Source organism: Coregonus clupeaformis, chromosome 27 (genome assembly GCF_020615455.1).
Source record: "Coregonus clupeaformis isolate EN_2021a chromosome 27, ASM2061545v1, whole genome shotgun sequence".
Classification (NCBI taxonomy): domain Eukaryota; kingdom Metazoa; phylum Chordata; class Actinopteri; order Salmoniformes; family Salmonidae; genus Coregonus; species Coregonus clupeaformis.
Genome location: NC_059218.1, coordinates 14,425,862 through 14,570,040, shown reverse-complemented (window position 1 = coordinate 14,570,040; position 144,179 = coordinate 14,425,862). Strand labels below are relative to the sequence as shown.

The 144,179-nt window shown below is 43.6% G+C and overlaps 2 protein-coding genes across 7 annotated transcripts; one reads left to right on the top strand and one right to left on the bottom strand.

Annotated features, from left to right (window-relative positions):
• The first annotated feature begins 24,965 nt into the window (after positions 1-24,965).
• LOC121541393 (cAMP-specific 3',5'-cyclic phosphodiesterase 4D-like) lies at positions 24,966-69,022 on the top strand. Its single transcript, XM_041850368.2, has 10 exons — positions 24,966-25,976; positions 52,532-52,625; positions 53,491-53,672; positions 56,374-56,472; positions 56,678-56,842; positions 57,246-57,345; positions 62,513-62,667; positions 62,834-62,956; positions 66,404-66,586; positions 66,724-69,022. The coding sequence occupies exons 1-10, from the start codon at positions 25,677-25,679 to the stop codon at positions 67,168-67,170; spliced, it is 1,848 nt and encodes a 615-aa protein (XP_041706302.1). The 5' UTR covers positions 24,966-25,676; the 3' UTR covers positions 67,171-69,022.
• A 15,931-nt stretch (positions 69,023-84,953) lies between these two features.
• On the bottom strand, positions 84,954-123,690 carry LOC121541394 (vasculin). 6 transcript variants are annotated; one of them, XM_041850371.2, is made up of 11 exons: positions 123,371-123,690; positions 115,464-115,916; positions 112,805-114,873; positions 112,484-112,607; positions 112,055-112,230; positions 109,209-109,272; positions 108,821-109,002; positions 104,831-104,986; positions 86,351-86,538; positions 85,872-85,974; positions 84,958-85,497 (listed from the first exon to the last, which is right to left on the bottom strand). In XM_041850371.2, the coding sequence occupies exons 3-11, from the start codon at positions 112,865-112,867 to the stop codon at positions 85,342-85,344; spliced, it is 1,212 nt and encodes a 403-aa protein (XP_041706305.1). In that variant the 5' UTR covers positions 112,868-114,873; positions 115,464-115,916; positions 123,371-123,690; the 3' UTR covers positions 84,958-85,341. The 6 variants fall into 6 exon arrangements, with proteins under 6 accessions (XP_041706310.1, XP_041706305.1, XP_041706308.1 ...); XM_041850374.2 differs by lacking the exon at positions 115,464-115,916 and having other exon boundaries at positions 112,805-112,924; positions 114,738-114,873; XM_041850376.2 differs by lacking the exon at positions 115,464-115,916 and having other exon boundaries at positions 84,954-85,497; positions 112,484-112,598.
• Between the last annotated feature and the right edge of the window lie 20,489 nt (positions 123,691-144,179).

Here is a 144,179-nt window from a genome sequence, read left to right as displayed (position 1 = left end):
GAGAGGAGAGAACAGGGATAGACAGACACATAGTTGACAGGCTACAGAAAATGGCTACAATAATGCAAAGGAGATCTGAATGGAATGAACTAAACATCTGGGAAAGCGAGAGAGCGGGGCCTCCCTCACTTACGTTTCACTGAAACACCCAAATATAACTCTCCCAACGTCCACCTCTGAAACTATAATTGTTGTAAACTACAGAGGTTCAATGTTTTCTAGGAATAGACTAACTTAGTTTATTCAGCTAGCTAACTTGGTACAGTATTCTTCTGTGAAAACCGTCCAGGGCACCGAATCCTATGACGCCACAGCCAACTAGCATGCCAGCCTCCAACAACACGGTTTAGCACCAATACTCGGCCACAACAAACCACCAGTGTGTCAACACGCCAAGCAGATCATTTGTGTCCGTGTCTAACGTTGTATAAAGTTCTGGGTTAGTCCCGACAGCTTGAGCGAGTCTGTCGTCAATTTATTCAGCCAGTTAGTTAGCTAGAATAGTTAGCATACTAGCTAGCCATTGCTCTCTGCCCAAAAAAAAAAAAAAATACTCCTCCCACGGCACGAACACACAGAGAGGGCCAAGCTAACGTTAACTAGTCACCCATGTCCCGAATTCCCTTGAATGACTCTGGTTACCAGTAAGTAAAAACAAAACACAAATGTAGGTTATAACTTACCCCTAGCAGCTACTGTTAGCCAGCCAAGTGCAAAGCTAACCACTGAATTGACTGAGCCAGTTCACGTCTGTTCGCTAGGTCGTTCCAGCTATTGTTTAGTTAGCTATCCAGGTATTAACAAGCTAGCTACATTTCGAGCACAGTAGCTACTAACTACCTAACGCCAACGCTTCAGACAATGAGGTTAAAAAAACTGCTGAATGGTAGGCAGCTAGCTGGCATAATTACAGGTACTCTCAAGCGTGAAACAACTATCCACAGTTGCTAATAGTTACCAGTAGCTACCCGCTAGCTAGTCCAGGTAGTGGGTTAGCTAGCCTTGTGCTTCACCGGGCTCAGTCGAATACAATACTTACAGTGGGGAAAAAAAGTATTTAGTCAGCCACCAATTGTGCAAGTTCTCCCACTTAAAAAGATGAGAGAGGCCTGTAATTTTCATCATAGGTACACGTCAACTATTGAAATGCTTCTTACGAAGCCACTCCTTCGTTGCCCGGGCGGTGTGTTTGGGATCATTGTCATGCTGAAAGACCCAGCCACGTTTCATCTTCAATGCCCTTGCTGATGGAAGGAGGTTTTCACTCAAAATCTCACGACACATGGCCCCATTCATTCTTTCCTTTACACGGATCAGTCGTCCTGGTCCCTTTGCAGAAAAACAGCCCCAAAGCATGATGTTTCCACCCCCATGCTTCACAGTAGGTATGGTGTTCTTTGGATGCAACTCAGCATTCTTTGTCCTCCAAACACGACCAGTTGAGTTTTTACCAAAAAGTTCTATTTTGGTTTCATCTGACCATATGACATTCTCCCAATCCTCTTCCGGTCCGGCCCGTTCCTGCTCCCCGCACCAAGCCAGTGGTGCGTGTCATCAGCCCGGTCCGGCCCGTTCCTGCTCCCCGCACCAAGCCAGTGGTGCGCGTCGTCAGTCCGGCACGGTCCGTGCCTGTTCCACCGGTGCCTAGTCCGGCACCGGTCAGCTGCTCCACACCGGAGCCAGAGCAATCCGCTCCACCGGTGTCCAGTCCAGCTCCGGCCAGCGGGGCTAGTCCAGACCAGGGGCGCTACGGGGGGGTAGAGATAGAGGGGTGGTCACGCCCGGAGCCGGATCCGCCTCCGAGGCGGAATGCCCACCCGGCCCCTACCCTCTTGTGTTGGTGTGGCGCGGTCGTAGTCCGCGCCTTTGGGGGGTGGGGTACTGTCACGCCCTGGCTCTGGGGACTCTTAAATGTTGAGCCAGGGTGTGGATTTTCCTATGTTTAGTTGTTCCATGTTTTCATTCTAGATCGTTTAGATCTATGTTGGCCAGGGTGTTCCCAATCAGAGGCAGCTGTAGCTCGTTGTCTCTGATTGGGAACCATACTTAGGCAGCCTGTTTTCACTAGTCATTGTGGGATCTTGTTCCGTAAGGTTTGTTTTGGTGTTAACCTAGGACTTCATGTATCATTTGGTTTGTTGTTTTGTTCGTGTGTGCTTTGGTCCGCTTCATCATGTAACGATCGTGACAAGGTCCCCCCGTGTGGTTCTGGGATTTTTGCTCACCGTTCTTGTGATCATTTTGACCCCACGGGTGAGATCTTGCGTGGAGCCCCAGATCGAGGGAGATTATCAGTGGTCTTGTATGTCTTCCATTTCCTAATAATTGCTCCCACAGTTGATTTCTTCAAACCAAGCTGCTTACCTATTGCAGATTCAGTCTTCCCAGCCTGGTGCAGGCCTACAATTTTGTTTCTGGTGTCCTTTGACAGCTCTTTGGTCTTGGCCATAGTGGAGTTTGGAGTGTGACTGTTTGAGGTTGTGGACAGGTGTCTTTTATACTGATAACAAGTTCAAAAAGGTGCCATTAATACAGGTAACGAGTGGAGGACAGAGGAGCATCTTAAAGAAGAAGTTACAGGTCTGTGAGAGCCAGAAATCTTGCTTGTTTGTAGGTGACCAAATACTTATTTTCCACCATAATGTGCAAATAAATTCATTAAAAATCCTACAATGTGATTTTCTGGAGAAAAAAAATCTCAATTTGTCTGTCATAGTTGACGTGTACCTATGATGAAAATTACAGGCCTCTCTCATCTTTTTAAGTGGGAGAACTTGCACAATTGGTGGCTGACTAAATACATTTTGTGCCTTATCGATAGGAATAACCACCTGCAGAGGCCAGGCCCTACCTCGCTATGGTCTGAGCCCATCATTAGTGGAAAGTAAGTGACAGCCCTGCGGATGAAGTCAAGTCGGTTTCACACCTCCTTCATAAGCGCCAATGCACTGCCGTGGTTATGACACAATCAGTACCATGTTCACCTTACTACTGACAGTCATAACACAAACTGTTGTTTAAGCAAACTAGCTACCTAGTTAGCAAGTGCTATAGTGCTCGCCAGCTTGTATAGTAGTCCTAAAAACTGAAATTAACCTCTGGTTCGTTCAGCCATTCCTATGGTGGAAATGAATGGGAAAAGAATGGGGTTTGATTCTATGAGATAATATCAGTCATTTAACATGACCTTTATGAATTATGAAGCCTTTATGTGTTTTATGCGTTTGTTTTGATTACATAAATGCTTAAAAATTCACAGAAAGTGAAGCTAGCTGATGAAGATTATCGCATAGAACAAAACGTATAAGATCACCTAACCTGTGTTTACCACAGACTTTATTTTCTGCATTTATCCCCCCCAAAAACGACGAGCCATGGTGGGTTAGCCTCCATTAGTGTCTACAAAAAGATGCCATTGCTATTGCTCTCTATATCTTGGTAATCTAGCCCAATGTCACCCAACGTGTTTGTCAAGGACCCCAGCTGTTGCACATTTTTGGTCTATTTGAGAACGAACATGCCTAATTTAGGTGTGCTAATAATGTAGTTGAAAAAATATGTGAAATAGTTATAGGTCCCCAAGGACCCTTTTGGGAAACACAGAGTAAGCCAGCTAGCTAGTTTGCAACCTCTCCCAAGCAACGTTGTTTTGATGACCACGGCAAGAGCTCAGTTGTCTGCCACATCAAAGGCTTGTTTAATTATGGTATCATTATGTCATGTTATGTCATGCTTACGACAGTGTTATGAAGGCCTTATAACGGAGGCGTCTGCTAAAGTGTTAGGCCCCACCACACTAACAGCACGCGCTGACCATGCTCTTACGGACGAATGCTGTGCCTGTCTCTGCCTTGCTTCTCACACTTTACAAGCCAATCACAGTATGTGCACATGTATCCATACACACCCTCATCTTTAACGCGCAGAATGGTTTAAAAAAACAATAACAAATAACCAGATTGAATAAGAATTCAGAAAATCTGTCTCCCTAAATGGATTGACAGCCAGAGATTAATAGACATGGTTTAGTATTCTGGACATTAGAAACCTCACCCCCCCAAATCCTCCTCTAGTGGTGCACCTTTCCATGGCACGAATGGATGGATCAAAGTCTGGTTTACGGGTTTAGACTCAAGATCAGTACTGTAATCTGGGCCTCATATTTGCTCTGAAGACTGCATGGCATGTATAGAAGTAGTTTTAGAAACTTCCTCCGACTCCAACTCCATCCTGATCATTTGTTTACCCCTCTTTCCATATACTCGTTTGAACATTCCAGTAGTAGGCGTTTGGTTGCTGTGGTCCTGTGCACGTTAGTGTGCGTTCCTCTACTAAGTAGTGGACCAGAGCTAGGCGTTTTGATGTTTTTGTACACTGGTCATTTATTCATTCAGAATTCTCATATATACATGAAGATGCAAGATACCTACAGATGTTAAACACAATTTTGCTTCGTCAAACATCCACAGAATTGGAATGTGTAGCCATCAGTCTGTGTCAGCAGATGGGGCTACATGTTACACTAAATCTAAAGCCATTACACTATCAGAACCAAAACTACATTAAAACATATAGAATATTGTGGTATGCACAAATTAATTTGAGAAGGTGACAGTGGCTTTTCGACAAAATGAACAACAGTGTACAATGTTGTTGTTTTTTTTGCTCAGAGGAGGCTTGTTTGCTCATTCGTGGTAAGTCAAAACCCTGTATGCATAATGTAAAGGCCCATGGGAGCTCTGTAGTCCTGCCCGATATGCGAAAAGGGAATTAGTTGTGCTATCAGGTGATGCCATAATGACATGTAACGGATATGTCTCCAGTGGCCTGAAGGAGTTGAGGATGGATGACCTTAAGCCATTTGGCGCTTTCAACCTAACCTGGGTGCCAGTGTATTATTCCTTCATAGCCATTGTTGGAAATCATGCAGCCTTGTCGATTGCTCAGACAGTCTGTCTACTACATCCAGGCTACTTTAAATTTATTTTGCAACATATACGGAAAATTCCTGTTTAAGGGGGAAAAACATACTTCTGTGACTATGTTCAATGAACACTTTGATAGTGATATTTCATTCCTTTGGAATTGACCTTCTGAGGCAGGGTTCTTCATTCCTGGTCCTTGGGCTCTCCAGGGTATGATGGTTTTTGTTTTAACCTAACACTGTTGAATCAGGTGTATTAGTGCAGAGCTAGAACAAAAGTCTGCATACCCTGTCTGGATCGTGACCAGGACTGAAGGACACTGACTCTATCTGAACTGAGCTGAAGCCTCCTTACCCTCTATCTTCCCTTACCCCACCCTGCTTCTACCTGCACTAATGCCTACATAAGAGCACTCCTTCCTGGGGTGGCTATCGCAAAGCTGCCCCCCGATTCCTCCACTGTGTGTGGTTCCTCTGAGTACACACACATCCATGCTTGGGACAATTTCAGTGTGCAGTTTCAGTGTGTTAGCAAGGGAATGCATGCATGCTGTGTTATGGGAATCCACCAATTCATTGCAGCCTAACATGCTAAACTGAACAAGCACTTGGCCAACCATTCACTTGTTACTTAAAGCTTGATAAAAGTTACACTTTTGTTGTTGAGAAACTTGTGGCAAGGGAAGATATTGTGTTCATCCTTCTCACCTGTTATTGATGAAAATCTGCTTGTCCAGTTTTTGTTTAAAAAATCACATCTGTAATATCTGCATGAAAAAGTCTTCATGAAAAAAAAGTGTTATACTGTACGAATGATTGGACAAGCCAAAGAACTCTCCAAGAAACACGCCAGGGTTGTTTCTCTCTCTGGGGGAGATGCTATCTGTTGCAAAACATATCCTTCCCTCCCACTTATAAATCATGACTTTGATTTAGTAGAGTTTATACACATCACACTCTTATTATGGCTAAAGCCAGGTCTTATTGCTTGGAACATAATCAAGTTGCCAAGTTAAACTACCTCTGTTTATTGGGTCAGATTGAATTGGACAAAGAATGGTTTACTTTTTAACCCATCTATGATCCATGAACATTACCACAGCTGTGGAACTTGCATGTTGTTAGAACCTTTTATGCCAATACTCTAACTAAACTCAAACTTTAGCTCCACACAGCAGTAATATGACTATGCTTTTCTCAACTAAGCAAGGATCACAACGCCAAAGACAATTTGGGGAAAATCAATTGGTTCTCCTATTGAACAAATCCAAGAAGCTCTGACGTCTCTACTGTGGCAATCAAGAGACAGTCAGGAGCTACTGAGGGGAGAGAGCGAAGGAGAGAGAGAGAACTTGGCAGAGAGGGATAGAATTTATAGAGCTGAGGAAAAAGAGGGAGGTAGAGAGGGATAGGTATAGAAACAAATAGATGAGAAAGGAAGAGAGATTGGTTTTGTTCAACAAAAACCAATAGAGCTGAGAGAGGATGGTCTTAGATCCCCACTGTGGACACCAGACTTGCTGAGAATAAAAGGGTTAAGAAAACAGGTAGAATAACTTGAGGGACGAGTGAAGGAGTTGAAGAGATACAGAAGGCTGAGATAGTGATGGAGTAGAGCCAGGGAGGGAGTAGGGGAGCCAGGGAGAGTTTAGAAAGGGCAAAGATAGAAGGCCATAGAAAGAAATGACTGGGAGAGAGAATAGGTTTCTTAGCGGCTGTAACTGTCCTTGTCTCTCTGTCAGCGGATGGATTTAGCCCTGTCCTTTGGGAGAGTACAAGTCCTTCATTGCCTCAGAGTTCCCCAGCTCTTCAATATGGACAGACAGAGGACAGAGAGAGATACAGACAGACAGACAGACTGACTGACTGACAGTTGTTGTCAATGGCAGATTGGGACAAGTGAACTGTGCCGAATCTCAGGGAAGATCTAACTAACTCTCCTGCTAATAAATAATGGACTGAGGAATCCAAATTTAGGGCCATTCAAAGTTAGATTCAGCTCAACAAGGGTATGATATGATTTGCAGTATATTATCTGAATTTCTATTTGATATTTTTGCCACGTTTTCATTTGTACAGTGCATTAGATTGTTTTATTTCATAGTTGATTGTGCTTCAAACACACTTGTATGCACACTCGATGGCACAGCAACTGAAGACATAAGACACTTCATGTTTTCCCGAGCCAGGATGTCAGCATTCAGGCTTTATCAATGGATCTGCTCCCTCTCTCCCCACACATCTGATACTTCTGCATTAACTGGTGCAAAAGGATGACTTTTAATTTACTCATGATTTGATGATGTTTGACAGTGTTTATTTTCCCCTGCCTTGCTGTACGTTGTCACACAGACAAACCCTATATTCCAATATAGAACATCTACATTTAAAATTTCCAGAAAATATAATCATAAATACATAAAAACATAATTGTATATTGAATTCTATCTCCGTATATGGTTAAATCTGTGTTGACAAATGCATGTGATACTTTAAGATGAATGAGATTTTTCACATTGCTATTTTTCCAATGAGAAAGGAGGGCCATGATTGTGTATATTTTCACATTGTAAATAAACCATCTTCCTCCTTCTCCTCTTCCTCTCTTACAGCCATGGAGATTACCTGATAGTCACGCCATTTGCACAGGTCAGTGTCTTATCCTTACAATATGCTTCACTTTCATTATGTTTATTAGTTGTTAGACTGGTTGAATCAACATTGTTCCCACATACAGTTGAAGTCGGAAGTTTACATACACTTAGGTTGGAGTCATTAAAACTAATTTTTCAACCACTCCATACATTTCTTGTAAACAAACTATAGTTTAGGCAAGTCGGTTAGGACATCTACTTTGTGCATGACACAAGTCATTTTTCCAACAATTGTTTACAGACAGATTATTTCACTTATAATTCACTGTATCACAATTCCAGTGGGTCAGAAGTTTACATACACTAAATTGACAGTGCATTTAAACAGCTTGGAAAATTCCAGGAAATGATGTCATGGCTTTAGAAGCTTCTGATAGGCTAATTTACATCATTTGAGTCAATTGGAGGTGTCCCTGTGGATGTATTTCAAGGCCTACCTTCAAACTCAGTGCCTCTTTGCTTGACATCATGGGAAAATCAAAAGAAATCAGACAAGACCTCAGAAAAATAATTGTAGACCTCCACAAGTCTGATTCATCCTTGGGAGCAATTTCCAAACACCTGAAGGTACCACGTTCATCTGTACAAACAATAGTACGCAAGTGTAAACACCATGGGACCACGCAGCCGTCATACCGCTCAGGAAGGAGAAGTGTTCTGTCTCGTAGAGATGAACGTACTTTGGTGCGAAAAGTGCAAATCAATCCCAAAACAACTGCAAAGGACCTTGTGAATATGCTGGAGAAAACAGTTACAAAAATATCTATATCCACAGTAAAACGAGTCCTATATCGACATAAACTGAAAGGCCGCTCAGCAAGGAAGAAGCCACTGCTCCAAAACCGCCACAAAAAAGCCAGACTACGGTTTGCAACTGCACATAGGGACAAAGATCGTACTTTTTTGAGAAATGTCCTTTGGTCTGATTAAACAAAAATATAACTGTTTGGCCATAATGGCCATCATTATGTTTGGAGGAAAAAGGGGGTCGCTTGCAAGCCAAAGAACATTTATTTTTATTTTATTTATTTTTTTTTATTTCACCTTTATTTAACCAGGTAAACCAGTTGAGAACAAGTTCTCATTTACAACTGCGACCTGGCCAAGATAAAGCATAGCAGTGCGATAAAAACAACAACACAGAGTTACATATGGGGTAAAACAAAACAAAAATCAAAAAAATACAACAGAAATACAATTAATATACAGTGTGCAAATTTAGCAAGTTATGGAGGTAAGGCAATAAAATAGGCTATAGTGCAAAATAATTACAATTTAGTATTAACACTGGAATGATGTGCAAGAGATGATGTGCAAATAGAGATACTGGGGTACAGATGAGCAAAATAAATAACAATATAGGGATGAGGTAGTTGGGCGGGCTAATTTCAGATGGGCTGTGTACAGGTGCAGTGATCGGTAAGGTGCTCTGACAACTGATGCCTAAAGTTAGTGAGGGAGATAAGCGTCTCCAGCTTCAGAGATTTTTGCAGTTTGTTCCAGTCATTGGCAGCAGAGAACTGGAAGGAATTGCGGCCAAAGGAGGTGTTGGCTTTGGGGATGACCAGTGAGATATACCCGCTGGAGCGCAGACTACGGGTGGGTGTTGCTATGGTGACCAATGAGCTAAGATAAGGCGGGGATTTGCCTAGCAGTGATTTATAGATGGCCTGGAGCCAGTGGGTTTGGCGACGAATATGTAGTGAGGACCAGCCAACAAGAGCGTACAGGTCACAGTGGTGGGTATTATATGGGGCTTTGGAGACAAAACGGATGGCACTGTGATAGACAACATCCAATTTGCTGAGTAGAGTGTTGGAGGCTATTTTGTAAATGACATCGCCGAAGTCAAGGATCGGTAGGATAGTCAGTTTTACAAGGGCATGTTTGGCAGCATGAGTGAAGGAGGCTTTGTTGCGAAATAGGAAACCGATTCTAGATTTAACTTTGGATTGGAGATTCTTAATGTGAGTCTGGAAGGAGAGTTTACAGTCTAACCAGACACCTAGATATTTGTAGTTGTCCACGTACTCTAGGTCAGACCCGTCTAGAGTAGTGATTCTAGTCGGGTGGGCGGGTGCAAGCAGCGTTCGGTTGAAGAGCATGCATTTTGTTTTACTAGTGTTTAAGAGCAGTTGGAGGCTACTGAAGGAGTGTTGTATGGAATTGAAGCTCGTTTGGAGGTTTGTTAACACAGTGTCCAATGAAGGGCCAGATGTATACAAAATGGTGTCGTCTGCGTAGAGGTGGATCTGAGAGTCACCAGCAGCAAGAGCGACGTCATTGATATACACAGAGAAAAGAGTTGGCCCAAGAATTGAACCCTGTGGCACCCCCATAGAGACTGCCATAGGTCCAGACAACAGGCCCTCCGATTTGACACATTGAACTCTATCTGAGAAGTAGTTGGTGAACCAGGCGAGGCAGTCATTAGAGAAACCAAGGCTATTTAGTCTGCCAATAAGAATGCGGTGGTTGACAGAGTCGAAAGCCTTGGCCAGGTCAATGAAAACGGCTGCACAGTACTGTCTATTATCGATCGCGGTTATAATATCATTTAGGACCTTGAGCGTGGCTGAAGTGCACCCATGACCAGCTCGGAAACCGGATTGCATAGCAGAGAAGGTACGGTGGGATTCGAAATGGTTGGTGATCTGTTTGTTGACTTGGCTTTCAAAAACTTTTGAAAGGCAGGGCAGGATGGATATGGGTCTGTAACAGTTTGGATCTAGAGTGTCACCCCCTTTGAAGAGGGGGATGACCGCGGCAGCTTTCCAATCTCTGGGGATCTCAGACGTTACGAAAGAGAGGTTGAACAGGCTAGTAATAGGGGTTGCGACAATTTCGGCGGCTAGTTTTAGAAAGAAAGGGTCCAGATTGTCTAGTCCAGATGATTTGTAGGGGTCCAGATTTTGCAGCTCTTTTAGAACATCAGCTGTCTGGATTTGTGTGAAGGAGAAGCGGGGGGCATGGGCAAGTTGCAGCGGAGGGTGCAGAGCTGGTGGCCGGGGTAGTGGTAGCCAGGTGGAAAGCATGGCCAGCCGTAGCAAAATGCTTGTTGAAATTCTCGATTATTGTAGATTTATCGGTGGTGATAGTGTTTCCTAGCCTCAGTGCAGTGGGCAGCTGGGAGGAAGTGCTCTTATTTTCCATGGACTTTACAGTGTCCCAAAACTTTTTGGAGTTAGTGCTACAGGATGCAAATTTCTGTTTGAAAAAGTTAGCCTTTGCTTTCCTAACTGCTTGTGTATATTGGTTCCTAACTTCCCTGAAAAGTTGCATATCACGGGGGCTATTTGATGCTAATGCAGTACGCCACAGGATGTTTTTGTGCTGGTCAAGGGCAGTCAAGTCTGAGGAGAACCAGGGGCTATATCTGTTCTTAGTTCTGTATTTTTTGAATGGGGCATGTCTATTTAAGATTGAGAGGAAATTACTTTTAAAGAACAACCAGGCATCCTCTACTGACGGAATGAGATCTATATCCATCCAGGATACCTGGGCCAGGTCAATTAGGAAGGCCTGCTCGCTGAAGTGTTTTTGGGAGCGTTTGACAGTGATGAGGGGTGGTCGTTTGACCGCGGACCCGTTACGGTCCGCGGTCAACATCATCCCAACCGTGAAGCACGGGGTGGCAACATCATACTGTGGGGGTGCTTTGCTGCAGGAGGGACTGGTGCACTTCACAAAATAGATGGCATCATGAGGAAGGAAAATGATGTGGATATATTGAAGCAACATCTCAAGACATCAGTCAGGAAGTTAAAGCTTGGTCGCAAATGAGTCTTCCAAATGGACAATGACCCCAAGCAGACTTCCAAAGTTGTGGCAAAATGGCTTAAGGACAACAAAGTCAAGGTATTGGAGTGGCCATCACAAAGCCCTGACCTCAATCCTATAGAAAATGTGTGGGCATAACTGAAAAAGCGTGTGCGAGCAAGGAGGCCTACAAACCTGGCTCAGTTACACCAGCTCTGTCAGGAGGGATGGGCCAAAATTCACCCAACTTATTGTCGGAAGCTTGTAGAAGGCTACCCGAACCGTTTGACCCAAGTTAAACAATTTAAAGGCAATGCTACCAAATACTAATTGAGTGTATGTAAACTTCTGACCCACTGGGAATGTGATGAAAGAAATAAAAGCTTAAATAAATCATTCTCTCTACTATTATTCTGACATTTCACATTCTTAAAATAAAGTGGTGATCCTAACTGACCTAAGACAGGGAATTTGTACTAGGATTAAATGTCAGGAATTGTGAAAAACTGAGTTTAAATGTATTTGGCTAAGGTGTATGTAAACTTCCGACTTCAACTGTAATTTCAATGAAATTGCATTGAACCAACTTTGAATAGATGTTGAATAGACGTCTGTGCCCAGAGGATTGTTACATTTTTGGGGCCTGAAATACTTCACTTGCATAATCAGTACCGCTTTAAAAAATATACACTAACAGGTCAAAAGTTCCTACTCATTCAGGGGTTTTTCTTTATTTTAACTATTTTCTACAAAGTTGAATAATATTGAAGACATCAAAACTATGAAATAACACATATGGAATCCTGTAGTAACCCAAAAAGTATTAAACAAATCAAAATCTATTTTATTTTTTAGATTCTTCAAATAGCCACCCTTCGCCTTGATGACAGCTTTGCACACTCTTGGCATTCTCTCAACCAGCTTCACCTGGAATGCTTTTCCAACCATCTTGAAGGAGTTCCCACATATGCTGAGCACTTGTTGGCTGCTTTTCCTTCACTCTGCCGTCCGACTCATGCCAAACCATCTCAATTGGGTTGAGGTCGCGGGATTGTGGAGGCCAGGTCATCTGATGCAGCACTCCATCACTCTCCTTCTTGGTAAAATAGCCCTTGCACAGCCTGGAGGTGTGTTGGGTCATTGTCCTGTTGAAAAATAAATGATAGTCTCACTAAGCCCAAACCAGGTGGGATGGCGTATCGCTGCAGAATGCTGTGGTAGCCATGCTGGTTAAGTGTGTCTTGAATTCTAAACAAATCACAGACAGTGTCACCAGCAAAGCACCCCCACACCATAACACCTCCTCCATGCTTTATCGTGGAAACTACACATGCAGTGATCATCCGTTCACCCACACCGCGTCTCACAAAGACACAGCGGTTGGAACCAAAAATCTCAAATTTGTCCATTCATCCTTTAGTAGTGGTTTCTTTGTAGCAATTCGACCATGAAGGCCTGATTCACACAGTCCCCTCTGAACTGTTGATGTTGAGATGTGTCTGTGACTTGAACTCTGTGAAGCATTTATTTGGGCTGCAATTTCTGAGGCTGGTAACCCTAACGAACTTATCCTCTGCAGCAGAGGTAACTCTGGATCTTCCATTCCTGTGGCGGTCCTCATGAGAGCCAGTTTCATCATAGAGCTTGATGGTTTTTGCGACTGTGCACTTGAAGAAACTTTCAAGTTCTTGAAATGTTCCAGATTGACTGACCTTCATGTCTTAAAGTAATGATGGACTGTCGTTTCTCTTTGCTTATGTGAGCTGTTCTTGCCATAATATGGACTTGCTCTTTCACCAAATAAGGCTATCTTCTGTATACCCCCCTACCTTGTCACAACACAACTGATTGTCTCAAATGCATTAAGAAGGAAAGAAATTCCACAAATTAACTTTTAAGAAGGCACACCTGTTAATTGAATGCATTCCAGCTGACTACCTCATGAAGCTGGTTGAGAGAATGCCAAGAGTGTGCAAAGCTGTCATCAAGGCAAGAATCTCAAATGTATTTTTATTTGTTTAACACTTTTTTGGTTACTACATGATTCCATATGTGTTCTTTCATAGTTTTGATGTCTTCACTATTATTCTAGTAAAAATAAAGAAAAACCCTTGAATGAGTAGGTGTGTCCAAACATTTGACTGGTAGTGTATATACAGTGGGGAGAACAAGTATTTGATACACTGCCGATTTTGCAGGTTTTCCTACTTACAAAGCATGTAGAGGTCTGTAATTTTTATCATAGGTACACTTCAACTGTGAGAGACGGAATCTAAAACAAAAATCTAGAAAATCACATTGTATTGTATTGCATGACATAAGTATTTGATACATCAGAAAAGCAGAACTTAATATTTGGTACAGAAACCTTTGTTTGCAATTACAGAGATCATACGTTTCCTGTAGGTCTTGACCAGGTTTGCACACACTGCAGCAGGGGTTTTGGCCCACTCTTCCATACAGACCTTCTCCAGATCCTTCAGGTTTCGGGGCTGTCGCTGGGCAATACGGACTTTCAGCTCCCTCCAAAGATGTTCTATTGGGTTCAGGTCTGGAGACTGGGTAGGCCACTCCAGGACCTTGAGATGCTTCTTACGGAGCCACTCCTTAGTTGGCCTGGCTGTGTGTTTCGGGTCGTTGTCATGCTGGAAGACCCATCCACGACCCATCTTCAATGCTTACTGAGGGAAGGAGGTTGTTGGCCAAGATCTCGCAATACATGGCCCCATCCATCCTCCCCTCAATACGGTGCAGTCGTCCTGTCCCCTTTGCAGAAAAGCATCCCCAAAGAATGATGTTTCCACCTCCATGCTTCACGGTTGGGATGGTGTTCTTGGGGTTGTACTCATCCTTCTTCTTCCTCCAAACACGACGAGTGGAGTTTAGACCAAAAAGCTATATTTTTGTCTCATCAGACCACATGACCTTCTCCCATTCCTCCTCTGGATCATCCAGATGGTCATTGGCAAACTTCAGACGGGCCTGGACATGCGCTGGCTTGAGAAGGGGGACCTTGCGTGCGCTGCAGGATTTTAATCCATGACGGCGTAGTGTGTTACTAATGGTTTTCTTTGAGACTGTGGTCCCAGCTCTCTTCAGGTCATTGACCAGGTCCTGCCATGTAGTTCTGGGCTGATCCCTCACCTTCCTCATGATCATTGATGCCCCACTAGGTGAAATCTTGCATGGAGCCCCAGACCGAGGGTGATTGACCGTCATCTTGAACTTCTTCCATTTTCTAATAATTGCGCCAACAGTTGTTGCCTTCTCACCAAGCTGCTTGCCTATTGTCCTGTAGCCCATCCCAGCCTTGTGCAGATCTACAATTTTATCCCTGATGTCCTTACACAGCTCTCTGGTCTTGCCATTGTGGAGAGGTTGGAGTCTGTTTGATTGAGTGTGTGGACAGGTGTCTTTTATACAGGTAACGAGTTCAAACAGGTGCAGTTAATACAGGTAATGAGTGGAGAACAGGAGGGCTTCTTAAAGAAAAACGAACAGGTCTGTGAGAGCCGGAATTCTTACTGGTTGGCAGGTGATCAAATACTTATGTCATGCAATAAAATGCAAATTAATTACTTAAACATCATACAATGTGATTTTCTGGATTTTTGTTTTAGATTATGTCTCTCACAGTTAAAGTGTACCTATGATAAAAATTACAGACCTCTACATGCTTTGTACGTAGGAAAACCTGAAAAATCGGCAGTGTATCAAATACTTGTTCTCCCCACTGTATATATATGTACAGTGAGGGAAAAAAGTATTTGATCCCCTGCTGATTTTGTACGTTTGCCCACTGACAAAGACATGATCAGTCTATCATTTTAATGGTAGGTTTATTTGAACAGTGTGAGACAGAATAACAACATCAAAATCCAGAAAAATGCATGTCCATTTTTAAAAAAATTGATTTGCATTTTAATGAGGGAAATAAGTATTTGACCCCTCTGCAAAACATGACTTAGTACTTGGTGGCAAAACCCTTGTTGGCAATCACAGAGGTCAGACGTTTCTTGTAGTTGGCCACCAGGTTTGCACACATCTCAGGAGGGATTTTGTCCCACTCCTCTTTGCAGATCTTCTCCAAGTCATTAAGGTTTCGAGGCTGACTTTTGGCAACTCGAACCTTCAGCTCCCTCCACAGATTTTCTATGGGATTAAGGTCTGGAGACTGGCTAGGCCACTCCAGGACCTTAATGTGCTTCTTCTTGAGCCACTCCTTTGTTGCCTTGGCTGTGTGTTTTGGGTCATTGTCATGCTGGAATACCCATCCACGACCCATTTTCAATGCTCTGGCTGAGGAAAGGAGGTTCTCACCCAATATTTGATGGTACATGGCCCCGTCCATCGTCCCTTTTATGCGGTGAAGTTGTCCTGTCCCCTTAGCAGAAATACACCCCCAAAGCATAATGTTTCCACCTCCATGTTTGACGGTGGGGATGGTGTTCTTGGGATCATAGGGAGCATTCCTCCTCCTCCAAACACGGCGGGTTGAGTTGATGCCAAAGAGCTCGATTTTGGTCTCATCTGACCACAACACTTTCACCCAGTTCTCCTCTGAATCATTCAGATGTTCATTGACGAACTTCAGACAGGCCTGTACAGTGGGGGGAAAAAGTATTTAGTCATCCACCAATTGTGCAAGTTCTCCCACTTAAAAATATGAGAGAGGCCTGTAATTTTCATCATAGGTACACGTCAACTATGACAGACAAAATGAGAAAAAAATATCCAGAAAATCACATTGTAGGATTTTTAATGAATTTATTTGCAAATTCTGGTGGAAAATAAGTATTTGGTCAATAACAAAAGTTTCTCAATACTTTGTTATATACCCTTTGTTGGCAATGACACAGGTCAAACGTTTTCTGTAAGTCTTCACAAGGTTTTCACACACTGTTGCTGGTATTTTGGCCCATTCCTCCATGCAGATCTCCTCTAGAGCAGTGATGTTTTGGGGCTGTCGCTGGGCAACACGGACTTTCAACTCCCTCCAAAGATTTTCTATGGGGTTGAGATCTGGAGACTGGCTAGGCCACTCCAGGACCTTGAAATGCTTCTTACGAAGCCACTCCTTCGTTGCCCGGGCGGTGTGTTTGGGATCATTGTCATGCTGAAAGACCCAGCCACGTTTCATCTTCAATGCCCTTGCTGATGGAAGGAGGTTTTCACTCAAAATCTCACGATATATGGCCCCATTCATTCTTTCCTTTACACGGATCAGTCGTCCTGGTCCCTTTGCAGAAAAACAGCCCCAAAGCATGATGTTTCCACCCCCATGCTTCACAGTAGGTATAGTGTTCTTTGGATGCAACTCAGCATTCTTTGTCCTCCAAACACGACGAGTTGAGTTTTTACCAAAAAATTATATTTTGGTTTCATCTGACCATATGACATTCTCCCAATCCTCTTCTGGATCATCCAAATGCACTCTAGCAAACTTCAGACGGGCCTGGACATGTACTGGCTTAAGCAGGGGGACACGTCTGGCACTGCAGGATTTTAGTCCCTGGCGGCGTAGTGTGTTACTGATGGTAGGCTTTGTTACTTTGGTCCCAGTTCTCTGCAGGTCATTCACTAGGTCCCCCCGTGTGGTTCTGGGATTTTTGCTCACCATTCTTGTGATCATTTTGACCCCACGGGGTGAGATCTTGCGTGGAGCCCCAGATCGAGGGAGATTATCAGTGGTCTTGTATGTCTTCCATTTCCTAATAATTGTTCCCACAGTCGATTTCTTCAAACCAAGCTGCTTACCTATTGTAGATTCAATCTTCCCAGCCTGGTGCAGGTCTACAATTTTGTTTCTGGTGTCCTTTGACAGCTCTTTGGTCTTGGCCATAGTGGAGTTTGGAGTGTGACTGTTTGAGGTTGTGGACAGGTGTCTTTTATACTGATAACAAGTTCAAACAGGTGCCATTAATACAGGTAACGAGTGGAGGACAGAGGAGCCTCTTAAAGAAGAAGTTACAGGTCTGTGAGAGCCAGAAATCTTGCTTGTTTGTAGGTGACCAAATACTTATTTTCCACCATAATTTGCAAATAAATTCATAAAAAATCCTACAATGTGATTTTCTGGATTTTTATTTTTATTTTATTTTTTTGGAATCTGATTGATGATTGCTTCTGTGGACTGGTGTCTTTTATACAGGTAACAAACTTAGATTAGGAGCACTCCCTTTAAGAGTGTGCTCCTAATCTCAGCTCGTTACCTGTATAAAAGACACCTGGGAGCCAGAAATCTTTCTGATTGAGAGGGGGTCAAATACTTATTTCCCTCATTAAAATGCAAATCAATTTATAACATTTTTGACATGCGTTTTTCTGGATTTTTTTGTTGTTATTCTGTCTCTCACTGTTCAAATAAACCTACCATTAATATTATAGACGGATCATTTCTTTGTCAGTGGGCAAACATACAAAATCAGCAGGGGATCAAATACTTTTTTCCCTCACTGTATATAAATGTAAAGAAAATCACACAATTATATTATTCCTGTGGGAACTATGGATTTATTACTCCTGTATGAGCGTCCCTAAACCAAAACATCTTCATGCGGCTATGGTCACAGCCATGTGGTTGTTGCTGAGGATCATTAGTAACAGTTGATAATATTTAAAAGAAATGACATGTAGGCTGATTCAATCGTTATGGCGCCGAGCGCAAACCAAGCCATAACACACATTGTGCAATACTTGGCTGTGTCATCACACAGTTCCATGGTTAGTGCAGACAATAGAGGAGGGTATAGCCTACTATGGGACACTATTCTCCCTATTATAATTATATGTAGACTAATCTTCCAACATTACCATATGTTAAAGAACTGAATGTGGCATTTTTCAAAATTAATCAAACCACTGTATCTATGATTCACCAATACTGTATACTTTGTGTGTAAAGGCTCTCCTAACCCATTTTTTTTTCATTTATTCATACATACTTTCCTAACCCTAAAATGTGCCTAAATAATCTACAAGATCAGAGTATTTTTATATCTATCAGTTGGTGTTGAAACAGAGATGAATATGCATATATTTAGATAGCTTTCTTTTATTGATCAGTATTTTCTGAACCCGTTCTCTCGATGTACTCTAGTCTGTCGACAAAATTCTAATTAAAGGTACACCGTATTTAAAAGGATGGCTTAAGATAAATGTACTGAAAACCTTATTGAATGAAAAGTCCTCAAGAAAATATGTTGGCCAGCAAGTGGGAGGGTTTTCAGAGGTTGAATTACATTTATTCAGCTTGAGCAAAGGAACCACGCCTGCAAAGTCCGTCATGCACCTTCATAAGGTAAATCTGAACACCCAACTACTGATAAGTGCGTAGGAAAGGTGTGGTAGGAAAGGCATAAATTCCTAAGTCGGAATCGGGCCCATGTTGACTAACATAGCCTATAGGCCAATATACACAAAATGTCTGCAAATTCTCTGAAGAGCCAAAAATAAATCCCATAATTCTGGATCATATTTTGACAGGTTGCATATCAAAATATCAATCATGCATTCCCTGGATATTTTAGATTAAATAGCTTACTGCTTGAATCATAGGCTACCCACTGGGCACAGACGTCAGTTCAATGTCTAGTTTTGATTAAAATTTGGTTGAATTGTCAACTAATGTGAATTCAATGTGAAGAAAAAACTAATTCACCATGTCATTGGATTTAGGTTAAATGTTGGGTGACTAAATTACCTTACATTTTCCACGTTGATTCAACATCATCACATAGATTGTTTTTGTTGAAATGACGTAGAAACAAAGTTGATTGAACCAGTTTTTGCCCAGAGGGTACCATCTCAGTTGTCTTACTTGGCACTGGAAACATTACCCCTGCCGCTAATGTAAAGTCACTGTCCATTAAAAAGTTGAATTTATTGTTATTGAGCAAAATAGTAACATTTATCAAAATATGACTTTTTGTCCATATTGCTCAGATCTAGCACCTCCCCCAAAATAATTATTTGTAATTTATCGTCAGAGGCAAAACCAATTTTTTACATACATTACCAGTCAGAAGTTTGGACACACCTACTCATTTCAGGGTTTTTCTTTATTTTTACTATTTTCTACATTGTAGCATAATAGTGTGGTCCTCTGTAGCTCAGCTGGTAGAGCACGGCGCTTGTAACGCCAAGGTAGTGGGTTCGATCCCCGGGACCACACAAAAATGCACAAAAATGTATGCACGCATGACTGTAAGTCGCTTTGGATAAAAGCGTCTGCTAAATGGCATATTATTATTATTATTATAGTGAAGACATCAAAACTATGAAATAACACATGGAATCATGTAGCAACCAAAAAAGTGTTAAACAAATCAAAATATATTTTATATTTGAGATTCTACAAATTGCCACCCTTTGCCTTGATGACAGCTTTGCACACTCTTGGCATTCTCTTAACCAGATTCATGAGGTAGTCACCTGGAATGAACAGGTGTGCCTTCTTAAAAGTGAATTTGTCGAATTTCTTTCCTTCTTAATATGTTTGAGCCAATCAGTTGTATTGTATACAGAAGATAGCCCTATTTGGTGAAAGACCAAGTACATATTATGGCAAGAACAGCTCAAATAATCAAAGAGAAACGACAGTCCATCATTTCTTTAAGACATGAAGGTCAGTCAATCCGGAACATTTCAAGAACTTTGAACGTTTCTTCAAGTGCAGTCGCAAAAACCATCAAGCGCTATGATGAAACTGGCTCTCATGAGGACCGCCACAGGAATGGAAGACCCAGAGTTACCTCTGCTGCAGATGAAGAGTTCATTGGAGTTACCAGCCTCAGAAATTGCAGCCCAAATAAGTGCTTCACAGAGTTCAAGTAACAAACACATCTCAACATCAACTGTTTAGAGGGGACTGTGTGTATCAGGTCTTCGTGGTCGAATTGCTGCAAAGAAACCACTACTAAAATACACCAATAATAAGAAGAGACCTGGTTGGGCCAAGAAACACAAGCAAGGACATTAGACCGGTGGAAATTTGTCCTTTGGTCTGGAGTCCAAATTTGAGATTTTTGGTTCCAACCACCGTCCCTTTGTGAGACGCAGTGTGGGTGAATGGATCATCTCTGCATGTGTATTTCCCACCGTAAAGCGTGGAGGAGGTGTTATGGGGTGGGGGTGCTTTGCTGGTGTCACTGTCTGTGATTTATTTAGAATTCAAGGCACACTTAACCAGCATGGCTACCACAGCATTCTACAGCGATACGCCATCCCATCTGGTTTGGGCTTAGTGGGACTATCATTTGTTTTTCAACAGGACAATGACCCAACACACCTCCAGGCTGTGTAAGGGCTATTTTACCAAGAAGGAGAGCGATGGAGTGCTGCATCAGATGACCTGGTCTCCACAATCCCCCGACCTCAACCCAATTGAGATGGTTTGGGATGAGTCAGACCGCAGAGTGAAGGAAAAGCAGCCAACAAGTGCTCTGCATATGTGGGAACTCTTTCAAGACTGTTGGAAAAGCATTCCAGGTGAAGCTGGTTGAGAGAATGTCAAGAGTGTGCAAAGCTGTCATCAAGGCAAAGGGTGGCTATTTGAAGAATCTCAAATATTACATATATTTTGATTTGTTTAACACTTTTTTGTTTACTACATGATTCCATATATGTTATTTCATAGTTTTGATGTCTTCAGTATTATTCTAAAATGTAAAAAATAGTAAAAAATAAAGAACAACCCTTGAATGAGTAGGTGTGTCCAAACTTTTGACTGGTAGTGTACATTCTTTGTAATGTGTTTGTGTGTGAGAGCGAGAGAGATAATTTTTCTGTTGGGAGAAGGAAATACATTCCTGATCAAACACTTATTTCTCTGTGGTTTCCTTCACCAGGCGGTCCCCTATGTGTAACTAACAACCACCCATCATCAAGTCCTCTTTCTTAGGTAAGACCAACACACACACACACACACACACACACACACACACACACTTTTGGAGTAGATTATCTATTGAGCCGTGCCAGAGGACGAAGCTTCAGTTGGCCTCAGTCCAGGCTTGTGTTCATTAGGGCATGCAACAGAAAATGCTTTGCAACAGAAAACGTAAATAAGTGTTTATTTTTGGACAAGTCCAGTTAGTCTCTCCCTCTCTGTTTTCTTCTGTTTGGTGCCTAATGAACACGACCCACTCTTGTTGTTGGGTCTTACATCAGGTTGCTTGTCTGGTTCTGTTCAAATACAGTGTATTGTTCCCTAATTCCTTTCTCCATGCCTTGGATTGATTACAGATCTGGATCTGAGAGGGTTGGATTAGTTAATAGTCTTTCACTTATCCAATCATGTAAGAATCAGTGATTACACCATTGAATAAAAGAGAAAAGGAGGGATGTTTAAAGTGTATTGGGACTGTGGTGAATCTTGGAGTGCATTGGAGTTATACATGGTGAGTGATGGTTGTGCAACATTAGCACCAGATATGTACAGCAGAGGGAGACAAAGGGCATGTTTTACACATTGGTGCCCTGTGGTGGTTTGTTGTTGTGCTTTACAAAGCAGGCCATTAAGCAGGCCATTAAGATATTTCTAGATTAATGATCTTTTAAGTTAATAGTGAGTATTCAAAAGATAGTATGGTCTTTAAGATTGGTTTATTGTCTTCACTCAGCTGGTAGTTTTTCACACCTGCACGACTGTAATATAGATTTTAGGTTGAATACCACTTGCTATGTTATTCTAGGCCTATCTTGAACAGCTAAAGTGTGTGTGTGTGCATGTGTGTGTGTTTGCACATGTGTATGCAGTATGAAAATGTATGCCCTCACTAACTGTAAGTCGCTCTGGATAACAGCGTCTGCTAAATGACAAAAAATTAATGATAATAGGAGGAGCCACTGGGAAAAGTAATGCCTCCATTAGAGCCCATTAACCAGAGCAATCAAGACCCAGCCTGATCCTTGGCACCTGCCAATCCGACTTGATTATGAGGAAGAGGAGTTCTATATTTAGAACTGGCTAAAAAATGTTTTTCTTTCCAAGAATAGTGGAAATATGTGGCCATGTTGTCTAGTAACAGCAATGTTGGGGTTGGGATTAATGAAATTAATATGTTGCAATACTGGTGTATGACCACAATACTTACTATAAATTTAAAGGTAGACAGCGAAATGACGTTGACACGAGCAGCACCGCAGATATTGCGATGAGCAAGATGCAAGACTTTGCTCACACACAGTCACACACACAGCATCTGCGCACATGGGTTGGGACTTTTCAGATTTGAAAAAAAAAATGTTACTAAATTATAATAACAGTTTGGAGTATTAATGGTACTATAAGCAATTTTACATTACTTTTCACGATGCCAATTGTTTATAATAATAATAATAATAATAGGCCTTTAATTTGTTACATTCACTGCTAAAATTGACAGAATTTGACTGCCAAGATATTTTATGTGTAAAGAATTCTGCGACTCTGCGAATGGTGGTCCTCAAGAGCTTTTGACAGTGATTTGGTGGTCCCCGGAATGGTAAAGGTCGGGAACCGCTGCCCTATGGTAATGTTTCCCAAGCCTCTCCTCGAGTATACACATTATTTGATATATTCTCTTACTGGTCAGCTTATCCTTGATTAGCTAAATCAGATGTGCTGCAATAAAATAAGGGGAATTACTGGGGGTACTTGGGCAGAAATTTGGGAAACCCAGAGTTATCATACTAGGTAGCTCGTTAGCTAATTCTACCAAGCGACATTGTTTTGGTGACGATTGCTTAGGACTCCTGATCCTCTAAATACCGGTTTAGCATGAGCACTTGCCGTTTCCCTGAGAAGGCAGGCCCTGTGTGTAGCATTGAGCAGGAGACGAATGCCATTGATATCAGAGGAGATGTTGTCAGCAAGGTCAGAGGAGCACTGCTTCAAGCTTCTGAAACCCCCTAGCCCAGCCACTGACTGGCTGCACAGCCATTTGAAGGAGAGAGAGAGAGAGGAGAGAGAGAGAGAGAGAGAGAGAGAGAGAGAGAGAGAGAGAGAGAGAGAGAGAGAGAGAGAGAGAGAGAGAGAGAGAGAGAGAGAGAGAGAGAGAGAGAGAGAGAGAGAGAGAGAGAGAGAGAGAGAGAGAGAGAGACAGAGACAGAGACAGAGACAGAGACAGAGACAGAGACAGAGACAGAGACAGAGACAGAGAGAGAGAGAGAGAGAGAGAGAGAGAGAGATATGGGGGAATGCAGAGAGGTGTGCAATAAAGAGAGAGGGGGAGAGAAAGATAATTTGTCTACTCTGTCTCTTTCTGTGTTTCTGGTTGTAGCTCTATCCTCCCCTCTTTTACTGTCTGTCTGTCTGTTTATCTGTATCTCTTTCACATCCTATGAGTCACAGAGAGGCCATCCAAACACTGTGCCCGTGACATCACACCTACAGGCAGACAGACTCACTGAATGCAAGTTGCCATTCACATAGTCAGCCTTACATAGTGTAACACCAGCACCACAACCAACACAACACAAACACTATCACAATATCAGCAAATAAAAATTGCATACCTCAACACATAGCAGCATAACTATCTTTGCAAGCTGGTGCTGGGACACATTTTAATGGAATGCCATTTGTCCTAAAATGTAACAGATTTACATTAGTGAATTGTATTACTTGAGCTACCGTGGCAGGGTATTTCGCAGCCTTCAAAAATATTATCTACAACAATTTGTGGTGTTCATTTGCTTTGTCCTCACAACTCATGAGGACATCATAATACTGTTGGTAAATGATGGTATTTCGTAAAGACAGAATATGGTGTGTGTCACACATACACTCGTTCCACCACACATTTTAGATTGATCAAATTTCCAGATGACTAATCCGGGATTAAGGAAAAACACAGGGAATATGTGGCTCAGCGGAAAAGCCCCTGCATCGTTTACTAATGAGGATTAATCGTGAGAAGATTCAGCCTGACTCACTACCATTCAAAATCCCACTGGCGGAATACTCAGATTATTGTGTGTGTTAATGTGTGTGTCATCATGTTTTCTTTGTCTGTTTTTATAGTCAGAACCACTAGTCATATAGTAATCACTGATCTAGGACATGATTAGACAGTTTAAAGCATGGGTTCACTTTCACTTGTTCAGTGGTGTGAGATTAATGATTACATCAAGGAAGGGAGGTAGAAAGGTTGCAAAGTCTTCGAACAGGGCATATCAGTCTGTGTTGCACCTGTGGTAAAGATCTAGGACCAGATTACCCTAATTTTACCCCAACCTTAACCATTGGGGGTTCAGTAGACATCTGACCCTGGATCAGTAGTTAGAGGCAACTTCAAAGACTTTCAGATTTAAATCTGTGAACCCAGTCCAGTCCTGGTGCTCCAGTCCGGCTCTTCCCGTGTGCTGAGCTGTGCTTTACTCTCAGACCAGTGTTCTCACAGGAAGCAAGCGTTTTTCGACTCATGCATTTTGACTCAGCCTTCCCTTCTATAGATGTGTTGCTTAAGCCACAGTCAGACCTGCTTGGATCTTTCTCTCCATCCGTCTGTCTGTCAGAGCAGCAGTCATCGCCAGTGTGTCATCGTTGCAGGGAGGAAAGGGGATTTGAGACAGGAAATAAGCTCATCTGTGGTTCTGTGTGTGTGTGTGGACTATGAATGGGGTTCTCTGTCTTTAGAGGGGGGTAGAGGAAGAGGTTTGTGTGTTTGGAAGGGGGTCTTTGCTTTGTTTTAGACTTCTCCTTTGTTGATGACTCCTCATCATGAGAAGCTGAGGAAGTTTTCCTGTTTTTCATTCCAGATATCCTTAGGAAGAGTGTTGATCATGGAGAGATGCGTGAGACGGATTTTCCTGCAATCCCAGATCGGGGAATCCTTTGGGCTGGATAAAGCACAACTCCGTCCGGACCGTTGAAAGATTTGTGTGTAAACACTGGATTCCGTGTGTGTGTTTTGTTTTCTGCTCGTGGAGCAGGGGGGGGTGCTTTGCTGTCTTTTCCCTCAAGGGCTTTTGCAAGGCTGGGCTCATTCTATTGTGACATTGTGGAACTATTTCTCCCCTAGATGCTAGAACTGTGGATTCTAGAACTGTATGTTGTGGATTCTTGAACCGCTCACTCTGGATTGTAGAACTGTGCATTGTGGATACTAGAATTGCACTCCGTGGAACATTCTCTCCTTGGGATTCTAGAACTACTTCTACTACTACTGTAACTACTCTCAGGAGGACTGAGAGAGGGACAGATGGGTGATTGTTGATGCTTTAGGGGTTATCAAAGACACTTAGCTACAATTAGAGACCATCTCAGAGACTAGTCTTTTCCCCCTTTTAAATCTATCTCTGTGGGGACGCTATCATCACCATTGCCAGATTTTGCTCTCTAAGCCCCCCTTACTATGAAGAGTCACCCATGCGTCCACACTGGCAACCCGGGCATGGTGCTCGTCTACGGAGTCATCGCTGACAAAACACAAGAGATGACATCGCACAGCCCTGTCAAGCGCCTCAAAACTGACCACCACCACTCACCACCCCTCCCTGTCCCTGTTCCCCTGTCCCCTGTCCCCTGTCTCCCCCCTCCAGAGGAGGCCTACCAGAAGCTGGCCACGGAGACGCTGGAGGAACTGGACTGGTGCCTGGACCAACTGGAGACCCTGCAGACCAGACACTCTGTCAGCAAGATGGCCTCCACCAAGGTAAGACCACTATCTACTTAGCTACTACTTAATTATTACTACTAAGACTATCTTCACAATAATCGCTATATGCTTTGGTTGAAAGAGTGAGACCAACTGCCACAGGGCAGTGGGCATGGTGTTGGCTAGTGTATGTTGAGATAGCTCTTTACAGTAGGCCTACATGTTCTAGTTGTATATGCTTTGGGTGAAAGAGTGTGAGCAACAGGGCAGAGGCATGACGTTCTAGTGGATTTGGTTGAGGTAGCGCTTTACAGTAGGCCTACATGGTCTGGGACCTAGGTCTAAGTCTCAAAGCGGGATGGAGAGAGGACACATCCAGGCACATCTCTCTTTCTCTGAGCCCAGTAAGATACTGAAATGTACAAAGAACATCAGCACCATCATAAAAAAAATAAAATAATAATATATATATATATATATATATATATATATTTCAAATCAAATCAAATCAAAATGTATTTGCCACATGCACCGAATACAGCAGGTGTAGACATTACAGTGAAATGCTTACTTACAAGCCCTTAACCAACAATGCCGTTTTTTTTTTAAGAAAAAGAAAAAAGAAAAAAGTGTTAATTAAAGAAAAATAGAAAATAAAAGCAAATAGCTAAAGAGCAGCAGTAAAATAAAATAACAGTAGGGAGGCTATATACAGGGGGGTACCGGTACAGAGTCAATGTGCGGGGGCACTGGCTAGTCGAGGTAATTGAGGTCATATGTACATGTGGGTAGAGTTAAAAGTGACTATGCATAAATAGTAAACAGAGTAACAGCAGCGTAAAAGAGGGGGATGGGGTGGGGTGGGGTGGGGGGCAGTGCAAATAGTCCAGGTAGCCATGATTAGCTGTTCAGGAGTCTTATGGCTTGGGGGTAGAAGCTGTTGAGAAACCTTTTGGACCTAGACTTGGCGCTCCGGTACCGCTTGCCGTGCGGTAGCAGAGAGAACAGTCTATGACTAGGGTGGCTTGAGTCTTTGACAATTTTTAGGGCCTTCCTCTGACACCGCCTGGTATAGAGGTCCTGTATGGCAGGAAGCTTGGCCCCAGTGATGTACTGGGCCGTACGCACTACCCTCTGTAGTGCCTTGCGGTCGGAGGCCGAGCAGTTGCCTTACCAGGCGGTGATGGAACCAGTCAGGATGCTCTCGATTGTACAGCTTTATAACTTTTTGAGGATCTGAGGACCCATGCCAAATCTTTTCAGTCTCCTGAGGGGGAATAGGTTTTGTCGTACCCTCTTCACAACTGTCTTGGTGTGTTTGGACCATGATAGTTCGTTGGTGATGTGGACACCAAGGAACTTGAAGCTCTCAACCTGTTCCACTACAGCCCCGTCGATGAGAATGGGGGCATGCTCAGTCCTCATTTTTCTTTGTCGTGATCACGTTGAGGGAGAGGTTGTTATCCTGGCACCACGTGGCCAGGTCTCTGACCTCCTCCCTATAGGCTGTCTCATCGTTGTCGGTGATCAGGCCTACCACTGTTGTGTCGTCGGCAAACTTAATGATGGTGTTGGAGTCCTGCCTGGCCATGTAGTCATGGGTGAACAGGGAGTACAGGAGGGGACTGAGCACGCACCCCTGAGGGGCCCCCATGTTGAGGATCAGCGTGGCAGATGTGTTGTTACCTACCCTTACCACCTGGGGGCGGCCCGTCAGGAAGTCCAGGATCCAGTTGCAGAGGGAGGTGTTTAGTCCCAGGAACCTTAGCTTTGTGATGAGCTTTGAGGGCACTATGGTGTTGAACGCTGAGCTGTAGTCAATGAATAGCATTCTCACGTTGTTGTTCCTCTTGTCCAGATGGGAAAGGGCAGTGTGTTGTGCAATAGAGAATGCATCATCTGTGGATCTGTTGGGACGGTATGCAAATTGAGTGGATCTAGGGTTTCTGGGATAATGGTGTTGATGTGAGCCATGACCAGCCTTTCAAAGCACTTCATGGCTACAGACGTGAGTGCTACGGGTCGGTAGTCATTTAGACAGGTTATCTTAGTATCCTTGGGCATAGGGACTATGGTGGTCTGCTTGAAACATGTTGGTATTACAGACTCAGTCAGGGACATGTTGAAAATGTTGTTGAATATACTTGCCAGTTGGTCAGCGCATGCTCGGAGTACACGTCCTGGTAATCCCTCTGGACCTGCGGCCTTGTGAATGTTGACCTGCTTAAAAGTCTTATCACATTGGCTACGGAGAGCGTGATCACATAGTCATCCGGAACAGCTGGTGCTCTCATGCATGCTTCAGTGTTGCTTGCCTCGAAGCGAGCGTAGAAGTGATTTAGCTCGTCTGGTAGACTTGTGTCACTGGGCAGTTCGCGGCTGTGCTTCCCTTTGTAGTCTGTAATAGTTTTCAAGCCCTGCCACATCCGACGAGCGTCAGAGCCGGTGTAGTACGATTCAATCTTAGTACTGTATTGACTCTTTGCCTGTTTGATGGTTTGTCGGAGGGCATAGCGGGATTTCTTATAAGCTTCTGGGTTAGAGTCCCGCTCCTTTGAAAGCAGCTCTAGCCTTTAGCTCAGTGCGGATGTTGCCTGTAATCCATGGCTTCTGGTTGGGGTATGTACGTACGGTCACTGTGGGGACAACGTCATCGATGCACTTATTGATGAAGCAAGTGACTGATGTGGTGTACTCCTCAATGCTATCTGAAGAATCCCGGAACATATTCCAGTCTGTGCTAGCAACACAGTCCTGTAGCTTAGCATCTGTGTCATCTGACCAATTTTTTATTGACCGAGTCACTGGTGCTTCCTGCTTTATTTTTTGCTTATAAGCAGGAATCAGGAGGATAGAGTTATGGTCAGATTTACCAAATGGAGGGCGAGGGAGAGCTTTGTATGCGTCTCTGTGTGTGGAGTAAAGGTGGTCTAGAGTTTTTTTTCCCTCTGGTTGCACATTTAACATGCTGATAGAAATGAGGTAGAACGGATTTAAGTTTTCCTGCATTAAAGTCCCCGGCCACTAGGAGCGCTGCCTCTGGATGAGCGTTTTCCTGTTTGCTTATGGCCTTATACAGCTCATTGAGAGCAATCTTAGTGCCAGAATCGGTTCGTGGTGGTAGATAGACAGCTACAAAACTATATAGATGAAAACTCTCTTGGTAAATAGTGTGGTCTACAGCTTATCATGAGATACTCTACCTCAGGCGAGCAAAACCTTGAGACTTCCTTAGTATTTGATTTTGTGCACCAGCTGCTGTTTACAAATATACACAGTCAGCCGTTCTATCCTGCCGATGTAGCATATAGCCCGCTAGCTGTATGTTATCCATGTCGTCGTTCAGCCACGACTCGGTGAAACATGAGATATGACAGTTTTTAATGTCCCATTGGTAGGATAACCTTAGTCTTGGGTCATCCAATTTGTTTTCAAATTATTGAACATTGGCTAATAGGATTGATGGAAGAGGCAGTTTACTCGCTCGCCGTCGGATACTTACAAGGCACCCCGACCTACGTCCACGATATCTCTGTCTCTTTCTCATGCGAATGAAGGGGATTTGGGCCTTGTCGGGTGTCTGTAGAATATCTTTAGCGTCCGACTCGTTGAAGAAAAAATCTTCGTCCAATACGAGGTGAGTAATCGCTGTCCTGATATCCAGAAGCTCTTTTTGGTCGTAAGAGACGGTGGAAGAAACATTATGTACAGAATAAATTACAAATAACGCAAAAAAACACATAATAGTACATTTGGTTAGAGGGCTGTAAAATGGCAGCCATCTTCTCCGGCACCATTGATTTTATTTTATTTTATATATTTGTCAGATACACGTGTTTAGCAGATAGTATTGCGGGTGTAGCGAAATGCTTGTGCTTCTAGCTCCGACAGTGCAGTAATATGTAGCAAGTAATATCTAACAATTTCACAACATAAACCCAATACACACAAATCCAGTAAGGAATGGAATTTAAGAATATACACATATATGGACAAGCAATGACAGAGCGGCATGGACTAAGATACAGTAGAATATTATAGAATAGAATACAGTATATACATATGAGATGAGTAGTGCAAGATATGTAAACATTATTAAAGTGACTAGTGTTCCATTTCTTAAAGTGGCCAGTGATTTCAATAGGCAGCAGCAGCCTCTAATGTGCTAGTGATGGCTATTTAACAGTCTGATGGCCTTGAGATAGAAGCTGTTTTTCATTATCTCGGTCCCAGCTTTGATGCACCTGTACTGACCTCGCCTTCTGGATGATAGCGGGGTGAACAGGCAGTGGCTCGGGTGGTTGATGTCCTTGATGATCTTTTGGCCTTCCTGTGACATCGGGTGCTGTAGGTGTCTTGGAGGGCGAGTAGTTTGCCCCTGGTAATGTGTTCGGCAGACAGCACCACCCTCTGGAGAGCCCTGCGGTTGCGGGCGGTGCAGTTGCCGTACTAGGCGGTGATACAGCCCGACAGGATGCTCTCAATTGTGCATCTGTAAAGGTTTGTGAGGGTTTTAGGTGCCAAGCCACATTTCTTCAGCCTCCTGAGGATTAAGAGGCTCTGTTGCACCTTCTTCACCACACTGTCTACGTGGGTGGACCATTTCAGTTTGTCAGTGATGTGTACGCCAAGGAACTTGAGGCTTTCCACCTTCTCCACTGCGGTCCCGTCGATGTGGATAGGGTGGTGTACCCTCTGCTGTTTCCCGAAGTCCACGATCATCGCCTTTGTTTTGTTGACGTTGAGTGAGAGGTTATTTTCCTGACACCAGACTCCCAGAGCCCTCACCTCCTCTCTGTAGGCGGTCTCGTCATTATTGGTAATCAAGCCTACTACTGTTGTTTCGTCTGCAAACTTGATGATTGAGTTGGAGCTGGCACCCTTGTGGGGCCCCAGTGTTGAGGATCAGCGAAGTGGAGATGTTGTTTCCTACCTTCACCACCTGGGGGCGGCCCGTCAGGAAGTCCAGGACCTAGTTGCACAGGGCAGGGTTCAGACCCAGGGCCTTGAGCTTAATGATGAGCTTGGAGGGTACTATCGTGTTGAATGCTGAGCTATAGTCAATGAACAGCATTCTTACGTAGGTATTCCTCTTGTCATGATTGGATAGGATAGTGTGCAGTGTGATGGCAATTGCATCGTCTGTTGATATATTGGGGCGGTAAGCAAATTGAAGTGGGTCTAGGGTGACAGGTAAGGTGGAGGTGATATGATCCTTGACTAGTCTCTCAAAGCACTTCATGATGACAGAGGTCAGTGCTATGGGGCGATAGTAATTTAGTTCAGTTACCTTTGCTTTCTTGGGTACAGGAACAATGGTGGCCATCTTGAAGCATGTGGGAACAGCAGACTGCGAAAGGGAGAAATTGAATTTGTCCGTAAACACACCATCCAGCTGGTCTGTGCATGCTCTGAGGACGTGGCTAGGGATGCCGTCTGGGCCGGCAGCCTTGCGGGGGTTAACATGCTTAAATGTCTTACTCACGTCAGCCACGGAGAAGGAGAGGCCACAGTCCTTGGTAGTGGGCCTCGTCAGTGGCACTGTGTTATCCTCAAAGCGGGCGAAGAAGGTGTTTAGCTTGTCTGGAAGCGAGACGTCGGTGTCGGCGACGTGGCTGGTTTTCTTTTTGTAGTCTGTGATTGTCTGTAGACCCTGCCACATACGTCTCATGTCTGAGCCGTTGAATTGCGACTCCACTTTGTCTCTATACTGATGTTTTGCCAGTTGAATTCCCTTGCGGAGTGAGTAGCTACACTGTTTGTATTCTGCCATATTCCCAGTCACCTTGCCATGGTTAAATGCGGTGGTTCGCGCTTTCAGTTTTGCGTGAATGCTGCCATCTACCCACGGTTTTTGGTTAGGGTAGGTTTTAATTGTCACAGTGGGCACAACATCTCCTATACACTTCTTGATAAACTTCTCTTTTAGTCCACAGTCACATGACAGAAATGAAGGTTACAGGTGGACGTATTGTTGGCTATCATGCAGAGGATGAGGTTTGTTGGAAAGAACAGTAATACTGCAGGTTGAATCCCTGTTTATATGGGTGTTTCAGTTGAACATGCTTACAGTACTGCTGTCTCTGGTTATACCACTTCCTGCTCGCTCCTTTACATGTCGCTGCTTATTTGATGTCGCTGTTAGTTAACCCTTGCTCGCTTATGACGTGTAGGTAATAAATTGTCCTTTTATTCAGTCGTTTACCTGTGTGTTCCCCCTGGGAGCAGCTAATAACTGGCCTAGGCAGACACACAGATTCAGACTTGCTGCCCCAACTAGATCAGCTACAGTAGCAGCAGCCAGGCAGGCTCTTGGATAGCACCTCACTTAGATCCAAGATGTCCGTCGCAGGGAGCCAGTCTCATGCAGATGTTTTGTACACATGGTAGGCAGGCTACAGTACAGAAACCTAAGGGGGCTAGCATTAGGCTAGCGTAGCGTCCTGCTTTGCTGTCTGCCATGGCTCCGGAGTGGTGTCCAGTCAATAACTGATGTCATCAGTATGCTCGACCATCTCGAGGAGAAATGAGGGACAGCATAATGTGTTTCTGCGTGAGTAGTTTTGTCACTGTGTGTATACAGTGGGGGGGAAAAGTATTTAGTCAGCCACCAATTGTGTAAGTTCTCCCACTTAAAAAGATGAGAGAGGCCTGTAATTTTCATCATAGGTACACTAAGGCACGTGTCAAACGTATTCTACGGAGGGCCGAGTGTCTGCGGGTTTTCGCTCCTCCCTTGATTGATGAATTAATGTCACTAATTAGTAAGGAACTCCCCTCACCTGGTTGCCTAGGTCTTAATTGAAAGGAAAACCAAAAACCAGCAGACACTAGGCCCTCCATGGAATGAGTTTGACACCCCTGCTCTAAGAGCTTTGCACACCTGGATTGTACAAAATTCTTCAAGCTCTGTCAAGTTGGTTCATCATTCAAAGACAGCCATTTTGAAGTCTAGCCAAAACTTTAACTAGGCAACTCAGGAACATTCAATGTTGTCTTGGTAAGCAACTGTAGTGTATATTTGGCCTTGTGTTTTAGGTTATTGTCCTGCTGAAAGGTGAATTTGCCTCGGAGTGTCTGTTGGAAGCAGACTGAACCAGGTTTTCCTCTAGGATTTTGCCTGTGCTTAGCTTTATTCTGTTTATTTTTATCCAAATAAACTCCCTAGTCCTTGCCGATGACAAGAGTACCCATAATATGATGCAGCCACTACCATGCTTTAAAATACGAAGAGTGGTACTCAGTGATATGTTGTGTTGGATTTGCCCTAAACATAACACTTCGTATTCAGGACATAAAGTTAATTTCTTTGCCACGTTTTGAAGTTTTACTTTAGATACTTATTGCAAACAGGATGCATGTTTTGGAATATATGTATTCTGTACAGGCTTCCTTCTTTTTACTCTGTCATTTAGGTTAGTATTGTGGAGTAACTACAATGTTTTTGATCCATTCTCAATTTTCTCCTATCACAGCCATTAAACTCTTTAACTGTTTTAAAGTCACCATTGGCCTCATGGTGAAATCCCTGAGCGGTTGCCTTCCTCTCCAGCAACTGAGTTAGGAAGGATGCCATTTGTCTTTGTACTAACTGTGTGTATTGATACTCCATCCAAAGTGTAATTAATAACTTCACCATGCTCAAAGGGATATTCAATGTCTGTTTTTTTTTTTACACCTTTTTCATCTACCAATAGGATCCCTTCTTTGTGAGGCATTAGAAAACCTCACTGGTCTTTGTGGTTGAATCTGTGTTTGAAATTCACTGCGACCTTACAGATAATTGTATGTGTGGGGTACAGAGATGAGGTAGTCATTCAAAAATCATGTTAAATGCTATTATTGCACACAGATTGAGTCCATGCAACTTACAGTACCAGTCAAGAGTTTGGACACACCAACTCATTCCAGGATTTTCTTTATTTTTACTATTTTCAACATTGTAGAATAATAGTGAAGACATCAAAACTATGAAATAACACATATTGTCACAACTTCCTCCGAAGCTGCCTCCTCTCGTTGTTCGGGCAGGCTTTGGCGTTCGTCGAAGCCACACCCCAGCACCCAGAGGGATTCACCTGTCCTGACCGAGGGTTTCCTCCTGCAGCTGGACCTCTATTTTGCCACCATCAGCCCCGCTTCCTCGGAGCGGGAGAAGGTGTCCGCCCTCGTCTCCTGCCTCTCGGGTAAAGCCCTGGAGTGGGCCAACGCGGTCTGGAGTGAAGGAGGAGCCGTGTTGGACAACTACGGGGAGGTCGCTCGCTCGCCTCTTCCGGGCCGTCTTCTATCACCCTCCCGAAGGGAGAGAGGCGGGCGACCGTCTGGTCCATTTGAGGCAGGGGACGAGGACCACGCAGGACTCTAGCGGCTGGGTCCGTGTGGAACGAGCGAGCCCTCATCAACCGCTACACACGCCGAGCATGTGTCCCTGGTTCGCAAAGTGCTGGCCCGACTGTTGGAAAATGACCTTCATGCCAAGGCCGAAAACGGTCTGTTTTTCCAGCAGTCTGTCTCCTTCCTCGGATACCGCATTACCACCTCAGGTGTGGAAATGGAGGGAGACCACATTTCAGCCGTGCGTGATTGGCCGACTCCAACCACAGTCAAAGAGGTGCAGCGCAATATTGGCTTTGCGAATTACTATCGGAGGTTTATCCGGGGCTTTGGCAAGGTCGCAGCTCCCATCACCTCTCTGTTGAAAGGTGGGACGTCCAGGCTCCGCTGGTCTGCTGAGGCTGACAGGGCTTTCAGTAACCTGAGGGTTCTGTTCACCTCAGCCCCGGTACTGGCCCATCCCGATCCATCACTACCGTTCATAGTGGAGGTGGATATGTCCGAGGTAGGGATAGGCGCTGTCCTATCTCAACGCTCGGGCACGCCACCCAAGCTCCACCCCTGTGCCGCCTTCTCCAAGAAGCTCAGCCCGGCGGAGCAGAACTACGACATTGGTGATCGGGAGCTGTTGGCTGTTGTCAGAGCCCTAACTTTGTGGAGGCACTGGCTCGATGGGGCGAAACACCCTTTCCTTGTCTGGACTGACCACCGTAACCTGGAGTACATCCGGGCAGCAAGGAGGCTGAACCCTCGCCAGGCCACGTGGGCCCTGTTCTTCACCCGGTTTGATTTTATACTATCCTACATACCGGGTACTAAGAACGTGAAGGCAGACGCACTGTCATGGCTGTACGTCACAGACGAGAGGCCCATAGACCACACCCCCATACTCCCGGCCTTCTGCATTGTGGCACCGGTAGTGTGGGCGATGGACACGGACATAGAGCGGGCGTTACGCTTGGGCAGGCTTCGGCGTTCGTCGTCACCGGCCTTCTACCCACTGCCACTCCTCATATCTTCATTCCATTTGTTTTGTCTTGTTTATTACACACAGCTGGTTCATATCCCCTCATCAGTACCTGTATAAGTGTTCCCTCTGCCCCCTTGTCTTTGTGTGTGATTGTTTATTGTAGCGGAGATTATAGCTTGGTGGAGCTCGATTCTATTGTGTATCGCTGGGTTATTCACCCGTGTGTGCCTTTATTTCCCCAGTACGCCATTTGTCCGCACTGGTGTGTATTATGCATTGCTGCGTACCACTGTTTATTGATTAAACCATTTATTCTGTGATTTCCTCTCCTGCATCTGACTCTGTCCAACATCACCCGCTACACATATGGAATCATGTAGTAACCAAAAAAGTGTTAAACAAATCCAAATTAATTTTATATTTGAGACTCTTCAAATAGCCACTGTTTGCCTTGATAACAGCTTTGCACACTCTTGGCATTCTCTCAACCAGCTTCATGAGGTAGTCACCTGGAATGCATTTCAATTAACAGGTGTGCCTTCCTAAAAGTTAATTTTGTCACGGGTTACAAAGCCAGAACCCAGAAGCAGACCAGGACAAGGTGAGTTGAAACGAAGGTGAATATTTATTTAACAGATTCAAAAGCGATGCTGAATAATCCAGGGAACAGAGCGGGCGGCGGAGATGAGTTGGTGGGGGTGCAGTGACAGGTCCAATAATGGCTCGGCAGCCGCCGACCACCAGGAAGGGGTTGGGTGAAGGTTCCGGGTGAGTGACTGCAGATAGAACAAAACGGAGGTAAGTACACAGCAAGCCAACAAGGTGCAAAACAACAAAACTAACGCTAGAAGCTCCAAGGCTGATACACTGACAAACATACTGTTCATGGCTCACGATCCGGCAGGGAATGGATGTCAGGTCAGAGCTTAAAAAGGGTGATGATCAGGACCAGGTGTGCAGATCGCTGATGGGATGCAGGTGCGGTTAATCAGGAGAGCTCCCGCCTAGCAACGTCGCCCGGCAACCAGGCAGGGAGCGTTCCAGAACCCTCAGGAAACTGGAGATTCCGAGCAGAAAATGACAACACAGGCAGGAACCGACTCAGGATGCAGGGTTCATGACAGTACCCCCCCCTCCGACGAACGCCACCGGGCGGACTACCCGGAGCGCCAGGATGGAGGCGGTAGAAGTCACGAAGGAGGTCAGCATCAAGGATCTGTCGCCGAGGAATCCAACTCCTCTCTTCAGGACCATACCCCTCCCAGTCCACGAGATACTGGAAACCCCGGCCCCGCCGTCTGGAATCCATAATGCGTCGCACCGTGTAGGCAGGACCACCTCCGATCATCCGAGGGGGAGGAGGAGGAGGCGGAGGGGGCAATAGAGGACTGAGGAGAACAGGCTTGAGGCAGGAGACATGAAAGGTGGGATGGACTCTGAGCATTCTCGGTAACTTGAGTCGAACTGCAACAGGATTGATCACCTTCTCCACCACAAACGGACCAATGAACTTCGGTGACAGTTTCCTAGACTCAGTCCGTAGAGGCAGATCCCGTGTGGCCAACCAGACCCTATCTCCGATGGTATAGGTGGGAGCGGGAATCCGGCGACGATTCGCCTGGAGCTGATACCGGTCAGAAACTCTAAGGAGGGCCTTTCTGGCCCGATGCCAGGTCCGGTGGCAACGACGAATGTGGGCCTGAACAGAGGGCACTGAGAGATCCTTCTCCTGAGAAGGAAACAAGGGAGGTTGGTAGCCATACAGGCACTGGAAGGGAGACATCCCAGTGGCAGATGTAGGGAGAGTATTGTGGGCATACTCAACCCAAGGCAACTGAGAGACCCAGGAGGTGGGGTTGGAGGAGACAAGGCAGCGTAGCGTGGATTCCATCTTCTGGTTGGCTCTCTCCGCCTGACCATTAGATTGGGGGTGAAAACCAGATGTGAGACTGACTGTAGCTCCAATGGCCAAACAGAAGGACTTCCAGACAGCAGAGGTAAACTGAGGACCACGGTCGGAAACGATGTCACTGGGCAACCCGTGGACCCTGAAAACCTCCCTAACCAGGATCTCGGACGTCTCAGAGGCAGAGGGAAGCTTGGAAATGGGCACAAAGTGGGCAAACTTGCTGAATCTGTCCACGATAGTCAGAACGACCGTGTTCCCCTCAGAAGAGGGCAACCCAGTGACAAAGTCCAGGGCCAGATGCGACCATGGTCGCCGGGGAATAGGGAGGGGGTGAAGTAGTCCAGAGCTGGGCCGATTGGCACTCTTATTCTGCGCACACACTGGACAGGCAGCAACAAACCTCCGAGTATCCTCTCCCATGGCAGGCCACCAAAATCGTCTGCGAAGTAACGCCATCGTCCGAGCCACGCCAGGGTGACAAGCCATCTTGCTGGCGTGGGACCATTGGAGGACAGCAGAACGAACCGACTCAGGCACAAACAACCGACCGGGTGGACCGTTACCGGGACCGGGCTGCGTCCGAAGGGCCGCCATAACCTCCTCCTCAATCTTCCACATAACCGCTCCCACGACACAGTTCCGGGGAAGAATCGTCTCGGTCTTGGCCCCACTCTCCTCCGTCTTGGAGAACATCCGGGACAAGGCGTCCGCCTTGCCGTTCTTAGATCCAGGTCGGAACGTCAGGGAAAAATTAAAGCGTCCGAAAAACAAAGACCACCTGTACTGACGGGAGTTGATACGTCTAGCCGATTGCACGTAAGCAAGATTCTTGTGGTCAGTCCAGACAATAAACGGTTGCTCCGCCCCCTCCAACCAGTGGCGCCACTCCTCCAAGGCAAGCTTCACCGCGAGAAGCTCCCGGTTACCCACATCGTAGTTCCTCTCCGCAGACGAAAGACGACGAGAGTAGTAGGCGCAGGGATGGAGTTTACCGTCAGTGGAGCATCGCTGGGACAGGATGGCGCCAACCCCCACATCAGACGCATCCACTTCAACGACGAACTGACGGGCCGTGTCAGGTTGAGAGAGAATCGGTGCGTTGGTGAATCGCCTCTTCAAATCCAGGAACGCTCGATCCGCCTCCGGATTCCAATTGAAGGTCCTGGTACTGGAAGTCAGGGCAGTTAACGGAGCGGCCACACGACTGTAATCCCGGATGAATCTGCGGTAGAAATTCGCAAACCCCAGAAACCTCTGGAGCTGCAATCTCGTACCGGGCTGGGCCCATTCCAGAACCGCCCTAACCTTCTCCTGGTCCATCCTAATCTCTCCCCTGGAGATGATGTACCCGAGGAAGGATGTAGTGTGGGCGTGAAATTCGCACTTCTCGGCCTTCACGAACAGACGATTCTCCAACAATCGCTGCAGAACCTGCCTGACATGCTGGACGTGGTTGGAAGGTTCCTTCGAGAAGATCAGAATGTCATCCAGGTAAACAAACACAAAGAGACCGATCATATCTCTCAGGACGTCATTCACCATACTCTGGAATACAGCTGGAGCATTGGTCAGTCCAAACGGCATCACCTGATACTCGAAGTGACCCATCGGTGTATTGAAACCCGTCAACCACTCGTCCCCCTCTCTGATCCGGACCAGGTGATACGCATTGCGTAGGTCTAGCTTGGTGAACACAGTAGCACCCTGTAAGGAGTCGAAGGCAGAGCTCATCAAGGGCAGGGGATACTTGTTCTTAACCGTGATATCATTCAACCCCCGATAATCAATACACGGTCGAAGAGAGCCATCCTTCTTACCCACAAAGAAGAATCCTGCCCCCAGGGGTGATGACGAGGGACGAATGAGACCAGCAGCTAGGGACTCCTTGATGTAGGTCTCCAAAGCCTCACGTTCAGGTCGGAAGATACTGTATAACCGTCCCTTGGGATAGACAGCTCCAGGGAACAGGTTGATGGCACAATCATATGGTCGGTGGGGAGGGAGTGACAGAGCCCTCTGCTTACTGAACACTTCCCCCAAATCGTGATATGTCTCGGGAACCAGGGACAAATCTGGGGGTTTAGCCTCAATCACCTGACTGGGAACCGAATGGGAACAGGCAGTCTTGAGACAGTTAGCATGACAATCAAGGCTCCAACTAGTTACCTTGCCAGTCACCCAATCGAACGTGGGATTGTGTTCCTTCAGCCAGGGGTATCCAAGGACCAGAGGAACATGGGAAGAAGGCAGAATGAAGAATGAGATCACCTCAGAATGATTCCCTGACAACAGCATCTTAACCGGTTCAGTCCTCATCGTGATACGTGCCAGACTACTGCCGTTCAGAGTGGTAGCTTCAATGGCTTCCGGTAATTGCTCCTTGGAAAGCCCCAGCTGTTCCATCACTTCGGCATCAATAAAGCTCCCATCGGCACCTGAATCGACAAAAGCGTTAATCGCTAAGCTCTGATTCCTGTTCATGAGGGTAGCCGGGAAACGGGGTCTGACAGAGGTATTGAGAGGTTGAAACTGGCTCGCTAAAAGTCCTCCCAACTTTAGCGAGCCGAGCAGTTTGACGACCGCCGGGAACAAGTGGAGATGTAATGTCCCGAACTACCACAGTAGAGGCAGCAGTTGGTCTTACGTCTATGTTGGCGCTCCTCCTTGGTTAACCCGTGCCGCCCCACTTGCATGGGTTCAGAATCGGGAGGCAGGACCTCTCCACTAATCCTGTGTGGTGGACAATGATCGACGTATTCTGGTCCACCCCCCGACCCGACTGGGAACTGAGAAGCTGATCGACTGGACGGGCCCCATTGCTTCTCCCTCCTTCGCTCTCGAACTCGGTTATCCACCCGAATAGACAAGGCTACCAAGCTGTCCAGGTCACTAGGCTCCGGATAGGAGATCAACTCATCCTTGAGCTGCTCCGACAGGCCCTGGTAAAAGGCCGCTTGCAGAGACTCCTCATTCCACCCACTCTCCACAGCCAACGTCCTGAACTCGATCACGAAGTCGGCAACGCTGCGAGTTCCTTGGTGAAGCGAAAACAGGCGCCTAGCTGCGTCCATACCTCGGACGGAATGGTCGAATAGCTTCCTCATCTCGGCCGTGAACTCCTGGTATGAAGCCATGCAGGTGTCCTGTCGTTCCCAAACGGCTGAAGCCCACTCCAGCGCTCGACCACGCAGCAACTCAATAACAAAGGCTATCCTAGCCTTGTCTGTGGCATAAGAGTTGGGCTGTAGATCGAACACCAATCCACACTGCATAAGGAAAGAACGGCATCTTCCCAGCTCCCCCTCATATTTATCCGGCGTCGGAACCTTGGGCTCACGGAAGGACACAGCTCCAGAAGCGGCAGGCGAGATGGGTGAAACCGGTAGTGGGTTCTCCACCGGCAAACTGAGCTGGGCCTGGATCTTCGTCAGACTGGTAGAAAGGTTCCGAACTGACAACGCTATCTCCTGTAGTGCCGTGCTATGGTGTCCCAACATCTTCTCCTGATGGGTAATGGCATGGCGAACAGAGTCCAGGTCCGCTGGGTTCATTACTGGCCGGATCGTTCTGTCACGGGTTACAAAGCCAGAACCCAGAAGCAGACCAGGACAAGGTGAGTTGAAACGAAGGTGAATATTTATTTAACAGATTCAAAAGCGATGCTGAATAATCCAGGGAACAGAGCGGGCGGCGGAGATGAGTTGGTGGGGGTGCAGTGACAGGTCCAATAATGGCTCGGCAGCCGCCGACCACCAGGCAGGGGTTGGGTGAAGGTTCCGGGTGAGTGACTGCAGATAGAACAAAACGGAGGTAAGTACACAGCAAGCCAACAAGGTGCAAAACAACAAAACTAGAAGCTCCAGCTCCAAGGCTGATACACTGACAAACATACTGTTCATGGCTAACGATCCGGCAGGGAATGGATGTCAGGTCAGAGCTTAAAAAGGGTGATGATCAGGACCAGGTGTGCAGATCGCTGATGGGATGCAGGTGCGGTTAATCAGGAGAGCTCCCGCCTAGCAACGTCGCCCGGCAACCAGGCAGGGAGCGTTCCAGAACCCTCAGGAAACTGGAGATTCCGAGCAGAAAATGACAACACAGGCAGGAACCGACTCAGGATGCAGGGTTCATGACAAATTTGTGGAATTTATTTCCTTTTTAATGCGTTTGAGCCAATCAGTTTTGTTGTGACAAGGTAGGGTGGGTATACATCAGATAGCCCTATTTGGTAAAAGACCAAGTCCATATTATGACAAGAACATCTCAAATAAGCAAAGAGAAATGACAGTCCATCATTACTTTAAGACATGAAGGTCAGTCAGTATGGAACATTTCAAGAACTTTGAAAGTTTCTTCAAGTGCAGTCGCAAAAACCATCAAGCGCTATGATGAAACTGGCTCTCATGAGGACCACCACAGGAATGGAAGACCCAGAGTTACCTCTGCTGCAAATGATAAGTTCTTTAGAGTTACCAGCCTCAGAAATTGCAACCCAAAGAAATGCTTCACAGAGTTCAAGTAACAGACACGTCTCAACATCAACTGTTCAGAGGGGACTGTGTGAATCAGGCCTTCATGGTCGAATTGCTGCAAAGAAACCACTACTAAAGGACACCAATAAAAAGAGACCTGCTTGTGCCAAGAAACACGAGCAATGGACGTTAGACCAGTGGAAATGTGTCCTTTGGTCTGGAGTCCAAATTTGAGATTTTTGGTTCCAACCTCCGTGTCTTTGTGAGACGAGGTGTGGGTGAACGGATGATCTCCGCATGTGTGATTCCCACCGTAAAGCATGGAGGAGGAGGTATTTTGCTGGTGACAGTGTCTGTGATTTATTTAGACTTCAAGGCACACTTAACCAGCATGGCTACCACAGCATTCTACAGCGATACGCCATCCCATCTGGTTTGGACTTAGTTAGACTATCATTTTTTGTTTTTCAACAGGACAATGTCCCAACACACCTCCAGGCTGTGTAATGGCTATTTTACCAAGAAGGAGAGTGATGGAGTGCTGCATCAGATGACCTGGCCTCCACTATCCCGCGACCTCAATCCAATTGAGATGGTTTGGGATGAGTCGGACGTCAGAGTGAAGGAAAAGCAGCCAACAGGTGCTCAGCATACAGTGAGGGAAAAAAGTATTTGATCCCCTGCTGATTTTGTACATTTTCCCACTGACAAAGAAATGATCAGTCTATAATTTTAATGGTAGGTTTATTTGAACAGTGAGAGACAGAATAACAACAGAAAAACGCATGTAAAAATATGTTATAAATAGATTTGCATTTGAATGAGGGAAATAAATATTTGATCCCCTCTCAATCAGAAAGATTTCTGTTTCCCAGGTGTCTTTTATACAGGTAACGAGCTGAGATTAGGAGCACACTCTTAAAGGGAGTGCTCCTAATCTCAGCTTGTTACCTGTATAAAAGACACCTGTCCACAGAAGCAATCAATGAATCAGATTCCAAACTCTCCACTATGGCCAAGACCCAAGAGCTCTCCAAGGATGTCAGGGACAAGATTGTAGACCTACATAAGGCTGGAATGGGCTACAAGACCATCGACAAGCAGCTGGGTGAGAAGGTGACAACAGTTGGTGCGATTATTTGCAAATGGAAAAAACACAAAATAACTGTCAATCTCCCTCGGCATGGGACTCCATGCAAGATCTCACCTCGTGGAGTTGCAATGATCATGAGAACGGTGAGGAATCAGCCCAGAACTACACGGGAGGATCTTGTCAATGATCTCAAGGCAGCTGGGACCATAGTCACCAAGAAAACAATTGGTAACACACTACGCCGTGAAGGACTGAAATCCTGCAGCGCCCGCAAGGTCCCCCTGCTCAAGAAAGCACATATACAGGGCCGTCTAAAGTTTGCCAATGAACATCTGAATGATTCAGAGGAGAACTGGGTGAAAGTGTTGTGGTCAGATGAGACCAAAATCGAGCTCTTTGGCATCAACTCAACTCGCCGTATTTGGAGGAGGAGGAATGCTGCCTATGACCCCAAGAACACCATCCCCACCGTCAAACATGGAGGTGGAAACATTATGCTTTGGGGGTGTTTTTCTGCTAAGGGGACAGGACAACTTCACCGTATCAAAGGGACGATGGACGGAGCCATGTACCGTCAAATCTTGGGTGAGAACCTTCTTCCCTCAGCCAGGGCATTGAAAATGGGTCGTGGATGGGTATTCCAGCATGACAATGACCCAAAACACACGGCCAAGGCAACAAAGGAGTGGCTCAAGAAGAAGCACATTAAGGTCCTGGAGTGGCCTAGCCAGTCTCCAGACCTTAATCCCATAGAAAATCTGTGGAGGGAGCTGAAGGTTCGAGTTGCCAAACGTCAGCCTCAAAACCTTAATGACTTGGAGAAGATCTGCAAAGAGGAGTGGAACAAAATCCCTCCTGAGATGTGTGCAAACCTGGTGGCCAACTACAAGAAACGTCTGACCTCTGTGATTGCCAACAAGGGTTTTGCCACCAAGTACTAAGTCATGTTTTGCAGAGGGGTCAAATACTTATTTCCCTCATTAAAATGCAAATCAATTTATAACATTTTTGACATGCGTTTTTCTGGATTTTTTTGTTGTTATTCCGTCTCTCACTGTTCAAATAAACCTACCATTAAAATTATAGACTGATCATGTCTTTGTCAGTGGGCAAACGTACAAAATCAGCAGGGGATCAAATACTTTTTTCCCTCACTGTATATGGGAACTCCTTCAAGACCGTTGGAAAAGCATTCCAGGTGATGCTTGTTGAGAGAATGCCAACAGTGTGCAAAGCTGTAATCAAGGCAAACTGTGGCTATTTTTGTAGAATCTCAAATATAAAATATATTTTGATTTGTTTAACACTTTTCTGTTTACTACATTATTCCAAATGTGTTATTTCATAGTGTTGATGTCTTCACTATTATTCTACAATTGTAGAAATTGTAAAAAAAAAAAATGTAAAAATATAGAAAAACCCTTGAATGAGTAGGTGTGTCCAAACTTTTGGCTGGTAGTGTGTTTGACTTGTTAAGCACATTTTTACTCCTGCACTTATTTAGGCTTGCCACAACAAAGAGGTTGAATACTTATTGACTCAAGACATTTCAGCTTTTTCTTTTTGATTAATTTGTAACCATTTATATAGAGTGGGGAAAAAAAGTATTTAGTCAGCCACCAATTGTGCAAGTTCTCCCACTTAAAAAGATGAGAGAGGCCTGTAATTTTCATCATAGGTACACGTCAACTATGACAGACAAATTGAGATTTTTTTTCTCCAGAAAATCACATTGTAGGATTTTTAATGAATTTATTTGCAAATTATGGTGGAAAATAAGTATTTGGTCACCTACAAACAAGCAAGATTTCTGGCTCTCACAGACCCGTAACTTCTTCTTTAAGAGGCTCCTCTGTCCTCCACTCGTTACCTGTATTAATGGCACCTGTTTGAACTTGTTATCAGTATAAAAGACACCTGTCCACAACCTCAAACAGTCACACTCCAAACTCCACTATGGCCAAGACCAAAGACCTGTCAAAGGACACCAGAAACAAAATTGTAGACCTGCACCAGGCTGGAAAGACTGAATCTGCAATAGGTAAGCAGCTTGGTTTGAAGAAATCAACTGTGGGAGCAAGTATTAGGAAATGGAAGACATACAAGATCACTGATAATCTCCCTTGATCTGGGGCTCCACGCAAGATCTCACCCTGTGGGGTCAAAATGATCACAAGAACAGTGAGCAAAAATCCCAAAACCACACGGGGGGACCTAGTGAATGACCTGCTGAGAGCTGGGACCAAAGTAACAAAGCCTACCATCAGTAACACACTACGCCGCCAGGGACTCAAATCCTGCAGTGCAAGACGTGTCCCCCTGCTTAAGCCAGTACATGTCCAGGCCCGTCTGAAGTTTGCTAGAGTGCATTTGGATGATCCAGAAGAGGATTGGGAGAATGTCATATGGTCAGATGAAACCAAAATATAACTTTTTGGTAAAAACTCAACTCGTCGTGTTTGGAGTACAAAGAATGCTGAGTTGCATCCAAAGAACACCATACCTACTGTGAAGCATGGGGGTGGAAACATCATGCTTTGGGGCTGTTTTTCTGCAAAGGGACCAGGACGACTGATCCGTGTAAAGGAAAGAATGAATGGGGCCATGTATCGTGAGATTTTGAGTGAAAACCTCCTTCCATCAGCAAGGGCATTGAAGATGAAACGTGGCTGGGTCTTTCAGCATGACAATGATCCCAAACACACCGCCCGGGCAACGAAGGAGTGGCTTCGTAAGAAGCATTTCAAGGTCCTGGAGTGGCCTAGCCAGTCTCCAGATCTCAACACCATAGAAAATCTTTGGAGGGAGTTGAAAATCCGTGTTGCCCAGCGACAGCCCCAAAACATCACTGCTCTAGAGGAGATCTGCATGGAGGAATGGGCCAAAATACCAGCAACAGTGTGTGAAAACCTTGTGAAGACTTACAGAAAACGTTTGACCTGTGTCATTGCCAACAAAGGGTATATAACAAAGTATTGAGAAACTTTTTTGTTATTGACCAAATACTTATTTTCCACCATAATTTGCTAATAAATTCATTAAAAATCCTACAATGTGATTTTCTGGAATTTCTTTTCTCATTTTGTCTGTCATAGTTGACGTGTACCTATGATGAAAATTACAGGCCTCTCTCATCTTTTTAAGTGGGAGAACTTGCACAATTGGTGGCTGACTAAATACTTTTTTTCCCCACTGTATATGCCCATTTAGCAGACACTTTTATGCAAAGTGACTTACATTACAGTGAGTTCAGAATTTTTTTGTATGTGTATGTGATTACATTTACATCATTTAGTAGACGCTCTTATCCAGAGCGACTTACAAAATGGGGGTGGGGGAAGAAGGATTACTTTATACTATTCCAGATATTCCTTATAGAGGTAGGGTTTCAAGTGTCTCCGGAAGGTGGTCAGTGACTCCGCTGTCCTGGCGTCGTGGGGGAGCTTGTTCCACCATTGGGGTGCCAGAGCAGCGAATAGCTTTGACTGGGCTGAGTGGGAACTGTGCTTCCGTAGAGGTAGGGGAGCTAGCAGGCCAGAGGTGGATGAACGTAGTGCCCTTGTTTGGGTGTAGGATCAGAGCCTGAAGGTAAGGAGGTGCCGTTCCCCTCACAGCTCCATAGGCAAGCACCATGGTCTTGTAGTACATGCAAGCCTCAACTGGAAGCCAGTGGAGTGTGCAGAGGAGCGGGGTGACATGAGATAACTTGGGAAGGTTGAACAACAGACGGGCTGCAGCGTTCTGGATAAGTTGAAGGGGTTTAATGGCACAGGCAGGGAGCCCAGCCAACAGCGAGTTGCAGTAATCCAGACGGGAGATGACAAGTACCTGGATTAGGACCTGTGCCGCTTTCTGTGTAAGGTAGGGTCGTACTCTGCGAATGTTGTAGAGCATGAACCTGCAGGATCGGGTCACCGCTTTGATGTTAGCGGAGAACGACAGGGTGTTGTCCAGGGTCACGCCAAGGTTCTTTGCACTCTGGGAGGAGGACACAATGGAGTTGTCAACCGTGATGGCGAGATCATGGAGCGTGCAGTCCTTCCCCGGGAGGAAGAGCAGCTCCGTCTTGCCGAGGTTCAGCTTGAGGTGGTGATCTGATATCCACACTGATATGTCTGCCAGACATGCAGAGATGCGATTCGCCACCTGGTTATCAGAAAGGGGAAAGGAGGAAATTAATTGTGTGTCGTCTGCGTAGCAATGATCTCTGTGAGCATTGAACCCATGACCTTGCTGGCGCCAGGCTCTTATCAAGTCGGCCACACAGAGCCAGATAGTCCCATGACCTTCCTTAAATATTCCATTAACACTCTGTAAGAATTATATCATCAACAGTTAGTGGTAGGGTTTATTGTTACATTTTCTTTTTTTCCCTCTCATATTTCCAGTTTCTCTTGCCTGCGAGATTGTGGTCTGTCTGTGTAGACTATTTGTTGCACTACACATAGTGTTTGGACATAGTTGTCTTTTCTTAGAGCACCTGTGGAGTCTGTCATCAACAATGAAATGTTCCCTCTTTTTTCATGCTCTCATGCTTGAAAAACAGTAGTCTGTGTGTGTACATACTGTGTTAATGTGGCCATATCTCTCTGCTCTCTCTCTCTGTCCATGTACAAAGTCATTATCCACAAAACCTCCCAAATGTGTGTTTCAGTTATCTAATCCTCCTGGACACAATCAGTCTCCCTGGTTGTGCAGGCCGGGACCGAGGGCTTTTTAGGGACCGATAAGCAGGGATTTCAGCCTAAACACTGGCTTCTTTATACAGAAACACCACCTAATCCTGAAAGCACCATTGTCCGATCCAACCCCTGGACACTGACTACCATTCTTCCTGCATGCCATGGTAACTCTTGACTCCCATTCAAGCCTTGTTTCTAACCCCCCTAGGCCAAGTCTGTTTCATGACATTCTCCTTCATACACTATATCTGGTGCATTGAGATGTTCAGCTTAATATAGTTCATGGCAGTTATTTTGTTTTCAAAGTCATGCCATGTGGTATGAGCAATATGTCTGTTTTGGAGACAGGGATGGGCGAGATGGGCTTGTCTCAATTGTAATTGTAAATAGAAGCATTTTTACTTCAAGCTTTTATGTCTGTATGTTTTTAGTGTAAGTGAGTTAGTAGTCTTTGTTTTTGCCTGATCTAAATGGTTGAAATGACCTTCAACTCGGGTCCACATAGAATTTAAATCCTCAGATTGTGAAATGTGACTGTGTGTGTTAAAACCAATCCTCTCTCTTTCACCCTTCCTTTCACCCCTTTTCCCCCTACCTTTGTTTTCTTGTGTATGTTTTTCCCGCTGCACTGAGCATGCGCCTGACTCACCGGCATCGCTCTGCCCAGCTGCATACTGATGAAGGCACACTCACACACACTCACACTGTGCACAGACAGACAGGTCTAGACATGTGCCACACACACACCCCACCTTCGCTACAGACCTGAATGCTCACCCCTGTTGCCATGGAAACCATGCTGTCAATTCAATCCCGGCTCTGTACTCTGAGTAAGGGCAGCAACAGGGGCCAGAGAGAGAGAGAGAGAGACAGAAGACAAGACAGTGTGTATGCATGTGCGTCTGTCTTTCTGTCTGTGTCTCTTAGCAGGCATTTTAAATATTCCTCAATGTGATTGCATTCACCACATAAGGTCACAGTTTGATTATACAATTGTCATGGAAATTCTTACACAGGGACACTCAAAGTACATTTTAAATGAATCATTGTTCATTATCAGCACACTGGAGTGGTTCCAACAAACTTGATGCACCATAGTGAATGTCTATCAGGAGCTCTTACGAGGCAGTCCCGTTTAGTTCCCTTATATACTGCAGACAAGTGATATTTCTATGAATTAGCTTATTCATAATTAATGAATCATTAACGTTTGCTTCATTCATGTGACTGACCAATACTGGGTCATGCATGTGACAGACCAATACCTCACAAGGCTTCTTCTCTAAGCTGAGACCTTGAAACTGAGATATCTTTCGTTCTCAAAACAAGGGTCTGGGCGTACTGCCAAATTGCAGATACTGATAGTGAGGGTTCGTTCAATCAGTCACTTGCATGAACACAGAAAACAGTTATTAGAAAAGCACAAAGATAGAACACAAAAAAACAAGCTATGAGGTCGAAGGAATTGTCCGTAGAGCTCCGAACAGGGTCAAGGCACAGAAATGGGGAAGGGTACCAAAAAATTTCTGGAGCATTGAAGGTCCCCAAGAACACAGTGGCATCTGTCAAACTGAGCAATCGGGGGAGAAGGGCCTTGGTCAGGGAGGTGACCCCTGGTAGAGTGCCAGACGGAAGCCACTCCTCAGTAAAAGGCACATGACAGCCCGTTTGCCAAAAGGTACCTAAAGACTCTCAGACCATGAGAAACAAGATTCTCTGGTCTGATGAAACCAAGATTGAACTCTTTGGCCTGAATGCCAAGCGTCACGTCTGGAGGAAACCTGGCACCATCCCTACAGTGAAGCATGGTGGTGGCAGCATCATGCTCTGGGATATTTTTCAGTGGCAGGGACTGGGAGACTAGTCAGGATCGAGGCAAAGATGAACGGAGCAAAGTACAGAGAGGTCCTTGATGAAAACCTGCTCCAGAGTGCTCAGGATCTCAGACTGTGGTGAATGTTCACCTTCCAACAGGACAACGACCCTAAGCACACAGCCAAGACAATGCAGGAGTGGCTTCGGGGCAAGTCTCTGAATGTCCTTGAGTGGCCCAGCCAGAACCCGAAAGAACATCTCTGGAGTGACCTGAAAAAACTAGCCAAATACAGGTGTGCCAAGCTTGTAGCGTCATACCGAAGAAGACTCAATGCTGTAATCGCTGCCAAAGGTGCTTCAACAAAGTACTGAGTAATGGGTCTGAAAACGTATGTAAATGTGATATTTCAGTTTTTTATTTATAATATATTTGCAAAAATGTTTTTGCTTTGTCATTATGGGGGTATTGTGTGTAGATTGATGAAAAAACTATTTTAATAAATTTTAGAATAAGGCTGTAACATAACTAAATGTGGAAAAAGTCAAGGAGTCTGAACACTTTGCGAAGGCACTGTAAATAATACAAAACACAAACGGATTACCAGCCACAATTGCTTCACTGACAGTAATGCAATATAACATTAGTTACAGAGCGTAGTCGTGATCCAGGAAATATCAGTATAGATGAAAAAAGATAATGCACTAGCACGGGGAGTGCGCAGTACTCTGTGTGTGCATCCTCCACACTCTCGTCCTATTAAGAACGTACTCAAGAGAACGTCCTCGAAGAACGAACTCGGAGTAGGGGAGTGTGGAGCACAGTAAGTAGTATACATATTGAGAAACACCCTATGTCTTGTGAGTGTTCACCAAACATATTGCTTTAGATTACACAAGTGCAAGTATGCACATGTGCACATGCCACACACACGCACACACACACACACACACACAAGATCTGAGTAAATCCACAACCATTTAGACACCAAGGTGAGGCCAATAGTTAGAGAGATGCACTGCGAGGGCTTTCAGTTTGTATTAATGTATTCCACAGTGAAAATAGAACACCAAATGAAGGATCATCAAGCCCCGGTTCAATTTGGGCTTGATGATCGCTGATTGGTTAGCTCTCAGCGGTGGGCTGATGCGATTGGGTGAGATGTGGGCAGGTGTTGACAGGAGTGCAACCAAGTTAGGTCCGCTCTGAAGAGCTAGTCGAAGACTCAGCTGACTAGCGTCCTCGTAATGTAGCTACCTGTCTTACGGACACTTCCAATGCTCTAGGTCCCGTTCTATCCGGTTATTCAGCATTGGATTTTTTGGGGGGAGGATAGTACTTTATCATTGATGTTATAGCCATACCTAGATTAGGGATTTTTTTGTGTATTATTTGGATCAATTAAATTTTTCCCCTATCTTACTCCTTCTGTATCCGATCTTGTTACAATCCCAAGGGTTTATTTGCCTGAAAATAATTTGTAGATTATTCCATCAAGGCCATGGAGACACTACCTTATGGATTATGCCATGATTGATTGTATAACGATGATTAGAGGGATACCTTTTGTGTACGTGTTTTGGATCTATCTACGTTTGATTTTACTGCATCGAAAATGCCTGAGGCAAACTACTTACGTTCTCTGTCATGGGGGTACATAAAGGTACAGTATGTTGACCTTGATGCTGATTTAGAATTCAAGCAATTTCAGGGCTAAGTTCATTAGGCATCAAATGGAAAAACACAGACTAAAACAGGGACAGACTACCTGGTCCAATAAGAAACACTCATTTTCGCTTTCCGTTGCAAAATATTTTCCATTGTGTGCCGTAATCAACAGCTCCCAGATAGCCAATCTTATGCTAAAGCTTGTAGGTTCGAGTTGCTGCCTTTGGATAATGTCTACAGTGTCATTCCAAAAACTTGAGAGAAGGCTTTACTTTACTGGTTTGTTAAGTGTTTTCATCAACGCAGTCATTTTCATTGAGGTAAAAAGGTCAAATAATGTGACATCGTTGTGATGTGATGCTCTGTGATGTAGAGAGAATGAAGATAACAGTACTAGTCCAGGCACTAGTCGCATTTCCATCTCAAGTATTATGTCGGAATTCCACACGTTAGCCATTTTGCATAGATTTGTTTATGCAAATGTACTGCTGTGATGTTGGTAGACTGATGTATTTAGCTGTTTTGTTGTTGAGGAAGAGCTGCCTTCTTTATCTCTTGCAAAGTCAAATTATGTAAATGTAAATAGTAATTCACTCAAGTATTTTGTGAATAGTATGTGAAATAAGGCAAAAACAATAGTTGGGCAGTAACTTATCCTTGAATCAGACCACATATACTACATAGTTGCTACTCACAGTATCTGTGAGTGTCTGCTGAAAATGCCTCAGATTCACAATGCATGGTAAAAACATTTGATAATGACAGAAATAAAATATAATCAATTTTCCGCTTAAGTTTTCATGTACTGAATAAAATAGCAAATATGCCCCCTCTGGTCATGGCATGTGCGCTCTAGCCAACAGCTGGCATGTACGGTGTGGGTATGGTAGTCTACATGATGAGATTATTGTGGATAAGTGCGAGATTATTTTATTTGTCAAACGGCAGCCAAGGATCGATCATCATGTCACCAGAATAAGACCCTCGATATTTATTGAAAAGGAGCATCAAACTCATCATCGTGCACTTTCACCACTGTGGGAAGTTCATCATAACATATTTTGTATCTGTAGCCTAATAATTCATGCTTTCCCAAGTCGAAGTGGGAAGACCACAGCGTGACTCCAAATTTACTCCGATATGATGATTATTCTATCAATATTTGCGCATAATGGCGTTTCCACCGCCATTTCTTACATAATTAATTTTACAGACACAAGATCCCACATTGTCTAGTGTATTTTGTTTTGTCGACATTTGGAAAGTTTACAGACAAATCTGTTGTTTCCATCAGGCCTGTAGTGACAGTTTTTATCCGACATGTACCCCCCCTCTCTCTCTCTCTCTCTCTCCCCCCCTCTCTCTCTCTCTCTCTCTCTCTCTCTCTCCCCCCCCCTCTCTCTCTCTCTCTCTCTCTCCCTCTCCCCCCCTCTCTCTCTCTCTCTCCCTCTCTCCCCTCCCTCTCCCTCTCTCCCTCCCCCCCTCTCTCTCTCTCTCTCTCTCTCTCTCTCTCTCTCTCTCTCTCTCTCTCTCTCTCTCTCTCTCTCTCTCTCTCCCTCCCTCTCTCTCTCCCTCTCTCTCTCTCTCTCTCTCTCTCTCTCTCCCCCTTTCTATCTCTCATTCTCTCTGTCTATCTCTTTTTCTTTCTCTTCTCTCTCTATCTGTGTCCAGTTCAAGAGGATGTTGAACAGGGAGCTGTCTCACCTGTCTGAGATGAGTCGCTCGGGGAACCAGGTCTCTGAGTTCATCTCCAGCACCTTCTTAGGTAAGACTGACTGACCTTGCTGTTCTGTTATCAGTACTTATAACAACAAGTACAAGTACCAATCCTCCAAGGTTCCCAAACAGTCCCCAAGAGTCAAGTAAAGAATCTCAATCACTCAGTCCACAAAAATGTGCCCCGAAACTGAAACTCCCAATCCCCAAAAAGCCTCCAAATCATTTGGGTATAGGGCAACACGGAAACAGAATTACGCTGAGACTCACATTTTTCACTTTAAAATGTATGCTAAACAAAAACCATTAATTTAAAGTGTAACAAACCATACAACTATATGCACAATGACTACTTTCAACAATTTACACAGTAAAAAATAAATATAAACATTTACTAGAAAAACTGTGCAGATGCAAAGTTTGGTAACAGAATTATGGTAAAATCTCCCTCAGTTTTATACTGTTACCCAACTTTGTATCTGCACAGTTCTTCCTGTAAATGTGTTTTTGTAAAATAAATCAGTAGAAATTGTTAAGTAGTCTATGGTTTGCTAAACTTTGAAATCAATGTTTTTTGTTTGGTATACATTTTAAAGTGAAAAACCTGAGTCTCAGTGCAATTCCGTTACGGAATTGCCCTATAACAAACCATGTCGTTTTATAAAATTAGACCATGGGCGACATGCATGTGTGTTTTGTTTTGTCAATGAGGACCAATCCTAACTTGAGATCAGGGTGCGTAACTGAAGTCTTCAAATGACCTCAATGCATGATTATTGGAGAGTGCGATCTCAAGTTAGGATTCAGCCTTCAAGCACAAAATATGCTACTTTTTTTTAAAACTTTGTATATTGTCTAACAGTCCCTCCTTCTCGTCCTATATCTATCCCCTCCTTCCTTCACTCTTCCCCCAGACAAGCAGCATGACGTGGAGATGCCATGTCCGCAGATGCAGAAGGAGAGGACGGACAAGAAGAGTGCCAAGCCAATGTGTCAGATCAGTAGTGTGAAGAAGCTGCAGCACAGCACCAGCCTCACCAACTCTAATATACCACGCTTTGGGGTCAAGACCGGGACAGAGGACAAACTGGCAAAGGTGAAGGAGCATTTTGACATTATATTTACATTTCAGTCATTTAGCAGACGCTCTTGGCTTCTCTTAGCCAGAGTGACTTACAATCAGGGTATTCAACTAAGGTAGGTAAAACAACCACATATAGGAGCAGTCTTTTGGTTGCGCTTTTGTTTTACAGAGTAAAGTCAATTATTTATCTGGTATGAACTTGAGGAAGGCACTTAAAGATGCAACCGGGATCTTAAGCACTTACAAATTCCTAACATATTGTACGAATTGGAATTTGTAACATATGGGTATAACATATGGGTATATGGATATAATATATGTTGTGGTTATAATTCGTAACATATCGTGTGGCTCAGTTGGTAGAGCATGGCGCTTGCAACACCAGGGTTGTGGGTTCAATTCTCACAGGGGACCAGTAGAAAATGTTTGCACTCACTACTGTAAGTCGCTCTGGATAAGAGCGTCTGCTAAATGACAAAAATGCAAATGATTGGCTTAGTACTCAATTGTGCATCACTTTAACCTCTAACTACATATAATAATAATACGCCATTTAGCAGACGCTTTTATCCAAAGCGACTTACAGTCATGCGTGCATAATTTTTTTTTATTTATTAATTTTATTTGTGTATGGGTGGTCCCGGGGATCGAACCCACTACCTTGGCGTTACAAGCGCCGTGCTCTACCAGCAGGCTACATAATGTCCCTGTGAGTTTTGGCTGGGCCTTTATCTGGACTTTTGTATTTTTCCCAAGGTGAAGTGTAGCCTGACCTGGACCTCTTCATTGTTCTATCATTCTATTTTTATTCTAGGCATTATCCCACTGATCCTTGATAGTACTTTACGGCACCATCGTAGCTAGCTAGAGATTACCACCAGCGCTAGACCAAGTTCTAGTGCTTATTAAACTTCCAGCACTTATCACCACTCAAGATTTAAGCCACAATCGATAAAGTTTCTGGTAATAGGATGCCTAAAAGGGCAATCTCTGTAATGTCCAATATAGTGATATGGACTAAATTGATTCTATTGAGATCCAGGTAATAGGGTAAAAGGGTCACCTATATAATGTTACGCCACAGTGGTTTGCTGATTGGCATACGGGGCATGTGGTAATACGGGAGATGGGCTGGATTCAACCAAACATGCTATGTGGTATGAACACCCAATCTGTAAAAGTAGCGAAGTAGCTGTGAAGATACACCCTATATTATTAAGATGATACTGGCTTAGGGTTTTGTGTCCCTTAATTTTCAGTTAGACTGTGCTACAGACATTGCCTCATACATCTTTACTTAGAATGTGATTTGATACAGCGCAGTGCGGATAAACCTACAGTGTTGTTTTGATTGAACTCCAGACTATACCTGAGTTATTAATTTTTGTTATGGGAAATGTGTAATTATGTGTATTAATGTATATAATTTCTCCTTATAGTACACTACATGGCAAAAGTATGTGGACACTCCTTCAAATTAGTGGATTTGGCTATTTCAGCCACACCCGTTGCTGACAGGTGTATAAAATCGAGCACTCAGCCATGCAATCTCCGTAGACAAACATTGGCAGTAGAATGGCCCATACTGAAGAGCTCAGTGATTTCAACGTGGCACCGTCATAGGATGCCACCTTTCCAACAAGTCAAATTTCTGCCCTGCTAGAGCTGCCCCAGTCAACTGTAAGTGCTGTTATTGTGAAGTGGAAACGTCTAAGAGCAACAACAGCTCAGCTGCTAAGTGATAGGCCACACAAGCTCACAGAACGGGACTGCCAAGTGCTGAAGCGCGTAGAGCGTAAAGATCGTCTGTCCTCGGTTGCAACACTCACTACCGTGTTCCAAACTGCCTCTGGAAGCAACGTCAGCACAAGAACTGTTCGTCAGGAGCTTCATGAAATGGGTTTCCATGGCCGAGCAGCCGCACACAAGCCTAAGATCACCATGCGCAATGCCAAGCATTGGCTGGAGTGGTGTAAAGCTCACCGCCATTGGACTCTGGAGCAGTGGAAACGCGTTCTCTGGAGTGATGAATCACGCTTCACCATCTGGCAGTCTGATGGACAGATCTGGGTTTGGCGGATGCCAGGAGAACGCTACCTGCCCCAAAGCATAGTGCCAACAGTAAAGTTTGGTGAAGGAGGAATAATGCTCTGGGGCTGTTTTTCATGGTTCGGGCTAGGCCCCTTAGTTCCAGTGAAGGGAAATCTTAACACTACAGCATACAATGACATTCTAGACAATTCTGTGCTTCCATCTTTGTGGCAACAGTTTGGGGAAGGCCCTTTCCTCTTTCAGCATGGCAATGCCCCTATGCACAAAGCAAGGTCCATACAGAAATGGTTTGTCGAGATCGGTGTGGAAGAACTTGACTGGCCTGCACAGAGTCCTGACCTCAACCCCATCGAACACCTTTGGGATGAATTGGAACGCCGACTGCGAGCCAGGCCTAATCGCCCAACATCAGTGCCGACCTCCCTAATGCTCTTGTGGCTGAATGGAAGCAAGTCCCCGCAGCAATGTTCCAACATCTAGTTGAATGCCTTCCCAGAAGAGTGGAGGCTGTTATAGCAGCAAAAAGGGACCAACTCAATATCAATGCCCATGATTTTGGAATGAGATGTTCGACGAGCAGGTGTCCACATACCTTTGGCCATGTGGTGTATGTTTGGAGGAAAGTGGTGTGTCTAAAACGGGCCATGATGTCTGATTTCAGGAGCTTGAGGACGTCGATAAATGGGGCCTTAATCTTTTTAAAGTCACCGAGCTTTCGGGGAACAGGCCTTTAACAGTCATGATGTACACAATTTTCCAGGTAAGAACGTTTATACAAATTTACTGTGTGTGTGTGTGTGTGTGTTATATAAGTTTACTGTGTGTGTGTGTGTGTGTGTTTTGTGTGTGTGCGCGTGTGTGTGCGCGTGCGAATGTATGTGTGAATAGCAGTCAGTTGATCCATTATTCGGACATTATTCTTGATCCTTTTTGACCAAGTGTCTCATGTTTTCTCTCATTTTCAGGAAAGAGATTTATTAAAAACATACAAAATACCATTGGACACCTTTATAACCTACCTGATGACTCTAGAAGACCATTACCATGGTGATGTAGCCTATCACAATAACATCCATGCTGCTGATGTCACCCAGTCCACTCACGTGCTGCTGTCCACGCCTGCTCTAGAGGTAGGGAATGTACTGTCTCCGTCACTTCATGGGGGGAACATTTGTTGGGAGGATTTGATACAGTGCTGTCAATATGGCCATCTCTTTTAACTTTTTGGCTTATGTTTTGTTAATATTGCGAGTTTTAAACACAGCAATTATATCTGTTTTTATATTTGTCTTTATATGTAACCTGATTTGGGTTCATTAGGAACAGAAAACGTTTTAAAACATTTTGCAATGGATAACAAAAATGACAGTTTCTTATTAGACAAGTCCTGGTAGTCCCTCTCTGTTCCAATCTGGTTTCTTCCCTTTTGAATGACCCTGGTTTTGATGGATTGAACAGTGAGGTTCATACAGTCAGATCGGGTTCATTGTTTTGTTGTGCTCATATAGATTGTTCCACCTCTTTTCTTCGCAGGCTGTGTTCACAGACCTGGAAATCCTAGCTGCCATCTTTGCTAGTGCTATTCATGACGTAGACCACCCGGGGGTCTCCAACCAGTTTCTCATCAGCACCAGTGAGTGGTCTTTCCAGTGCCGTGCAGTTATGAGCTTTTCTGCCTCCCATGACATGCCGTTTTTGCCTTTATCGCAGTGCTAATGTAGATGGCCGTTTTAAGATGAGCTTTTCTCTTCTGTGTTTGAGTGATTCTTTTACACACATAGTGAGTGTCAGAATGGTTTGCTGCTGACATACTTAAGCATTTTATAACCTCTTTCAATCCCACACATGCGCACACGCTGGCACACATGTAGAGAAGACAGACAGACAGACAGACACACACACACACTTGGATCCATCTCTCTGCGGGGAATCCCCTTCATTAGACATGCAGACAGGAGGCGATGACTCTATATCAGTTCATTGTGGACCACACAAAGAGACTTCTATCATTCCCAGACTGTGTGTGCTTGTGCGTGTCTGTCTGTCTATGTGTGAGTGTGGATGGACACTCCCTGACTGGGTTAGTAGCCCCAGAGGCATGCTACTCACAGTCATAAAACCATTTTATAAAGAAGGTAAAGAATGTACTGTGCATAATCTGAGAAACATGTGACATACAATAGAATACATACAATGATCTGCTAAACAATGATCTGCTAAACATGTGTATGTGACCAAAACAAGCCTTGACCCCGATCCGTTTGTGCTGTATACAATCAAAAGATATATATATAAAACAAATATTTGTCACATACACGTGTTTAGCAGATGTTATTGCGGGTTTAGTGAAATGCTTGTGCTTCTAGCTCCGACAGTGCAGTAATATCTAACAAGTAATATCTAACAATTTCACAACATATACCCAATACACACAAATCTAAGTAAGCAATGAATTAAGAATATATACATATATGGACGAGCGATGTCAGAGCGGAATGGACTAAGATACAGTAGAATAGTATAGAATACAGTATATACATACAGTGGGGAAAAAAAGTATTTAGTCAGCCACCAATTGTGCAAGTTCTCCCACTTAAAAAGATGAGAGAGGCCTGTAATTTTCATCATAGGTACACGTCAACTATGACAGACAAAATGAGGAAAAAAAATCCAGAAAATCACATTGTAGGATTTTTAATGAATTTATTGGCATATGATGGTGGAAAATAAGTATTTGGTCAATAACAAAAGTTTCTCAATACTTTGTTATATACCCTTTGTTGGCAATGACACAGGTCAAACGTTTTCTGTAAGTCTTCACAAGGTTTTCACACACTGTTGCTGGTATTTTGGCCCATTCCTCCATGCATATCTCCTCTAGAGCAGTGATGTTTTGGGGCTGTCGCTGGGCAACACAGACTTTCAACTCCCTCCAAAGATTTTCTATGGGGTTGAGATCTGGAGACTGGCTAGGCCACTCCAGGACCTTGAAATGCTTCTTACGAAGCCACTCCTTCGTTGCCCGGGCGGTGTGTTTGGGATCATTGTCATGCTGAAAGACCCAGCCACGTTTCATCTTCAATGCCCTTGCTGATGGAAGGAGGGTTTCACTCAAAATCTCACGATACATGGCCCCATTCATTCTTTCCTTTACACGGATCAGTCGTCCTGGTCCCTTTGCAGAAAAACAGCCCCAAAGCATGATGTTTCCAACCCCATGCTTCACAGTAGGTATGGTGTTCTTTGGATGCAACTCAGCATTCTTTGTCCTCCAAACATGACGAGTTGAGTTTTTACCAAAAAAGTTATATTTTGGTTTCATCTGACCGTATGACATTCTCCCCAATTTTTTTCTGGATCATTCAAATGCACTTCAGACGGGCCTGGACATGTACTGGCTTAAGCAGGGGGACACGTCTCGCACTGCAGGATTTGAGTCCCTGGCGGCGTAGTGTGTTACTGATGGTAGGCTTTGTTACTTTGGTCCCAGCTCTCTGCAGGTCATTCACTAGGTCCCCCCGTGTGGTTCTGGGATTTTTGCTCACCGTTCTTGTGATCATTTTGACCCCACGGGGTGAGATGTTGCGTGGAGCCCCAGATCGAGGGAGATTATCAGTGGTCTTGTATGTCTTCCATTTCCTAATAATTGCTCCCACAGTTGATTTCTTCAAACCAAGCTGCTTACCTATTGCAGATTCAGTCTTCCCAGCCTGGTGCAGGTCTACAATTTTGTTTTTGGTGTCCTTTGACAGCTCTTTGGTCTTGGCCATTGTGGAGTTTGGAGTGTGACTGTTTGAGGTTGTGGACCGGTGTCTTTTATACTGATAACAAGTTCAAACAGGTGCCATTAATACAGGTAACGAGTGGAGGACAGAGGAGCCTCTTAAAGAAGAAGTTACAGGTCTGTGAGAGCCAGAAATCTTGCTTGTTTGTAGGTGACCAAATACTTATTTTCCACCATAATTTGCAAATAAATTCATAAAAAATCCTACAATGTGATTTTCTGGATTTTTTTTTCTCAATTTGTCTGTCATAGTTGACGTGTACCTATGATGAAAATTACAGGCCTCTCTCATCTTTTTAAGTGGGAGAACTTGCACAATTGGTGGCTGACTAAATACTTTTTTTCCCCACTGTATGAGATGAGTAATGCAAGATATGTAAACATTATTAAAGTGGCTAGTGTTCCATTTCTTAAAGTGGCCAGTGATTTCTATAGGCAGCAGCAGCCTATAATGTGCTAGTGATGGCTATTTAGTCTGATGGCCTTGAGATAGAAGCAGTTTTTCAGTCTCTCGTCCCAGCTTTGATGCACCTATACTGACCTCGCCTTCTGGATGATAGCGGGGTGAACAGGCAGTGGCTCGGGTGGTTGATGTCCTTGATGATCTTTTTGGCCAACTCCTATGGACAAAGACATGAACAATATTGGCGTGACAATGACCGTATAGTTGGCAAGACAGCACAAACAGATCTGGGACCAGGCTAGAAAAGATTGCCTTGCAAGACAAATTAACTCAGTTCAAGCTAAATGGTATTGTAGATATAATGAAGGGTAAGTTGATTTCTATTGAAACCTGATTCATTGTCTTAGTATAAGATTATACAATGTTGGGATTGGACTGTCTGTTCTCTAGGCCGATTGACTGGGAGCTGATTTTGATCCTCAGCAGTTACGCAATCCTACAGTGAGGGAAAAAAGTATTTGATCCCCTGCTGATTTTGTACGTTTGCCCACTGACAAAGAAATGATCAGTCTATCATTGTAATGGTAGGTTTATTTAAACAGTGAGAGACAGAATAACAACAAAAAAATCCAGAAAAACGCATGTCAAAAATGTTATAAATTGATTTGCATTTTAATGAGAGAAATAAGTATTTGACCCCCTGTCAATCAGAACGATTTCTGGCTCCCAGGTGTCTTTTATACAGGTAACGAGCTGAGATTAGGAGCACACTTTTAAAGGGAGTGCTCCTAACCTCAGCTTGTTACCTGTATAAAAGACACCTGTCCACAGAAGCAATCAATCAATCAGATTCCAAACTCTCGACCATGGCCAAGACCAAAGAGCTCTCCAAGGGTGTCAGGGACAAGATTGTAGACCTACACAAGGCTGGAATGGGCTACAAGACCATCGGCAAGCAGTTTGGTGAGAAGGTGACAACAGTTGGTGTGATTATTCGCAAATGGAAGAAACACAAAAGAACTGTCAATCTCCCTCGGCCTGGGGCTCCATGCAAGATCTCACCTCGTGGAGTTGCAATGATCATGAAAACGATTAGGAATCAGCCCAGAACTACACGGGAGGATCTTATCAATAATCTCAAGGCAGCTGGGACCATAGTCACCAAGAAAACAATTAGTAAACACACTACGCCGTGAAGGACTGAAATCCTGCAGCGCCCGCAAGGTCCCCCTGCTCAAGAAAGCACATATACATGCCCGTCTGAAGTTTGCCAATGAACATCTGAATGATTCAGAGGAGAACTGGGTGAAAGTGTTGTGGTCAGATAAGACCAAAATCGAGCTCTTTGGCATCAACTCAACTCGCCGTATTTGGAGGAGGAGGAATGCTGCCTATGACCCCAAGAACACCATCCCCACCGTCAAACATGGAGGTGGAAACATTATGCTTTGGGGGTGTGTTTCTGCTAAGGGGACAGGACAACTTCACCGTATCAAAGGGACGATGGACGGGGCCATGTACCGTCAAATCTTGGGTGAGAACCTCCTTCCCTCAGCCAGGGCATTGAAAATGGGTCGTGGATGGGTATTCCAGCATGACAATGACCCAAAACACACGGCCAAGGCAACAAAGGAGTCGCTCAAGAAGAAGCACATTAAGGTTCTGGAGTGGCCTAGCCAGTCTCCAGACCTTAATCCCATAGAAAATCTGTGGAGGGAGCTGAAGGTTCGAGTTGCCAAACGTCAGCCTCTAAACCTTAATGACTTAGAGAAGATCTGCAAAGAGGAGTGGGACAAAATCCCTCCTGAGATGTGTGCAAACCTGGTGGCTAACTACAAGAAACGTCTGACCTCTGTCATTGCCAACAAGGGTTTTGCCACCAAGTACTAAGTCATGTTTTGCAGAGGGCTCAAATACTTATTTCCCTCATTAAAATGCAAATCAATTCATAACATTTTTGACATGCGTTTTTCTGGATTTTTTTGTTGTTATTCTGTCTCTCACTGTTCAAATAAACCTACCATTAAAATGATAGACTGATCATGTGTTTGTCAGTGGGCAAATGTACAAAATCAGCAGGGGATCAAATACTTTTTTCCCTCACTGTATGACATAACATGTGTTAGTCTAGCCTAGCTGCCATGGCAACAAATAAATTGGACCCATCCTTTGGAATCTGTGTGTGCGTGTGTCCGTGTGTGTGTGTGTTCTTGCCTGTGTGTGTGATTGTGTGTGTTTGACTTCGCGTGTAAGTGCAATAGATAGAGATATATATTTGACTTGTCTCTGTCAAATGAGGCAGGGATTACTCAGAGTAGTAGGCATTGTGTGTTGTGTCTGCGTGTGCACGCTTGTGCGTGTGTTGTGATGAGCTCTAGTAAAAGTGTCCCAAGACGTTTGTTTGGCTACTTGATTCACTTTATTCAACGTGCATGCGTGTGGCAGAGAGAGAGCGAGATACCAGATGAAATCTACAAACAGATACACACTTGCTTCTTTAGAAATACCTAATGAATATTACCCTGAAAAGTATTTTACTGTAATATTCTAAATGGCGTCCGAAAAACTGCTTCCTAACCATGTGCTTTTATTGTCTTTGTGTTTTCCCTCCAGACTCAGAGCTGGCCCTCATGTACAATGACCCATCAGTCCTGGAGAACCACCACCTGGCCATGGGCTTCAAGCTGCTGCAGGAAGAGAACTGTGACATCTTCCAGAACCTGACCAGAAAACAACATCAGTCGCTCAGGAAGATGGTCATAGACATAGTGAGTGGGTTGGATGGGTGGGTGGATGAACCTAGCTAGTGAATGGATTAATTAATTAATGAGTGAGTGATATAAATATTGCAAAATATTTGTCAAATGAGAGTGAGTGAGTTCCAGCTTAGCACCCAATTGAACTAATCCAACATGTTGCTGTTTGTCCCTGTAGGTACTAGCTACTGACATGTCCAAGCACATGAATCTTCTGGCGGACCTGAAGACCATGGTGGAGACCAAGAAAGTCACCAGCTCTGGAGTGCTACTACTAGATAACTACGATGACAGGATACAGGTTGGCTGCTACTTCACATATCGCCACCCTGCAGGCAAAACTGGTCGCAATGACGTCTTTTGTAATGTCATGGTCAGGTTGTAAACTGTCTGTAAAAATACTAGGGCTGTCAAATGATTAAAATCATTAATCACAATTAATCGCATAAAATTCTGTAGTTAATCGTGATTAATCGCACATTTTGTATTTGTTCAAACTTGGTGCTAAATAAAGATGTTTCCATTTTTTTTTTAAGCAGTGTATTGAGTTAAAGGCATGTAGGGACTGAAGCACAAAAAATATTCTGTATCAGAATGTATTTAATGGCATATTCACCATAAACAAGTTAAGCAATACAAAAGTCCTGAAACTTACAAACCCTCCCAGTAGGCCTACTCCCTAATTCATTTTCTTGAAGTTCACACACCCACACCCACACCCAGACACACACACACTGTTAAAGCTTCAACCATTCCAAATGATTGTTCTCCCAATTACTGATTGGAGGGTTGGCTATAAGAAAAAATAACTGGCTCTATGGATACAAACAACAAAGAGTATAAACCTGTCCAACAATGTCATGAATGTAGCTCAATTGGTAGAGCATGGCGCTTGTAACGCCAGGGTAGTGGGTTCGATCCCTGGGACCACCCATGCGTAAAAATTTATGCACACATGACTGTAAGTCGCTTTGGATAAAAGCATCTGCTAAATGGCATATATATATATATATGAATTCCACAGAGCATAAACCTGTCCAACAATGTCATGAATTCCACAGAACAAAAACCTCTGACCGTACACTTCAGTCGTCCTATTTCTTTTCACTGAGCCAGTTGCAAAGACAAACAAGCCTGTTCACATTTTCAGATGATAAAGCTGCTCTCTTCTTCTGTACGATATACCCAGAGAGTGAAAACAACCTCTCACAAGGTACTGATGTGGCAGGCATTGCCAGGTACCTTCGTGCATTGCAGGCCAGCCTTGTGTGTGCCCCTGCATGCTGTGACCACCACTGTAGTGGACCATTCCTCCACTCAGAAGAACTCAACAAGAGGGCAGCTTTCTTCTTTGGTGGCTCTGACTCGGTTGCTTTACCAGGTTGCTGTGCAGGCCTCTCTTCCTTCAGCAAGTTGCTGACCAAAGCCCACACTTCACCCTTCTCAGGTCTGGGAAGGCACTTCAGGTCCTTAAACCTTGGGTCGAGTGCTGTGATGATCTTCAGTTATGTAAGGTTGGTGTTTTCCTTGCGTTTCTCGAGGTCTGTTGTGAATGTCAGCTTGAATCTTCCCACGTAGGCAGGGTCATCATCGGAGCTCTCCATCACCCGACATGACACAAAGCAGGCAACACCACTGAGCAGGAAATGTACTTCTCTCCTCCCAGAAGTTCAGTCAAGTACCTGCAGTGGAAGATAATTCAAAATCACTTCAGTCAATTGTGAGAGACTTGTTATACACAGATACATTCCCTCACTCACACAAATACATACTCTCTCTCTCACACACACACTTTACTCTCTCTCTCTCTCTCTCTTTCTCTCTCTCACAAACACACACACACACACACGTTACACTCTCTCTCACACACACACACACACTTTACACACTCTCTCTCTCTCTCTCTCTCTCTCTCGCTTTCTCTCTCACACACACACTTTACACTCTATCTCTCACTCTCTCACACACACACTTTACACTCTCTCTCTCTCACACACACACACACACACACACTTTACACACTCTCTCACACACACTTTACACTCTCTCTCTCTCTCACACACACACACACACACACACTTTACACACTCTCTCTCTCTCACACACACACACACACTTTACACTCTCTCTCTCTCTCTCTCTCTCTCTCGCTTTCTCTCTCACACACACACTTTACACTCTCTCTTTCTCGCTCTCTCACACACACAAACACACTTTGCACTCTCTCTCTCTCTCTCACACACACACAATCATATTATAACATTAATAGTGTGATTAAGAAGATAACCTGCAGGGCTCCAGTAGTGTTTCCAGCTTCTGCAGTTTCTCCAGTTCAGCTGTGGTTGGCATGGAGATGTTTGTTTTCTGTTGGGGCCAGAGCATCTCTCAGTGGTTGTTGGTTTCTGTGGACACGCTTTACCATTTCCAGAGTGGAATTCCATCTTGTTGTGACATCTTGTGCTAGTGACCCATTTGCAACTTGCTGTTGTCCTAGCTCTGCAGCGTTTGGTGGGCTGTGTTGGAAATGCCCAACATTTGTTCAGCAAAATCAGCTCCCTGTTCTGTAGGGACACTGTGATGGACCTTTGGAGACTGTGCGCGGTGTGCGCGGTGCAGGGCAGGTGTTCAACAGGCAGATGTCACGCAGCTGCAATCATGTTCCGTACACTGTCTGTGCAAAGTGTGGTAACCTTGTTTTCAATGTTCCACTGCTTTGCTACATCCATGAAATGCTTGGTGCACGTTTCAGCATAGTACCTCTCTTCTGTCTTCATTACGGCCAGAGCGTGTGAATGCAGTTTCCAGTTTTCATCGATGTGGTGCGCAATAACCCCAAGCTAGTTGTAGTTACTCACTGAAGTCCAGTGGTCTCCCAAGAGAACAACAGACGTAGCATGTTTCAACTCCTCCGCTTTCGTAGCCCTCTCGCTTTCATACAGATCGTGTGTTCTTGTAACAACGGTGGCTCTCGAGGGTAACTCATACGTTGAGTTGTTTGATGCGATCCGAATGATATCCCTCAAGCCTTTGTCCTCCACAATGTGGATTGGCCTGCAAACTGTAGCTATCCACTTGGCTATAGCTTGTGTTAACTTGCTGCTCGTCGACTTGTCCACAGGCCTCCCGTGCGCACACTCTTCTAGCTTAGCCTGCCGAAGATGTCCTCCATTGCTACTAGTAACGTTACTTGTATTGCCGGCGTCAGCGGTGTGTTTCGCTTGTTAATGATAACGAAGACTCTATGTACTTCGGTGATAAACAAATTCAGCCTTGTAGTTGATGCAAATTACTTTGGTTTTATCCAGACAGCCATCTGGGAGGGTTTTGAAATTGAATTTTCCGTTTAAAAGCCCCTTACAGCATTCTCCACCATTCAGTCATACAAGTAGATAGCTAGTAAAGTGGTTGTCAAACTAGCGCATAGGCTGCCGGGGCTTGAATTTGAACTATGGATTGTTCAGGGGGTCAAACTAAAAACATACGTTAATTTTGTGACCACAAAACTACATCTTTACCTGACCCTCTCCCGCTCTCCTTTCCTCTCTCTCCTTCTCAATTTCTCTCTTTCTCTCTCTCACTCTCTGTTGGTGTCTGCAGAATGTTTTATGTGCAGTTGATGATGCGAGAGGTTTGCAGTTGACCTTTTAACAATTTCTTATTTTGCAGGTTTATATATGTGAGGACTGAAATGTGATGGTTGTTAATGTGTTTGTATAAAGGGGATTTTCAATTCTAATTCTCTCTCCAGGTACTCCAGAACATGGTGCACTGTGCAGACCTCAGTAATCCCACCAAGCCCCTGCAGCTGTACCGCCAGTGGACCGACCGCATTATGGAAGAGTTCTTCAGCCAGGGGGACAGGGAGCGAGAGAGAGGCATGGAGATCAGCCCCATGTGTGACAAACACAACGCCTCTGTACAGAAGAGCCAGGTAAATGTGGTACACACATATAGTATATGTACATGTGCACAAGAGCGCACACACACACACACAAAGAAAGTCAATATCTGGCCTGATAGACAATTTATTTAAGTACAAACACAAGCTGATATACATTTTCTCTCCAGGTGGGGTTCATCGACTACATCGTCCACCCTCTGTGGGAGACGTGGGCTGACCTGGTGCACCCTGACGCCCAGGACATCCTGGACACTCTACAGGACAACAGGGAGTGGTACCAGAGCACCATCCCCCAGAGCCTCTCGCCCACCCTGTACAAATCCGACCACAGCAGCAGCCGCCCTCCTGGGGACAAATTCCAGTTCGAGCTCACACTGGAGGAGGACGAAGAGACGGACACGGAGAAAGACAGCGTGAGTCAACCAGAGGAGGGGCAAGAGGAGGAGAATAGTTGTGACTCGAAATCCACAGAGATCCCGTTGAACGAACAGGTGGAAGAGGAGGAGGAGGAAGAGGGTGAAGGGCGACGCCGGGTACCGAGTATGGCGGAGGTGGAGGGAGAGGGGGAAGGGAAAGAGGAGGGCGAGGAGGAGCAGAGAGCGACTGACACATAGCAGCAGGCAAAACTGCACGGGTTGCCAAACTGCGAAAGAGAGACTGTCACGTTACCACGTCTCAAGGGATAAGGTGAATACTAGTAATTGCCATGATGTCAGTAATACTGCGTCGTCAGGAGTTCCAAAGCGCACGTTGTACTCCTCAAGCCCAGGCCTCTCCTCACTACACTCCGACTAGAGGCGATATGGGGGCACAGACCCCCACAGACCCCCCTCCTCCCCTCCCCCCAGGACTCCTTGGAGCTCCACACTTTTGCACTCAGGAAATGTTTTGTCGACTTTATTGCCTCCATTTTTGTTTACATTCTGGTTTGTTCGGCCTGTCGGGAGCGAGGTGTATGTCTGTCGACGCTTGGTGGGTTTGAGTTCAAAGGCCAAACTCCACCTCTCCTCTAGCTCCTCCCACTTCTTGTCAGTGCAGGAAGTAAACAGGAAGTGTTCTTTAACTCCCTGACTGAGCACATGGGCAACACATAGGATGCTTGGAACAGTCCCAACTGTAGCATCATCGGAGGACAGAAAAAAACGGGGAAGATGGACTGCAAGGTGACCCCAGTCCACTAATATGATCTGAAAAAACTATGATGGATATTATAGGGAGAGACAAAGACATATATTGTGAGATGATTTCAAAGATAACTTTTTTTCTAAAGTTCAAGTCTTCCTTAAAACCAGACTGGCAGAAAATGCAGCCGCAACGCTGTTTTTGACTTCATCAGTTTTGTACATAAAACTGAGTTATTTTTGTAGATTTTACTTTTGTTACCGAGAGACAGAAAGAGAAAAAAGCAGAGGAAGATGTTCAATTGAGAATCTTCTTCGTCATTTATTGCAACCATTGTAACTTTATTTTTTGAGAAGAGATATATAGCATCATAATGGGTGTGGTCTTTCCTGGAATGTGTGCTTCTACTGCGTGGAGGTGACTAAGGTCTTTACACTCACTCAGTTTTTTAAAAATATTTTATAACTTCTCACCAAGGTATTTCAGATAGAAGCATCTTATTTGAACGTGTGGTATTCTGCTTGAGAGCTTTGGGGTTATTCATGTAACTTTACTGCAGGTTTAAATGTACCACCTGTTTTTATTTTTCATAACAGAAAGAAGCCGGTAACTACTGACCTTAAGAATATAATAATAATGTATAATGTGCGTATGCCATTTTTCCATTTCAATATGATATGTCTTGTTAACATCCTGAGTATGATGCATGTAGCGATCAGTTCTATCCAATCAAACTTACTATACAAATAGACTATCCAATCTATCTATACATTGTTAAATCTGTTTTGAAATAGGTGGTACATGTTTCTCAGCTGTTAAAGTTAGAGTCAGCGATATGACGTAGATGCAGAACGTAAACAGCAACATGGGTTAATTTCCGCAACAACTAAGAGTGTTGAAATGCGAGGCTCAACTTTTCCGATGTTTTGGTCCCGTGGCTACTACGTTGTAAATGCGTGAAGCGAACCCATGCACATGCGCAGATAATGTGTGTGACTATCCGAGAGCGAAGTCGTGCATCTTGCGCATCGCAATATCTGTGGTGCTGCTCGTGGCAATGTAATTTCGCCGACTCTACCTTTTAAGGTTTATGAATAACCCCCATTGACCATCAGTAAGCCTCCATAAACACTCCTAGTTCTCAACAGTGTTGGTTACAATTACAACTAGTAATTTAACTATATTTTGCAGTAGCTTGGTGGTAGTTTAACTCAATTCAAATCTAGGTAGTATTTTCAGTAGTTAATTACTTTTTGCCATGTAGCGGTTTAGCTAATGGCCCTGTGTAGCTCAGTTGGTAGAGCATGGCTCTTGCAACGCCAGGGTGGTGGGTTCGAATCCCACGGGGGGCCAGTTTGAAAAAAAAAATGTATGCACTCATTAACTGTAAGTCGCTCTGGATAAGAGCGTCTGGTAAAATGTAAAGCTAACTACTGGAACTACACACTACTTGTTTAGCGAAAATAAAATGTATTTTTCAGCATCAGACCTGCCTAATTCTCACTTGAAACATTTTTGTGTTTCATAGGCAAAACAACACATTATGGTAACATCAGTGTTGGGGAAGCTACTCTGAAAATATAGTTGACCAAGCTACCAATTACTTCACACTGGAAGAAGTTAAGCTACACTAAAGCTACCCTTAAGAAAAATACTGTTTACTTAAATAAAGTTACTTTGAAAACGTAGCTCACTACATCCAAACTATATTGTGAAAAATGATCATATGTAAATCTAAAATGTCATAAAGTACAAATTGCAAGGTTCAGATCCCTTTGTGGTCATACATTACCGGTCAAAAGTTTTAGAACACCTACTCATTCAAGGGTTTTTCTTTATTTTTACTATTTTCTACATTGTCAAATCAAATCAAATCAAATTTTATTGGTCACATGCGCCGAATACAACAGGTGCAGACATTACAGTGAAATGCTTACTTACAGCCCTTAACCAACAGTGCATTTATTTTAAACAAAAAAGTAAGAATAAAACAACAACAAAAAAGTGTTGAGAAAAAAAGAGCAGAAGTAAAAATAAAGTGACAGTAGGGAGGCTATATATACAATAGAATAAAGTGACAGTAGGGAGGCTATATATACAGGGGGGTACCGTTGCATAGTCAATGTGCGGGGGCACCGACTAGTTGAGGTAGTTGAGGTAATATGTACATGTGGGTAGAGTTAAAGTGACTATGCATAAATACTTAACAGAGTAGCAGCAGCGTAAAAGTATGGGGTGGGGGGGCAGTGCAAATAGTCCGGGTAGCCATGATTAGCTGTTCAGGAGTCTTATGGCTTGGGGGTAGAAGCTGTTGAGAAGTCTTTTGGACCTAGACTTGGCACTCCGGTACCGCTTGCCGTGCGGTAGCAGAGAGAACAGTCTATGACTAGGGTGACTGGAGTCTTTGACAATTTTGAGGGCCCTCCTCTGACACCGCCTGGTATAGAGGTCCTGGATGGCAGGGAGCTTTGCCCCTGTGATGTATTGGGCCGTACGCACTACCCTCTGTAGTGCCTTGCGGTCAGAGGCCAAGCAGTTGTCATACCAGGCGGTGATGCAACCAGTCAGGATGCTCTCGATGGTGCAGCTGTAGAATTTTTTGAGGATCTGAGGACCCATGCCAAATCTTTTTAGTCTCCTGAGGGGGAATAGGCTTTGTCGTGCCCTCTTCACGACTGTCTTGGTGTGTTTGGACCATGATAGTTCGTTGGTGATGTGGACACCAAGGAACTTGAAGCTCTCAACCTGTTCCACTACAGCCCCGTCGATGAGAATGGGGGCGTGCTCAGTCCTCTTTTTTTTCCTGTAGTCCACAATCATCTCCTTTGTCTTGGTCACGTTGAGGGAGAGGTTGTTGTCCTGGCACCACATTGTATAATAATAGTGAAGACATCAAAACTATGAAATAATACATATGGAATCATGTATTAACCAAAAAAGTGTTAATCAAATCAAAATATATTTTACATTTGAGATTCTTCAAATAGCCACCCTTTGCCTTGATGACAGCTTTGCACGCAGATCTGAAATTACAGCTTACTTAATCTGTAAACATTTTTAGTAGTGTGTAGTTCAGTAGTCAGCTACAACACTACACACACACAAAAAGTAATTAACTACTGAAAACACTACCTAGATTTGACTTTAGGTCAACTACCACCAAGCTACTGCAAAACCTAGTTAAATTACTACTCTATAACTGGTTGACATATGACACCAAAGTGATCTGTCTTGCAATTTGCAATCTATGAAATTTCAGATTTACATAATTTTTCACCAAGTAGTTTGGATGAAGTTAATTACTTTTTCAAAGTAACTTTAGCTAGTTAAGTAAACTATATTTTTCTTAAGGGTAGCTTTAGTGTATCTTAATTCTTCCAGAGTGATGTAATTGGTAGCTTGATACTCTGAAAATACAGTTTATCTTCACCAACACTGGTTAGCAATTATATCTGTAACACTTTAGAATACAGTCATATGGTTATATTTTGTATATTTCATCATTTCAAAACTTAATTAAGTACAAAGGGATTTTAACTAACGATTTGTTTAGTGTAAAACTTAAATAATAAGGGTGTATTCATGTACACTCTTATATATGTGTGTGTGTGTGTGTGTGTGTGTGTGTGTGTGTGTGTGTGTGTGTGTGTGTGTGTGTGTGTGTGTGTGTGTGTGTACAGTGAGGGAAAAAAGTATTTGATCCCCTGCTGATTTTGTACGTTTGCCCACTGACAAAGAAATGATCAGTCTATAATTTTAATGGTAGGTTTATTTGAACAGTGAGAGACAGAGTCCTTGGGAGCAATTTCCAAATGCCTGAAGGTACCATGTTCATCTGTACAAACAATAGTAGGCAAGTATAAACACCATGGGACCACCGCAGCCGTCATACCGCTCAGGAATGAGACGCGTTCTGTCTCCTATAGATGAACGTACTTTGGTGCGAAAAGTGCAAATCAATCCCAGAACAACAGCAAAGGACCTTGTGAAGATGCTGGAAGAAACAGGTACAAAAGTATCTATATCCACAGTAAAACGAGTCCTATATATCAACATAACCTGAAAGGCTGCTCAGCAAGGAAGAAGCCACTGCTCCAAAACCTCCATAAAAAAGCCAGACTACGGTTTGCGACTTCACATGGGGACAAAGATCGTACTTTTTGGAGAAATGTATTCTGGTCTGATGAAACAAAAATAGAACTGTTTGGCCATGATGACCATCGTTATATTTGGAGGAAAAAGGGGGTCACTTGCAAGCCGAAGAACACCATCCCAACCGTGAAGCATGGGGTGGCAGCATCATGCTGTGGGGGTGCTTTGCTGCAGGAGGGACTGGTGCACTTCACAAAATAGATGGCATCATGAGGAAGGAAAATTAGGTGGATATATTGAAGCAACATCTCAAGACATCAGTCAGGAATTTAAAGCTTGATTGCAAATGGGTCTTCCAAATGAACAATGACCCCAAGCGTACTTCCAAAGTTGTGGGAAAATGGCTTAAGGACAACAAAGTCAAGGTATTGGAGTGGCCATCACAAGGCCCTGACCTCAAATATTTGTGGGCAGAACTGAAAAAGCGTGTGCGAGCAAGGAGGCCTACAAACCTGACTCAGTTACACCAGCTCTGTCAGAAGGAATGGGCCAAAATTCACCCAACTTATTGTGGGAAGCTTGTGGAAGGCTACCCGAAACGTTTGACCCAAGTTAAACAATTTAAAGGCAATGCTACCAAATACTTATTGAGTGTATGTAAACTTCTGACCCACTGGGAATGTGATGAAAGAAATAAAAGCTGAAATGAATAATTCTCTCTACTATTATTCTGACATTTCACATTCTTTAAATACAGTGGTGATCCTAACTGACCTAAGACAGGGAATTTTAACTAGGATTAAATGTCAGGAATTGTGAAAAACTGAGTTTAAATGTATTTGGCTAAGGTGTATGTAAACTTCCGACTTCAACTGTATATATATATACAGTGGGGAGAACAAGTATTTGATACACTACCGACTTTGCAGGTTGTCCTACTTACAAAGCATGTAGAGGTCTGTAATTTGTATCGTAGGTACACTTCAACAGTGAGAGACGGAATCTAAAACAAAATTCCAGAAAATCACATTATATGATTTTTAAGTAATTAATAACCCTCCCGTTGTCCTAGGGTCAAAATGACCCGCCACTGTGTTGAACCAACTTTATTTAATGTTTATATTTTTTGGATCATTTGTGAGAAGGAGGCAGTGATACTTTCTTTAAAGTCTCACTGCCTCCTTCTCACAAATGATCCCCAAAATATAAACATTAAATAAAGTTGGTTCAACACAGTGGCGGGTCATTTTGACCCTAGGACAACGGGAGGGTTAATTTGCATTTTATTGCATGACATAAGTATTTGATCACCCAACAACCAGTAAGAATTCCGGCTCTCACAGACCTGTTAGTTTTTCTTTAAGAAGCCCTCCTGTTCTCCACATCATTACCTGTATTAACTGCACCTGTTTGAACTCATTACCTGTATAAAAGACCTGTCCACACACTCAATCAAACAGACTCCAACCTCTCCACAATGGCCAAGACCAGAGAGCTGTGTAAGGACATAAGGGATAAAATTGTAGATCTGCACAAGGCTGGGATGGGCTACAGGACAATAGGCAAGCAGCTTGGTGAGAAGGCAACAACTGTTGGCGCAAAATGGAAGAAGTTCAAGATGACGGTCAATCACCCTCGGTCTAGGGCTCCATGCAAAATCTCGCCTCGTGGGGCATCAATGATCATGAGGAAGGTGAGGGATCAGCCCAGAACTACACGGCAGGACCTGGTCAATCACCTGAAGAGAGCTGGGACCACAGTCTCAAAGAAAACCATTAGTAACACACTACGCCGTCACGGATTAAAATCCTGCAGCGCACGCAAGGTCCCCCTGCTCAAGCCAGTGCATGTCCAGGCCCTTCTGAAGTTTGCCAATGACCATCTGGATGATCCAGAGGAGGAATGGGAGTAGGTCATGTGGTCTGATGAGACAAAAATAGAGCTTTTTGGTCTAAACTCCACTCGCCGTGTTTGGAGGAAGAAGAAGGATGAGTACAACCCCAAGAACACCATCCCAACCGTGAAGCATGGAGGTGGAAACATAATTCTTTGGGGAAGCTTTTCTGCAAAGGGGACAGGACGACTGCACCGTATTGAGGGGAGGATGGATGGGGCCATGTATCGCGAGATCTTGGCCAACAACCCTCAGTAAGAGCATTGAAGATGGGTCGTGGCTGGGTCTTCCAGCATGACAACGACCCGAAACACACAGCCAGGGCAACTAAGGAGTGGCTCCGTAAGAAGCATCTCAAGGTCCTGGAGTGGCCTAGCCAGTCTCCAGACCTGAACCCAATAGAAAATCTTTGGAGGGAGCTGAAAGTCCGTATTGCCCAGCGACAGCCCCGGAACCTAAAGGAACTGGAGAAGGTCTGTATGGAGGAGTGGGCCAAAATCCCTGCTGCAGTGTGTGCAAACCTGGTCAAGACCTACAGGAAACGTATGATCTCTGTAATTGCAAACAAAGGTTTCTGTACCAAATATTAAGTTCTGCTTTTCTGATGTATCAAATACTTATGTCATGCAATAAAATGCAAATTAATTACTTAAAAATCATACAATGTGATCTTCTGGATTTTTGTTTTAGATTCCGTCTCTCACAGTTGAAGTGTACCTATGATAATTACAGACCTCTACATGCTTTGTAAGTAGGAAAACCTGCAAAATTGGCAGTGTATCAAATACTTGTTCTCCCCACTGTGTGTGTATATATATATATATATATATATATATATATATATATATATATATATATATATATAGCAAAGCATTAGTCAAATGAAAATGTAGTGACTTTATTCTAAAGTTTTACAAGACATGTATGCCTTGCATGGGCTTAGGCTATCTGCATCTGGCCCATTGTGTTCTAATACACCATCATCCAATGTCAATCCAAGGCTGTTTCATAACGGCGGCTCTACAGTCTGCCTATTTCAAGTGTCTATTGTACAACCAATACGGATTTGCATTACTAGAATGCAACCATTTAAGGATTTGCATTACTAGAATGACAAACACTTAGAAAATATTTGCCTTTTTTCTTTTTCAATATTTTTTAAATATTTTTTCCGATTGGACATTGACAATCACCTGAATAGTTTTAAAATACTGTTTGTATTTGAATACTTGATAGGTAATGTATATAACTATAATGTGTATGCCCCATATGAGTGCCCATAAGTACACAATCCCATATATTCCATGGTATTCAGAAGGAATTCCACAAAATGGGAGTAGTAGCACAGTAATTGCAGTATGTTTGCACACACATAATGCTTAATGTTTTGGACTTCATATTGCAATATATTTGTAATTTTCAGGGGGATGACTAGACATGGATGATATCATTTCGACCCCTGCATTGCTCTCTTCTTCTTCTCCACTGGACTTGCACAATGCAGCATACACCATTAAGTCCAGTTACTTCTTCTTTCTTAAAGTGTCTGTGTTGGTTTTTAATATTGATTTATTTATAAATGTTGATTTGGTAACTGTCTATGAGTCACATTTACTAATGCATTTTGAAACCAGACAAAGGCTTTTGAAGGAGTTAAGAGCTGTTACGAATGCTTATAACAGTTCTTATAGCGCATTATGGGTGTGAAAGAAGGCTCTATTAATGCATTATATAGACACAGGTTGATAGAGTGTTGCCATGGATTCTTTGTTTGTGTCACTGTTTGGCCATTCTAAGTAAGACAGCACTGTAGAACACACAACCTGCAGCGTGATGACATGATGTGTACTCGCAAAATACATCTTATACGATGTACTTAGAACCATAGAAATATAATTACTATTCTTGTCATTCTATTTCTATGGTTCTAAGTACATCGTATAAAACTGTTCCACACTGAAAAGACTTGAACTTGGCTTTTAAAGTAAAACTTTAAGATTTTATTCTTGGATACTGCTCAATTTCTTTACAATTAATTTCTCTCGCCATGTTCTTTTTTTGTTGTTGCTTTCCTCACCGGACGACCTTACCTGTTAATGGATTTTTCTCATTTGTCTCTGTTTACAACCATGTATTTATGAAGCTGTACATATTTTAATGTAATTGTAATGTTGCATTCTGTAAATGACGGATTCTTACTCTATCCTCCCTAATGGCGATGGTGTTGCTGTATTTGGAAAAGCTTGTGTTGATAGAATGTTTTATTACTTATCCAATGTATAAATGCTCTTCTGTATAAAAGTGGATGAAATTAAATGTCACCTTAGTTTTTTCATGGGGGCACCAGGGGAGTGAGCCAAACTATTGTATTCACTAGGCATCAAACGGAAGAAAACTGACTGCAACAGGGAGGAACTACTACACTTTTTTTCGTTTTCCGTTGCAAAACATTTTGCTACGGTGAGCACTAATGAATACGACCCAGTAGAAGAAAAAAAACTGAATGTCACTGGTATTTGGCCACAGGGCTGTACCTTAAACATAGTCTTTTTTTATTTGTGTGTCTTTGTTTGTGTGTCTGTGTGTGTACTTTAGTCTGCTATAGAGAGACACATTTTAGTTCAGGACATTTCAACCCATGCAATCCCTCAGCGGTAAGGCCTACTGTAGAAAGTGCTAGGTCTTTGAGATTATCCCTTGCAGTGGTTATTTTTGCATGTAAATCTTCTTGGGTCAAACGCAAAAACAATTTAGATGCATGCCAGCAGAGCCTCTGCATGCCAGCAGAGCCACTACACAATACAACAGAACACTAAACAATACATTAATTGTTCTATAACGGTGACCACAAACTGTTAGGGCCTACATAAAGCTGTCCCAACAGCAGAGCTTTCTTTTCAGCACCATGGAGTGAATCCTTACCACCGCTACACCTGGCTATCAGCGGGGCCTTGTCTGGCAGCGAAACAGTTAATTCAGCCTCATTTACTGCCTTTTTAAAAACATGGCTGATATGACTGACTTGCTTAAACAAATGTGACTAGTTTCAGGAAACTAGGCGTATGTCGCTGGTCACGACTTCACAGGAGAGCCATTTGAACGTAAACCTTCTTTAAAAATCAAAATGCGTTTTTGGCAGAAATGCCTTCTGGGAACATTTGAACTTTCATGTGCCTTAATAACAAACTTGTATGCCATCTGTAAATACAAATACAATTGTTAAATTACGAGCCTAGTTGGTTAAGCCACAGAAAAAGACAGCAACCTTCCCACTAGCCATGATTGGCTGAGATAATGAGTGGGCTGGACATGCCAAGAGAGGAGTTCGGATTGGTCTGCCATATACAGTGAGGGAAAAAGTATTTGATCCCCTGCTGATTTGGACGTTTGCCCACTGACAAAGAAATGATCAGTCTATAATTTTAATGGTAGGGTTATTTGAACTGTGAGAGACAGAATAACAACAAAAAATCCAAAAAAACGCATGTCAAAAATGTTATGAATTGATTTGCATTTTAATGAGGGAAATAAGGATTTGACCCCTCTGCAAAACATGACTTGTTGGCAATCACAGAGGTCAGACGTTTCTTGTAGTTGGCCACCAGGTTTGCACACATCTCAGGAGGGATTTTGTTCCACTCCTCTTTGCAGATCTTCTCCAAGTCATTAAGGTTTAGAGGCTGACGTTTGGCAACTCAAACCTTCAGCTCCCTCCACAGATTTTCTATGGGATTAAGGTCTGGAGACTGGCTAGGCCACTCCAGGACCTTAATGTGCTTCTTCTTGAGCCACTCCTTTGTTGCCTTGGCTGTGTGTTTTGGGTCATTGTCATGCTGGAATACCCATCCACAACCCATTTTCAATGCCCTGGCTGAGGGAAGGAGGTTCTCACCCAAGATTTGACGGTACATGGCCCCGTCCATTGTCCCTTTGATGCGGTGAAGTTGTCCTGTCCCCTTAGCAGAAAAACACCCCCAAAGCATAATGTTTCCACCTCCATGTTTGACGTGGGTATGGTGTTCTTGGGGTCATAGGCAGCATTCCTCCTCCTCCAAACACGGCGACTTGAGTTGATGGCAAAGAGCTCGATTTTGGTCTCATCTGACCACAACACTTTCACCCAGTTCTCCTCTGAATCATTCAGATGTTCATTGGCAAACTTCAGACGGGCCTGTATATGTGCTTTCTTGAGCAGGGGGACCTTGCGGCCGCTGCAGGATCTCAGTCCTTCACGGCGTAGTGTGTTACCAATTGTTTTCTTGGTGACTATGGTCCCAGCTGCCTTGAGATCATTGATAAGATCCTCCCGTGTAGTTCTGGGCTGATTCCTCACCATTCTCATGATCATTGCAACTCCACGAGGTGAGATCTTGCATGGAGCCCCAGGCCGAGGGAGATTGACAGTCTTTTGTGTTTCTTCCATTTGCGAATCATCGCACCAACTGTTGTCACCTTCTCACCAAGCTGCTTGGCGATGGTCTTGTAGCCCATTCCAGCCTTGTGTAGGTCTACAATCTTGTCCCTGACATCCTTGGAGAGCTCTTTGGTCTTGGCCATGGTGGAGAGTTTGGAATCTGATTGATTGATTGCGTCTGTGGACAGGTGTCTTTTATACAGGTAACAAACTGAGATTAGGAGCACTCCCTTTAAGAGTGTGCTCCTAATCCCAGCTCGTTACCTGTATAAAAGTCACCTGGGAGCCAGAAATCTTTCTGATTGAGAGGGGGTCAAATACTTATTTCCCTCATTAAAATGCAAATGAATTTCTAACATTTTTGACATGCGTTTTTCTGGATTTTTTTGTTGTTATTCTGTCTCTCACTGTTCAAATAAACCTACCATTAAAATTATAGACTGATCATGTCTTTGTCAGTGGGCAAACGTACAAAATCAGCAGGGGATCAAATACTTTTTTCCCTCACTGTACACTTCAGTGCGACTTTTGACATTATCGATCATAGTCTGCTGATGGAAAAATGTATGTGTTATGGCTTTACACCCGTTGATATATTTTGTTTAAAGACTTACCTGTCTAACAGAACATGGAGGGTGTTCTTTAATGGAAGCCTCTCCAACATAATCCAGGTAAAATCAGGAATTCCCCAGGGCAGCTGTCTAGGCCCCTTACTTTTTTCAATATTTACTAAAACATGCCACTGGATTTGAGTAAAGCCAGTGTGTCTATGTATGATGATGACTCAACACTATACTCTTCAGCTACTACAGTGAGTGAAATCACTGCAACACTTAACAAAGAGCTGCAGTTCATTTCAGAATGGGTGGCAAGGAATAAGTTGGTCTGAAATATTTCAAAAACTAAAAGCATTGTATTTGGGACAAATCATTCACTATACCCTAAACCTCAACTAAGTCTTGTAATAAATAATGTGGAAATTTAGCAAGTATAGGTGACTAACCTGCTTGGAGTAACCCTGGATTGTAAACTGTCAAAACATGTTCATACAACAGTAGCTAAGATGGAGAGAAGTCTTTCCATAATAAAGCACTGCTCTGCCTTTTTAACAACACTATCAACAAGGAAGGTCCTACAGGCCCTACAGTTGAAGTCGGAGGTTTACATACACTCAGTTTTTCACAATTCCTGACATTTAATCCTAGTAAAAATTCCCTGTTTTAGGTCAGTTAGGATCACCACTTTATTTTAAGAATGTGAAATGTCAGAATAATAGTAGAGAGAATGATTTATTTCAGCTTTTATTTATTTCATCACATTCCCAGTGGGTCAGAAGTTTACATACACTCAATTAGTATTTGGTAGCATTGCATTTAAATTGTTTAACTTGGGTCAAACGTTTCGGGTAGCCTTCCACAAGCTTCCCACAATAAGTTGGGTGAATTCTGGCCCATTCCTCCTGACAGAGCTGGTGTAACTGAGTCAGGTTTGTAGGCCTCCTTGCTCGCACATGCTTTTTCAGTTCTGCCCACACATTTTCTGTAGGATTGAGGTCCGGGCTTTGTGATGGCCACTCCAATACCTTGACTTTGTTGTCCTTAAGCCATTTTCCCACAACTTTGGAAGTATGCTTGGGGTCATTGTCCATTTGGAAGACACATTTGCGACCACCAAGCTTTAACTTCCTGACTGATGTCTTGAGATGTTGCTTCAATATATCCACCTCATTTTCCTTCCTCATGATGCTATCTATTTTGTGAAGTGCACCAGTCCCTCCTGCAGCAAAGCACCCCCACAGCACGATGTTGCCACCCCCGTGCTTCAGGGTTGGGATTGTGTTCTTCGGCTTGCAAGCGACCCCCTTTTTCCTCCAAACATAATGATGGTCATTATGGCCAAACAGTTCTATTTTTGTTTCATCAGACCAGAGGACATTTCTCCAAAAAGAACGATCTTTGTACCCATGTGCAGTTGAAAACTGTAGTCTGGCTTTTTTATGGCGGTTTTGGAGCAGTGGTTTCTTCCTTGCTGAGCGGCCTTTCAGGTTATGTCAAAATAGGACTAGTTTTACTGTGGATATAGATACTTTTGTACCCGTTTCCTCCAGCATCTTCACAAGGTCCGTTGCTGTTGTTCTGGAATTGATTTGCACTTTTCGCACCAAAGTACGTTCATCTCTAGGAGACAGAACGCATCTCCTTCATGAGCGGTATGACAGCTGCGTGGTCCCAAGGTGTTTACACTTGCGTACTATTGTTTGTACAGATGAACGTGGTACCTTCAGGCATTTGGAAATTACTCCCAAGGATGAACCAGAATTTTTTTTCAGAGGTCTTGGCTGATTTATTTTGATTTACCCATGATGTCAAGCAAAGAGGCACTGAGTTTGAAGGTAGGTCTTGAAATACATCCACAGGTACACCTCCAATTGACTCAAATTATGTCAATTAGCCTATCAGAAGCTTCTAAAGCCATGACATCATTTTCTGGAATTTTCCAAGCACAGTCAACTTAGTGTATGTAAACTTCTGACCTACTGAAATTGTGATACAGAGAATTATAAGTGAAATTATCTGTCTGTAAACAATTTTTTGAAAAATGACTTGTGTCATGCACAAAGTAGATGTCCTAACTGACATGCCAAAACTATAGTTTGTTAACAAGAAATGTGTGGAGTGGTTGAAAAACGAGTTTTAATGACTCCAACCTAAGTGTATGTAAACTTCCGACTTCAACTGTAGTTTTGTCGCACCTGGACTACTGTTCAGTCTTTTGGTCAGATGCCACAAAGAGGGACCTCGGAAAATTACAATTGGCTCAGAACAGGGCAGCACGGCTGGCCCTTAAATGTACACGGAGAGCTAACATTAATAAAATGCATGTGAACTTCTCATGGCTCAAAGTGGAGGAGAGATTGACTTCATCACTACTTGTTTTTGTAAGAAGTGTTGACATGCTGAATGCACCAAGGTGTCTGTTTAATCTACTAGCACACAGCTCGGACACCCATGCATACCCCACAAGACATGCCACCAAAGGTCTCTTCACAATCCCCAAGTCAAGAACAGACTATGGGAGGTGCACAGTACTACACAGAGCCATGGCTACATGGAACTCTATTCCACATCAGGCAACTGATGTGAGCAGTAGAATCAGATAAACAAAACAGATAAAAATACACCTTATGGAATAGCGGGGACTTTGAAGAGACACACACAGGCACAGACACACATACAGCGCATTCGGAAAGTATTCAGACCCCTGGACCTTTTCCACATTTTGTTACGTTACAGCCATATTCTAAAATCGATTAAATTGCTTTTTTCCCCTCATCAATCTACACACAATACCTCATAATGACGAAGCAAAAATGGGTCTATAGATGTTTTTTGAAAATTTAAAGAAATAAAATAATAATGGAAATATCACATTTACATAAGTATTCAGACCCTTTACTCAGTACTTTGTTGATGCACCTTTGGCAGTGACTACAGCCTCAAATATTATTGGGTATGATGCTACAAGCTTGGCACACCTGTATTTGGCGAGTTTCTCCCATTCTTCTCTGCAGATCCTCTCATGCTCTGTCAGGTTGGATGTGGAGCGTCGCTGCACAGCTATTTTCAGGTCTCTCCAGAGATGTTAGATCGGGTTCAAGTCCGGGCTCTGGCTGGGCCACTCAAGGACATTCAGAGACTTGTCCCGAAGCCACTCCTGCGTTGTCCTGGCTGTGTGCTTAGGGTCATTGTCCTGTTGGAAGGTGAACCTTCACCCCAGTCTGAGGTCCTGAGCGCTCTGGAGCAGGTTTTCATCAAGGATCTTTTACTGAGGACTGGCTTCGGTCTGGCCACTCTACCATAATGACCTGATTGGTGGAGTGCTGCAGAGATGGTTGTCCTTCTGGAAGGTTCTCCCATCTCCACAGAGGAACTCTGGAGCTCTGTCAGAGTGACCATCGGGTTCTTGGTCACCTCCCTGACCAAGGCCCTTCTCCCCCGATTGCTCAGTTTGGCCGGGCGGCCAGCTCTAAGAAGAGTCTTGGTGGTTACAAACTTCATCCATTTAAGAATGATGGAGGCCACGGTGTTCTTGGGGACCTTCAATGCTGCAGAGATTTTTTGGTACCCTTCCCCAGATCTGTGCCTCGACACAATCCTGTCTCAGAGCTCTATGGACAATTCCTTTGACCTCATGGCTTGGTTTTTGCTCTGACATGCACTGTCAACTGTGGGACCTTATATAGACAGGTGTGTGCCTTTCAAAATCATGTCCAATCAATTGAATTTGTACAATCAAGTTGTAAAAAACTGTTTTCGCTTTGTCATTATGTTGTATTGTGTGTAGATTGATGAGGAAAACATTTTATTTAATCCATTTTAGAATAAGGCTGTAATGTAACAAAATGTGGAAAAAGTGAAAGGGTCTGAATACTTTCCGAATGCACTGTACACATGCACTCTACATACACGTACACATGGATTTTGTATTGTAGATATGTGATAGTACAGTAGTGGCCTGAGGGCACACACTTACTGTGTTGTGAAAAGTGTTATACAATGTAAATATATACATATAACTGCCTTAATGTTGCCAGGAAGAGTAGCTGCTAATGGGGATCCTTAATAAATACAAATACAAAACTCCTATGCTGTCAAGATCTCCCCAGAACACTGCATATTTTAACCTTAGAAATAAATAAACATCTCAGTTAGCTACTTCGCCCACCTTAGCCATTTGATTCCTGGTTAATTGAATGAAGGAATTATTTTATAAAGACATAAGTATTTGGTTGTAATTGTAATGTTGCAGGGTGGCCAACCATCCTCCAGGATATTCCAGGAGCTACTGGGTGTGCAGGCTTTTACTCCAGCCCTGCTCGAACACACCACATTGTAAAAAATCAGCTGCTCAACAGGACCTTGATAAGCTGACTTTGGTGTTTGAGCAGGGTTGGATCATAAACCTGCACACCCATGGCCTAACAGTGCAGTTATTTTACTTTGTGGGGGGTTAAGTGCCTTGCTCAAGGGCACTATGGCAGGAAATTGTACATGGGATCAGAGACCAGCAGTGGTTCCTTGCATCATTCAACACAATTTTCAGTCACCTTTTTGTCCCATGGCGTTACAGACCATTTTATATTTTTAGAAAAGTGACTTGAGCTTTAGGACAAGTAAAAAATAAGTCCTACTTGTCCAAAGGACAAGTGGCTAAAAAAGGTTAAATGTCAAGCCCTGCATTACCAAGCATTTCACACACATTATACAGATACTTTTAGCACTTGGTCTATAGCAACTTCCCACAAGAATAGACTTTAGGGTGAGGCAGGTGAACCTGCAGCCATATTACTTCAACAGCATTTGACATGAGATCCTCTCTAAGCTTTACAGGAATACGGCTCCGAACATATACAGCAACACCTCCCCTATAGCCATTCCTGTGTCTTTTCTGTAGGTATCCTTGTATTGCTACTGCTGTATCATCTAAGGGATTATCTAAGCAAGTTTCAGAGATGGCCAGTATATGAGTGTTATCCAATGTTAGCAAGTTATTGATTTCATGAACTTTATTTCTAAGGCTACATATCTTAATATGGGCTATTAATAGACAATACATAATATAATAAAAACAATAAAAACCACATTGTCTGGCTTATACAGTCAATCAGGCACTTGTGAGTCTCAATTGGTATGTGTTTGTGTGTGATGTTGGGCTGAAGCTACTGACCCGGACGCTTGGCTCTCTCACTCTTCCCAGGCTTTTGGGAGGGAGGGAGGACAACGATCTTGTCGTAGCGGATGTAAGCAATGTCCCCACACTCTCTGGCAGCTTTCATAGCTGGGATAAGTTAATTCTGCCTCTGGCGCACAGCTTCGGAGAAGTCCTCATTAAGGAAGATGTTGGTTCCACTAAAGTTCTTGGCTCTCTCCAGAACAGCCATCTTGTCCTTAAACCTTAGGAACTTGACCACTATCGGCCTGGGTCTGTCATCTGGGCTGGTTACAGGTTTTCCAGACCTGTGGGCGCCCTACCTCAATCTTCCTATGATCGATTTGCAGCTTTTCGGTTATCATTTTTCTCCCTTTCTCTTCAGACTGTCCCGGTCTCATGTGGAGACTCTAGTATGCCATCCACAACAATGTGGATTGTCCCTCTAGATAGTCTGTTTTCCCAGTCATTTGATGCATGGATTACAGTTTGTTGTCATCTTGCTGCAAGTCTCTTTCAGGACATCCACCTCTCCCTGGGAGAACTTCGAACTGTTCTTAAGATCTTGGACCTTTCTGGTCAGATCGTCCATTCTTTTGTTAGTGGAGTCCACCAGTATTTGGACCACGCACTTTAAGCAATTTTGATGTTGCTGTAACAATTGGTTGTAGACATATTTTTGTTGATTTAAAAGATTACGCACCTGTGATAGCAAAACACTGTCCTCTCCATTACTTCCAACTTCTTTAGCTTTGGGCGGCATGATGGTAGCAACGTAGGCTAACGCTGGTACTCAACACAATTCCAGCCAATTCAGCTCACAGGGCCGATGGAAACAGCAATAAACAGCAAGAATTTAAACAGCCACAAGCCCCGGGACTATCCGTGGTCCCAGCCACAAGGGCTAACCACGTCGCGGGCTGTGTTCAAACTGTCAAGGAAACCTTCACCAAGCAGCAGCTCTTCAGACTTTAGGGTTTGGCAGTATCCGGGGACAGATAGTAGCGGTCTCAGAAACTGAGGCTAACCGCGACACGGGATCCAAATTAAACAGGTAGGCTAGTAAACATTTTTTTTCCAAGGAAAAACTTTCAGAAACATTCAAAACAACAAACCGAGTTCTCTCTGGTTCCGCTTTTTTACTTCCAATTTCATGGTTACCTACAGACAAGTACTTTGACACTCAGGATGGGTATATGACATGTACCTAAACAACTTCCACCAGACAAATACACTGAATTGCAATATTTTTATTCAATAGCCTCCAGAACTGACCTTTTTTTTCACATTCATCAATCTTTTCAGTGATGGAACAAACATTCAGTCCAACATTGAAATCTACACCCCCCCGGCCCCAACAAAAGGGGCCTTGCAACAAAGCCATAAAGTAGTGTTCTTTCTCCAGCCCATTCAGAACATCTGTCCATATCTTGAAGGGGGAGGGCGTCTGAATTCCCCATTCTGCTGCAGGGGGGTACTGTCTCTTCCCTCTGGTGAGAGGGGGAAGAGGGTTAAGGGTGGTGGTAGTGATTAGGGTTATTGATGAGGGTTGCTTTAGGCATCGTCGTCAGAGGTGTCGCTGCTGCTGGTCTCTGTCTCCTCCGTGGTGTCGGTGGCCATTTTGAGGTTGCTGGTCTTCCACACGGCCAGGGAGTCTATGGGAGGGCTGTTCTTCAAGAGGCCATTTCTCCTTAGACCGTTCTTCTGCAGCTGGAGAGGAAAGACGACAATCGGGTGGGGTGGGGTGAGGTTAGGGTGGGTGGGGGACTGGTTTCAGCACAAGGGGCTTGAAATTAGAAATGTAAGCAGCAATGAACTTGGAAATGGCTGTCAGAAAGCATTCAGACAGCTGGAGTGTTAACAAATGCCATGACAGGTGACCGTCAATATGATCATTGAAACTTTTTTAAAGGCGTTTTTTCAGAAATGTAAGAATGGTTATTGTAAACTATCATGATTTGTTTAATGAGGGCACATCACGTGACAAGGTAATGAGTGCTTTATGACAAACGAGCTCAGTAACAGATGAGTACTATGAAGGGAGTGGCCAATACTGTAGTATGAATGGGTGGAAGAGTAACTACCTGTTCACTGATAGCCTGGAACTCCCTCATTTCGTCCTCTGTCAGAGGGGCACACGTCTCATCATTGTCACTCTCCTCCTGCCAACCCATCTCTTTCAATAACCTGGGAGAGAGAGAAAGCCACCATTAAAAGTGAACCTTGAGGATTTCTATTTTTTATAAATTGTGCCTCTACAATCATGAGCCAGACAAAAGGGGAGCACGCTTCACCACACCTACTTGCTATGTTGCTCCTCCACAACAACACTACTAGCCCCAACCACTTCACTATATGCAGATCTAAAGGGGTCGGATATGTGTGATGTGTGCAGTGTGTGAAACATGGCTCCATCTAGCCATCCAATGGGCTAAATGGAAGCTTCTGCCATATGGTTTAAAAAAAAAATCTATCCAGTTGCTTCAGATCAGCAAACTCCTGACAGAAGATAGGAACTGGCAAGCTAGAAGTGTTACTGTTGTCAGAACAGGCCAGTGTTTACCTATGCTCTGCCTCCAGAGAGCTGGACAGCACCTCCTGCTGGGGGAAGGTGGAAGAGCACAGCACCTGTTGCTTCATGGTTATTGTGGTCGTGTTGCCGTTTTCCTGAGAGACGCTGTGCTCGCACCGGTTCTGGTTCTCGTCCCCGCGGCCCACGTTGCTGTTCTGCAGATAGAAGCCCTCGTCAACCTGAGCGTGAAGAGGGCAAAGGTCAAGGCTGTGTCATATTTCACAACTTTCAGGGCTTGACATTAACTATTTTAGCCACTTGTCCAGCAGTCATGACCGCAGTACAATTCCACATGACCGTTGAGTCACGGTACTCTCCCCTTATGCACTCTGGAAATGCTTTGGTAGTACTGAATTTGCAAAAGACCATCAGGTCCTAATGGCCTGGTATTCAGGGCTCTTTTGTCCCTCTAACCACTCTGACATCATTGCAAACGCAATCGAAAATCACAAACACTTCAAACAGTATGCTGCTTTCAAAACTCACCTCAATGTGATGATCAATTTGATGAAAGAAGTACAACAGCAATGGACAGTACTTTCTAAAGATGATGATTAATTCTAAACACCCATAGGCATATTAGAGCTAATGCATAGGCTTATGAGCCAAAGACAGAAAAAACCCTGAATTAAAATTATAATTGTGCCTTACACAATACATAGCCTAACACATATTACGCATGGCAGAAAAACATGAAACAAATCAAATCAAAATTGTATTTGTCACATGCGCCGAATACAACAGGTGAAATGCTTACTTAAAAGCCCTTAACAAACAATGCAGTTTTAAGAAAGAATACCTAGAAAAAAAAGGAAAAAGAAAAAGTAACAAATAATTAAACAGCAGCAGTAAAATAACAATTGCGAGGCTAAAAGTTTTGAGAATGACACAAATATTAATGTTCACCAGGTCTGCTGCCTGAGATTTTTGGATGGCAATTTGCATATACTCCAGAATGTTATGAAGAGTGATCAGATGAAATGTAATTAATTGCAAAGTCCCTCTTTGCCATGAAAATGAACTTAATCCCCAAAAAACATTTCCACTGCATTTCAGCCCTGCCACAAAAGGACCAGCTGACATCTTGTTAGTGATTCTCTTGTTAACACAGGTGAGAGTGTTGACGAGGACAAGGCTGGAGATCACTCTGTCATGCTGATTGAGTTAGAATAACAGACTGGAAGCTTTAAAAGGAGGGTGGTGCTTGAAATCATTGTTCTTCCTCTGTTAACCATGGTTACCTGCAAGGAAACACATGCCGTCATCATTGCTTTGCACAAAAAGGGCTTCACAGGCAAGGATATTGCTGCTAGTAAGATTGCACCTAAATCAACCATTCATCGGATCATCAAGAACTTAAAGGAGAGAGGTTCAATTGTTGTGAAGAATGCTTCAGGGCGCCCAAGAAAGTCCAGCAAGCGCCAGGACTGTCTCCTAAAGTTGATTCAGCTGCGGGATCGGGGCACCACCAGTGCAGAGCTTGCTCAGGAATGGCAGCAGGCAGGTGTGAGTGCATCTGCACGCACAGTGAGGCGAAGACTTTTGGAGGATGGCCTGGTGTCAAGAAAGGCAGCGAGGAAGCCACTTCTCTCCAAGAAAAACATCAGGGACAGACTGATATTCTGCAAAAGGTACTGGGATTGGACTGCTGAGGACTGGGGTAAAGTCATTTTCTCTGATGAATCCCCTTTCCGATTGTTTGGGGCATCTGGAAAAAAGCTTGTCCGGAGAAGACAATGTGAGCGCTACCATCAGTCCTGTGTCATGCTAACAGTAAAGCATCCTGAGACCATTCATGTGTGGGGTTTCTTCTCAGCCAAGGGAGTGGGCTCACTCACAATTTTGCCTAAGAACACAGCCATGAATAAAGAATGGTACCAACACGTCCTCCGAGAGCAACTTCTCCCAACCATCCAAGAACAGTTTGGTGATGAACAATGCCTTTTCCAGCATGATGGAGCACCTTGCCATAAGGAAAAAGTGATAACTAAGTGGCTCGGGGAACAAAACATCAACATTTTGGGTCCATGGCCAGGAAACTCCCCAGACCTTAATTCCATTGAGAACTTGTGGTCAATACTCAAGAGGCGGGTGGACAAACAGAAACCCACAAATTCTGACAAACTCCAAGTATTGATTACACAAGAATGGGCTGCCATCAGTCAGGATGTGGCCCAGAAGTTAATTGACAGCATGCCAGGGCGGATTGCAGAGGTCTTGAAAAAGAAGGGTCAACACTGCAAATATTGACTCTTTGCATAAAATTTATGAAATTGTCAATAAAAAAAATTGACACTTATGGAATGCTTGTAATTATACGTCAGTATACCATAATAACATCTGACAAAAATATATCAGAACACTGAAGCAGCAAACTTTGTGAAGACCAATACTTGTGTCATTCTCAAACTTTTCAAAACTTTTGACCACGACTGTACAGTGGGTACCGGTACCGAGTCAATGTGCAGGGGCACCGGTTAGTCGAGGTAATATGTACATGTAGGTAGAGTTAAAGTGACTATGCATAGATAATAAAAAAGGAGTAGCAGCAGCGTAATGTAAAAAGGGGGGCAATGCAAATAGTCTGGGTAGCCATTTCATTTGATGTTCAGGAGTCTTATGGCTTGGGGGTAGAAGCCTCTTGGACCTAGACTTGGCGCTCCGGTACCGCTTGCCGTGCGGTAGCAGAGAGAACAGTCTATGACTAGGGTGGCTGGAGTCTGACAATTTTTAGAGCCTTCCTCTGACGCCGCCTGGTATAGAGGTCCTGGATGGCAGGAAGCTTGGCCCCAGTGATGTACTGGGCCGTACGCACTACCCTCTGTAGTGCCTTGCGGCCAGAGGCCGAGCAGTTGCCATACCAGGCAGTGAAGCAACCAGTCAGGATGCTCTCGGTGGTGCAACCCCCCACAAAGTAAAATAACTGCACTGTTAGGCTATTGTATGCAACACATGGTTAACCCTCCATCTGGAGAGCTACTGGGTTTGCAGGCTTTTGATCCAGCTTTGCTCCAACACCCAAGTGAGCTTATCAAGGTCATGTTGACCAGCTGATTTTTTACAATGTGGTGTGTTAGAGCTGGGCTCTAACAAAAGCCTGCACACCCAGTAGCTCTCCTGGAGGATGTAAAATATTGCAACATTAAAATGATCAACCAAATACTTTTAAATGTCTTCATAAAAAATAATTCCCTCATTCAATTAATCAGGGATCAAATGGCTAATGTAAGGTACTTCAAAGCAAGGTAGCTGACTAAGACATGTTTACCTTTATCCTTGTAAGGCTAAAATATTCAGGTTTCAGGGGAGATCTACTAAAAGCAGGGCTTGACATTCAGGTAAATTTGCTGTGGCACACCAGGTCAGTACCAAGTCAAAACTACTGGCCCGAATGAGAAAATTACTGGCCAGGCCAAGATCACAGGAAATAAGAGTTATGCACCCAGAATTTCAATCGAGGGTGATTTCATTTTCATTTACAGTCTGGGCAAGTACCTTATATTATACCCAACCATAAAATCTGATATTTACACTAATTGTTTGGAAAACAAAAATAAAACCATCCCTCCTCTCAATGACGACATTTAGCCTAATTAACATATTAAAAACTGTTTAAAATATAATATTGCCCTCCAGAAATGAGCCCAATAACATATTGATGAAAAGTGATATCTTTAGGGCCTATACATGGTCCGTATTATTAGGCAGGGGTGCTATTTTAGCAATAACCATTATCACCTGTAGCCTGATGCAGCATAGTGGCTACATGGCTGAAGCATGGGGTTGCTCATCTGCATTGTTTACCCCAATGGGCTAATCATTAACTAGACCAGACTCTAAATATGATCTTGATGCTTGTTTAATTGTTTAATGTAAATAAAATTAAAATAAATAAATCCCACAATCATGTGATTTTTACAGTGTATTTATAAATACAGTGTAATTGTGTGAACTTTACAATGAATATAGGCCTACCGTTTATGCGCTCGAATGGTGAGTGGATGACCTCTCCCGCTGTGATTGTATGCCTGTATACACTCAGATTGTAAAACGCTGCCAAATGTGCAATATCTGGAGTTGAGAAATAAATCAAACATCACTGGAAGGCTGGGATCCCACTTTTTTCCAATAATTGCCATCAAAACTGTGATGGCTGTCTTTTCCAGTGCGTGTGATTAATAAACTGAACAAAAATATAAACTAAACATGTAGTGTTGGTCCCATGTTTCATGAGCTGAAATAAAAGATCCCAGAAATTTTCCAGATACACAAAAAGCTTATTTCTCTAAACGTTTGGCACAAATTTGTTTACATCCCTGTTAGTGAGCATTTCTCCTTCGCCAAGATAATCCATCCACCTGACACGCGTGGCATAATCAAGAAGCTGATTAAACAGCATGATCATTACACAGGTGCACCTTGTGCTGGGGACAATAAAAGGCCACTCTAAAATGTGCAGTTCTGTCACACAACATAATGCCACAGATGTCTCAAGTTGAGGGAGCGTGCAATTGGCATGCTGACTGTAGGAATGCCCACCAGAGCTGTTGCCAGAGAATTGAATGTTAATTTTCTTCCATAAGCCGACTCCAACGTCATTTTAGAGAATTTGGCAGTACGACCAACCGGCCTCACAATCGCAGACCACGTGTAACCACGCCAGCCCAGGACCTCCACATCCGGATTCTTCACCTGCGGGATCATCTGAGACCAGCCACCCGGACAGCTGATGAAACTGTGAGTTTGCACAACCAAAGGATTTCTGCACAGTCAGAAGACTTCTCAGGGAAGCTCATCTGCGTGCTTGTCGTCCTCACCAGGGTCTTGACCTGACTGCAGTTCGGCGCCACTGGCACACTGGAGAAGTGTGCTCTTCACAAATGAATCCCGGTTTTAACTGTACCGGGCAGATGGCATTGTGTGGGCGAGCGGTTTGCTGATGTCAACGTTGTGAACCGAGTGGCCCGTGGTGGCAGTGGGGTTATGGTATGGGCAGGCATAAGCTACGGACAACAAACACAATTGCATTTTATCGATGGTAATTTGAATGCACAGAGATACCGTGACGAGATCCTGAGGCCCATTGTCGTGCCATTCATCCGCCACCATCACCTCATTTTTCAGCATGATAATGCACAGCCCAATGTAGCAAGGATCTGTACACAATTCCTGGAAGCTGAACATTTCCCAGTTCTTCCATGGCCTGCATACTCACCAGACATGTCACCCACTGAGTATGTTTTGGAATGGGTGGCCAGTAATATACTTGTCCTGGACATCTCTAAAACTAAGAGCATTGTATTTGGTAATGAATGGTGTGGCTGTTGAACAAGTTGAGGACACTAAATTACTTGGTGTTACCTTAGATTGTAAACTGTCATGGTCAAAACATATTGATTCAATGGTTGTAAAGATGGGGAGAGGTCTGTCCATAATAAAGAGATGCTCTGATTTTTTTTAAAGCAAGTCCTGCAGGCTCTAGTTTTGTCTTATATTGATTATTGTCCAGTCATGTGGTCGAGTGCTGCAAGGAATGACCTAGTTAAGCTGCAGCTGGCACAGAACAGAGCAGCACGTCTTGCTCTTCATTGTAATCAGAGGGCTGATATAAATACTATGCATGCCAGTCTTTCTATGCTAAGAGTTGAGGAGATACTGACTGCATCTGTTCTTCTTTTTATAAGAAACAATGTGTTGAAAATCCCAAATTGTTTGCATTGTCAACTTACACAAAGCTCTGACACACACACTTACCCCACCAGACATGCCACCAGGGGTCTTTTCACAGTCCCCGAATCCAGAACAAATACAAGAAAGCGTTCAGTATTATATAGAGCCATTATTGCATGGTACTCCATTTCATCTCATATTGCACAAATAAACAGCAAACCTGGTTTCAAAAAACAGATAAAGCAACACCTCATGGTACAACACCTCTCCCCTATTTGACATAGATAGTTTGTGTATATATTGCTATGTAGGCTACGTGTGCCTTTAAAAGTTTTTTATGTAGTTCTGTCCTTGAGCTGTTCTTGTCTATTAATGTTCTGTATTATGTCATGTTTAATGTTTTGTGTGGACCCCAGGAAGAGTAGCTGCTGCTTTTGCAACAGCTAATAGGGATCCTAATAAAATACCAAATACCATGTTTGGGATATTCTGGATCGACGCATTCGACAGCGTGTTCCAGTTCCCACCAATATCTAGCAACTTCGCACAGCCATTGAAGAGGAGTGGGACAACATTCTACAGGCCACAATCAACAGCCTGATCAACTCTATGTGAAGGAAATGTGTTGCGCTGCATGAGGCAAATGGTGGTCACACCATATACCGACTGGTTTTCTGATCCACGCCCCTCCTTTTTTAAAAGATATCTGTGAGCAACAGATGCATATCTGTATTCCCAGTCATGTGAAATCCATAGATTAGGGCCTAATGATTTTATTTGAATTTACTGATTTTCTTATATGATCTGTAACTCCGTAAAATCTTTGAAATTGTTGCATGTTGAGTTTATATTTTAGTTCATTATTAGCTTTGGGATTTATTCTGTTTTTTAAACAATTATATAGACTACAGCAGTGGTCACCAACCTTAGTGATCTTGACTCAGATTTCATAATCAAAAAGTAGGCAGAGATCTACCACCCAGATAATTTTTTTAAACATTACTTTTTAAAAATTTAACATTAACCTAATAAAAACCGTTCTGTAGGAAAGAGGTTTGTGCAGTAGGCCTAATACATTATCACATCATATGCTTGGCCTGCCAATATTGTTATTATTAGACTATATTATATTTCAAGCTTTAATGACAAAATAGATCAGTTGGTGTAGCACTTGATGGTCATGGTGCTTTCAAGTCAACAGGGAACTCGGGGGAAAAAACAAGATCAATTCATGACGTCAGTGATCTTCAGGTCGGAAAGTCAGAGGTCTAGAAAGACCCCAGAGTTTCCTACTTGGAATTCCGAATTGGATGATCGTTCAAAACTATTTTTCCCAGTCGGATCTTGTTTTTTCAGAGTTCCCAGTTGTCTTGAACAGTCGGAAATTACACAGCATTAGTCTCAGCAGAGGGAGGCAGAGAGCAGCAGTGTCTGCCTCTCACGGTCCCTGCGCTCTCCTTCCTTTTGTGGTGGAGAAATTACAAGATTATGTTATAATACTGTTTATGCATTGAATGGTTGTTTTATGCAATAGAATAGGGTTGTTAGAATTCTCTCATCTGTGTCTGTGTGAACTGAGAGGAGCCTCTGAAGCTTGGGCTAGCAACTGATTAAGTGATGGCTAGGTGATAAATCCAACAGCCACATTCCATTCTATGATTAGTGGTGTGTGAGCGGGAGATGTCGCTGGTCTGACTGAGCCTGCATTTCATAGACTGGACTGGTGTCTGTGTGTATAAGGTATCAGGGACAAGATCTGTTATGAATAGTTGATAAGAACCTCGTCTTGGGGGCCAAACCCTGGTTTCCATACAATGAGAACAGTCTTCACAGCAGATACTGTCTGCTGTGAATTATTCATTGCTTTCATACAAATCCTAACCTTTTGACCCATTCCACACATATGTTGTTTGTCATGGACATTCAGGAGGATGTACGTTGCTATAAAAGGTGTAACCCGAATCTGCTCGTGGCGCTCTCGGCATTACACTTCAGAGTGTGGGATCTCCCCTATTTTACCTAGATAGTTTGTGTGTATGTATTGATATGTAGGCTACTTGTGCCTTTAAAAAAATGTTTTATGTAGTTCTGTCTTTGAGCTGTTCTTGTCTTTTAATGTTTTGTATTATGTCATGTTTCATGCTTTGTGTGGACCCCAGGAAGAGTTGCTGCTGCTTTTGCAAAAGCTAATGGGGATCCTAATAAAATACCAATACCAATTATTGCAATAATTAATAGATATTAAAGAATGATTGTTTGAAGAAATAACAAAGTCTCTCTCCTTTGATTAGAATAATTACCACAACAATTTGGTGATGAGGAGGGAATGATAATCTTCATTTTGCTGATTGCTCCCGGGGATATCCAGGTTAACCGTGCACCGGAGTTGCATTAGATGCAGCCGGGGAAGCTATACTCCACTAGATGGAGCTGATTGGATCCCCACCTGGCTGGGAGCGTCGGCTGAATGGATACATCATTTCGAACAGAATCAGATGAAGGGTGAGACTGATTTCTTTCAATAATTAAACTTGAAAGTGCACAGAATTAATAGTACTAATTGAACATTGTTAATGTTGAGTGGGCAGTTTAGGCGAAAATGTTGAGTGGGCAAGAAAATAAAAATGTCACGTACCTAAGTGTTACCCTTATCCTAGGTTGAAAAGAGAAGTATAGTCTCTTATTTACCTAGGTAAGAAGTGGGCAGTTAGGAGAAAAGGGTGTTCATTGTCTTTAAAGTATTCCTGAGGGACGTGGAGTAGGTTTGGAAAAGATAAAAATGTATCTTATTATGAACCCTAGGAATGTCGGCGATCTTCAATTGAGGGGAACAGGTCGCGCATACCGGTGTATCTGACTTCTAGACATTGTATTTCGGCCAGTCTTTTAGGGTATGGTCCGGCTATTGTATCTTGGTGGGACCGATCCCTGCAGGTTTCCCAAATTTGGAAACCTTAGAGGAGATTTATGATTATGGGAAAATTGGTTATGGTAAAATGTTAATGTAATAGATTTGACATTCCAAATTTGGGCCCTGTTATAGAAGAAAATATTCCTGCATGTTATACAAATATTGATTAAGTGTGTTTGGGAATAGCATTGTGTGAATGTGATATGAGAGTTGTGTGAATGTGGAAATAAGTCTTAATCTGTGGTTTGGATAATAAGATATAGAAACGTGTATAACAATCTTATTTAAATTTAGATAAGTTATCTTGGGGCTCCGTCCATCACTGCCCATCATTGAATATCACAGGGTGGTATTGAGCGCGGGACGTTATTTTAGACAGTAGCGGCATGTCTATAGCTTCTGGGAGGCTACACTTTGCCGTGGTATGTTGAGACCCGTTGAGGATCCCATGACCCGCCGGGCAGCATCCGGGAAACCAAGGTTTTTGGGTTCTGATTGAGAGTCGTTGACAACGCACATAGAGTGGTGGGTGTGAGTAACTAAGATTTCTAACGTTATATATGGATTCTGTGAATATATGAAAACGTGACAAATTGTATGTGTATAATCTATTCCTACAGATTTGATGAAGTAATAATGACACGTATAATATTCATATACCAACTTGTGCACCCATACGTAGATGTACGTAAGGGGTGTACAAAGTATTCTGAGAGGTTCAGAGTGGTCCGTTTATGGATCATTTGATAAAGACAAGGTTAGAGCATTATCTGGGAAATGGTCTCAGAAAACTGATTGGCGTATGTCCACTTTTGGTAAAGTATGGGGAATTAACCGATGTAACTATAAAATGCTTATGGGATTTTCTCCACCCGGGTAATACATTAAAACACAAAACTGCCCATAAGGCCTGGAAATTAGTTTTTTTCCGCCGTATGAGGAGTTGATATATTTATCGAATAAACCCCTTTTCCATACAGTTACAGCGAAATAAGGTGGAATCTCTACGTAACTTATAACGTAGTACAAAGCCTAACTTAGGGTTTCCAAAATAATTATCATTGCAGAGCGCATGTGGTGTAATAAAGGAATTTCATTATGTCGCAGGGGAAAAGATAATCCGCTTTTATTAAACTCTCCAGATCTGTTTCCAAATCAATGAATGTCGATTCAACTCGTTGACTGCAAATGTATTCCCTTTGAGTAAGTGTTAGTCTTTGCAAAGAAACACTTGGACGAACTTTAAGGCTGTTTTCTGGTAATGGTGTCATTATTATGTTCCAGATGTAAAGACAACAAACCATTGTAATTGGATTTACTTGTCATTTCAATAGGCATAGGGTCTATCTTACTGACAAAAATCTGGGTTTCTGATTGTAATTCAACTATTGGTATGTTTTGCTTAGATCTAGCAGCCAGTGTTTGTTTTAAGATATACAGTGGGGAGAACAAGTATTTGATACACTGCCGATTTTGCAGGTTTTCCTACTTACAAAGCATGTAGAGGTCAGTAATTTTTATCATAGGTACACTTCAACTGTGAGAGACGGAATCTAAAACAAAAATCCAGAAAATAACATTGTATGATTTTTAAGTAATTAATTTGCATTTTATTGCATGACATAAGTATTTGATCACCTACCAACCAGTAAGAATTCCAGCTCTCACAGACCTGTTAGTTTTTCTTTAAGAAGCCCTCCTGTTCTCCACTCATTACCTATATTAACTGCACCTGTTTGAACTCGTTACCTGTATAAAAGACACCTGTCCACACACTCAATCAAACAGACTCCAACCTCTCCACAATGGCCAAGACCAGAGAGCTGTGTAAAGACATCAGGGATAAAATTGTAGACCTGCACAAGGCTGGGATGGGCTACAGGCCAATAGGCAAGCAGCTTGGTGAGGAGGCAACAACTGTTGGCGCAATTATTATAAAATGGAAGAAGTTCAAGATGACAGTCAATCGGTCTGGGGCTCCATGCAATATCTCACCTCGTGGGGCATCAATGATCATGAGGAAGGTGAGGGATCAGCCCAGAACTACACGGCAGGACCTGGTCAATGACCTGAAGAGAGCTGGGACCACAGTCTCAAAGAAAACCATTAGTAACACACTACGCCGTCATGGATTAAAATCCTGCAGCGCACGCAAGGTCCACCTGTTCAAGCCAGCGCATGTCCAGGCCCGTCTGAAGTTTGCCAATGACCATCTAGATGATCCAGAGGAGGAATGGGAGAAGGTCATGTGGTCTGATGAGACAAGAATATAGCTTTTTGGTCTAAACTCCACTCGCTGTGTTTGGAGGAAGAAGAAGGATGAGTACAACCCCAAGAACACCATCCCAACCGTGAAGCATGGAGGTGGAAACATCATTCTTTGGGGATGCTTTTCTGCAAAGGGGACAGGGCGACTGCACCGTATTGAGGGAGGATGGATGGGGCCATGTATCGCGAGATCTTGGCCAACAACCTCCTTCCCTCAGTAAGAGCATTGAAGATGGGTCGTGGCTGGGTCTTCCAGCATGACAACGACCCGAAACACACAGCCAGGGCAACTAAGGAGTGGCTCCGTAAGAAGCATCCCAAGGTCCTGGAGAGGCCTATCCAGTCTCCAGACCTGAACCCAATAGAACATCTTTGGAGGGAGCTGAAAGTCCGTATTGCCCAGCGACAGCCCCGAAACCTGAAGGATCTGGAGAAGGTCTGTATGGAGGAGTGGGCCAAAATCCCTGCTGCAGTGTGTGCAAACCTGATCAAGACCTACAGGAAACGTATGATCTCTGTAATTGCAAACAAAGGTTTCTGTACCAAATATTAAGTTCTGCTTTTCTAATGTGTCAAATACTTACGTCATGCAATAAAATGCAAATTCATTACTTAAAAATCATACAATGTGATTTTCTGTATTTTTGTTTTAGATTCCGTCTCTCACAGTTGAAGTGTACCTATGATAATAATTACAGACCTCTACATGCTTTGTAAGTAGGAAAACCTGCAAAATCGGCAGTGTATCAAATACTTGCTCTCCCCACTGTATACTGAACGATTTAGCTGCTTGCTTGGGTCAAATTGAAAGGCTAATTTGTTCAACATGAATAGCTGGACAATATCGAGGTAATCATTTTTTGTGTTGCCTAATGGTTTGCTGGTGGAAACTACTGAGAATGGGGTCGTAATTTAAATCACTACATTGAATATTAATACTATGGATATATATTGAATGTATGCTTGTCGACAATAGTCAGTGTTTGTTTTATTACCTGTTGTCTACTCAGAAGGGACTATTACCTATATCTAATGCATTCTAATAATAGTGGACAGGCAATTGTGGTAGAGCTGCGACCATGATCATAATTAATAACTAAACATGGGTATTAATTATTGCATGATAATACAAGGCTATAATACAATTAATTTAAGTTGTGGGCTGAAAGAGGCTCTAGTATTGTGAACTATTTTAGCACCCATCGAAATGTATATTTTTCCTTATGGATTGACTGATGTATTTTATAAACTTGGCGCATTACATGTTAATTTTAAACTCATGGACATTTCATGAGTGTGAAGCAGAAAGAGTAGAGAAAGTTGTCAAGTTATTTTTTAAATTTTTTAATCCTTACGTTAGAGAACGTTGTTTGAGAATGATTTATGTTATTAATTTTTTATACTGGAAAGAATAGAAGAGTTTCCATGTTTTAGTCCGCTGGTGAAAGCGAGTCATGCTCGCTGGGCTCTATGAGGCTGTAAAGGACGAAGTGGGTTAAGTTTGTTGTAGTGGTATGACTAAGTTGAATGCGGAGATGTTCTTTGACGATTTCTAATAATTAGTACTTAATTCTATAGTTTGGGTAACACCAGTGATTAAAGCAAACAAGTTAATGTATTCTAAAATGATAATCTGTTTCCATTACATGGAACAGTGTAAAGTAATTGATGTGGATTACAGTTAGTTTTGACTATTACGCTGATGAGACAGCACGAACTTGTTGAAGGTTCTAGATTTGTTAATTAATAGGTTTCTATTTTTACAAAATCAATGCAACAGGTTACAATAATACGATTTCTGGAAAGGGGTTCTGGGTTTGTTTATTTTAGAAAGTGTTTGTTCTGCTTAACGGGACGCTGTACCATCTGATGTGTTTTAACTTTACCTTACGGGAAATTAGATTGGAGTTAATATTGGGAGTAAGTGTTAGTCAAGTTTTTAAGAAGCAATTCTGTCAAGCAACAGCATTGGGGCTACCAAACCTAAAATTACCTTTTAAAATGTTTGTTCATGAACATGAAGGGCATTGTGGTGTGGTGGATACGGAAAATCTTGGGGAAAAGAGAGACCAGTCAGATAAATGTCGTTGTGTCTAAATAAGATTACATAAACATTGGGGTGGATTAAAACAAACAATTAATGATTGGAGGGAGTACAGTGGACTAATCATTATCATGTTTTGTTTGTAATTACAACTTTTGGGTTGCTGATTAAGATGTAGCAGAGTGAATATTAACGAAATGTACACTTTCTCTTCCAGGAGAGGGGTTAGTCATTATCGCTCTCTTTGAAATGTTTCCCGAGACTGGTCTTGGGGAGAGCAGTTAGTGAAATTCGGCAGTTTTGTAAGTATAAAGGTATCCGTATTCTGCCGTAAAGGGAGCGCCCAAATTAAATAAGGCCTGGCCATTTTTGTTTGTTTTTGCAAATACCCACACACAACACACTTGTTATGAATATATGTTAGTGGTGTTAATTTAGTGACTCTTTTTTTAAATTTATTATTTAATCACGATGTGAGTCGTGTCAAAATGGAGGTGTTACTGGTCCTCTGAAGGTTTTTGGATTGAAGTTTTACACACCTTGAGTGATATATAGAAGTGTATCGAGTGATATATGAAGGAGTGCATTGTTGTGTTGTTTGTTCTGTTTCGATACAAATCTCACCAGATTGGGTCTGATGGATGATCGAGATTACTCCCTAAGGATTAGCGGTCTAACTTCCTGATCCTGTGACTCTGCGGTGAGGTCAACAGTGTGATAGGGGAGTACAAGCCAATTTAAAAAATAGTTTCAACAGAACGTGTTGTTATTCTTGTCTTAGAAATTTGTATTAAGAATATTGGTAAAAGTAATAATTTGTCATACAGTCAATGCTTGTCTGGATTCCCTGAATCAGAAATGAACTGAACTAAACTGTTGTTCTGATCTGTCCTCTCCCGAGGTTATGGTGAAGGTGACTACAGATGGTATCTAGATGCATAAAAGGGATCATTCGGCCAAGAACGGTCTGAACCTCAAAACCCCCTCTGACCGGCTGAAGAAAATGCCGTTCAGTATGGTCCTGCACCACTTCTACCGTGAGACCTGAGTCCGAGCCAGCAACCTGTACACAGCATCCAATCGAAGCTATCAACTGCCTTCTCTCTCATACCTTTTCTCTCAGGAGTGCGACAGGAGTCCACGTGTGGTGAGCATGACGAGAGATCAGTTCCAAACTTCTCTCATGTTGCTGGTATACTGGTTGGCAAATGGACAAGACGTAATGGGTGGTAAAGGTAGTGGGCGGCCCAGGTGAGACAATGAAATTGGGACTTATCATGGGCCATCCACTTTGAACTACAATGCTATCTGAAGAAGAAAATGAAGAGACACCAGAAGATTGAGTGCCGGGGAAGGAGGGTGTTGGTCAACTGTGCCCATAACTGCTTTAGGCTTGTCTAAAATTGTTTATTTTGGGGTATCAGGTTGATTGTAGAGGACTACACACTGCTAAACTTACAGTAATTTAGATTAAGAATGCATTAAGATTCTGATCTGTAATTATGTTAATATAAATGTACATTCAGTGTCGATGTGTGCTAAGTTGAGGGTTTTAACTTTGAGTGACAGGACCAATGTGAATCACTAGGCATTGTCATTCTACATTTGGTTTGGATAACTAAAATAGGGTTTTGATTATGATTTGGAAACTGAATGATTTTTTGAAAACTGACTAATTGATTTGAGTAAGTTTTTAGTTTGTTAATAATCATATGAGTGAAGCAAATAATATGTTATGGATTGATTGTTTTGATTGTTGTTATGCTATTGTGACGCGGGTAAAGAAGTTGTGTACTAAAGATATTGACACTATTCTCAGCATGTCCTGGTGAATGGAGAGGGTGAACTCTGATCCTGAGAGTGAAACTGATCCTAATCTATTTGACCTATATACATGACCAAATTACATTTTTTATTTTAATCATAATACTCAGGAACTATAGCAGGTTTATGCTAATGAAACAGAGTCCATAGGTGTTGCCTTATAGTGGATTCATGATGCTTGTCCTGGGTCATTTTCATTAGGCCCTAAACAGAATAAATGTTACTTAAACCGGGAGTCACTACCTGGATTTGTCCAACAAATACGCACATTTTAGTTTCTACAGATGGTGTTATGGGGATGGAAATAGTTATTTCCACCATGCTGACCAATGGGAGCGTGCTCAGTATCAACATGATGATTGTGTTTCGTACTGATGAAAAATGATTTACATTGCTGAGAATTTCTTAACGATATTTTAATGTTTATATCGTTCCCAATTAAGGATAATTTTATGTTAAGGTAAAAAGCTCAATGAACCAACGGATGGTCATTTATAATGGTAATATAAATCACACACAAAAAATGTCCCTTTTTCAGGACCCTGTCTTTCAAAGATAATTCGTAAAAATCCAAATAGCTTCACAGATCTTCATTGTAAAGGGTTTAAACACTGTTTCCCATGCTTGTTTAATGAACCATAAACAATTAATGAACATGCACCTGTGGAACGGTCGTTAAGACACTAACAGCTTACAGACGGTAGGCAATTAAGGTCACAGTTATGAAAACCTAGGACACTAAAGAGGCCTTTCTACTGACTCTGAAAAACACCAAAAGAAAGATGCCCAGGGTCCCTGCTCATCTGCATGAATGTGCCTTAGGCATGGTGCAAGGAGGCATGAGGACTGCAGATATGGCCAGGGCAATACATTGCAATGTCCATATTGTGAGACGCCTAAGACAGCGCTACAGGGAGACAGGACGGACAGCTGATTGTCCTCGCAGTGGCAGACCACGTGTAACAACACCTGCACAGGATCGGTACATCCGAACATCACACCTGCGGGACAGGTACAGGATGGCAACAACAACTGCCTGAGTTACACCAGGAACGCACAATCCCTCCATCAGTGCTCAGACTGTCCGCAATAGGCTGAGAGAAGCTGGACTGAGGGCTTGTAGGCCTGTTGTAAGGCAGGTCCTCATCAGACATCACCGGCAACAACGTCGCCTATGGGCAAAAACCCACCGTCACTGGACAAGACAGAACTGGCAAAAAGTGCTCTTTACTGACGAGTCACGGTTTTGTCTCACCAGGGGTGATGGTCGGATTCACGTTTATCGTCGAAGGAATGAGCATTAAACCGAGGCCTGTACTCTGGAGCGGGATCGATTTGGAGGTGGAGGGTCCGTCATGGTCTGGGGCGGTGTGTCACAGCATCATCGGACTGAGCTTGTTGTCATTGAAGGCAATCTCAACGCTGTGCATTACAGGGAAGACATCCTCCTCCCTCATGTGGTACCCTTCCTGCAGGCTCATCCTGACATGAACCTCCAGCATGACAATGCCACCAGCCATACTGCTTGTTATTTCCTGCAAGACAGGAATGTCAGTGTTCTGCCATGGCCAGCGAAGAGCCCGGATCTCAATCCCATTCAGCACGTCTGGGACCTGTTGGATCGGAATGTGAGGGCTAGGGCCATTCCCCCCAGAAATGTCCCAGAATATTTACACGTTAAGTTTGCTGAAAATAAACAAAGTTGACAGTGAGAGGATGTTTATTTTTTTGCTGAGTTCACTAGTGCAATAGTGTGGGGTCGGCCAGCCTCAGTATTGCAGAGCACTCACCCTATTCACGTGTGTGTGTGTGTGGTGTGACCTGCTGCCTTATAAGGTTTGAATACGTGTATTAATGTATTTTAAACCTTGTAATTTTATTTTAAGTTGAGAGAAGTCTCAAAATGGGGATTGTGGTAGAGAAATTACAAAATTGTTATAATACTGTTTATGCATCGAATGGTTGTTTTATGCAATAGAATAGGGTTGTTAGAACTCGCTCATCTGTATTTGTGTGAACTGAGAGGAGCCTCTGAAGCTTGGGCTGGCAACTGATTAAGTGATGGCTAGGTGATAAAACCAACAGCCACATTGCATTCTATGATTAGTGGTCTGTGAGAGGGAGATGTCTCCGGTCTGACTGAGCCTGCATTTCATAGACTGGATTGGTGTCTGTGTGTATAATGTATCAGGGATGAGATCTGTTATGAATAGTTGATAAGAACCTCGTCTTGAGGGCCAAACCCTGGTTTCCATACAATGAGAACAGTCTTCACAGCAGATACTGTCTGCTGTGAATTATTCATTGCTTTCATACAAATCCTAACCTTTTGACCCATTCCACGCATCTGTTGTTTGTCATGAACATTGAGGAGGATGACTTTGCTATAAAAGGTGTAACCCGAATCTGCTCGTGGAGCTCTCAGCATCACACTTCAGTGTGAGATCGGCCAGCTTCATTATTGCAATCATTAAATCATCAATATTAAAGAATGATTGTTTGAAGAAATAACAAAGTCTCTCTCCTTTGATTAGAATAATTACCACAACACTTTCCTCAGGTGAGACTGACCAGAGAGAGTGGACCCAGTCTTCCACCTAATAGCGAAACTGGAGTCGCAACGCATCTGCCTCATGCACAGATTCATGTTGTTCCTATGACCTGAGAAAGTGAAATATTCCTCGATATTAAAATAGACACGACGAGCTGCTAGTAATAATAAAAACGCAGGGCTATCGATACACTTGGCTACTCATTTATTGCAGCTGCAGGACAAGTGGAAGCGCGTTTTATGTTTAGTAATTTGTGCTGACAGTGCTGAATAAAAACGTAGACATGAACTCACTCATAAAAACAGCAGCTCTTTGCTGTATTCTTTGACAGCCTCTCTCTGGTCATGTTTTTAAAAGTTATGAAATCTCACGTATCAAACTTTGCTGTGGCCGAGGAAGCTGTTGGCACAGTGATTTGAGTTATCCGATCGGCCAGCGCAGTAGGCACACTTGATTTAGCCACAGATCCCAAAATGGGAACAGAAGTCCAGTGCGCAGGGCTTCTGAATCAAGTGCACCTACCGCCAACAGCGGAAAAAAATAAAAATAAAAATAAATAAGGAACGCAAGCCTTTTTCGTTGGCTTTTCTACAGAAATGTTTGGTGATCAACTAGGAATGCCTTGAAGAGCGACCGGTTGGTGACCACTGGACTACAGAATATAATTATTACAATATTTTTACACTGGCAAAAGCGGTGCCTGTCAATACAATAGCCCCTAACAATTCTACTCCGATGCACTCTGCAGAAATTGGGAGAACAGCGCACAACATGTCGCATGCAGAGGACACTTTGATACACTTGTGATCGGAGTAATTGTTTGATAGTGACTATTTTTACTTGTCCATTCGGACAACTTAAATCTATATTCTACTTGTCCAACAATTTTTTTTTACCTGTCACAGACAAGAGTACAATGTTGAGCCTGACTTTTCATTGACATAACCATTTCAAAATGACACAATTATGGGTGGATGACTGAGTCGGTTGTCATACAGATGCATAAGGCATCAAAGACGGCGTTATGATCGCAGTCTAAGGGTAACTGTTACAAAAACTAATTATTTGTATGCTAGCCATTCAAAGTGATGTCAGTTAAGTTGGTCTGATACATACACCTTTAAACCTTTTTCTCTGTACATTTGTTGATGAGGAAAAGTAGAGTTTCTCTGTGCATGACGTGCACGCAGGCACGCACACACCTTGCAGTTATGATGGAGGTCCTCCTCGTCCACCATGTCCTGTTTGAGGGCTTTGAGGAAGTGGCTCTTGCGGTCCAAGCGCATGCGTGTCAGACGCATCATGAGCCGCGGCTGACTGCCCTTGTTCACTGGGGACGATGAGCTGGAGCGACTCGCCTAGAAAACAGCAATTAGTCAATCAATTATTGTGTGGGCTATTCCCCACAAAAATATATGCATTTGTTGAAGCTCAATGTTACATTCAAATCTCCCTATCATCATATCTAAGCCAATATGACACCAATGTTGATGAAAATTCGCAAATCACCTTGATTGGAAATACACAGCACACCTCTCGTCATGAGCTGTCCGGCCGATACAGAGAACCACATACCAGATTTTTTACCAGGGCGTTAGCAATTGAGTTTGAGTATTTTCTGCGCCTACCTATTTTCAAATTCTAAAGTGAACATTGGATTAAGAGAAAAATCTGATTTACTTAGTTTGTAGATGCAACAGTTTTTATAAAATGTATAGCTCTCACGTGCTGATTTCTGTCCACTAAGAACCAACGATGTGCTAACTTTTTGTAGCATTTCTGACAATGCTAACATCTTTTCAGCTGAATCTCAGAGTCCAGGGGACCAGTAACTTGGTTGCTGCGCAACAGCAGCAGCTAGCTAGCAGCAGAAAGCAAGTATTCAGACCTTGACTTTTTCCACATTTTGTTCACTTACAGCCTTATTATAAAATGGATTAAATAAACAAATTTACTCAATCTACACACAATACCCCATAATGACAAAAGAGAAAAAAGGTTTTTAGAAATGTTTGCAAATGCATAAAAAAAATGAAAAAAGAAATACCTTATTTACATAAGTAATCAAATCCTTTACTATGAGACTCGAAAGTGAGCTCAGGTGCATCCTGTTTCCATTGATGATCCTTGAGATGTTTCTACAACTTGATATGAGTCCACCTGCAGTAAATTAAATTGATTGGACATAATTTGGAAAGGCACACACCTGTCTATATAAAAGGTCCCACAGTTGACAGCGCATGTCAGAGCAAAAACCAACCCATGAGGTCAAAGGAATTGTCCATAGAGCTCCGTCATTATGGGCTATTGTGTGTAGATTGATGAGATAAAAACGATTTAATCAATTTTAGAATAAGGCTGTAACGTAACAAAATGTGGAAAAAGTCAGTGTCTGAATGGTTTGGCGTACAAACTATCAAGCCCTCTATGGAAAGATGAGACTCCCACGAACACGTTGGTGTACGGGACTCGTCTGAAGTCGGTACAGCCGATCTGCCAAATTCTGTCTGTAGCGTCTGAACAGTTTGGGCTACACAATAATATGACCCATCTGTGGGAAGGTGAGTCTCTCAAGAACACGTACATGTCGATTGCTTTGCTCTAGGATGCCCACAAGCCTCTCATAACTAGTCTGAAGGTAGCTGGGTACTATCTTTAAAAAATGAATGGAAGTACAGTATCAGTGAAGTTTGGACACACCTACTCATTTCAGGGTTTTTCTTTATTTTTACTATTTTCTACATTGTAGAATAATAGTTTAGACATCAAAACTATGATATAACACATATTGAATCATGTAGTAAACAAAAAAAAGTGCTACACTTTTTTCGTTGCAGTAAACTACTTCTACGGTGAGGGAAAAAAGTATTTGATCCCCTGCTGATTTTGTACGTTTGCCCACTGACAAAGACATGATCAGTTTCTAATTTTAATGGTAGGTTTATTTGAACAGTGAGAGACAGAATAAAAACAACAAAATCCAGAAAAATGCATGTCAAAAATGTTATATAAATTGATTTGCATTTTAATGAGGGAAATAAGTATTTGACCCCTCTGCAAAACATGACTTGTTGGCAATCAGAGGTCAGACGTTTCTTGTAGTTGGCCACCAGGTTTGCACACATCTCAGGAGGGATTTTGTCCCACTCCTCTTTGCAGATCTTCTCCAAGTCATTAAGGTTTCAAGGCTGACGTTTGGCAACTCAAACCTTCAGCTCCCTCCACAGATTTTCAATGGGATTAAGGTCTGGAGACTGGCTAGGCCACTCCAGGACCTTAATGTGCTTCTTCTTGAGCCACTCCTTTGTTGCCTTGGCCGTGTGTTTTGGGTCATTGTCATGCTGGAATACCCATCCACGACCCATTTTCAATGCCCTGGCTGAGGGAAGGAGGTTCTCACCCAAGATTTGACGGTACATGGCCCCGTCCATCGTCCCTTTGATGCGGTGAAGTTGTCCTGTCCCCTTAGCAGAAAAACACCCCCAAAGCATAATGTTTCCACCTCCATGTTTGACGGTAGGGATGGTGTTCTTGGGGTCATAGGCAGCATTCCTCCTCCTCCAAACATGGCGAGTTGAGTTGATGCCAAAGAGCTCGATTTTGGTCTCATCTGACCACAACACTTTGCCCCAGTTCTCCTCTGAATCATTCAGATGTTCATTGGCAAACTTCAGACGGGCCTGTACAGTGAGGGAAAAAAGTATTTGATCCCCTGCTGATTTTGTACATTTTCCCACTGACAAATAAATGATCAGTCTATAATTTCAATGGTAGGTTTATTTGAACAGTGAGACAGAATAACAACAAAAAATCCAGAAAAACGCATGTAAACATTTTTATAAATTGATTTGCATTTTAATGAGGGAAATAAGTATTTGACCCCCTCTCAATCAGAAAGATTTCTGGCTCCCATGTGTCTTTTATACAGGTAACGAGCTGAGATTAGGAGCACACTCTTAAAGGGAGTGCTCCTAATCTCAGCTTGTTACCTGTATAAAAGACACCTGTCCACAGAAGCAATCAATCAATCAGATTCCAAACTCTCCACCATGGCCAAGACCAAAGAGCTCTCCAAGGATGTCAGGGACAAGATTGTAGACCTACACAAGGCTGGAAAAGGGTTACAAGACCATCGCCAAGCATCTTGGTGAGAAGGTGACAACAGTTGGTGTGATTATTCGCAAATGGAAGAAACACAAAATAACTGTCAATCTCCCTCAGCCTGGGGCTCCATGCAAGATCTCACGTGGAGTTGCAATGATCATGAGAACGGTGAGGAATCAGCCCAGAACAACACAGGAGGATCTTGTCAATGATCTCAAGGCAGCTGGGACCATAGTCACCAAGGAAACAATTGGTAACACACTACGCCGTGAAGGACTGAAATCCTGCAGCGCCCGCAAGGTCCCCCTGCCCCTGCTTTTGTTGTCTCTCACTGTTCAAATAAACCTCCCATTAAAATTATAGACTGATCATTTCTTTGTCAGTGGGCAAATGTACAAAATCAGCAGGGGATCAAATCCTTTTTCCCCTCACTGCATATATACTTCCATTCATTTTTTAAAACTGGTACCGGGCTAGCTTTTCATGAGTCTTATAATAATATGCCATTTAGCAGACGCTTTTATCCAAAGCGACTTACAGTCATGTGTGCGTACATTTTTACGTATGTGTGGTCCCGGGGATCAAACCCACTACCCTGGCATTACAAGCGTCATGCTCTACCAATTGAGCTACAAAGGACCAGTCTTGTGAGGAATGTTTTTATCTCAATATCAAAACATTTCTGGGTAACAATTAAGTACCTTACTGTGATCTTTTTCAATTAAAATAGCTTCTTAGCTAAGATCAATTTCTCAAGCAAGAATTTTGCTAGGACTGTCTGGGAGTGGTCTGAGTGGGGAGGGGAAAACTGAAAAATAGCCGTTATTGGCAGAAAGGTTTTGGAACTCTTAATGGTCCATTGTCAACAGGCAGGCCAAAACTCCATCCCACCACAACAGGCTGAAATATATTTTCAAACAGCTCTTACACTAAAAGGGAATTATCATAATTTTATAGTACCATTTCAATCTCAGTGTGGAAATGTATATATAAAACACAGGAAAATCCCTTATTTGACTGCAATGGGCCTTTAAGGAGACTTTAAGGGACTTTAAATGTTTTATGCAACCGGGACCTGACAATCTCACCTTAACTGGAAGACTGACAGAGTTTGGGATGGGGGCCTTGTAGATGGAGGGGCCGTTGCGGGACAAGGCTTGTTGTTGTTGGGGCGTGGCCGTGCAGGACGTTGCTGTTGTGGGCTCCTCCTTGGAGACGCGTTTGATCACCATCATTTTAGAGCCCCTGGATTGAGGGTTGGGCGGGTGTTCTGAACAGACAGAGCAGAATGAAAGATGGAACACCTTTTCAATTTGCCTTATAAGTACTTTTTTTTTTTAAGGTACAGTTTTCATAATAATATATTAATTAAATAGGTATTAAGACTATTTGGTCCAAAAAGGGCAACTAAAGGAGAAAACTGCATCAAAGTCAAATCAAGTTGGAGAATGGAGAGATAATACACTGGTAGCTCACCCCATACTCCAGTGGCAACAGCTTTATGGTTAACCTCTCGTTCTGCATTAGGATTGAGTGAGGGCTGAAAGAAAAACAGCATGCATCTTAGTACACTAGCATGTTGTTGAGTAGGATACATCTGAGACATGGCAAAAACAAAGGGTTTGGAAAGAATAAGATACAATTCACAATCTATATCTTCGAAAAACACTAACATAATATTAAAGATGAGGCATTTGGGGAAGACAGACTGATGAGCGTTTCCTGAAGGGAGGATAATAATAATAATAATATAATATGCCATTTAGCAGACGCTTTTATCCAAAGCGACTTACAGTCATGCGTGCATACATTTTTTTTGTGTATGGGTGGTCCCGGGGATCGAACCCACTACATTGGCGTTACAAGCGCTGTGCTCTACCAGCTGAGCATATGCCAAACCAATAGGTCAAGGCTGATTCCATTTGAGTCAGATTGGGTGATAACTAGGGCTGTGGCGGTCATGAAATGTTGTCAGCCGGTGACTGTCATGCAAATAACTGCCTGTCTCACAGTAATTTACCATTAATTAACATAAACACATTTAGCATCTCCTGGCTTCAATGCATAGCCTACAAGCCATTGATGCAGACCGTAGGAACATCTACATTTAAAAAAGTCTAATAAATCGATTTAATATAGCCTACACCATCACAATAAATCCATTATTTATTTTAGACAGGTCTAAAGAAATATGATATGAAGAAAATGTAGCCTATTTCAGAAGAACAGAATAGCATATTCTGAGTTGTACTTATGTTAGGCCCTGATCTAGCTATGCCACATGGCTTTGGGCTACACAGTTCATTTAGCAGACAAGATTTGCTTAGAATTCCGTGGCATTATTTTATAGTATGAAGAATACAATTGAACATTGCTGAATAAAATAGAAAGGATATTTTCTCCAAAAGATTTCAGAGGGAGTGCGCACATGCGGTTATTCTGTGTTGAGCAAGGAAACAGGTCCTCCTATATGCTTAATTTATAGTTATTTGTGCAACTTTAGTTGTGATACAAACATTAGGCTATACACATGGCCAGAAGTATGTGGACACCACTTCAAATAAGTGGATTCAGCTATTTCAGTCAAACCCGTTGCTGACAGGTGTATAATATTGAGCACAACGCCATGCAATCTCCATAGACAAACATAGGCAGTAGAATGGCCCGTACTGAAGAGCTCAGTGACTTTCTATGTGGCACCGTCATAGGATGCCACCTTTCCAACAAGTCAGTTTGTCAAATTTCTGCCCTGCTAGTGCTGCCCCGGTCAATTGTAAGTGCTGTTATTGTGAAGTGGAATTGTCTAGGAGCAACAACGGCTCAGCCACGAAGTGGTAGGCCACACAAGCTCACAGAACGGGACCGCCGAGTGCTGAAGCGCGTAAATAATAGTCTGTCCTCGGTTGCAACACTCACTACCATTTTTCCAAACTGCCTCTGGAAGCAACGTCAGCACAAGAACTGTTCGTCAGGAGCTTCATGAAATGGGTTTCCATGGCCGAGCAGCCGCACACAAGCCTAAGATCAAATTGCGCAATGCCATGCGTCGGCTGGAGTGGTGTAAAGCTTGCCACCATTGGACTCTGGAGCAGTGGAAACTCGTTCTCTGGAGTGATGAATCAAGCTTCACCATCTGGCAGTCCGACATACGAATCTAGGTTTAGCGGATGCCAGGAGAACGCTACCTACCCCAATGCCAACTGTAAAGTTTGGTGGAGGAGGAATAATGGTCTGGGGCTGTTTTCATGGTTCGGGCTGGGCCCCTTAGTTCCAGTGAAGGGAAATCTTAACGCTACAGCATACAATGACATTCTAGACGATTCTGTGCTTCCAACATTGTGGCAACAGTTTAGGGAAGGCCCTTTACTGTTTCAGCATGACAATGCCCCGTGCACAAAGCAAGGTCCATACAGAACTGGTTTGTCGAGATCAATGTGGAAGAACTTGACTGGCCTGCACAGAGCCCTGACCTCAACCCCATCGAACACCTTTGGGATGAATTGGAACGCCGACTGCGAACCAGGCCTAATCGCCCTACTGCAGTGCCCAACCTCACTAATACTCTTGTAGCTAAATGGAAGCAAGTCCCAACATCTAGTGGAAAGCCTTCCCAGAAGAGTGGAGGTTGTTATAACAGCAAAAAGGGACCAACTCTATCTTAATGCCCATGATTTTGGAATGATATGTTCGACAAGTTTTTGGTCATGTAGTGTATATGTCATCTATGCACTTAAAAAGCGAATGGAGGACGCTTTTCCAACGGTTCATTTTCATGCCAGCCAGGTAGGCAATACTCCTGTTGTAAAGCAAAGCAATGTGCTTAATATTTGGAAAGTTGAGAAATAAATATAGTAAGCCTATAGAAAAAGCTGATGGGATCCTCTTAAACCATCAAAACTGTTTTCTCATGCAATTGCATAGCCTATAGAAATGTTGCGCAAAACAAACTCATGAGCTCTCATGAAGTGTTTGATTTGATTTTCGATTGTACTTGCACTGATGTCAGAGTGATTAGAAATACAATTGATCACTGAGTACCAGGCCATTAGCTACTGGCAGTTAGCAAGTTTGGTAGGCTACTAATGACCATCAGCAGCATCAGAGCGCAGTTTTGGAGAAGCCTAGTTATCGTGACTAAACGGTCACATAGAATTTGACTGTGGTCATGACTCATGACCGCCGGTGTGGCGGTAATACGGTCACCTTAACAGCCCTAGTGATAACTTCAAAACATTGTTTTTGTTTAGGACTACTCGATGGGTCGTAAGAAAAAAGCCTAAGGTAGTCACAACCCCATTAGGCTGCCTTACTACACCACTCACAAAGTCTTCAGCTTCAAACTGCTTGCGTTTGTCCCCGTCGTCCCTGTGGCCTCGCTGGTCCTCCGGCAGGCCTTTGCTCTTGGAGCGGGGCGGGGGTCCGCCTTGCTGAAGGGGAGAGCATGAGCTCGAGCCCTCGCTGCCATTCCGGACTCTCCATCCGTTCCTGGAGTAGCCTCCTGTGAATCAGACAATTTGGCTTTACCAATGAGTATAGAGTGTCCCTCTATCTCACAGAGACAAACGCATGGATGGATAGATACTGGAAGTATGATAGGTAGATAAAGAATAGATGGGCTGCGAGATGGACAGACAGCCAGACAAGTAGGTGGTCGACTGAGAGGCACATAAAGGTGTCAAACCAGCTCTTGATTAGTTAATTCTAGCCAACATTAATAGATGTTCTACTTCAGACATTAGTTAGTTCCATACCCTCAGTGTGTCTGTTGACAGACTCTGAGCCATCTGATGAGTTGTGGCGTTTGCGACTCACATCCCCTTGGCTGTCCAGACGTTCGGCAGGAGACTCGAAAGGCTTGTCATAGACCTGAGAGGGCTAACACACAGACAGACTGTCAGGCTGACAAATACTCCATACAACAATCACGTTTTATACGTGTGTCTGAAATGAACAGAAGACAACATGTGTGTCTACACAAGAGGGCAGGCAGTATATCTTGTGCACATACACACATCCAGAGAGACAAGACACACATTGGACTGGACATAGGCTACACACAAACACTACGGTACCTGGGCTGATAAGGGTGCTGTGGGAAAATTAAGCCAGGCTGGAGTGAAGTCATGCTGCGCCATTTAGGTTTCCGTCTCCAGTGAGGTAGGTAAGACATCAACACCTCATTTTTCCAGCCCCTAAATGAGAGCAAGAGAGCGAGAGAAAGAGGCGCTGTGGCGTGTTAGAGAGAGAGTGTAGTAGCTGAGCCATCTCCAGGCATCATGAGTGTGTTTATGGGCATTAGGCCCAATGATTTCTCAACTGAATTCTCTTTCAAGTGGCACACTACTAACTAACCAACCGATACAATGCAACGTGACAGAATGGAGTTTTTCCTGCTCCAGTCCCTTTCGCTTCCCATTAGGCGTAGCAGACAGCAGAGATAATATTCATGTGGACAGGAGAGTGTCATCCAACCCTTGCGGAACATGAAACAGAGTTCAATGGAAGTCTGAGCTGATGCAGCAGAGTGCAATTCATCAGTTCAGTGCCTGACTGATGGAGATAGGTAGGACCATGACAGTGTCACATCAGGAGGTTAGCAAAAGGTTATCTCAGGGTTGGTCATCAGTTAGCAGTCTTACAAATACACAGTTGTGGATGGAAATGTAAAATACTAGAATAGGCTACTACTGGCTGACAAAATTACAACAATTCAAACATGAACCTGAGATGCTGTGTGTGAGAAATAGCCAAGGCTTATATTCCTCTGGGCATGTGTGTCTACTATAGGAAATGCATCCTGCTATCGGAAAACAATGCTTTGTTCAACTATGTTATAGATATTTAATTAACTCAATGTTCTAGACTGTGAAAAGTGTTGTGTTTTTGTGCCACACACAGAGCAACATAAGCATGGTGACAAGAGACCAAAGCATAGAAGGGACCTCTATGTGAGAAAAATGATTATTCATTAACTGCTTTCAACTGTGAGGTGTTTTGATCCCTTCAAAACCAAAACATGAGAAAACAAGGAAATCTGCAAACGCATTTCAAAAGCCAGACAGTGTTTGAATTATTCTCAACACGACCGTCTAGTCAGATACCAAGCCGTCAGTCACAATCGAGAGACAACCAGCAGCATATTGTTCCTTTCACTAGAGACCTACAGTGGGGTCCGACATTATTAGACCCTTGATAAAGATGAGCAAAAATGACTATAAAATAAATAATTCAAATACTGAGCTATATTGTATGCTAAAATGATTATACATAGTAATATTAACAATTATTGACACTCCTGTTTTCAATACCTCACCTTGCGAGGATAACGGCACTGAGCCTTTTACTAAAATGTTTTATGAGTTTCAGAACATTATTGGGAGGGATCTTAAGAGAATTCCTCCATACACAATCCTTCCAGATCCTTGATATTCTTCGTCTGCACTTATAAACCAGCTATGGAGGACTGAGCATAGGCGTCTGCCGCGCTGTAATCCCAAGATTATCCCAGTGTTTTCCTTCTCACAATCAGTTCTTATCCAGTTAATCTGCTCCCCACATGTATCGTGCAGATAGGGTCATTTACAAAATGTTTTTACATGTAATTCCAGTTCCCAGAATGATGAAGAGTCCTTCAGAGATGTTGAAGGAAATCCAATGACATTCTCGTCCAATTTTACAAAGGAGACATTGGGGTGGATTTGCTCTGAACCCTTTAGGAAGGATTCAGTGATTTTGCTGGGGGTTTGTACTGCCCTGATACCATTAAAATTATTATTAATTTTTTAATCAGACAATAAAAATGTTAGTGTGATCACATGTTGCCAAAAATAAAGTTAGCTAGCTAACAGTAACTACAGCTTTCAATCATGTGTGTGTACATGATGCATTTTTCAGAAACATATGGAAGACTTGTAAAGAGGAAGAGGAGACTAAAGCAGGTCAGTGCATTACGTATGTCCACATAATATCACAAAGTCTCAAATAAAATGCAAAATAAAATAGTACTTTGTAATTCCACAAAACCAGTCCACATGTTCAGATGCTGCTTATCCCATGCAACACGGACGTTGAGCCAATAGTAGCAAGTCCTATGTCTGTCTTCCTTGACAATTGGGATATCCTATGAAGTGAGGCTGTTCACCTGTGATCCAAAAGAGAAAGCATGATAGCAAGATAGTCAGCTAAGACAGCATCAAACACATTAAGGCTGATTACCAGCTAAGGGCAGAAGTTAGCAAAGAGACTAGAAAATCACATTATGCTACAGCTAGCTAACTGATAGCATCAATATTTGACAACATTAGCTAGTAGACTATAGCACAGATAAAATGGGAAACCTAAGGGTTAGTTGAGTGTCTTTGACTATAGCATGTGCTAAGTTAGCGATATAAAGGTAGGCTACCTAGCATGTTATTCACTCTACAGACAATACATGTTAAAACACCAGGTAATGTTAGACCATAGAGATAGAGGACTCATCTTTATATCTGTTCCATTATAGCGTCTGTGACAGCATGTGAAGCGCCATTGAGGCTACAACCCATAGGAATCCCCACCCAATTGACTACTGAAAAAATGTGGAAGCATGGTGAAAGCGCTCAATGGCTTTGCCCATGCTAAAACAGCCTTCTGGCCACTAGAGGCCTCTATCATTCTCTCTCTTTTTTATGTTATATTATACAAAACATTCACATACAAATGACAGCATACAAAAGCACAACAACATCACACCTGCCCACAGACCCCATCTCCAGCATCTTCATTTTCGATAGGTCGTTAGGAATAAAACGGTGCAGAGCGTTCAATTTGGCTTCTGGGTAACAAGGAGAGCTAAAACCATTGACAACTATGTGCCGTTTTCAAGGGATTGTTAAATAAATGTTTGGTTTTAATATCATCACCTCTTGAAGAGCGTAGTCACAACAACACATTTCTGATTATTCCACATTTAGCTATATCATCAGAATTATACAGCAAGTAACTGCATGCTTTTCATGTAAACATCAATTGATCATGTATTTTCAGATACATGAGGGTAGCCTATCCAATTGGCATGTAGCTAGCTAACTAAGCAAACAACATGTCATTTAGCTTGCTTCATCAGAGATTAGGCTTTTGGAAGGAGCGTGACATCTGCAAGTCCTCATCCTGGTATAGTTGTCATCCGGATTACTGTCATCACCACTATAGATGGCAAGAAAATATAGCAATTTAGTTTATCCCCTGAAAGTTCGCTTGTTAACTAGCCATATTGACATGATCTGTTATTAGCTAGCCAATCTGACATGGTCCTTCAATCAATGTAGCCTATCATGTCTGTCCGCAGCAACAGTGAATAAACACTCTTAAAAACAATGTTGAAAAGGGGATAATGTTAGCCAACTTCGCTAGTAGGCCTACGTTGGTTGGAGAAAAAAAAAGTACATTAGGTCTGATTACCACTATGTTTAGCCAACTGTACAAAGTTTGTACCGACAGCTTGCAAAGTAAACATTATCAGCTAACAGTAATGTTACATCAGCAAATGTGTCCTTCTGCTGCTTGACAGGCCGAGCCTACAAAGGATGGGAAGTTAATCTAAACCACTCATACTTGTTAGGTATAGCACACTTTTATTTTATATCACTCAAATATCTAGCCTGAAAACCTGACATTGAATTGCAGAGAATCAGGAAAGTTTCCTCTCACGACCTCTACAAGCCAGAATGCTGAATAAAATGATACTTTACCTGTTGTCCGTGTGGTTTGTCTTTTTGCAGGCAGGAATGTTAGACAAAATATCCAAAGAGTAGTGTTATCAACCCGACCTTCAGTATGCTGGTCTGTATATCGTTTGCGAGGAAATGTGCTTCGGTCGACTACATTCGGCTATTGTTTACATATTGTACATCACGTGCAATGCGTCAACAGATTGAAAATGCAAGCGACAGAACCTACCGGCGCCGCAAAAAGTCAGGTAAACAACACTTTCCTTTGGATACCCCATCTCCACCTCCTACTGCCAAAACAACCAACATCATGTACAACCGGTAAAGTAAGTATAAATATAATTTTATTCAACATTCTGCCTTGTAGAGACTATTGCGTCTTTTTTACAGCGACTTCTTTCAGATTGATATCATGGAGTAACCATGGTAACATTCTGATATCTAGGCAATGAAATATCCAATTAATGGTGGCCAATATTGAGAAAGGTCGTGAGGCTACCCTCACATATGTGAAATGACATGATCAATTGATGTTTACTGATCATAAAGGATGCAGTTACTTGATGTATAACTGATGATAGCACTAAATGTGCACAATTGCTTTGCATAGGATACTCGGAAATGTGTAGTTCTGACTATGCTCTTCAAGAGGTTATGATATTACAACCAAATAGTTATAACATTTATTTAAAAATCTCTTGAAAACGGCATGCAGTTGTCAATGGTTTTAGCAGAGCTGGGGGCCTCCTTGCCACCCAGCAGGCAAATCTAACACTCTGCACCTTATTGTGACGTTTTATTGATAACGACCTATCACCTCATTTTCTAATGCTTTTAAAACACGGAAGCCAAACGCGGACACTATGAATACAACTTCCTCCGCGCTCGCGCATTATCATAATTCATATGCGCGCCACTAGAAATCCCTACATTAGCATGTTTCTGTTAGCTGATACATCCTGAAAAAAATACACCATATTACCCGCCTGCTAATGAGCCTGGACCTTGTAGGCTAAACTGCCGAGAAAAAACCCATAACTGATCCAAATGGTTGCCCAATCAGGCAGGCTAGATGCAGTTATTACTAAATGAATATGCATTGAAAATGCCAGGCTTTTGAGCAGTTATTCAAATGACATAGGCTATTCACTGCAGTTTACAGTTAGACTAGAGTTCTGTACTCACTTGAAAACATTAACATTCTTCATTACATTGTGTTGTTGTAGCCTAGGTAGGAAACATTTCTTGGCCCTAAAAAACTGAAACAATAGGGTAGCTTTTCGAGCTGGTACCCGGGGACTGGGAGGGAGCGCACATAGCTTAGCCTACCTATGATTTTGTTATCTGATTAACTTGGTTTTCTTTCGATCTGTAAATTGACTGTAAATATTCACTGCAGTATTAAGCCTAACACTGAGCTTATGAATTATGGGCTAATATGCATACGCTTCCAATTTAGGCTATAGGCTACATCTCGAGCCTGTTGTTCTGATACGCAATTACGCACCTGGCCTCTCCGCTGCCACGGCTATTCCTCTTAAATTTTATGCAGTCCCAGGAAAAGCCAGACTACAAAAGCTTGTGGGACACTTATTTTGACTTATTTTCTTTAGCCTCCTAATAGCCTATTGGACAAGAGATGCACGCTTGCTCTTGCTTGCTGAATGTAAAATAGGCTACAGCATTAAGAACGGGTGGGGAGTTGGAAAGGAGAAGCCCATATTTTCGTATAGTAGGCCAATCTTAACTCTAGGCTACATACAGTGGGGGGAAAAAGTATTTAGTCAGCCACCAATTGTGCAAGTTCACCCACTTAAAAAGATGAGCGGCCTGTAATTTTCATCATAGGTACACGTCAACTATGACAGACAAAATGAGGGAAAAAAATCCAGAAAATCACATTGTAGGATTTTTAATGAATTTATTTGCAAATTATGGTGGAAAATAAGTATTTGGTCAATAAAAAACAAGCAAGATTTCTGGCTCTCACAGACCTGTAACCTCTTCTTTAAGAGTCTCCTCTGTCCTCCACTCGTTACCTGTATTAATGGCACCTGTTTGAACTTGTTATCAGTATAAAAGACCTGTCCACAACCTCAAACAGTCACACTCCAAACTCCACTATGGCCAAGACCAAAGAGCTGTCAAAGGACACCAGAAACAAAATTGTAGACCTGCACCAGGCTGGGAAGACTGAATCTGCAATAGGTAAGCAGCTTGCTTTGAAGAAATCAATTGTGGGAGCAATTATTATGAAATGGAAGACATACAAGACCACTGATAATCTCCCTCGATCTGGGGCTCCACGCAAGATCTCACCCCGTGGGGTCAAAATGATCACAAGAACGGTGAGCAAAAATCCCAGAACCACACGGGGGGGACACCTAGTGAATGACCTGCAGAGAGCTGGGACCAAAGTAACAAAGCCTACCATCAGTAACACACTACGCCGCCAGGGACTCAAATCCTGCAGTGCCAGACGTGTCCCCCTGCTTAAGCCAGTACATGTCCAGGCCCGTCTGAAGTTTGCTAGAGTGCATTTGGATGATCCAGAAAAGGATTGGGAGAATGTCATATGGTCAGATGAAACCAAAATACACTGCTCAAAAAAATAAAGGGAACACTTAAACAACACAATGTAACTCCAAGTCAATCACACTTCTGTGAAATCAAACTGTCCACTTAGGAAGCAACACTGACTGACAATACATTTCACATGCTGTTGTGCAAATGGAATAGACAACAGGTGGAAATTATAGGCAATTAGCAAGACACCCCCAATAAAGAAGTGGTTCTGCAGGTGGTGACCACAGACCACTTCTCAGTTCCTATGCTTCCTGGCTGATGTTTTGGTCACTTTTGAATGCTGGCGGTGCTTTCACTCTAGTGGTAGCATGAGACAGAGTCTACAACCCACACAAGTGGCTCAGGTAGTGCAGCTCATCCAGGATGGCACATCAATGCGAGCTGTGGCAAGAAGGTTTGCTGTGTCTGTCAGCGTAGTGTCCAGAGCATGGAGGCGCTACCAGGAGACAGGCCAGTACATCAGGAGACGTGGAGGAGGCCGTAGGAGGGCAACAACCCAGCAGCAGGACCGCTACGTCCACCTTTGTGCAAGGTGGAGCAGGAGGAGCACTGCCAGAGCCCTGCAAAATGACCTCCAGCAGGCCACAAATGTGCATGTGTCTGCTCAAACGGTCAGAAACAGACCATGAGGGTGGTATGAGGGCCCGACGTCCACAGGTGGGGGTTGTGCTTACAGCCCAACACCGTGCAGGACGTTTGGCATTTACCAGAGAACACCAAGATTGGCAAATTCGCCACTGGCGCCCTGTGCTCTTCACAGATGAAAGCAGGTTCACACTGAGCACATGTGACAGACGTGACAGAGTCTGGAGACGCCGTGGAGAACGTTCTGCTGCCTGCAACATCCTCCAGCATGACCGGTTTGGCGGTGGGTCAGTCATGGTGTGGGGTGGCATTTCTTTGGGGGGCCGCACAGCCCTCCATGTGCTCGCCAGAGGTAGCCTGACTGCCATTAGGTACCGAGATGAGATCCTCAGACCCCTTGTGAGACCATATGCTGGTGCGGTTGGCCCTGGGTTCCTCCTAATTCAAGACAATGCTAGACCTCATGTGGCTGGAGTGTGTCAGCAGTTCCTGCAAGAGGAAGGCATTGATGCTATGGACTGGCCCGCCCGTTCCCCGGACCTGAATCCAATTGAGCACATCTGGGACATAATGTCTCACTCCATCCACCAACGCCACGTTGCACCACAGACTGTCCAGGAGTTGGCGGATGCTTTAGTCCAGGTCTGGGAGGAGATCCCTCAGGAGACCATCCGCCACCTCATCAGGAGCATGCCCAGGCATTGTAGGGAGGTCATACAGGCACGTGGAGGCCACACACACTACTGAGCCTCATTTTGATTTGTTTTAAGGACATTACATCAAAGTTGGATCAGCCTGTAGTGTGGTTTTCCACTTTAATTTTGAGGGTGACTCCAAATCCAGACCTCCATGGGTTGATAAATTTGATTTCCATTGATAATTTTTGTGTGATTTTGTTGTCAGCACATTCAGCTATGTAAAGAAAAAAGTATTTAATAAGATTATTTCATTCATTCAGATCTAGGATGTGTTGTTTAAGTGTTCCCTTAATTTTTTTGAGCAGTGTAGAACTTTTTGGTAAAAACTCAACTCGTCGTGTTTGGAGGACAAAGAATGCTGAGTTGCATCCAAAGAACACCATACCTACTGTGAAGCATGGGGGTGGAAACATCATGCTTTGGGGCTGTTTTTCTGCAAAGGGACCAGGACGACTGATCCTTGTAAAGAAAATAAGGAATGGGGCCATGTATCGTGAGATTTTGAGTGAAAATCTCCTTCCATCAGCAAGGGCATTGAAGATGAAACGTGGCTGGGTCTTTCAGCATGACAATGATCCCAAACACACCGCCCGGGCAACGAAGGAGTGGCTTCGTAAGAAGCATTTCAAGGTCCTGGAGTGGCCTAGCCAGTCTCCAGATCTCAACCCCATAGAAAATCTTTGGAGGGAGTTGAAAGTCTGTGTTGCCCAGCGACAGCCCCAAAACATCACTGCTCTAGAGGAGATCTGCATGGAGGAATGGGCCAAAATACCAGCAACAGTGTGTGAAAACCTTGTGAAGACTTACAGAAAACGTTTGACCTGTGTCATTGCCAACAAAGGGTATATAACAAAGTATTGAGAAACTTTTGTTATTGACCAAATACTTATTTTCCACCATAATTTGCAAGTAAATTCATTAAAAATCCTACAATGTGATTTACTGGATTTGTTTTTCTCATTTTGTCTGTTATAGTTGACGTGTACCTATGATGTAAATTACAGGCCTCTCATCTTTTTAAGTGGGAGAACTTGCACAATTGGTGGCTGACTAAATACTTTTTTTCCCCACTGATTAGAAATCACTGGCCACTTTAATAAATGGAACACTAGTCGCTTTAATAATGTTCACATATCTTGCATTACTCATCTCATATGTATATACTGTATTCTATACTATTCTACTGTATCTTAGTCTATGCTGCTCTGACAATGCTCGTCCATATATTTATTTATATATTCTTAATTCCATTGCTTTACTTAGATTTGTGTGTATTGGGTATATGTTGTGAAATTGTTAGATGTTAGATATTACTGCACTGTCAGAGCTAGAAACACAAGCATTCCCCTACACTCGCAATAACATCTGCTAAACACATGTATGTGACCAATAAAATTTGATTTGATGTAAAGCGGAAGTCTAATCCATCACTTCTGTTGTTTGGCTGTGCCCATGGCAACATTTGAAAATGAGGTGGATAGATGGTTTTTCAGTACAAGAACACACTGACGCTTCGATCACACCAACAGCGTCATTGCATTGTGGTACACCAGAAGTACATTAATTTCCAATGGAAACCTGCGTCTGCCTTGCAGCATTGCGTTGCAGAGGCAGTTGCAGTGCGTTCTGTGTGGTGCATACGTTGGATTTATCAAATGTATGCGTAGACGGCTTGACAGAAATGGTAGCAGAAGGTGAATGTTGAACTTTTGTTGCACACATATCCAGATGATGCTGTGTAACATTTTGCGCAATGACACTATCGGTGTTGATCAAGGCCTGACACTGAGTACACCTACAGTGTTATTGCGCAAAATGGTACGCAGCATAATCTGGATATGCATGCAACAAAAGTTCAACAATCACCTTTCTGTCAAGCCGTCTATGCATAAATTTGATAAATCCAACGTATGCACCACACAGAACGCACTACAACTGCCTCTGCAACGCAATGCTGCAAGGCAAACGCAACGTTCCATTGGAAATGAATGTACTAAAATGCAATAATGCCTCGATCACACCAACAGTGTTTTTGACATTGACAAGGTACTGGTACCCCCTGTATATAGCCTCGTTATTGTTATGTAATTTTATTGTGTTATTTTTTACTTTAGTTTATTTAGTAAATATTTTCTTAACACTTTCTTGAACTGCATTGTAAGTAAGCATTTCACCGTAAGGTATACATACACCTGTTGTATTCGGCTCATGTGACAAATAAAATTTGATTTGAATTTGATTTGTTACCATTTCTGTCAAGCATGCAATTTGAAGCATTCTTTCGATAAATCCAACGTATACACCACACAGAACAACTACAACTGCCCCTGCAAGGGAAACGCAGCGTTAATGTACTTTTGGCGTACCAAAATGCAATGGCACTGTCGGCGACAGCAGGCGCGTGTATCAACTATGCAAAAGACAGCCCTCCAATTGTTCCCATTTAAGCCTACATTTACATAATTATTACTTATAAACAAAAACACTTTTGGGGTTCTTATACGCTTACAATGTTTTGATTATTGATTGAACGGTCGCAAATAGTATATTTGTTAATTGTTTGTCATCTTTGCAAAATACCTATTTTGGACGCAGCAATTGTTAGCTAGAATGCTAACGGTAATTGACATAAGCTGTAGCAAAATCTAGCCAGAGCTATTTTACTGGTTGAAGTTGATGTTTTTAAGTATAATGCAGTTGATTTGCGATGACACAAACATTATGTTTAGAAGGACATTCATACGAGCCTTAAATTGCAATTATAATCCAAATGTAGTCTGAAAGGACTCAACATGAGTAAATGGTGGCTTTTTTTTGCTGGCGCTCTATGAGAACTCCCGTGTTCTGCCACACCAACATTGCGCGCTTCACTCTCGTGCGGCAATGTTTACAAACACAGAAAGGGGTTCATGCCTTACAATAGTTAGCGGATGTTTAGCTAGCTAGCGCACTCAACTCTTGAACGTCAACTAGCTAACTTAGCTGACTAGGGAGCTAGCCAAATAAGCGAATGTTACTCCCTGTTATTGATTTGTTCTGTGACTAATTCCACAATACTTACCTTTCAATGATGTCAACGCTCTCCCGATAACTTCGCTAGAGTTAGTAGATACATTGCAGTCATTGACTTCTTGCTAACGTTAGCTAGCTAGCGTCGTTAGCTTGTAGGTAACCTGCCGAATCAGTCACAGCTTACTATCTCGTGCCCCCTTTGACAGTTGTCATTCGCTTTTTTGTTATTTCGTAACAAATGGCCAAGACGCTGATATTTATTTATCAGACTTTCCACATTGATCATCTCATTAACTTAAAGTGTTTGCAAATTCATTGCTTTTAAAAATAAATAAAATTGCCGCTTTTGCTTCTCTCCGTCCCAAAATGGCGCTGCTACAGCAATGTTTCGCGAGAATCTCGTTGGCTAATGTGAATACCTCCCATTTTCCCCTCCCCATACCAAGGAGCCAGGTATTTTTTTTAGGACATCACTACACGTATATTTTCACTAAAGAAACATAAAATAACATTAAAGTTAAAAAAATAAAAAATAATCACTACACATGAAAGGGGTTACAATTGTATAAACCTATGATTGAGTTGTAAGAATACATGTTTTTCAATTTTTTATTATTGACTAATTCTAGAGATTTGATTAAATATTGGATTTCAGGTAACAATATATTGCATTTGGGAACAGATTTCAAATATTTGGTTTTGTGTATGTAAAATTTACCAGAGAGAATTAACGACTAATTCAGTAGTTTTGTTTTCATTTTAATAATAACATATTACATCTTTCATTGTCAATACATGGGTCTTATTAATGAAAAAAAAAATGTAATTACTTAACTCGATCCAAAATAACTTAACAGTCACACTCATAAAAAAACGACAGGGAATTAAGTACCATATATACTGAACAAAAATATAAACAACATGTAAAGTGGTCCTCTGTAGCTCAATTGGTAGAGCATGGCGCTTGTAACGCCAGAGTAGTGGGTTCGATCCCTGGGACCACCCATACGTAAAAATGTATGCACACATGACTGTAAGTCGCTTTGGATAAAAGCATCTGCTAAATGGCATATTATATTATATAAAGTGTTGGTCCCATGTTTCATGAGCTGAAATAAAAGATCCCAGAAATTTTCCATAAGCACAAAAAGCTTATTTCTCTCAAATGTTGTGGACCACAAGTCCACCGCAGGAGCTTCGGTCTGGCTTGGAGTCCACGGAGCCAGGGCCGGCTGATAACCCAGAACACACTGGATGGGAGTCAGCCCGGTGGAGGCGTGTCACAATGAATTCTGGGCATATTCAGCCCAAGGAAGGAATCGGGCCCACTCCCCCTGCCGGTCCTGGCAGTGACTCCTCAGGAACCTCCCCAGCTCCTGGAGAGCGGTAGGGAGACCAGAGAGAGGGATGAAACGGCATGATATAGAGAATCTGTCCACAACCACCAAAATGGTAGTGAAACCATCAGAGGAGGGGAGATCAGTGACAAAATCAATGGACAGATCAGGGACGCTGAGGCATGGGAAGAGGAAGGAGTTTTCCTGCTGGAGTGTACCGGGGAGATACTGAACATGAGTTGACATAGTGTGCAACGTCCACATCTACGTCCCAAAACGATATGGCAGGACCGATTGATGGGCTGGCGGACACTCACAGGGCCCTCCACCGATGTGGAACCACAGGGTGCAGGAAAGCAGGTCCTCCGACATCCTGGTCCCCAGGCGGTAATCCTCCTCTCTGACCAGGAGATGGTGGGATTATGGAGTTTGAGCCACGGGAGGCCAAGGATGACTTTGTGCACGTGTGCGGAGGTGATGAGGAAGGACAGGCTTTCCTGGTGCTTGGGTCCCACGGCGAGGGTGAGTGGAGCTGTGACATGCGTAATACTGCGGATCCCAATGGTCGCATATCCAACTCCTGGACCAGAAACGGAGAGGAGAGCGGGTATGAAGTGATGTGCAGGGAGGAGGCAAGGGCCTGGTCAATAAAATTCCCTGCGGCACCGGAATCCACTAGAGCTGTACAAACAATAGATGAGGGACAGCCAGCTAGTGAAATAGATACTAAAAAAGGTTTGGCGGAAAGTGATGATGATAGAGTACTCACGCCTAACCCAGGAGATGGATGATAACGGGGCCGTCCCTCTGCTCTCGTGGATTCCGGGTTGGGACGTACCAGACACTGTTGAAGCTGGTGCCCCTCCTGGCCGCAATAGGGACAGAGCCCTAACTGTCTCAGACGGCGTCGCTCAGCAGTGGGGAGGCGTGTGGCCCCTACCTCCATGGGTTCAGGCTCTGACTCAGAACGGTCAACGAAGGAGGCAGAGAGGCGATGGGGGTGCCGACGCTCCAGAAGAAGGTTATCCAGATGGATGGCCATCGCAAGGAGTGTGTCCAAGGTTAGATTGACGTCTCGGCACGCCAACTCCGCATGAACCTCTTCGCGCAATCCTCTTCTGAATAGGGTGCAGAGCGCCGGCTCATTCCATCCGCTGGATGCCGCCACTGTCCGAAAGGTGAGCGCGTACTCCGCCGTGGTCTGGCCATCCTCCCGTAGTTGGAGTAGGCTCTCACCCCCCCTCTCTGCCCTCCGGTGGATGGTCGAAGACCCCCCTGAACAGAGCCATAGGAACCCAGCTCCTCCTCACCTCTCTCCCAGATGGCCGTACCCCACTCCAATGCCCATCCGGTCAGCAGGGAAATAACCGTGGCAACCTTGGACCTCTCCGTGGTGGGGGCTCCCATCTGATGAGTGAAATAGACGGAGCACTAGAGTAGGAAGCCACGGCATTTGGAGGGAGACCCGTCATATTTGTCCAGGAGGGACAAACGGGCATCGCTGACCTGGGCAGGCTGTTGGATGGGCTGGGGTGCTGACTCGCTGGGTCGACTTGTTGTAGTGAATCCTCCACTTGTTGGAGGTGACGCCCCTCAGGAAATGTCGAGACGTTGAAGAACACGGAAGACCTCATCCATAGCCGTCCCCAGTTGTGCCAGCTGGTCGTGGTGTTGACGAAGTAGGTGTCCCTGTTCGCTGACCATCTGGGAGATGTCCTGATTAACTGCTGCTTCCATTTGGTGAGGTAGTATTCTGTAACGTCGCCGCAGGGAGTTAGGAAGCATGTGCAGTTAGTGAGTTTAATATGAACGAACATAGAATGATACAAAACAAGAGAAACGTCTGACAAGGAAACATAACAACAGCCTGATAACTGATAACAAAAGAGTGCTATATAAAGGGTAAGTAATCAGGGAGTAATGATGTCCAGGTGTGACTGATGATCAGACACAGGTGTACGTAAAGATGGGTTGCCAGGACCGGTGGTTAGTAGACCGGCGACGTCGAGCACCGGAGAGGGGGAAGATGTGACAATTGCAGATTTTTTAAGTTTGTGTTGTTTATTTGATTAATGCCCTCCTTCCCTGGTCCGTGAGTTTTGGTGGGCAGGTTTGTTGTGGTGCCATATTCTTTCCATTTTTTAATAATGGATTTAATGGTGCTCCTTGGGATGTTCAAAGTTTCAGATTTTTTTTTATAACCCAACCCTGATCTGTACTTCTCCACAACTTTGTCCCTGACCTGTTTGGAAAGCTCCTTGGTCTTCATGGTGCTGGTTGCTTGGTGGTGCCCCTTGCTTAGTGGTGTTGCAGACTCTGGGGCCTTTCAGAACAAGTGTGAGATCATGTGACAGATCATGTGACACTTAGATTGCACACAGGTGGACTTTATTTAACTAATTATGTGACTTCTGAAGGTAATTGGTTGCACCAGATCTTATTTAGGGGCTTCATAGCAAAGGGGGTGAATACATATACACACACCACTTTTCTGTTATTTATTTTTTAGATTTTTTTGAAACAAGTTATTTTTTAAATTTCACTTCACCAGTTTGGACTATTTTGTGTATGTCCATTACATGAAATCCAAATAAAAATCAATTTAAATTGCAGATTGTAATGCAACAAAATATGAAAAACGCCAAGGGGGATGAATACTTTTGCAAGGCACTGTAATGTTTCTGCCACCGTCTCTTAATACGAAAAGAGCTTCTGGATATCAGGACAGCGATTACTCACCTCGTTCTGGACAAAGATTTTTTATTCAAAGAGTTAAACGCAAAATATTTACTTCAAACACCTGACAAGGCCCAAATCCCTGTCATTCGCAGGAGAAAGAGACGGAGATATCGGGGACGTAGGTCGGGGTGCCTTAAAAAGGATCCAACGGCGAGTGGGTAATCAGTCCTATTAACCAATGTACAATCATTGGATAACAAAATAGACGAGCTACGATCACGAATATCCTACCAACAGGACATTAAAAACTCTAATATCTTATATTTCACTGAGTCGTGGCTGAACGACAACATGGATAACAAACAGCTGGCAGGGTTTACGCTGCATCGGCAAGAGAGAACAACGGCCTCCGGTAAGACAAGGGATGGCGGTCTGTGTATATTTGTAAAGAACAGCTGGTGCACAACATCTAATATTAAGCAAGGTTTTGCCTGCCTGAGGTAGAGTATCTCATGATAAGCTGTAGATCACACTATTTTTCGTAGCTGTCTATTTACCACCACAAACCGATGCTGGCACTAAGACCGCACTCAATGAGCTGTATAAGGCCATAAGCAAACAGGAAAACGTTCATCCAAAGGAGATGATTACAGGAAAAGAAGGACCGAGCAAGCCCCCATTCTCATTGACGGTGCTGTAGTGGAGCAGGTTGAGAGCTTCAAGTTCCTTGGTGTCCACATCACCAACAAACTATCATGGTCCAAACACACCAAGACAGTCGTGAAGAGGGCACAACAAAGCCTATTCCCCCTCAGGAGACTTGGCATTGGTCCTCAGGTCCTCTTATACAGCTGCACCATCGAGAGCATCTTGACTGGTTGCATTACTGCCTGGTATGGCAACTGCTCAGCCTCCGACCACAAGACACTACAGAGGGTAGTGCGTACGGCCCAGTACATCACTGGGGCCAAGCTTCCTGCCATCCAGGACCTCTATACCAGGCAGTGTCAGGGGAAGTCCCTAAAAATTGTCAAAGACTCCAGCCACCCTAGTCATAGACTGTTCTCTCTGCTACCGCACGGCAAGTGGTACCGGAGCGCCAAGTCTAGGTCCAAAAGGCTTCTTAACAGCTTCTACCCCAAAGACATAAGACTCCTGAAAAGCTAATCAAATGGCTGCTGCTACTCTCTGTTTATTATCTATGCATAGTCACTTTAACTATACCAACATGTACATACTGTAAAAGTGGGGGAGAAATGAGAAACAGATCCATTCTGGATCTGACCATCATTCACCTATTACACCAGGTGTATTCGTTTACGTTTGTATTAAAGAAACGCCATGTATCGATCACTGTCAGTTTACTGCAAAATTAGGTGATGATGTCAGTATTCTGAGATCTTTGAGCTTTTCTAGGTGGAAATCTATCTAAAGAGTTATCAGGTGTTTCATTAAAGTCTCCAGCTATTATAAGCCATGCATTTGTATACTTGTTTTGCAGATCTGTAAGCTTATCAGCAAGATTTTAAAAAGAAAAGTATTATTTGAGGTGTGAGAATTGTACCCATTAACATTGCATACAATAAAACAAGCATTATCTAGTTTGGAGGTCAATATAACTAATCTCACATCTTTGGACACACAAGACTATTAAATATCACCTCTAAACTTATGAAGCAAAATCATAGTACCAGCTGAGTGGTTAGACCCATTGTGATTTCCAAAAACTAGAATCTAAATCGCAGGAGTGAGTCTCCTGGAGTAAAATGAAATCTGCTTTAGATTGTTTACAAGAATGAAATCTGCATTAGAGTGTTTACAAAATAAAAAAACGGATTTTATTTTAGTTATGTTTCGTAAACCCCTGGCATTTACAAATACAACATTTAATGCATTGAATTCAAAACTTTGCATAACCTGACAATAGACAATAAAAAAAATAAGAAAACAAATACAGTGTAGTGATATGAATAACTAGTTAACTAGTTGAACTAGTAAACTAGGTAAGGAAATCTGAGCTTAGAGAAAGAACTGGACTACCCTAAATCGAGGTCGTTTTGATCAATATGGGGTGAATGTAAAAATGACAATCGACTTATTACTCAAGAGTAATTTAGCTAACTCTTAGCGTTTTCATTTGACTTAGAAAGAGTAAGACCACATCTCTTTCAAGTAATTGTAGCTATACTGAACAAACATATAAACGCAGCATGTAAAGTGTTGGTCCCATGTTTCATGAGCTGAAATAAAAGATCCAATACATTTTCCATACGCACAAAAAGCTTATTTCTCTCAAATTCTGTGCACAAATTAGTTTACATTCCTGTTAGTGAGCATTTCTCCATTGCCAAGATAATCCATCCACCCGACAGATGTGGCATATCAAGAAGCTGATTAAACAGCATGATCATTACACAGGTGCAACTTGTGCTGGGGACAATAAAAGTAGCTAATTTAGCTATATCTTCTGTCTGGCTGGTGCTTATTGACTGAGTAGGCTAATAATGACTGCAGTTACTGTAAATGGTTACCTATCTGGCCCTTTGCATAGCTATTTCTTATACAACAATATCCATTTAAGCTACAGACAATGCTGATATTGTGTGTGTGTGTGTGTGTGTGTGTGGGGGGGTTCAGAATGTGCCAGCAGGAGAAGGACACAGTATGGCATCTGAGCAGAACATCATGAACTTCATCCAGTACAGTAAGTTAAAATCAGCCTTTTTATTGGTGTGGGTATAATTCACAAACTTCCTTTCCTGCTTACTGAAAGGCAGACGTAGAAAAGGCATAATATTGAGGATACTAAATGAATTGCTACAACAATTGGCTTACTTTTCTGATGTACAGTATACCTACCACCTTTCAGGGGTGCTGATGATCAATTATACGGAGAAAGTCTGATATTACTTGATTACAGATTTCCCCCATACTCTCTTTCCTGCTCTCTCATTCACAGGACCATTCACACATTCCAGTCACTCAGCCATATCCAGAAGCTCTCAAGGTCATACACTACTTCCTCCTACAACACCCTGATGAGAAGCATAAGCGTGGCCCCATGACTGTAAGTTTGCATATCTCTCTAATCCTGCTGTACCCTACTGTGCTGAGACAATCTGACTCTAGAACAGTATTAGGCTATTTTTAAATGGAATGCTCAACAGTGATAATTGATCTCTCTCGCTCTCGCTCTCATTCTCTCTCTGCCATCCTCACAGTTCTCTCACTCAGATGATATGTAGGCTGGTTGATGGCACCTACAGGCAATGTTCCCTCTAAGCTGAGCTTGTGCTAGACTGCCGTTCAGCTCCCAGGGACTGCTGCGCAGAGTGCAAAATAACTATCAGCCCACAGAGAGATGCACGAGATTGAACTTCACTCAACTTTCTAGAGTTTTCCCTGTTAGTTAACACTATCAATGTTTCCCTTTACTATGGCAATTGTGATCGAATCAACACAATATTAGCCACTTTCAATGCAACATACCGAAACAAAACAAACTATGCAAGAGATTTTGTTGTAGGCAGAACGCATGGGAGTAGGATTCTATTGCATTGACACACACTACTCAGCCCGTACTCTACACAGACCAGTGCGGCATAACCAATCAGAGCTGCAGTAGGCCAATATGCAAATAGACCATTGTGATATATGTGTCATGATTTAACTGGATAGAACCCAAATGCAGACAACTACACCAAGCCAGAGAAGGTTTAACAGGTTTATTTACAATGTACAATAGTCCAGGTTTCCAATAGCAGGGGAAGAGCAAGTCCAGGTTATAGGGAGGGTAACAGATCCAGGTCAGGGCAGGGGTGGTACCGTAATGTCCTAGTGTCCGTGATGAGTCCAAGAGGGAGGTCCGGTAGTGGAAAGCAGGATGGTGGTGGCAGGAGTGAAGCGGAGGCAGGAGTCAGGTTCCAATAATCTGTGGCACAGGAGAAAATAAAATAGAACAGGCCAAAAACACAAAGAGCGAAAACAAACAGGTTGAGTCGACAGCGAGACTAACATGGTCGTCTTGACTATGATCTGACGATGAGTGGCAAGTTTGACCGGGTCTTAAAGGCTGAGGTGATTATGGTGAATGAGCTGCAGCTGGAACCCTGACTCCCGCACACCAGACTTCACTCCTGCAATCAAGGACAGACAGAAGGGAGGGGAGAGCAGAGAGAGAGCTACCTAGCAGCAGTAGGCCTAACAGTACCCCCCCCCTCTCACGGACGCCACCTGGCGACCGACAGGGTTTATCAGGATGTAACCTATGAAACTCACGGACCAGAGCAGGATCCACAATGAAGCTCCTGGGCACCCAGGAACGTTCCTCAGGACCATAACCCTCCCAATCCACCAGGTACTGGAAACCACGACCTGGCGGCGAACATCCAGAAGTCGCCGGACAGTGTAGACCGGACCCCACCCACGATCCTGGGCGGAGGAGGGGGACGAGAGGGCGGGCACAGAGGGCTAACCGACACAGGCTTAATCTGGGAAACATGAAAGGTGAATGAACCCGTAGGGAGGCAGGAAGCTGTAGCTTAACCGCAGCAGGGGTTAACAATAGACAGTATCTTGAACGGTCCTATAAAACGAGGCGCCATCTTCTTAGACTCCACTTTCAATGGAAGGTCACGTGATTTAAGCCATACCTCTTGACCAGGAGAGTAACCGGGAGCCTGGGACCGGTGACGGTTGGCTTGCCTCTGCATGTACGCCGAAGCTCGGGACAGAGCTACCCTGGCCTTCCTCCAGACCTTGAAGCAGCGGCGCATGTGGGACTGCACCGAGGGTACCGCCAGTTCCCTCTCTTGAGAAGGGAACAGGGGAGGTTGATAACCCAGAGCACACAGAAAGGGAGACAAACCAGAGGAAGCGTTAGTCAAGGTGTTATGAGCATATTCCACCCAGGGGTTAGACCCTGTGACACAGCGGAGAGCGGTCTCCATCTCCTGGTTCGCTCTCTCGGCTTGCCCGTTGGTCTGGGGGTGATATCCAGAGGACAGGCTGGATGTAATGCCCAAAGCTTTACAGAAAGCCTTCCAAACCTGGGAGACAAACTGGGGACCCCTGTCAGAGACAATATCCGTGGGTAGACCATGAGAGCGGAACACATGTTCAACCAAAATATCAGCCGTTTCTCTGGCAGTGGGCAGTTTAGGTAGGGCCAAAAATGAGCAAACTTAGAAAAACGATCAATCACAGTAAGAATGACCGTCTTTCCAGACGAGGGGGGAAGTCCAGTGACAAAATCCAAGGCAATGTGGGACCAGGGCCGGCTGGGTATAGGCAGAGGTCTTAGATGACCAGCGCTGGCCTGGGTGGAGTTCTTACTACGTGCACATACCGTACAAGCAGCAATGAAGGCTCGAGTGTCCGCCTCCATCCTGGGCCACCAGAACTTCCGTCGCACAAAGTCAAGGGTCCGAGTAACTCCAGGGTGACAGGTAAGGGGAGACGAGTGAGCCCACTGAAGTACCTGGGAGCGAACAGACTCAGGGACAAACAACCGGTTAGGAGGACCGCTCCCAGGGTCAGCTTGATGATGTTGAGCCTGTCTAACAATCCCTTCGATGTCACATGTAATGGCCGCAATACTGCAGGTAGGAGGCAAGATGGGTTCAGGGTTACTACCAGTATCAACAGCAGAAAAAACACGAGACAGGGCGTCAGGCTTGACGCTGCGTGACCCAGGACGGTAAGACAGAGAAAAATTGAATCTACCAAAAAATTGTGCCCACCTGGCTTGACGGGGGGTTGAGCTGCTTCGCTGACTGGATGTATGCCAGATTCTTATGATCCGTCCAAACGATGAAGGGTTGTTCCGCCCTCCAGCCAATGCCGCCACTCTTCGAGAGCCAGCTTCACGGCGAGCAGTTCACGATTGCCAACATCATAATTCCTCTCTGCCTGAGAAAGTTTCCGTGAAAGGAAAGCACAGGGATGCAGTTTGTTATCTTCCGGTGAACGTTGTGACAACACCGCACCTACCCCAGTGTCGGATGCATCCACCTCCACGACAAACTGGCGGTCGGGGTCCGGCTGCATCAGAATGGGGAGCCGAGGCGGCGATGTTTCAGTTCTTCAAACGCTGCTTCGGCCCCTTCATTCCAAGCGAACGGTCGTGCGATGGAGGTGAGAGCGGTGAGTGGCGCCGCAATGCGGCTGTAGTCCTTGATGAACCTCCTGTAGAAGTTCGCAAACCCCAGGAATCGTTGAAGTTGTTTGCGGGTGGAGGGGGCTGGCCAGTCCGTGACAGCAGAGATCTTAGCTGGGTCCATCCGCAACTCCCCCTGAGCTATTATGTAACCCAAAAAAGAGGTCTCAGACACATGAAATTCAAATTTCTCCATCTTCACAAACAGTTTGCTCTCCAACAACCTTTGCAACACCTGGCGCACATGCAGTTCGTGTTCCTGGGAGGACTCTGAAAAAATCAGGATATCATCCAGATAGACAAAAACAAACCGATTCAACATGTCCCGAAGGACATCATTGACTAGTGCCTGAAAAAACGGCAGGGGCATTGGACAACCCAAAAAGGCATAACCATGTACTCAAAATGTCCCAAAGGTGTGTTGAAGGCAGTCTTCCATTCATCCCCTTTTACGAATGCGCACCAGGTGATACGATTTCGTAGATCCAGTTTAGTGAAGATAGTTGCACCATGAAGGAGGGGAAAATCAGAGTTAATTAAAGGCAGAGAATATTTGTTCTTAATGGTGATGTTGTTAAGTCCACGGAAATCAATACAGGGTCTGAGGGTCTTATCCTTCTTAGCAACAAAAAAGAATCCCGCTCCTACAGGTGACGAGGAAGGACGAATAATACCTGCCGCCAAGGAGTCCCGAATGTAGTTCTCCATAGCCTCTGTCTCCGGGCGGGAGAGATTGTACAGGCGACTGCTGGGGAGAGGGGCTCCTGGCTGGAGGTCAATGGCGCAGTCGTAAGGCCGGTGAGGAGGAAGAGAAGTAGCTCTGTGTTTGCAGAAAACGGATGCCACGTCATGATACACGTCAGGGACAGCAGAAAGATCCATGGACTCCAGTGGAGGTTGAGGCACAGTGCTGGCAGGGGTCTGAGCAGAACACAAACAATTCACATGACAAAATGTGCTCCATGAAACAATTCTACCGGTCACCCAATCAATGTGTGGATTGTGTCTTATGAGCCAGGGGATACCAAGGACCAGGGGGGTCTGTGGGCAGTCAATTATATGGAATTGAATGTTCTCCTGATGATTACCCGACACTCTGAGACAAACAGGAACAGTCTGATGAGTAATACGGGTCAACAATTGTCCATTTAGACCCTTAGCCTGCAGCGGACGGTCCATAGGAACAGTCTCCAAATCCATTTGTTGAGCCAACTCTCGATCCAAAAAGCTTTCATCGGCACCAGAGTCAACCAGCGCACTAACAGAGAAATTCTGGGACTGCCACTGGAGGGATGCCTGGAGCAGAATGCGGGGAGAAGAGGAAGAATCCGCTGCTCGGCTCACCAAAACCGGACGAACTGGGCAGGAAGGAACGAAATGACCAGCCTCTCCACAATACAGGCAGACCCGAGCCTGAATACGACGTGCACGCTCCTCTGAGGACAACCGTGCACGACCCACCTCCATGGCTTCGGGTTCAGTGCTCCTCGTATCGACTCGGGAAGACTCGGCTTTCTCCGTAGGGAAGATGCGGGGAGGAGTTTGTTGACGACAGACCAGTTGCTTGAGCTAACACTCCTCTCCGGCGGCGCTCCCGAATCCGATTATCCAACCTGATGGTGAGTGAAATAAGATTATCCAGCGTAGGCGATACATCATATGACACCAACTCATCTTTTAAAGTCTCAGACAAAGCATTGATGAACACTCCTTGTAATGCCTCGTCATTCCAACCGGCCACTGCCGCTAAAGTCCGAAACTCCACTGCCATCTCCGCCACACTGCGAACCCCCTGCCGAAGAGACAACAACCGTTTCGCAGCCTCCTTGCCCCGTACGGGGTGGTCAAAAATCTTCCTCATCTCAGTGGAGAAAGCCACGTAAGCGTTGCAAATGTCCGACTGACTCTCCCAGACCGCGGATCCCCAGGCACGAGCGGAACCGCTAGTAGAGTTGATAAGGTAGGCAATACGGGCTCTTTCTGAGGCGTAGGTGAGGGGCTGTTGTTCAAACACTAACGAGCATTGAGTCAAAAATTCACCACAGGTTCCCATGTTCCCATCATAGCGCTTTGGAGCAGGAACAAAAGGCTCTCTGATCTGGGCTGGAGGGCCAGGAAAAACAGGTGGAGCAGGAGAAGGGGCAGTTTGTATGCCATGCCCGAGGGTTGCATTATTAACTTGGGTAGTAAGGGCAGACACTTGATTGGTGAGTAATTGAACCTGATTAAACAGCACCTGACTGTTCTCAGCAATAGTCTTAACCAGGGTATCATGTTGGCCAAGTAAAATGTCCTGATTGGCTATGGCAGTCCGAATTTGAGTGCACTCTGGGGTGGTATCCGAGCTACTGTCTGCTGGGTTCATGTTGGTCAGATCATACTGTCATGATTTAACTGGATAGAACCCAAATGCAGACAACTACACCAAGCCAGAGAAGGTTTAACAGGTTTATTTACAATGTACAATAGTCCAGGTTTCCAATAGCAGGGGAAGAGCAAGTCCAGGTTATAGGGAGGGTAACAGATCCAGGTCAGGGCAGGGGTGGTACCGTAATGTCCTAGTGTCCGTGATGAGTCCAAGAGGGAGGTCCGGTAGTGGAAAGCAGGATGGTGGTGGCAGGAGTGAAGCGGAGGCAGGAGTCAGGTTCCAATAATCTGTGGCACAGGAGAAAATAAAATAGAACAGGCCAAAAACACAAAGAGCGAAAACAAACAGTTGACGTGTACCTATGATAAAAATTACAGGCCTCTCTCATCTTTTTAAGTGGAAGAACTTGCACAATTGGTGGCTGACTAAATACTTTTTTTCCCCACTGTACACATAGTCACAAGGAAAAACCATAGCGGCTCAGGGTCCTGGGAGGATGCTTTTTGGGATTGGCTTAAATGTATGTGGTTGAGAATGGGTTATGGCCATGACATGTTTAAACCATGTTTAAGTATTAATTGATATGTTTTATAATGTGTTATGAAATGATAAAGGTAAAACAGAATGAACATGATTGATACTTTGTACTCCAGATGCATGTCTGGATAGTGAATATAGTCAATACAGAGTGTGATTGTTCTTTAACGTACGTATGTATATAATTTTTTGAGTCACGCCACTAATAAGAGACAGAAGCCCCACTTAGAGAAATGCACGTAGCCTCATGAGTAGCCAACATGTGATACTGAAAATTTTTATTCATTCACATTGTTGAATTTGCGATTTCCAAGTTGTTGTGTAGTGTTTATGTCCAATGGCCGATGAGCACCGATACGTTTTATCTATAATTTCTCTTCATATGACAAGGATTGAAAAGGATTTGCCAGTAGATTGCCGTCTTAAAGTAATGATGGACTGTTGTTTCTCTTTGCTTATTTGAGCTGTTCTTGCCATAATATGGACTTGGTCTTTTACCAATTGGTCTATCATCTGTCTGTGTGTTATTTCTGAGTTTTGATGTCTTCACTATTATTCTACAATGTAGAAAATAGTAAAACTAAAGAAAAACCCTTGAATGAGTAGGTGTTCTAAAACTTTTGACCGGTAGTGTATATATATATATATATATATATATATATATATATCACAGTGCCTTCGGAAAGTATTCAGACCCCTTGACCTTTTCCACATTTTGGTAGGTTTCAGCCTTATTCTAAAATGTGATTAAATTGTTTATTTTCCTCATTAATCTACACACAATACTCCATAATGACAAAGTAGAAACAGGTTTTTAGAAATTTCTGTGAATTTATAAAAAATAACACTGAAATATCACATTTACATAAGTATTCAGACCCTTTACTCAGTACTTTGTTGAAGCACCTTTGGCAGCGATTACAGCCTTGAGTCTTCTTGGGGATGACACTACAAGCTTGGTACACCTGTGTTTGGGGAGTTTCTCCCATTCTTCTCTGCAGATCCTCTCAAGCTCTGTCAGGTTGAATGGGGAGCGTTGCTGTACAGCTATTTTCAGGTCTCTCCAGAGATATTCGATCGGGTTCCAATCCGGGCTCTAGCTCGGCCACAACGACCTTATACTTTCCGAACGCACTGTATATATTTTAGCTAAACAGGTGAGGCTCAAAACAGGTGGGGCTCTGCCCTGAATGACGCGTCACCACTGGATCCATCGGTAGGCCTATAGTGCACTTGATTTGCTCTCCGGGCCCCCCTTGGAAGGCAGAGTTTGTACCTTCAGACACATGAAATGGTTCAAAATGCCAACAGTTCGCCTATCCGGTGCGCAGGGCAGCTGAATCGGCAGCACCTACCGCCAACAGCCAGAGACAAAAAAAATAAAAAAAGAACACAAGGTTTTGCCATTGAGTCTTTTACAGAAATGTTTGGCGATCGACTAGGAATGCCTTGGAGATCGACTGGTTGGTGAACACTGCTCTAGAAAGTTGAGTGAAGTTCAATCTCGTGCATCTTTCTGTGGGCTGATATTTATTCTGCGTGTTGCGCGGCAGTCTCTGGGCTACTGCGCACCCGAGCGCAGCTTAGAGGGAACATTTGTGTTCACTCCCCTGTATTTTAGATTTTGACAAATAAACATTATTTGGATTATCTGAATGTCTAATATCTGTTTGATGCTACAGAGCCCTATACAGCTTCTATAAATATATTCTATGAATCCATAAAGGGAGACAACTTTCGAAGATTGATAGAAAATATCCTTCTTTTTTTTTAAATGGTGGTTCTACATGGTCTTATGCTGAGCCATACTGGCTGAGTTTACACAGGCAGCCCAATTCTGATATTTTTTCCACGAATTGGTCTTTTGACCAATCACATCAGATATTTTTCAGAACTGATGTGATTGGTCTGAAGACCAATTAGTGAAATAAATATCTGAATTGGGCTGCATGTGTAAACACAGCCATAGTCCTTTATCTGGCTTCGGTACACTGGCAATGGTGTTTTGCATGGTGGGCTGTGGAAGCTGAGACTCTTTGTGCTTGTGGCAAATGGTCTTGCACTGTCTGCGGTGTACGGCCAGCTGGATAAGACTCTGCCTGAAGTGGTGTAGGGCTCGTAGACCTTAACCACCAACTGTTTGGACCTCTTGCAGCATATTTGCTGGTACTGCACATCTCCTGGAAAGACGTGGTTGTGGTGTTACCAGTTTACACTTTTTGTGGAAGGGACATAGGGCAACACGCCTTTGTTGGTAAAGGTGTCAACCGATGGGGACTTAAGTGTTGAGACAGACTAGTGTATTGTTTAGGGACAATGAGCGACACTGGGAGCTGCTTTTGAGAGGAAAGATCAGTCAACAAAGTGAATGGGTTGGGGTGCTGCAGAAGGTGTGAAAAGTCTTAGGAGGGCAGTTCTTACACAGCATGTATTGTTGTGTATGGTAGATTGAGGAGAAATGGCACCTTTCAATCGTTCTCATACACGACAATACATTTACTGTCTCGAAGCACAACCCTGCACAATCAAAAAAAACTTTCTCATCTCAAAGACCTATATTTAAACCTCCCCCAGCCCATTGACTTTGACAGATCATTCTTGTCAATAGTAGCCCTTGGCAGGGAATTGTGTTTTGAGAATCTGCAGAGAGATGGTTTTGTTATTACTGTTGTAGTCTTGATTGTACACCTTTCAGTGTCCCTGGCTGGTTTTTGTCCCTGTTAGATTAATTTGGATTTTAAGAATAATTACTAAAGGATTTCACCCCAAATACAGTATAAATGTTAGAATTATCATGTGGTGTCAACCCACTAACAGAGGGGGCGGTACTAAACATTCAAGGGTGAAGGGGAAGGCGGAAACTGTTTAGAAAAGCCACCTAAAGGTGGGAGGAGTCAAGTTCAGGAGGTATAAAACCGTATGTTTGTGTTTTTGGCGTCAGAGCTCTCCATGAATACAAATACAAAAAATCCTTCTTCGTGGTTATGGACCTTGAATCATTTATGATTAAAACCAGAGCCTTACAACCTCTGGTAATGATTCAAGCTTAGGTTGAATTAGAGATAGAAATTCACATGACAGTCCCACAATCTTGTTGTGCTCCATAATTGCAAGGTGTGTCCCCTCCCTCATGGTTGTGTACACAAAATTCCACCACTTTGGGGAAATTTTCAACAGGACACTGTGGAAGGACTCCAGACAACCTAAGGTTTACAAAGAGAAAAGGTAAAAAGAGAAAAGGGGTAGACTAAATTGATTACATGGTCTGTAAGGTACTCTGGTCCTCAGGCTACATCTAACCACCTGTAACCCCATAACGCAAACACAAACACATACAAACACTACCCAATTCGCATCACTTCTCAGCTGTCGTCGAAATGGATTCCCTATCAGTTCAGCCTGAAAATCCTTCTGATAATCTTTGGTCGCCGTAAACATCATTCTTGATAGCCACAAGTCACTGGCAGCATTGGGGTAAATCTCTGGTAGGTAGAACGGTGAAAGATAACTCATTTTCGTGCTTGTTTGTAATTAGCACAACCAGACACAGGACACCACATGGGCATGATGACAAACGTTAGAAGTTCTGAGATTACTGTGTGTTGCTCGTTCAAAGTAAATAATACCATCATCCAAGTTTGTGGCCACGCCCCCTCTACCTAGCAGGGTGGTATCTGCATTTGCTATGAATGCTGGACTTTGTGGTTCGCAATGAGCAGCCGAATACACAGGAAGTCGAAACTTCCTGAATCTACCAGTAAAATGAAAATGTGCTCGTTCTAGCTTGTGGTTTGGATAATTTTGATGTTTATGACAAAAATGTAATGTTGTTAACATAGTCATGACTATATGCCGTGGCAGAGCCAGGGTGAAATTTCCCTTTTAAACCAGGGAATGCTGTGAACTCTCTGCCTGGTTGGGTTTTGAACAGCTCTGCCACCCTGACAACCTCCACAAGGGCTAGAATCTCCTCAGTCTGGCGAGCAGCATGATGGATGCCACTAGACTTTGAAATCTCTAACTCAGCGTCTGTGGTGTCCATCAAGTCCTTGAGGACACCAATGGATTTGCGCATCCTGTCTGCTGCTTGCTCAATCATGTTTGGACCTAGGCCCTTCAAAAATGACTTCAAGAAGTTGTTGAGGTGTTCAAGGTGTAAGTCAAGGGGGATATTATTTCCCATTCCCAATCCAGAACCTGTTCCAGGTAAGACTGTGTGCCAACCGAGGGGAAAGAGTGGCATTGACTTGCAAGGTCAGTAGAAGGGTACTGTAGGCATATTGGCTATGACCATAGGCCTTGTAGAACAACAGAGTTATAATGTATAACCTAAAAAACCTCTCAACAACATCTCCCTCCTTCATGTGCATCCTGCATGTTGGACTAGAAGAAGCCAAAGCTGAGTCTTGCCTCAGTATGTTGTTTTTTGGTGTCCCCCTCACTAAACCTGGTTGCATCTGGCACTTATGTTTTTTCTCATGGTTGTCCCTTACTTGTAGACATTTCTGCAACCTGGCATTCAGCATGGGAGATGCTTCCTCTGTAGAGGTTTGCCCCTGACGCCACTTGCAATGTCAGTGATGTCACCAAACATGATGAATCTGTCCACGATTTGTGACACAGAGCATTACAGCCAGCTCCTCTTCACATCAGGTGAACCACTACTGACGTGGTTGGGAATGAAACAGTCTGGGACATCTGTTGAGAAAAAAAGAAAAAAGTGTAATAACAACAATGATAAATACATATTTGTTAATGCAATAGACATGACAAAAGAGCTATGATATTTCAACAACATTGAAGAAATAATCTAATTACATGGTAAAGCAATTCTAAAGGTATCATCTCATTGTTTTCTAGAATAAGAATAAGTTATCAGATATGTTGGACATTTTCAAGCATTTAATTTTTATTTATGCACTACTAGCTAGCTAGATCAGCACACCTACTCTAAGACACTTTATGCATATGGGCCCAGGACATGAACTGGCACTGGTGTTATTTAGTGACCATGTTTACTCACCCTCTTTGGCAATGGATCAGATTTCACCCAGCTTTGCAAAACTCTCTCTAAAGGCTGGCTCCCCTTTTGCACCCTCTCCCCTGGTTGAAATAAAATGAGATCCAACGTAAGTCTAGATCAGAAAGTCTAATAATAACATACATAGTTATGGACTTGCAAACAGAATTCATCATACTGTCCATAACGTTAGGTTAGAGCAAGGCATATGGCTAGCTACTGTAGCTAGCTAGCTTATTGTCTTTGAGAAGGTCTGTTACTTATGCACTACATTTAAGTCATTTTGCAGACGCTCTTATCCAGAGCGACTTACAGTTAGTGAGTGCATACATTCTTTTTTTATACTGGACCCCCGTGGGAATCGAACCCACAACCCTGGCATTGAACCCAGCTACATCCCTGCTGGCCATTCCCTCCCCTACCCTGGGCCAATTATGCGCCGCCCCATGGGTCTCCAGGTCACGGCCGGCTATGACAGAGCCTGGATTTGAACCAGGCACAACTAATGGCACAGCTGGCACTGCGGTGGGGTAGTGGGTTCGATCCCCGGGACCACCCATACACAAAAAAGTATGCACGCATGACTGTAAGTCACTTTGGATAAAAGCGTCTGCTAAGTGGCATATTATATTATATTGTGTCCGCGTCATGTACACTGAGCTGCATAGCAGTGATCCCCAGCTTCGCAGCCCCTCTGATCTGGTCCTCCATGAGGATGACCAACAGTGAGAATTGGGTTCTCGATCCATCCCAGCGGAGCTAGCTGGTAAATCAAGCTCTTGCCGAATCCAGTCGGGAGAAGCGTAAAAACATATTCTCCCCTGATAAAAGCCTTCAATGCAGTTATTTGCTGTTCTTTCAATGGAGTTATGACCTCCAGTTCTTTAAAATGAAAGTGTATATATATATATATATATATATATATATATATATATATATATATATAGCTGCCGAAGTGCTATCAACATATCGACTGTTGTACTCAGGCTGCTAAAATTCTCGACCATTGCTATTCGAACTTCCGGGATGGTTATAAGGCCCTCCCCCGCCCTCCTTTTAGCAAATCTGACCACGACTCCATTTTGCTCCTCCCTTCCTATAGGCAGAAAATCAAACAGGAAGTACCCGTGCTAAGGACTATTCAACGCTGGTATGACCAATCGGAATCCACGCTTCAAGATTGTTTTGATCACGCGGACTGGGATATGTTCTGGGTAGCTTGCGAAAATAATTTAGACTGATCCTCAACACTGGGGCCCCACAACGGTGCGTGCTCAGCCCCCTCCTGTACTCCCTGTTCACCCATGACTGCGTGGCCAAGCACGCCTCCAACTCAATCATCAAGTTTGCAGACGACACAACAGTAGTAGGCTTGATTACCAACAATGACGAGACAGCCTACAGGGAGGAGATGAGGGCTCTGGGAGTGTGGTGCCAGGAAAATAACCTCTCACTCAACGTCAACAAAACAAAGGAGATGATCGTGGACTTCAGGAAACAGTAGAGGGTGCACCCTCTGATCCACATCGACGGGACTGCAGTAGAGAAGGTGGAAAACTTCAAGTTCCTTGGCGTACACATCACTGACAAACTGAAATGGGCCACCCACGCAGACAGTTTGGTGAAGAAGGCGCAACAGAGCCTCTTCAATCTCAGGAGGCTGAAGAAATTTGGCTTAGCACATAAAACCCTCACAAACTTTTACAGATGCACAATTGAGAGCATCCTTTCGGACTGTATCACCACCTGGTACGGCAACTGCACTGCCCGCAGAGCTCTCCAGAGGGTGGTGCGGTCTGCCGAACGCATTACCGGGGGAAAACTACCCGCCCTCCAGGACACCTACAGCACCCGATGTCACAGGAAGTCCAAAAAGATCATCAAGGACATCAACCACCCAAGCCACTGCCTGTTCACCCCGCTATCATCCAGAAGGCGAGGTCAGTACAGGTGCATCAAAGCTGGGACCGAGAGACTGAAAAACAGCTTCTATCTCAAGGCCATCAGACTAAATAGCCATCACTAGCACATTATAGGCTGCTGCTGCCTATAGGAATCACTGGCCACTTTAAGAAATGGAACACTAGTCACTTTAATAATGTTTACATATCTTGCATTACTCATGTCATATGTATATACTGTATTGCATAATATTCTACTGTATCTTAGTCCATGCCGCTCTGTCATTGCTCATCCATATATGTATATATTCTTAATTCCATTCCTTACTTAGATTTGTGTGTATTGGGTATATGTTGTGAAATTGTTAGATATTACGTGTTAGATATTACTGCACTGTTGGAGCTAGAAGCACAAGCATTTCGCTACACCCGCAATAACATCTGCTAAACACGTGTATGTGACAAATAACATTTGATTTGATTTGATGAGGTAGTCACCTGGAATGCATTTAAATTAAGTGGTGTGCCTTCTTAAAAGTTAATTTGTGGAATTGATTTCCGTCTTAATGTGTTTGAGCCAATCAGTTGTGTTGTGACAAGGTAGGGGTGGTATACAGAAGATAGCCCTATTTGGTAAAAGACCAAGTCCATATTATGGCAAGACCAGCTCAAATAAACAAAGAGAAATGACTGTCCATCATTACTTTAAGACATGAAGGTCAGTCAATACGGAAAATGTCAAGACCTAAGACACATCTCAACATCAACTGTTCAGAGGGGACTGTGTGAATCAGGCCTTCATGGTCGAATTGCTGCAAATAAACCACTAATAATGGACACCAATAAGAAGAAGAGACCT

What these genes read in the sequence shown, in the direction of transcription:
- LOC121541393 (XM_041850368.2), top strand. Translation starts at nt 25,677, where the DNA reads ATGAAGAGTCACCCATGCGTCCACACTGGCAACCCGGGCATGGTGCTC. An exon ending in TGTCCACGCCTGCTCTAGAG is followed by an intron (nt 56,843 to 57,245) that starts GTAGGGAATGTA and finishes TTTTCTTCGCAG; the next exon opens with GCTGTGTTCACAGACCTGGA. An exon ending in CCTCTGTACAGAAGAGCCAG is followed by an intron (nt 66,587 to 66,723) that starts GTAAATGTGGTA and finishes TTTTCTCTCCAG; the next exon opens with GTGGGGTTCATCGACTACAT.
- LOC121541394 (XM_041850371.2), bottom strand. Translation starts at nt 112,867, where the DNA reads ATGGCGCAGCATGACTTCACTCCAGCCTGGCTTAATTTTCCCACAGCA. An exon ending in TGTCAACAGACACACTGAGG is followed by an intron (nt 112,231 to 112,483) that starts GTATGGAACTAA and finishes TCTGATTCACAG; the next exon opens with GAGGCTACTCCAGGAACGGA. An exon ending in TGTTGCCACTGGAGTATGGG is followed by an intron (nt 109,003 to 109,208) that starts GTGAGCTACCAG and finishes CTGTCTGTTCAG; the next exon opens with AACACCCGCCCAACCCTCAA.